The following is a 129,755-nucleotide window of genomic DNA, read 5'->3' on the forward strand; positions in this document are numbered from 1 at the left end:
TCAATTCAATTAGTGTTTAGAGAGATCATATCATAATAGTAATGAGAATCGGTTAGCTATGTGTGTAATTTATTTCATTTAATTAAAAGTACAAAAAGAAGAGACTCAAATGTAGTTCAAAACATACACAAGACAGCAGAAGTTACATGAGCTTTCCTAAAGTAGACAGTATTAGAGGCGACACAAAAAGATTGTGAAGAAAAGGAGAACAAATATACGAAGTGTTTTTTTAGTTGTTAGGTTTGAAAACGCATAATGGTGTACATCAAGTATGAATTAGATAACTGTTATGAATTAAAGATATACCAATTAAAAATTGTATGTAGGATTATATAAATATGGAAGTATAAACGTTTTACAGGGGTTTTACTGCATAACTCAGAAGGGAGAACATTGGATTGGGACAGGGCTCTCACAGTACCCATCTATAAAAAGGGAAATAAAAAGGATGTGACCAAGTAAGATCTATGCAAGCACTTGAGTAGAGACGGCTAAAAAAAATGTGGAAGAGGAAGCTAGGAAATAAGCTCGGTTCAGGATTATAGGGGTTGTCGAGACTAAAATTTTAATTTAAGACAAAATTTCAAAAATCATGGTTAATAATAACAAGAATCTGTAAGTTTCGTAGGGGTCGAAAGGCTCAGGATAAAGTACCATGAAAAAAGGGTAAACCAAATACTACTTACACGTATATTGTGTAAAAAGGACATTATACAGAACAATACATGGCATATATTTAAGTGAGCAGAAAAGATTGAAGAGTGGATAGTGGTTATATAGATTTGATATAATATGCGCGAGACAAGTATGGACGTTGATCCTACTGACCATCATTATGAAGGAAAGTGGTATTAAACCTAATAATAAAATTGGAGATGTTACTCTCAGCTCTTTACTCTATGCGGATGATGTTAAACTCTTACATAAATTCAGTATGCCGGGATTATGTAACTAAATTGAGTAACTGCTGTAATACATTTGAAGAAGGGAGTAGGCGAGGCCGTTTAGTCTTAACTTTTGAAGATGAAAGGCAGTCAGTTCTCTCTCTCTCTCTATCCTTAGCTAATCATAGATAGCTAGTCCAGACCTGTGGATGATTTTATTTGACATCTGTGGGAGAGTACGGTCAACAACTGCCACCATATTATGCTTGGAAGGTCTTATATAGTAGGCGATTGGAATAATCGAAACTATAACGGTCTTTCTTCAGACGGCTTAGCACTACGGATGTAAATGCCATTTCCACAGGGCTGCACAGGCCCTATACAGAATCACATTTCAAATGAAATATTGGGAACTTGACATCAGCCAATCTAAGATGGCATATGGTTACTTAATAGAAGAAGGCTCAAGAGAAGAAAGACCAAGATCTGGATTATTGAAGTGAATAGTGCCTTACAAAACAAGCATAATATAGAATAACACTGGATTAGGACGGAAAAAAAAAGAAAACGTCGATTTGGAAGAAAACTGTTGATAATAAACTAGTAATTATGCAAACTTAAATATGTTATAATATTACGCGAACGTAATGCCTGCGTGCGGACGGTGCTTGAAGCCGGGTTTCCAGTGTTGATCTTCTACCAATTTTCTAATATACAATGGGGTGCGACCGTAGTTGTATTTGTGTTATTGCGTGCACAAGAGGGGAGTCTTTTGCAAATTTATTGACGAGTGTCAAACAGCGTGCAGTGATCCAAATTTAGAAGAACAAAAAATGTGAATGCTATTCAGATTCACCGCTGATTAATTTTTTCAAGGTTAAACACCTACAGATACCAATACTGTAAGTAATAAACAAAAATAAAAAATAGTAATGGTGGTAACAGCATTAATCACGAAGTTGGCATGCAACCAAACCGTAATCCGGTGATTTCCATAAGAAGAAAAAAGAGCAATTAAATTATAAAAAAAAAAAAAAAAAACTGACGAATAATCAGATCGCTAGCATTGAAGTTAAATGGTACAATCGTGTTAGGATTGAATTGAAAACTGCTGAACATCCTAAACTGAAGAGACAAAACACATGTGACAAAATGGGAAAACAACCTGAAGAATTTTGTTACGACAGCTTTGAAGAATTTTACATCAGGGAGAAAATTTATAGAAAGAGATTTCCATATACAGGTTGGAAAGACCCGAGTTCGAATCCCGTCTACGACGTGAAGAACCTTTAATCAGGCTTTTCAACTAGAGGTGAGTTTGCCGGTCCCATACAGATGGGGCAGGTTTTTTCCCTCCCGCAACCAGGAAATCGTCCAGGTACACACCCAGTTTATAGACAAAAGAATACTTATAGAGGAGGCTAACCACCTTATCTTCGAATGACGCTTACGAAATCCAAGGATATTCGGGAGGTCGTGGACGCTTAAGTGCTTGCTAGACTCACTGATAAAAAAAATGCCAAGTAAGCCATGGGTACATCGATTAATTTAGTTCGTAATTTGACTTAAAATATAACGAATTTAAATAGGAATTTTCGATTAAAACAGTAAGAGTGTCCTTCCAGAAGAAACTTGCTTTACAATCCCGCAACGCGCCAATATCGACCGTTAAAACACACACAAATACGTAAAAATGCACAAATGAATATTATAATTAGGAACATTGTTTCAAGTGACAATATTCCTAATATCAGTTAGAGTTAGGAGCATGGCCTGTTAACTAGAGGCGTTCTTCTACAACCCTTGGGAATGCATTTAACACCGGTAGTATTCACCAAAAAGGTGGAGATCGGCTAGGCTGCCTACCGATTTCCATAAAAAAAAATATACATATATTATTTATAACTTTTAACTAAAACATGACATCATAATATTATTATACTCTGAATCCGCAACTACGAGGTTTAAGTAATTAATAACTGCCGATATTTATCACTAGGAAAAAAAATGAAGTCAACAGTCTGAGAACCTACAATTGCAAAATGACAAAAACAATTGAGTTTTTAAATCTCTGGTGTAATTTTAGCCAGCAGATCTGTGCTTTACTGCTTGATAAATTAGTGAAAAATATATAACGTATGGTGAAAACGAAAAATACTAAAGTAGAAGGGAAGAATTTGAGGATTATAAAAACTTTAAAAAGATAAGCATGCATTTCGAGACGATTGTCAAAAGGCAAGAAATCCGGTGAAATTGGAATAAACTGCAATACTTCAAATTCATGTCAGATAACCGCTTTTTTATGGTGGAATATTTATAAAGCGTGCACGTCAAAAAAATCAGGATGTCTGTTGAAAATCACTGTTGTCACGTTTGGGCTGTTTTTCAAGTGATACAACGAGTGGATTGATAGACACGTAGAAATATAAATATGTCTATAAGGAATACAAATACTTCACCGTTTCTGATACATGGTTTTGCAGCAACAGAAAATTTATCTCCTCTCAACAGCTATACTATCTCATTTATTAGGCTGTCTTCGCAAAGTATGCCTTTTTTGTGTCGAGTGTAAGTGACGTTTGTATGTCACGCACTATCGCAGCTTAAAGTCGGTGGCTTTTGCTAACCATTTCTAGAATTTATTCAGTATATTAGCGATGTATATCTCAATGGAGACCGAATATGGCCCGCTTAAAAGTACTGCATTTTTCATAACGATTTTCTCTATAACTACAATTAACACACGTGAACCACAGTAGTGGGTTTTTTTTACTACGTAAACATTTCGTCCTCGGTATCTTAGGACATCATCAGTACAGTAAGGCAATACTTGGAATGACAAAAGAAAGGGCGCGTACGTACAAAGGAATCCAAATTACGTGCAATGGCGCGTTGTGGCCTGAACTTAAATTAAATTGAATTAAATTACTTAAATTAAATTAAAATTAATTACAGTTAAGTTATTATTTTACACAATTTTGTATGACAATTTCCCATACTTTAGGGATGGCAAGAACATCATTGCGGTTTAGATTTGGTCTGTGGAGTAGGGCTTCAGCACTTTCTTTATATAAACGTCCATATTCATATGAAGATCTGTGTAGAAGTTTTGTCTTTTTCCAATGGATCTTGTGGTTTGGGTTTTCAACTCCGTGTTGAGCGAGGCCTGATTTATGCGGTTTGATGAGGCGGATATGATCTTCATGTTTCGAAATGCGTTTAGAAACTGATCTGCCTGTCTGTCCAAAATAAGAGTTTACAGGAGCATGGAACCTCGTATACACCAGGTAGTAGCATAGGTGAAGGTTTGTCTCTAGGCGAAGGTAACAAGTTGTGGATCTAGTTGATGGGTTTCTAGGTGGCATCCAGATTGTATTTCTTCATAATTTTCGAGAGCCGTTCGGAGATGCCTTTGATATAAAGTATGGGAATCCTATGGGGGTTGTTCTTGTCTAGGTTGAAGTGCGGAGAAATTGCTGATAATTTTGCGAGTTGTTTTGAGATTGTAACCATTTAGAGTGGCTGTATTTTTTATTATTTCTAATTCTTGTTTTAGAGATTTCTCGGAGGAGCATAACCTGTGTGCTCTGGTTACCAATGATTTCATGATGACGATATCATCAAATGGAATTTCATGATATCTTCGCAATCTGGAGTCATTCAGAACAGGAGCTACTTCAGTTTTTATTATTTCTAATTCTTGTTTTAAAGATTCCTCGGAGGAGCATAACCTGTGTGCTCTGGTTACCAATGATTTCATGATGAAGATATCATCAAATGGAATTTCATGATATCTTCGCAATCTGGAGTCATTCAGAACAGGAGCTACTTCAGTTTTTAGATAAAATTCAAACTTCTTCATCCTCGGCATCAGATTTACATTAGAAAGAGAATCCCCACAAGGCATCCACTTTCTGGATTTACACCTCCAAAGAAAAGAAGACGGTTCCATCTCGACCTCTGTCTATCGCAAACCGACATTTTCAGGCCGCTACATTCACAACACTTCAGCTCATCATCCCTCTCAAAAATTCGGCATCATTAAATCATTGGTAACCAGAGCACACAGATTATGCTCCTCCGAGGAGTCTCTAAAACAAGAATTAGAAATAATAAAAAATACAGCCACTCTACAGGGTGTTCGGGATAAATTTGACATATTTATAATTAATTATATTTTTCCGTAAGTTACATGTATTAACACACACTTCTCTTCATTTAAAAGTTTGGACCCTTCTTCATTCATATACAAGATGTCAGAAAGGATGGATAGCTGGAACCCACCTGAATCATGGAAGAGAATAACTTGTATCATGATGATTCGTGCCCGCCATCAAAATAAGGATATTACGACTGCTGCCCAATGCTCCCTGAATACAGTAAAAACAATCAGGCATGAACTAGAGACTTGCAATGGTGACTACGAGGATGTAGCAAGAAGAAAGATCCCTAGCAGACGATCTGATTGCGTTCGTACAGCAGAATTCCTCGCAAATCTGCAGGAACAGGTGTTGAAGAACCCTGGCATTGGAATTCGGGCTTTGTTCGTGGAGTTGCTAACTGTAGTCAAGCCCTGGATAACAAGGGTAGCCAATGGTAGGCCGTATGTATGGCAGCAGGATTCGGCCCCTTGCCACACCTCTGGGAAAAGTCAAAAATGGTTGTCTGAAAATTTCTACGACTTCACCAGTCCAAATGTTTGGCCTCCAAACTCCCCAGACCTTAACCCCATGGATTATTTTGTATGGGGCGCAGTTGAAAAAGACACCAATCGCACTTCCAGTAATACAAAAGCCCAGTTAATGGATAAAATTAAAACAGTTTTTGCGGCCCTTCCCAGGGAGACTGTAGCATCAGCTTGTTCGAGGTTCCGAAGCAGAATTGAAGCTGTGATCGATGCTAATGGTGGTTATTTTGAGTAAATCTTGTTGATAGTATTGTAATTAACTCTGCCTGTAATGTTGTTTTGTCAATTCAGTAAATTTAATAGATACAAAGAAGATTTTCTTTTTCCTTACGAAACTGTGAAATTTATCCCGAACACCCTGTAAATGGTTACTATCTCAAAACAACTCACAAAATCATCAGCAAATTCTCCGCACTTCAACGTAGACAAGAACAACCCCATAGGATTCCCATACCTTATATCAAAGGCATCTTCGAAGCTCTCGAAAATTATGAAGAAATACAATCTGGATGCCACCTAGAAACCCATCAACCAGATCCACAACTTGTTACTTTCGCCTAGAGACAAACCTTCACCTATGCTACTACCTGGTGTATACTAGGTTCCATGCTCCTGTAAACTCTCTTATTTTGGACAGACAGGCAGATCAGTTTCTAAACGCATTTCGGAACATCAAGACCATATCCGCCTCATCAAACCGCATAAATCAGGCCTCGCTCAACACGGAGTTGAAAACCCAAAAACCACACGATCCATTGAAAAAAGACAAAACTTCTACACAGATCTTCATATAAATATGAACGTTTATATAAAGAAAGTGCTACAGCCCTACTCCACAGACCAAATCTAAACCGCAATGATGTTTTTGCCATCCCTAAAGTATGGGAAATTGTCATACAAAATTGTGTAAAATAATAACTTAACTATAATTAATTTTAATTCAATTTAAGTTCAGGCCACAACGCGCCGGTGCACGTAATTTGGATTCCTTTGTACGTACGCGCCCTTTCTTTTGTCATTCCTAGTATTGCCATACTGTACTGATGATGTCCTAAGATACCGAGGACGAAATATTTACGTAATATAAAACCTACCACTGTGATTCACCCGTGTTAAATTTAGTCATGAATTCTCCACAGGTTTCTCTATATAATCAAGATTTTCTCTATGTTCTCATATATTGTTTATTCGAAATTACTGAATAAAAAGAAGGCAGAATTAATACCCGATTTATGTTTTCAGGAAGAATAATTAAATGATTGCTTTGTCCACGCTCAAACCATGTCTATGTAAGTATTCATCAGTCGACGAGCCAACTTGTATTCATTTAGCAAGGAGGGGTAGTACTAAAAAACGCATTAAAACCTGAACGCTTACGTAATACCTTAACATAACGTATAAGTACTATATGAAGCTGATAGGATTTATGTTCAGGCAAATGCTTTCGTAATGGACCTCTGTGATTGCCCTCTGGTGCAGAAGCTAGCTTTCCGACTTGTATATGGTCTTATTCCTCCTCACTTCTTTTCTAACGATTTTCGGGAATGTTTTTATTTCTGCTCCTCTTCTTAGGCGTTCGCTAGCTAGCCGGCTGACAGTGGCAGGTATCATCGTTTATATCCATGCGTGAGTTGCCAGTTTGTTGGAGAGAAAATTCAAGGTTCCGAAAGGGAAATCTTCAGTCTTTGTATTGAGATCCCTGCCTTTAAATTTAGAAAGTCTTTGTGAAAGCTTCCTCAGTTCGTGACGATGATATGAGATTTGAATCGAATTTTTTTCAAATCCAAGAGGTCGCATATTTTAGAACATTATTTTAAATAAGGCTATGGAAATCATTTTATGCACTAAATTAACTGCAGATGGTAGTTGACAAAACGTTGTCTGTTGCGCGTAATCTTAAGCCACTATTTTTATTTTACGAGAAAAAAAATAATTCGGGAGGTAAAAAAAAAAAAAAAAAAGTTCAACTGCCGTATGATATTAGCTAGTTGGATATTAACTGCAAAAGGGCTTGGATAACTTTTCCATGTCTGTGTTTATCCCCCCCCCCCATTTCTAGATCTTTACAGCCAATGAGGATCATTCTTCCAACTGTGACACAATTGCGTTGTGTGAAAAACAACAGAATGCAATAAAGAAATCATTTTAATTATGGAATTATCTTTTAAACAAAGCTGAGAATTTCAAGCTTGGGGATTCTCATTTGGCTCAGCATCCCTGAAGCTTGAAACGGTTTTATCGATTTAAACAGCTACTATTACTAAAAAAGATTTATCGCAAAGCCAACTTTTGTTTACTTGATGATAGGTAGATTCTGTTAATCAAATATTTCATTAAAATCACAAAATTGTAAAGTTTTTCATATACTCTTCCTACCATATCATAATTACAATAAGCTTTAACGCAGAATGAGAATTAATTTAAAAAAAAATCAGATAACGCCTTTTTATTCCCGTATACGGGGAGTAGGCGAGGCCATTTAGCCCTATGTAACTTTTGGAGACTGAGTGGGCAGTTCAATCTCCACTGGTATCAATCAGAGATAGATGGCCCAAGGCTATCACTAATTAAGCGGTACACAGTGAAGAGAGACGGCTCAAATGTGCCGCCATCTCGTGGTCCCTAACCCTAACACAATATATTTAATGTCTGAAATAATGTGGGTTCTGCGGTCGATTTTCTTGAGTTTACGGGACGAAAAACCCGCTTGCCAGTGCCAGAGATCGACTAACCCGGGAACCGGTCGAAGAAAGGCTTAGAAAAATTTCCTCTAGTCGCCGACTAGACTCGAAACCAAGTCTTCCTTCGTGCGGCCAAGCGCCACATCCACTGAGCTACACAGGCTCGAAATCTATATTTAAAAAGTTTAAGGACAGCGGTGTTTCTTGAATTTTCCTAAGATACTACAGATTTTTCTAAGCCTGTCCTGTAATAGTTTTCATTATATCCATCACATTCATGAAACTCCACTAATACATTGTCACAATTCAATACTTGGTTTCCGTATCTTCTGGTAGTTTTGTCAACAAAGTCTGTAGTCATTCAGGTTCAATGGTCGATAAAAACTGAGCGATTTCCGAATGGAGTGGCTTTCTGGAAAGCCAAAGGGAAAGCAATAGGATTATCTTAACTCCCGTTAATGTGTGTCTTTGTCCGAATATTTAGTTGGCGATAGCGCAGATGAAAGCCTTGTAACTAATTCATAAAATGAATAGAAAAAAGACGTAGAAATGTTTCCATTCAGAAAGACTCGACTTAATGGGAAAACTAACAAGAGAATCATATTCATATACGCCACCTTGAATGTCTTATTATTAAATCAATTTATTTCGAAACTTCCTGCGCCAGTATAGTTGTTAAAAATGAATTCGATTCTCTGAATACTGGTATTTTTTACAATACAAACAGATGTCACTGTTAGCATGCAGTGGGTGGCTTTCGTCTCTTCAAATGCACTGGATAATAAATCAGCTGAAGAAATATGAATCTCTTTGTATATTTAAATATTATTATTACCAAGTAATGTCAATGGAAACACCAAGTCTTAATCCCTCGTGTTAGTGTCATGAAAGCAACCATTTTAAATCCTCTGAGAATGATGACAGTTTCGTTGGCTGTGAACGTTACTCGGTTCTACAAACAAAGGGACAGTTGAAAGATTGGGCTTTATCGCGCGAACACAGCCGTACACTAACACCATCGCCGGAATAATATTTTAATCTTGAAACCTTTGTGATACTGCTGCGTAATATGTAAAATGAAATGGCAGGTTGCGGAGCACGTGTTGCTTCCTCTGCGCTGTTTTAATTTTTGTATCAATAAAAACAATAAATGTCCAGTCACTGAATAATCTATGAATGTAAGCGTGTAGTAGGTGAGTTAAGTAAATAACGTTAGAAACCAATCAAATGGTCTTCAAATAGAGAATACATTGTTAAACAATCTTAGGAGACCAGATTAAATCGCGTGATTAAACTCATGTTTAACTACCTCCCCCAGGTTCATTGAAGTCTAATTATTCCTGGATGCTGATGTCGTCCAGTGGAACTCTTCAATTAATCTCTACTTTATACATGAACTTGTTAAACATGTCTTAAGCGGATCAGAGATTTCGTGCCAGAATTGTAATCAAGCAAATTATCTGCAGGCAATAGAAGACGACAAAGCACCTCACATTATGAATGCACAATTATCACAATAAATCCATTTCCCCGAGTGTTTGTATTCTCGAGTCTGTCAAATGCAGAAACAAGAATCTAAACACTTCAGCAATTGAAGAAAATCTCCATCGATGGTCATAAGCAGAAGTAGCTTGTAGTAGTAAGGGTAGGGAGAAATTATCCTGAAACGTTGCGAGGTATTGGTCGGATGGGTATCTAGAAAACGTCCCAAATTTCGTTATAGAAAAAGTCCATTTTGTTTGTTGAAGACGGATGTCTTGATACAAATGTTTCTATGGCAACAATATGTTCAATGTTACTTTTATCACTTGCATTTCCATCATTTGTTTTTAATAACCGCTATCCCTTGTATGATATATGTTGCACTCTTACGTACATAAAAAATGTACGACACTATTTTTATTATCATATTACATGTTCGCTTTTAAATGATAAGTTTATATTTACTATGAAATCAATCTTCTTGATCGATTATCTCTCGAAGCATCCTCTGTACGAGTTGAGTGTTATTTCTAACCGTAAAATTCCAATCTTTTAATCAGCAAATGATTTTAGTTCGTTCTTTCTACAATTTTGATCTTTCGGTACAGAACTATCAATACATTCAATACTGATGCGTAAATGGTGTGTGTGTGTGGGGGGGGGGAGGGCTCATACGATTATATGCTAAAAAGTAAACTCAGGTAGCAGTAAATAAGTTTTAGAGAAAAATAAAAAGCAAAGAAGACGATATGCATTATATATAAGAAAGGCGATAAGAAAAGTAACAAAAATAATGCTGAGCGAAATGATAACCTCTTTTGATTCTAGCGTGCCGCATAAAAAGCTGTTGTATAAAATATCTGCTATGCATTTCATGGGATTCCATCGCACTCTCAAGAAACACCGATTCTACTTATTTTGTTCTAGCGGGTTCGAGTGTCTACTGTTGCAAGATACTTTAAGGTGGGATTTGGGTAACTTTTAAAGTTTCCCTTCTATCTAGGTCTGAAAAATCCCCTCCCTTGTGAAACGTAGTCGGTGTTCACTAGATTCCTAGTGTTGATTCAGGAGATTTCCCGTTGACATCTCCGCCGACATAAAAGGATTGACCACGTTGGATCCAGCGAGCGATTTTGAAAAGCGACAGGCACGGAATCGGGAGTGTTTGTGAGAGTACAGGAAGTTTCAAGACACTCATATTTACAAATATGTATAGTCACTCTCTTCGCCCAGTAAACCTTTAGAATATGAAAAAAAAAATACGCATGAATGATTTCTTATAGTGGAGGGCCTTACACACTAAAGCAACACCGTCCTGAAGTGATGCGGATGATAGAGAACAAAAATATTGATGCTACGTACGAAAGATAACTTGGAGCTACCATATACTTCTAACCAAAACGAAATACTTAAATCCGGCTGTATTTACTTTTCGCAATACAAAAGCATTGCGAAAAGTAATCACGATTGAGAAGTCTGCATTTATTATTCAAGCATATTTAATTAAATATCTTTCGATGATGATTTGGCACGTTTTCCCCTACATATCAATAAATACTAAGGTTATTTACAGATCGCTTAAGTTTCAAAACTTTGAATCTTTAGGGTCAATATTTTGATGTGGCAAAAATCTTGTTCGTTATAGCATTTGTATGTAGAAAAAAGTACATGAACCAACTGATTCAAATCAACCAAAGGATTATTCTGAATCAAGTAACCTCTTTTTACCACTTGCGAAATTACTAAACGTTTAAGCACTTCTTAAATCGAAAGGATTCCAACGAATGATTCGTAGCCATTTAGGGTATGCATAATACTACATGAGAATATCAGTGTAGTATGAGAAACTGGTTTCAGTTTTATCATTTTGTTACAGGATGGACAAAGATAACTCCCAAAAGGGAATAAATTAACATACTATAAATAACAATCTAAACATTAAACAATTGATCGTAGTAAACATTACATAAAAGCCGACCTGTTTTTTTTGTCAATAAATTCATAGTTCAATATGAGCGTACTCTCATCATATCCCATACTTTTTCATCGAGTAATTAGTAAATAGTAAGTGTCAGTGTCATCCATTCTGTTCGAGCGGATACTAACTTGGCTTTCATAACTTACAAAGTGGAGATTCGAATACCAGCGCTTTAGGAGTCGTGTTGCCTGGATTTACATCAACCTACTTACTGGTTTGAAAAATAAGTCTTCGTACCTCAAGTTTGTAAGGCGTCCTTTGATTGAAAAAAAAATTACGTTTGAATCCCATTTACGACGCGAAAAACTTTGAAGGGATGTTTACATCGAAAACGAGTTATCCGGGGTCATATTAGAGGATTCTTCCAGCCCGTAAACTCAAACTCGAGTTATTCATCCCATAAATCAGGCAAAGCAGCAGGAAGCCGGAGATAAGACACTAGTCCTTTGTCACATGTCGTTAATAATAAAAAGGAAATAAAAAATAAACTTGAATGTCTCGTATTTGATCTTCAGAGAGATAGTGTTTGCTGATTATCTAGGAACCCTTAATTTTTGAAATTGTCAGACTGTTTGTGGATTAAAGTCATTAATTGAACACAGAAAAGTCATATCTACGATCAAACTAAGCAACGAACATAGAAACGGGGATAACTTGTCCGAAAATACATTATTATAAAGTATAGTGCAAATTAGGAGACAAACCTAATGGATGTACTATTGATATATCTCAATAGTACATCATTCAAGTACTAACGTTAACGGTGATGACTGTTACATAACATTTCCCTCAGACCACTAACGGAAGTCCAAAGTTGGACATTCGCTAATTCGTTATCAAAAGTCATAGCAAGTTTATATTTACAGTCGTATGAAGGAGGACGTATCTCTGTGACGAGTCATGTTCACTATTTCAGTATAGAAATCAATAAAAATGCCCAAGAAACATCTATCCTTCCTATTAGTCCTGATGCCAAGGGTAATGCTCAACATAAACTTTAATGCTGACGATTTTCTTTAACCGTTAGGATCCATTACTCATTTAATGTTTACGTAAGGTCCACTGGAATGTGTTCCAATCTGCAGCTATACTACAAACATTAATGGTAAAAACGTCAAATATTGGACATTTGAAATAACCTCCATGCAATCTCTCCATTTGATTTTTAGATTATTTGAGCAAACACTGCGTGTTTTAAAATAATGTTTACGCCAATAGGGTACAGAAAATATTCCCTTTCACAAAGAAGCGACACTAAAAATATTACAGTAGACAACCAAAAATATATATACATATATTATTGGTTGACAAGAATATCCATTTAGCAGGTCAAGAAATGCAGCAGATTTTTACGCGAAAAAACAAACCTAACACAGAAGCGCAGAAAGAGAATAGATCGACGCGAGAATGCACTACAGATATCTGTAGTCAAGAGTCCTACGGGATTACGATATTTGGTTATTTAACAGTAATTTTAAACTCTAGTGCATCTGGTGAATGCAAGAAATACTCTACTCCAGTGCTGCCCAAACTTATGGATGTAAAGACCCCCCTTTGGAAAAATTTAAATATTTCACAGCCCCTATCGAAAAAAAATAATTCGTAATACAGACATATATTATTATAATATTTATTGTATTTATATTAAATACAATTTATATTCAAGATTTTGCGTTTGTAAGCTTTTTTTTTGTGCTTCTTATCAATATCTTTGAAATGAAACGTATATGAATAAGCATATATTAACTAATATTCATTAAGCGCCGAAATACGCAGGAAGCAAAATTTGTGAACCCGCACCAATGTGCGATTTTTTTCCATTAAAATATAAAAAATAACAAAAAATAAATAATAAAAATTAAATACGTTTCTTTTAAGATAAAAATGATCTATTTAGTCTTAAAACAGTTTCAATTTGTTTTCATTATTTTACGGCCCACAGTTTGGGAAGCGCTGCTCTACGCCAGTGTTTCCTATCGTGGGGGTAATTTGAATATTTTGGGGGGCAATTAGAAAATGATATTGCATTCGTCACCTCATCACCGATATACTCCAAAAACTCACCATTGCCGGTGATAAATTGTCGATGTTGCAACCCTGACTTTCTGAGAAAAAAAGCTGACATCACTAGTACAGCAGTCAACATAAATACAGTATCAAGAACTCTCAGAAAAGCAAAATGATGAGTCTATTAGAACTTTATTCAGCATAAAAGGAATAATGGCATGGCTTTCTGACGAGACAGAAACGAAATACCGAAATTCAACTAGTTTTGCAAAAAAAAAAAAAAAAAAATACTGTTGCCCTTCCCGTCGTCATATTTAGTTGAATGTGGCTTTAGTGCTGTAAATGATTTGCTACTGAAAAAAAGAAATCATCTGGATATCGCAAACCATGGGGATTTGAGATTGAAAATGACTAAATTAGTATCTCAAATAAAAACTCTTTGCAGCAGACATCAAGCTCAAGGATCACATTGACTTGGATTTTATTTTCCCGAGTTTAGTTCGATTTATGTTTTATAATATACAAAGTACAATATAAAATTTATATTCATTGAAGAAAGTCAAATAACAGTTTTACCTATGTTCCTTTTTTATTTAAAATACATATTTATATTATACTTTTTCAGAACTTGGCTGACTATTATGCAAAAGGCAGGCATGAAAATCATTGAGGCGTTGAGAAACACTGCTCTACGCCTTAACAAACAATTAGGGCATATTGCTCCAGCTTTATTTTTCTATTTCACCAGATTATAAATCCTCCCACCTCTATATGAGCCGACCTGGTTAGCCGGTAAACCAAGATGAAGGGAAAACACCATATTTTAGTGAGTAGGATTTCCTTAATGTGAGTTCCCCTTGGGCACAAATCAGACCAACTAAAAAACGATTAAAATAAAATCATGCATGCATTTTGAAATGAGATCAAGGATGTGAAACATATGGTAACAATGATCGAGAATTAATTCGATAATAGGAAAGGAAGATGACGTCATGTCTCTTTAAACATTTTTCAAACTCCTTCCTAATATTTTTATTGTAGTAATGGAAAGGGGCGAGACTCACTACAGGGATTAATCTAACTTGACGCGTAGTATAGCTTGTTTAATGACATTTAATTATTTATTCATGACTTCAGAGAAGTTATTTTTAATGAGAATGTAAAATATAATCCTGTCGACCAAGTTATCTTGCTGTGCAAGTTCTTTTTGAAAAGTGTCAAGCCCATAATGTCTGTAGGGAGAGATGATTGCCTCGAATGGCTCAAGAACTCAATTTTCTTGTTGTCAAGAAGATTTTTTTTAAGTCGAATCCGTGCGTCCCTGGATAGAATAACTAAATCAACTGGAAACCTGTCATCTAATCGAATCGCTAACACATTTAGTGACTTGAGTATCTTACTAAAGAAGGATAAAAACCCTTATTCTTAGCCAAACAAAAAAAAGTAAATGAAGTTGGCCAAAAAGAAACTGAAGTACCATGATAGTATTTCAAAAATACAAGTCACTTTTTTTTTTCAGAAGTTATCACATCATGCACTGTTTGCAGAATATAATAAAAGCGTCAAAAGAATTTTAAGGCAAAACTCGAAAAGTTAACCTGTTCAAAGTACGTTTTACAAATACCCACGCCTTGAGATTCGTGGGTAAACGAATGTACTGCATGCCTACCAAAACGGTTGATCCGCAGTAGATTAGTTTATCCATTGATCTATATGAGCAGATCAATTGGTAGGCACTTTCAAGTCTTTTTAGACTCTTTCTAAAAGGGCAAGTAGAAATCGAGTACATTTTATGCTTAAAATGATAGTGTGAGAGACTGCAATAGATTGCACTAAAAACGGAACTCGGTAAGTTGTTTTTAGTGCAAACGTGCGTTTTCTTCATTAAGAAATGTGAATTTTATTTTTTTAAACCAAAATACAGTTTAAAGGTGTTATTTCTCTCTTTTCTTTTCTTGTAATTTCCAAAACTGTTTTAAGTTGCAATTCGAAACTCGATACTTCGTAGGTTTAGGAAAAACCATTGCATAATTTGCCTTATGTTTTAGAACAGAGGCAAGAAATGTTTAAATGAAAAATTAAAAATAAGCTGCAGGATGTGGTATTTCTTAAACGACAGTATTAATCGTATTAAATAAAAATTCCGAACGTCATGTGTGTAACTGGTTTACACTGATTAATATCAGAGGTCATAGCAAATTACTAAGAGAATTTTAAGGCCCCTGGATGACTTAAATTTCCTCGGTCTCTACATAAAGCAACTTTAGCTTCACAAGTCTCATTTTCAAAAAGTTCGATCGAACCTTAAGAAGCCCTTCCAAATTCCATTCCTAAAAGAATTGTCTTCTCACTGCTTTATCAGTAAATAAATAAAAAAGCATATTTTCTAAATACTGAGTTGATGTTTCATTCATTTTCAACCACCAAGATAATAGAACCTCAGAGGCCTTTTCTTCTTTTTTTTTTTTCCGGAATGCGGGTCATGAAGGTAAACTAATTAATAATTAAAAGGTATTGTCTTTCGCGTAATAAAATAATGTTCCGAAGTTAAGTTTTCTAAGTGTCTATGATTTCTTAACGGCTAGAGGGCGCTCCTGTGGGAGCTTGCTTCTGAAGGGAAATCGAGGCACGAAGGTGCGGAGAACTCTAGGTGTTTCGACGAAGTGACGGACCATTTGCGATACAACACGGACGAATAGCGGCTAGAAGGATTGTCATGTGGTGGGCCTAGAAAACAGTAGACGCCAACACTAACTTTAGAAAAATCAGAAGAAACTACATTGTGGGCGATTTTTAAAAATAAGGTGAACTGGATACGCTTCGGAAAGTTTCATTTTTAAAACCGAAATCACCTGCAAATTTATTTATTGGAGGTGGAGAAAAATAAGTCCGGAACAACTTTTGAGAAAGGATCCGTAAGCTGTAACAAAGTGCAGCAAATAAAGTAAGTTTAAGATTGCATAAAAATTAGTTGTTTTTTTAATCAATTTATCCTTCAGTAGCTTTATTTTAATGTATGCGCTTTAAAATATGTTAGTTGCATAAAGCATTGATCAAGCAAATTGTTTGGCGAAGTTGATGCTAAAAATGACCTTCTTCCTTACGGAACAATCTTGCAGAAGTTTGATACTCTCGAAAACTCGTGGGGGTAATTTACCAACTAATTAGTTTTAATAAAAACAAATTAAAAATACCTGCTGAGAATATTCGGCTATACTTAACGCATAGATTAAAGTAATCTTACTCCAAATATCACTCCTTCGTATTTTTAAGTAGTACTTGGAACTACTTAAAAATACGAGTGCCATGTAATCCATACCTTCTTTTATTAGTTTTCTTAGAGGGTCCGCCAATCTCATAGCGCTGTTTCGAAATGAAGGTGCTAATAATGCTATAAAATATGGACTTCTCAGAGAGAAGTAGTGCAATACCAAACAACCAGTGCCGAAAATCCATTCACGAACTGTCAACTCTCGTCGATAATTTGGCATTTGAGGTTTTGTGCAAATGGAATAAAATTAGCTAATCGTATAAATGATACTCACAGAACAATCTTTGGATCTTAATTATAAGATGGACTGCTTGTTTCTCCATGGTTTGAGTACCAAAGTGAACCAACTGGTTTATAGGGTTTTGCTCACCTAACACGATATTTCGACTCCTCAGCTCCATAAAGCTCAAGAACACAATACTGGGATATATTATAATATAATATAGATGGATGAGAAAAAAAGATGTTGAAAGTTTTTTGGGTTTGTTATACACGTTAAAGATACCGAGTATTATATATTTGGTTTTCATAGTTTTCCCAAGGAAGCAAAACAATGTTTTGCACGTGAAATATATTCACGTCTGAGCTACTTGTATATATGGAGGCTAATGACTTCGTATCACTTGCCTTAATATGTATTCCATAATGCAAAGGGTCACTACTCAGACCGGTTTCGACCTTTACTGAGGTCTCGTCAGTGGGAGCCAGACCTAGGAGAAATACCAAGGTTAAATAAAGTAATGCATAAGTCATATATATATATCTCATATGCAAGTAGCCAAAAGGTGCTCGACCTTATTAATAAAAATCTCTGAATGAGAAAAGGATGATGAAAGGTTAAAACTAAGTACAGTATATAATTTCTTAGTATCTTTAACGTATAACAAACCCAAGGTAAAAAAAAAAAACTTTCAATATATATATATATATATATATATATATATATATATATATGAGAGAGAGAGAGTTGTATATCACTGTACATCTCAATACGATGTTCCAGGATGATATACTGCATTCCATTCCATTATTGGATCGGCGACATTCACCAGCATCGATTGCTTTCTGCACAATGAAACTAAGTTTATGATAGCTTATTCCTTAACCCCCTCCCCCACCAAAGACACACAGAAAAATTGCACAACTTCAAAGATGCATCTTTTTTTTTTTGACAGAATTACAACTTTGTATGATTCCTTTGAAGAATACTCATATTGAGAAAACAAAATAAATGTTTGGTTCAAAACAATTTTACCATTTGATAAAACGGAATTTCGCATACACAATTGGATTTAGCAACAATTTTCTCGCCTGAAGCAAAAGAAAAACATTGACAACAAGACTGCCGTATAAGACGCTATAAAAATGGATCGCAAATTCTGAAACGTCGACACATTCGGAAATTTTATAGCGACGAGTGTGTTCGTACTTCTCAGTGGCATATTCAGAAGTTTTTCTTAGGAGAAAATTCTTCAGAGTTTGATAACATTTTTGAAACCAACTTTTTTCCGTTATTTACCAATACGCTATTATAAAAATTCAACACCACGGAATCCTTCAAACTGACTGGTAAGTCTCGTACTGACCTTCCGGTAGAGATATCATCTTTAAGGGAGGGTCACTAAAGGGTAAGGAGAGTCCAGACCAGTTAGCTCTTTCATCAATACATGTTACTGATGAGTTTCTTTCGTGCCTTTTGAAGGGAAAAAAATGCTTGTTTACTCGAGAACTAAAATAAATAAATAATAGAATTCTCAACAGTCAAAGCTGCGATAATTTAAAATATGAAAACAGCCATTCACGTATTGTTTTACGAACGAAAGTCGTCCCAACTAAAAATATTCTTTCTTCGATCTGTACATAGTTGCTTCGAGTCCATATACAGCAGCTATTCTAAGGTTCAACATGTGATACATTGATTAATGGGGGGGGAGGACAGATACTCCATTATAAATGAGTAACAAGCGATTTTTCATATTTCTTCCCTATTGATAATGAAATATAAATCGATTTCTAGTTTTGGAAGGGATTCTTTATCGTTAAGTCCTTTCTTCAAGCAGGTCATACAAACATCTTTTCACAGCAGCATTTAGCTTTCTTGCTATTTTGTGCTCATCTTTCGAATCTAAGGAAATTGATCCAACGCTTTCAAAAGATTTTATGAAACAGACTGCATGCACGATATTGGAATTTAAATTCATTCTTTTCCATACGTCATAAATGTGAGAATCCATAAAAGACGTTTCTAACCAGGTAAGGGATATGTTAAAGCTTTGCTATCAAGTTCGTCCGAACAAATTCTTCTTGAAAGTCAACTTTAAAAGCCAACTGGGTAGTCAGTGGAAACCCAGTTAAAAATGATATATCGAACAATAAATAAATGGCTTTGAATTTGTATTGACAAAATAATACGCCCTTCGTATTATTTCACTTTATCTATATTAGGCACTTTAATATTTTCTCGCTTTCATTAATCCTGTATTATTTTGTATTGCGATATATTAATTTAATGCCATATTTGTGTTATGAAACAAATGATAGGATGAGCTACGTGCAGAGCACAGTAACCTGATAGGAATAAGTGCAATTTGAACTAGGCACCGAACGTGCAACATGAGATATAATATTAGCAGCACATAACACGAATTTAGGTCGCCTTGATGTAGCTATACCTCCTGATTCGCCTTTCAATATAGTTTCTCACACAAGTTTAGTTAATAACGTATATTCAAACAACTTTTTAACGGAATACTGTCGTGAAGTAGATACACACATTTAAGTGTATCAACGGGATTTACTCAAAATGTAAAGACTGGGGTAAAATGTAGAGTAACAATTACTGAAGATGGAACAACAGTTATTGAAACTGAATTAAGAATAGCTAAGGCAAAAGAACATTTTGGAATAATAAATTACTAATAACCTCTGGTGTAAATAAACTAAAATAAGAATCATAAAATCTATGTGTGGTTCACATTGAATTATAGACGTGAGACTTGTACATATACGAAATTCATAATCAGGAAATTGCAAGCCTTTGAGATGTTGCGCAACAGGCAAGCACTGAAGATTTCTTGGAAGGAAGGGAAGAACTAATTAAGTACTGAAGTTAATGGAACCAAAGGAGCACTCGTGGAAGACCTTAGAAAGTACAAGATGGAGGGACACATTAAGAGGATCAGCAGGAAAAAACGTTCTCTGGAAATCTAGAGGGAAGAAGATACCCTGGTAGACCAAGAACTTCTAGGGTTGATCATGTAATGGACAACAAGAGCTATGATATGAAAAGGATGGAAGAGGAATAGACACTGGCTTACCACGATTGCTAATATCCAAATTAGAGAAGCTACTTAAGTGAATAATACCACCATACAGAGCCACTCAAATATTCGAAGAAATACTCTTCCCCTTGAGGGAAGTGCGTCCTCCCTCTAGCTCATTCAGTAATGACGACGCCATTTAGTTGGAGATATCTAGGTCTCGTAGGCAGGTCTTTTTCCTTTCAAACAAACAAAAAAAAAATGGCCAGAACAAATGCATTTAATAGACGTAACCCACCGATCCTGAAGCCTTCATTGCTTCGGATATCATTCTAAATCGCTCCGTCCCTTCCCCTTTTCTACCCTCCCTTTGCTCGGGTTGGTAGCGGAAGGAGTTGCTGGGATTGCCAGCAATATTTTCCACTTCACAGACAGACTGGCACTATTTGAATGTTTATGAAATATAAATGGTTTTAATCTTGTTCAAACCAGAGAGGTAATTCTGCTAAGTAGGCTTCGTGTTAACTGAATTATTGACTAAAGTTGTCATTTTATCTTAGAAATAGAATACGAAGCGAAAGAGAGAAAAAAAACTTTAACTAAAGTAGAACATGGGCTTTATTATTCAAGATGCATGAAATAATGTTCACTAAGTTAAGTTACTGGTTATTTGATAGCAGAAAACATATAGAATAATCCTTCGGAATAAATACGAGGTCTGTTCATAAAATTCTGGGATTATTATTATAGCGAAAGTGGGCACACTAGCGTATTGTTTTAGGTATATAACCAGGTATATACGTGTCGTAAGAAGTAATAAAAATAAATACATAGGAATGTCGTAACATGGCAAAACAAGCCCAAAGTCTTTGCGTCATCTGCAGTGCTTTGATGAATGAAGACAGATTTTTATTTATTTTTGAGTGTCCCGATGTCAGGAATTAATGAACGACGTGTGCGCATCATGTTTTGCTTTAAACTCAAAGAAACCATAGCAACGTATCAAATGCTTAAAACAGATTTCGGGATAATGCCTTAAGTAGTTCATGTGAGTGTTTCAACAATTTTAAAGATGGTTGAACTTCGACTGAAGATAACCCTTGCTCTGGACGACCATCAACATCCGTCACCCACGATTTGGTGGCTCGTGTTGGCGAAACGATTATCACCAATCGGCGAATTATTGTTCGAGAGCTTGTGAAACAGGAATCTCACTTGGATCCTGCCACCAAACTTTGAAAGAAGATTTGGAACTGAGCAAGTTTCTGGCTCAAAAGATCAACGTAGTCGTACTCCCACCCTATTAATTTGGTCCCATGCGAGTTCTTTTTATTCTCTAAACTAAAATCAGCACTTAAAGGACGAAGATTTCAAGACGTAAATGCAATTAAACAGAATCTAACAAAGAAAAACTCAAAGCCGTTCCTTTAGAGCAGTTCCAGAGATGCTTCCAAAAGTGCTTTAAATGTTCTTCCCAGCTTTAAAAAACGCTGGGAAGAACATTGCATTGAGGCAAGAGGAGAATATTTCAAAATGAATACATTTCTATAGCTCATAAGGTTCTGTACATATTTTAAATAAATTATGTCAATAATTTATTTAAAATTTTTAGACTTTAAAGAAGTCTAAATCCGAGCGTCGTAAGTTACTAATTATTACCATCTTACTAATTATTAATCTCACGGTGTATTCATGTGATATACTGCATGTTTGTTTATATAACTCAAAACACTGTAATCAATATCACATATGTTAGTACCTCGAAAGCACTTAAAAGGAAATTTAAATATTATTTATCCCTTGATTGAATGTATCTGAAGAAAATGTCATGAAGGTCTGTCGTTTCTCAGATGTGAAAACTTTTGTTAATGTATCGAATTAGTTTAAATGCTTTCAGTGGACGATAATGCCCGATTTATGCTTCTAAATAGTAAATAATTCAACTGTTTTCGATACTTTGCAACGGTCGACTAAAAACACTTTGCAACGGTCTTTTTTGCAATAAAAAAATTCTGCTCACATCAGGCGTTTTATTTGCAAAAGATTAAACAGTAGCAACACTTGATTGCACCGTTCTACTCTTCAACCTACCACCAACTGCGATACGATACTAAATGTTTGCTACAAATACCATTAACAGATCTCGGGTCACTATCGTATGTTGTTTACTCAAACTAGGCTTTACTTGCCATTTGTGGCTAATATCCTATTTCATGGAAAGATAAGCATGTCTGGAAAACTGCACTGTCAAGTCCACTTGTTTCAAACAAATTCAGGTTTGTGTGTTTTCTAATAAAATAAAACCTAAAAAGAAGAAATAAAGAAAACACTAGGATAAATTGATTAGATCCTCGCGGATTTGCATTAATCTCTTGAAGAGAACAACTAGCACTAATTAAATCGTTAAGAATTTTTGTACAAATTCGAGGTATAGCAAGCTCGTTAAGAGTGCCAGAAAGAAGGTATCGGATAAACGAGTGAGATAAAGAAACATTTTATATAACACGTCCTAAAAAGACGTGATATCTCTGTAAATAAAAGTTGAAAAGAAAGAAAGAAAAAACTTGTGAACAGATTATACATAACCATATTACTAAAACATAGTTTCGTCAGCAAGAAACTCCATGCCGTCCATGAATCGGAATAGTTCCTGCATAAAAACTGAACCTCGGAGTGATAGATTGCCGGGACACTAACAGGAAGTTCCGAAACAAGTCGTGTTTGTAATGAGCGTAAGCCTCTTAGGTACACCGTCGACATTGCCCATCTGAATCGCATTTTTTTCTTACAAGCCAAGAGGGAATGTTGAGAATGATGGAAGACGCTCAGGACGCATTGGGATGTACCCAAATTGACAGTTCTTCCCCATTTATTCTGAATTCTGTATCCTCGACTGACGTCTGCTGAGATGTGTTTACCATAACATTGAGCTGCTGCGATTCCCAGTGACAGCTAATATAACTATGATTACATGCACTAGTTATAACTTATTAGTACAAAACTTGATGGGAACTGGTTTTTACTGTGAATATTTTATTTTCAAGAGTTTCCATTCTTCCGTTTACAGCACACGACAGGCTACAATTCCTAAATATCAACGTAATGAAAATATTCAAATAGCACGAAAAAAAGTGATAGAGTGAGGTGTTTACTGATTTGCTTTGTTGAGCTACTGAATAGAATGAATGGATAAAACTACTATTTGCATAAAAGATAGCATTCGATTGTCTTGCGCATTGTTAGATTTCTCTTATAGGCAGAAACTGCACCACTGATTTTTTTTTTTCCACTCCTCGTTGAAACTCTCAAAAACTGTTTTTCTTTATTCTATCGTAAACGAAACAGTGGGTCATAGGAAAAATAATATTCTCCGCCTTCCTAAAAACAGAACAATCGGAAATATACACATTTAATATCCAGGACAGATTACTCCCGTTTTCTATATGCGAGTAGCTTTTTCGCCAACTCATGTAAGAAAGAGTCCTTTCTTACATGATTTTTTAAAGACATCGAAAGATGTTAACGTGGAAACATTCAAGTAATTTATGGTAAAATAAAATCAACACTTCTGTAACGCATTTGACAGCGTCACCTGAGAGAAATATTTGCACTGTAATCATCGAAAGTTAGGAACATGCACCAATGCTTTTCATCTGAAAGTGAATTTGGTTAGTTTCCATATAGCGGAAGTATAGCATTTTTCATTCAAACTTGGATTTTATCTACAAAACTGACAAATCGACCGGCGAAAAAAGACGCACTGATAGACAGTGGCCTCAGAAGTCCTATGATTGCATTAGGTTTATGAGAAACTACATTATCACTCCGAAATATCTTTAGATACTAACTCATCCATTCCATCGTCCTTTATCCATAAGATCTTCATTAATAATAATGCCGGTGTTTTGTGGCTGATAATGTGATTTTTCACAATCCTAACGGCAATCATAGGACTTCTGAAAATGCTGTGCCTACTGTTCGATTTGCAGGCGAAATCCAAGTTTTCTACCGAAAATTCCTTCCACATCACCATGTGAAGGTTAACCAGTTCATCTTCCGATGAAAAATATTAGTACTGTCAAAATTAGAGAAAACTCAATAGAACATTGATTTTTGAATTATATAACCTTACCACAACAAAAACGATGATACATTGAATGCATTACTGATGTGAGACCAACAGAAACACCAAAGTTATAGCACTTTGCGCAAATGCCGGATGCGACTTAGCAAAAATTTACTTCTTTGCTAGTAAGCATGCATTATTCCACTAAATCCGGATACATCCCAAACAGCTATATTTGGGAGGGAAGGCATCTTTTATGATAGACCTCACAGATGAGAGCAAACGCTTGCTGGGCATTATGATTAACAGGTTAACAGCATAAACCATCTTGCCTTATAATGAAATGAGCTGATCCAGACCATGCCAAGTGTGCGCGTATAGAATCTCTTCAGAATAGGAGTCAGTTACAGGAATGTTGACCTCGTTGGCTGTTACAAGTGCATCTTTCTTGGAAGGAAAAAAAAAAATCAACTATATTATAAGACCCATATTGCATTCTACCACCATCTGAGCGACTGTTTAACTAGCCAATCCATAAACGAATTTCAAATCAGTAATACGCGTTTTCATGCAGAAGTTTATTTTGTATTTAAACAATACAGCATGTTCACGATTCATATTTCACTCTGGATAAACCTCGCCAGTGTTTCCGCAGTCTAATGTACTGCTGATATATAAAGTTTACATATTTAAAAGTGCCACTCTTTATCATCACTGCCTATTTGCCAAATAAACACCAATAACTGCCTCACTTCGTTCAAAGCGACTGAGGTTTCCTTTTGCATCTACGCTGGTTCTTCATAATGTAGTTGGTCATATTTTGAATAGTTATATTCTAATATTTTAGTCAGCAATATTCCTCAATATATTTATATTTTGAGTGTTGCACGAGTATGGAGGTATTTCTATTAAGCACCTATAGCTACAAAACAAATATATTTGTTGTACCTTTATCAGTCCATTATCGATTAACTTATTTCATCGTCCTAAATATTCATTTCTGAATGCGAAAAAAAAAAAAAGGAAAATTCCGGAATCTTCATTATTTCTCTTTGGATATAAAAGTTTGAAACAAATTTCAAATACTCTGAGATGTTTTGAAAGAAACAAAAGGCAGGAAATATTTAATAATTTTTCTTTGGTATAAGCCTCTATAGATTTAGTACCTTTTCCAGCTATATGAGTTAACTGATTTCCTCTTTGAAAGCTAACCCGGAGGTTGCTTAACTTCTGTCATATATATGAACACTGACGTATTATACTAAACAACCAAAGTTTACAAGCTTACGATGAATGGCACTGCGCCCAGTAAAAAAAAAATATTTCGAGTCACAGCTAAATTCTTTACGTTACTCTGCGTCCGATCCTTTAATGATAAAGAACGTCTCCAAACTATGAATCATGTCAGAAATTCCAGAAAAGACCCGTGATTGAGTTTTTCGCGCTGAAAGGTGATTTACAACATGAAAGACTTTGTACGGTGTAGATTTTAAGTCTGCAAGGAACTATGACAGTTTATCTTAATGAAAAATATAGTGACAGCTTAATTCAGAGGGTTTATTAGGTTTTTCGTATGAAAACAAACTCGGAACACTCATCAAGTAAACACACACACACCTAGAATTTAATCCCATCAAGCATGTTCTCAAGAAAACAACTTAAGCGTTTGCAGATTATCTACTTTATGTTAGTAGTTGTGTGATCCAGCGTTCACATAAAATATTGATTAAGCAGAAATTTTCTGAGTTAATACTCATTTCAGGATTTTATGATGCAAAACAAAAAAAAAAGGAATATGCATTTTCTTTTTGGATATGAAAGTTAATAGTTTGCTTTGATGCTGCCTGCGAATTTACACTGCTTAAAAGGAAAATAATTTTGGTAGCCTTAATTTAACATTGCAGATATTGCTAAAAGTACTCAAACACGAATATAATCCTTTCTTTAAAAAATACTCAATAGGACACTTCCTTAGGTAGCCTTCATATGAAGGAAGGCCTCGAAAAACTGTATTTTTCCCTGAGAATTTATGTTGTACGAAACAAAAGGTTAGGTAAATTGAATTGAATTGAATTAAATTGGTCTGATTTTTAAAAATCAGACCAATCTGTCTTTCGTCCAGAAATATAATAACGCTCTAGCACTCACTCGATACATGTCGACAGTATTAATTACAAGTTATGCATTTTCTCTAAACGGTCTTCCTATATATGTTTTCGTACGGCTTATAGTTCAACTATGTAAGCTGCCCTCCCACGTACTCGGCTTTTGCTACAAGTCTCATACAGACTAATGGAAACTGTTAAGATACGGAAACTAAATGTTTCTGTTTCCGTATCTTAACAGGCCTATTAAAAGAATAAATATCTTCCTTCTCGTCCAGATTAAAGACGCAGATCGAAAGGCGGTCCCGTCATTCGATGTTCAATATTTTTACTAGCTCCTCTGCATCAATAACGGGCCATGTATATTTGACAGTCATCCAACGATTTGGAAGTACTGAATTTCAAAATAAGGAAGCATCTTTTATATAAAAAGACATTCTACGTGTATTGTGTTCCTAGAATATACATTCGAAATTTTTTAAAGTTAATACAGAGCTTGGATTAACAGAAACAGAGATAATTACTAATATTGCATTTCTGTGTAATTATATACAGATCAGCTAGTTAGATAACAAATCTACGTTGACCGCCCCAGGATAAGGTCATTTTAATATCGTGTGATAATTATGCATTGCAGAAAGAGAAATCGGGATAATGGAAAGGGAAAAACATGACAGAAAAGAATTATGCAAGTAAATGTGACGTACGAAAGGAAAATAGCTTTGTCAGCCAAAACTTTAAGTTTGAATTCTAATATCTTTCCATTTAACTAAGGAAATTCATAGCGTTCGTGTCAAGAACCTATAAGATGTGGAATATACTTCTGTAGGTGGTAGTTTAGATTCGGAGTTGGAAGATGGAGTGAGATAGAGATCTCTAGCTGTGGCATATAGATTGTGCCTTAGCATCTACTAAACTCTGGAATTACTGCTTGGCTTCGAGCTTAGTAGTTGCTTTAAAACTCCTTCAGCAATAGGAGAACGTCACCGCATCACGGTGTGCTATCCACAAAAAAAAATGGCATCCATACTGGCTATCGATTGGTGCTGCCTAGCATTTTACTTCTCTCTTACTCTTCCAAGAATACCCCTTTTATGTAACTGTGTTGCGTACAGTTACTGGAAAGATACTAAATAATTTCTCGAATCTTCCAAGCGTTGCTACGACAACTCAAGAGGAATTTCAACCAATAGTACGTCGTTTACCCGTTGTTTAATAAGTTCCAAGCCTAAGTTATAAATGGCTGTCACGTTCAGAAAATCCAAACGAACGCTTCATGAAAAGCAAGTTATAATTATAAATTTGTGTGGACTTTTTTGTTCTCCGAAGAAAATTAGATACATTTCTCACATATTCAATGATCATGAGAGTGAAGGCTATCTACATTCTTGTCGCGAGTACGAGCTGTTCACTACATCATAAATAAGATTTCCATATTTGAATTCGGTAGACAGCTATTTAGAACGAATGGTCTGATAGATGCAGTTAAAAAAGGTAGAAACATTAACTGCAAACGGTGTGCAAGACCAAATTCGAAAGATTGGCTTCACTTTATGGATAAAATGTTCAGTTGCGATTGAGGAATCTCGCTGTGGTTGACAAAGTATAAATAATTGATTGAAGGTAGTTGAAACAAATGCGAGCGACAAGTTAATTAAAAGTTGAGTTTACTGACATTCAAATTAATTTACAAAAGTAACAAAAGTGGTGAAACTACATTTATTTACGACCTTTACGTTCTTATTGTTTAGTTCATTTTACAATTAGTCGGGCTTGTTGAAAACTTCACATTCCGTAGGAAAAATCTAAAGTGTTTACCGAAATTGTACAAATTCTCGGTTACTATTAAGAATAGCATGCAACGGAAAGATTTATATGTTTACGGAGACCTTAAAACGATCGGTTAGTTGCTGTGGAATATCAAAGATCAATGAAAATCGTCGCCTTCATAAGTCACTGCCCTCCGACTACAAAGGTTATCCCTTTTAGATGTGAAGGGTGTATAATAAAGGTTCAAATTCTACGGTAGGCATGTTGTTTGGTGAATGTTTTCAAGGTGGGGGATGAATATCATCGTCCGGTTTGAACCCAATAAGCAGGATAGTGGTCTCAAGCTACTATACTGTAATTGTACTATAGGTTTGTGGTTGGTATTCACATTAAAAATTAGATTTTTTAAAAACTTCTGTGTCTAGTTTTTCGCAGGTTTTTTCACGACTATGGATGGATAAATTTTATTGAAATTTGGAAGGATTTTAGAAAAATCTGTACAGCCAATGTGCACAGTTTTATATATTTTAAATCGTGCCCTTTTTAAGGGAAGGATCTGATAACCGTTCCGATATCATAAGGAGCAACAATTCCCGACTACATAGAATTTAATGGAATGTAGGAGATAGAATCCTGAACATGGCGAATCATCTTATTTTTGGTGTTAATTGAACCAGTTTAGTAGTAAAACGATTTGAAACCATTGTACAAATCTCAAAAAACACTGCCTGTAGTACACAAGACAAACGTTTTAGGTTCATTCGCTGAAATCATGAATGTTTATTGTGAAAACATGTTTTTATTTTGAAAGTCTACGATCATTGTAAATTAATTTTGGCACTGGATTTAATAAATAAATTATTTGTTTCCTATTTGTTGTTGTGTGATGCGCATCATTTCTTATATGCGAGTCAAGTTGTTTATCATTTCTTCCAGGAGCCGACTTAAAGCTGTCTCGTTTCCTATTATCTTCTTAAGAGTAATCTATCTCACTAAAAGATATTGTCTTTCTAAAACCAAGTAATTTATATTTTGTAAGATCGTGAAGGGGAAAATTTAAATAGATATTACTCCAGAACTAAACTACGCACTTACAACGACTCATGTTTGTCCATTTTCTTTTTACTAGAATAAAATCTGTTACACAAGTTTTATATTAGAAAATATAGTGCTGATGCGTTCGACATTTTTAATGAAGTAATTTGGATGAAAAATACTGACATGCAAAATTTTTCCTACTTCAGCATGATTGATGCCATATTAGCTTAAGCTAAATTAAAACATTTATCAATTTTTCATCGTGTGGCTACATTTCAAAGATTGAGCGTGTTGCATTTTTCTTTTTAGCAGGAGGAGTAAATTTTTGATACACTTCACAATAATTAAAGTATCTATCATACGGTATATCCTGTTGTATTCTTAGAACACACTGAGATATCCTGACAATATCGGCATGCTTTGATATTTGTATAATCAAGTGGGAATCTTGATTGAGAAATAACCAATACAGCTGAAGAAATCAGTGAATCAAGTAGAATCATGTTGCTTGCTATTCAATATTACAAGTAATCTAAGAGAATCGAACTTGAGTTCTTTCATTGTTTTATAAGGGTGTTTTGTTTATTCTTATAAGTTTTCTTGAAACTTCTGCCTTCCAGAAAGAGATTTTTTCCTTCTCAATGTGTTCCGAATAGAGTATTAACCTTTGCGTTCTTATATTCATCCTTTACGCACCTCTTCTGACAACATTAAGTTATCGAAGTTCAGCTACGAGACGTGCACAGCCCGTTTAAGGTGATTACACTTTCATGAAAGATAGTGCGTGTGTGTGTGCCGATGCGAGATCAGGGCCGACTGGCCACCGTTAAGTCAAATGGACAAATATTTACAGATACACGAAAGTCTTAACCCTTACAAGTTCATTTCGGAAGGAGTGAGAGGTGTTTGCCGAGAACTCCATCCGGATATTTCCGAAGTATTTCTCATGGAGGAAAAAAATGTCATTAATAGTGACACATCTGAACACAGGGAATATATTATATACGAAGTACTAAACATACATTTAATACTGTGAGTTATGAGGGTTAAATAATCCGGAAATTTTGCTCTAGAGACCATACATGAAAGTATTTCTTTGTAAGGTGATGGTCTCGCAGATCAGCGAAAATCGTCTGCCACCTGAAGACATTTACAAACATCAATATTTACAATAGGAGTCGAACCCAGTGCTAGGTGAAGAGGGAAGGTGCTAATATATAGCCAACCAAAGCAGGGCAAGACAATACAAAATAAACTTGTGAAACGAATATGCATTTTCAGACAGTGAAAAGAACAGTCAAACATAAATGAAAAATTTAAACAGACCGCACTAAGCGAAACTAGCAATTGTGGTGGGGAAGGAGATAGCGTAATTTGCATTGATCACCGGTTGATTATTAATATTACTTTCTTATTTGCGCTTGAACATTTTTAAATTATAATTATTCCATATTATTTTCGCTATCTAAAATAATTTACTTCCTAACTCGCAGGCGATGTTTTCGAAGTTTCCACGTTGCTTCGTTTCATGAATTACCGAAATTGATACACGAAGCCGGCCTTGGTTGGCCGAATGGTTAGCGTATCCGTTCTCCAGTCAAAATGCTGCGGGTTCGAATCCCGCTTAAGAGCATGAATGTTTGTGATTGTCTTTCACTTTCAAACATTTAATTCAAAATATACACTCTCCTGATAAGGTGTGGATCGCTATGGGAGAAGTAGATATTTCTAATAAAATGAACAAATTCTGTAAAGTGAATGAAATAATAAACAAAACAGTAAGAATGTATGATGTTTTATTAAAACGGACATTATTATATGTCGGTTAAGCATGGACAATAAGAGAAACAAATAAAAGAATTAGTGCAGTAGAAATGAAATATATGAGAACAGTAGCAGATTATACAAGACTAAATAAAACATCCTCCCGACAAGTGTAGCAACAATATCGAAGGAAATTGTGAACAAAAAACGCTCTGTGAAATTTAGCAGTGGAACGAACGTGAAAAACAAAAACACCTTAAAAAGGCGGGGGGGAAAACATGAAGAGTGATGACTAATAAGACTGACTTCTCAGTGCCATATGCACCTGAAGAACGTTAAACACGATTATCGAACAGAAAGGATTTTAAAAATATATATCTGGCAGTATAAATAATTAAAAATTAAATTATTAAAAGAAAAATAAGGGCTATACCACTCGGTTTGTAAAGACTAGCAGATATATGGGAAAAAAAACGACGAAGTATTAAAAAGATTACGAATCTGAACTATGGAAAATTCTAGCCACCAAAAACAACCTGATCTTATTTTCTTGGAATTCCAAACGCTTCACAAACTATTTGACATCTTTTTAAATTAACAGATAAAAATATTAATTTAAATTTGCTCCTGAGTATGACAAAAACATACTTATATTTATGGATAATAATTAGATTTGAATCAGTTTTATGTTTATTGTTTAAGTCATTACAGCAATCGTTTTCTCAAACTACATGGATAGAAAATTTCAAACTATGCAAATAACTACTCTCTTCTTGAATCGAATGATTATTTTCATTCGAAATGGGTAGAAGCGTAGTTTATTGCATAGAAGAGTACAGCCGTGAAGACCTAAAGAAGTATCATAGGGCTATAAATGGATTGCTAAAATAATGATACTCTTGCGGAGGCTGGATAAGCAAACACCGAACAGGTTTCCAGGAGAAACCACCGCGTAGTTAGTAACATGTGGTGTTATATCAGTAGAGCCAGTAGCTGCTTCCTTTAACACTTTGATGCACCGGGGGTCATGCCTCTGCTAGTGTTTGCATTGCTGTATTGATTTATAAACTACGGAACATTAATAATGGAGGAGAGAATATACAGAGGGGAGCTTTAATTTCCGTGAGGTCGCTGATATCTGATTAAGAATAAATATTATTTACTATGCAATATTTGAAACGATTGTTCACCATAAATTTTTATGGAACAGGGAAAAAGATGGCGCTGATTCAAATCTCTCCAGGATATCTTCAAAAAAAAGCATCGAGATGCTTACAAATCCTTGAATAGTCGGGGCACCAATACTATAGCGAAATAAATGGGCTAACAAAGATAGAGCTGTGTGTTACAAAGGGCTCAATGATCTTAATCTGAGACTAAGTCCTCCGTTAGATCAGAAAGCCCGATGGGTTATTAGATGTAGTAAAATGCAATTAGTACTAGCGTGGCCCAGTACCATGACAACCGTTGCCTCTTCCAATAAACAGCATCCATATTAAGATGGAAAAATATAAAGATTTAGTCGTTAAAAATAAAGATCTTATGCTGAGGAAACAAAAAAGAAAATTTCAGGGAAACAGACAAATGTTAGAGTATACTTGACAAGGACAATCCTATGGATCAAATAAAGTTCAAATAAGGATATTCAAGGCATACTTCTACACCAACAAATGTAATGCGTTCCAGTGATAAAATGGAACAAGACGTTCATGCAATTTCATAAGCCTAACTATATTGAGTTCGTAATTTATTCTTTTCTTGCTTTCTGAAAGTGTAAGTTGGCATCCTTGGTTATAGTTAAATTGAACTCACTCGGAAGCATGGTCAAATGTTTTTAAAAGATTTGAGAATTATATTTGTCGTCCTTTGATTTGATTAGAGCCATAGTTTCAAGACGAAAAGACATGGATTTGAGCTTGACTATAGGATTTTCTCGTGACACCTGAAATAATTGTTTCGATAAATTGAATAAATTATCAAAATAAAGCCTCAAAGCGGTTTTGAGGATTTTGAAAATTTCCTTTTATATAATCACCGAGTTGATGTCAATGTTGTTGTCTTTCGAAGATAAAACATCTCATTATTTAATTATCTGCTATTGAAATTACTTGTGTAAATCAGTAATTTAGAATGAAATATGAAAGCACTGTATTTAGAATTCAAACAAACATGGCGGATGAAAGTTGTATGAAGCCTTATATATGGTTTACAAATTTTAATAGTAATGGACTTTTCTTCAATTTACATATCGGCCATTAAAATTAAATAAGTTTCCGTGACGTGTTACATCATAAAACCCAAATAAATGTTCTCTAATTAAAAACCACATGGTTTGATCTTATATCGAAAAATCGAGGAGCAAGAATATATGCTTCAATCTACCTTAAAGTATTTGCACTCCATTTTGTAAATATACAGTAACTCACCAAGTCATTTTTCTGCATGTTTTGACAGAGATATAAAATGTCAAATTTTGCAACATACAACTAGCTGTTTCGAAGATAAGCTGTAACCGACATATCCTAAAATATTTTCTTTCCCCCCCCTACGCTTCGGCACCATTTCTTTGGCCACCTCATGGCTAACCAGAAATGTGCCGCAGGTTCTGCGAAAAGAATATATCAAATTATTTTGTCAACGAAATACCGAACTTCTTGCAGTATCACTGTCTTGTAAATTTATTTCTATCAAAATAATGCCATTTGAAGTAAAAAAAAAAAGTGAAAATTACAAATATTTAGAAACTTTTATTTAATACCATGTTAGACCTCCTCTAGCCAGAATTACTGCACATATGCGGATTGGCATAGATTCCACAAGGTGTTGGATTGCATCTACATCTACAGCATACTAAACGTTCACTAGAACGTCCTTTAACTGACTTCGATTTGATTGTAGAGGGCTTTACTCACGGATCTGTTTTGTTAATATGTACCTTACATTCTCAATGAGGTTCAGATCCGGGCTTTGTGGTGGCTAGGGAAGATGGCGGAAGTCGCTGAACCACTACTGAACAATTCTTGCATGATGAACATCTATGAAACAACCGTTACCTCCTGGAAAAAAATCAGCATTGCAGGGTGGACTTGATCGGCAACAATGTTCTGATATTCCTTGGAGGATAGCTGACCTTCTAAGAAATATCAAGGGACCCATTCCGTACCAACAGCATATGACCTACACCATGACACCACCTCAAGAACCTTGAGTTGCGTTTACAAGGCAAGCAGGGTTCATTGCATCTGGGGCTCCCGCCGAACTCTTTGCCTACTGTTGGTAGAGAACAAGGCGTACTGCGACTCGTCGCGCCACAAGATCATTTTTCAGTCGTTAGTCACGGTGTTTCTGACACTACTGTAGATGAAAAGACACGGATTCCGACCTTTCACAGAAATCAGGTTTCCTTAGACATTGAATATCGATACCAATCCTCTTCAATTCCCTACGCATAGTTCGGTGAGATATGAGTCGGGAACAGTCTTCAATAAATGTTTGGGTCATTTGCTGCACAGAGGAAGTGTATGAGTTCTTCCCAGACAACGGCGATCTCGTTCCTGATAGACTGTGTTAGGACCACAATTACACCTCTTAGACATCAAAGTGGATTCTTTTTCCACTGATTAAATACCCGGGATATTTCACCTTTTAAAAAAACCTGTCGACTCTGTTGATTGTCACTCACAATAAGCCCTTTATCGTACTCTGAAATATCCTTTGTTATTCCCATTGTGATCAACACTGTTGTCCATTACTGACCCAGCAATATTCTTAAATATTTGCCCATAACAAGTGGGATAAACGTTGATACACGTGACGAAGTGTTTTGGATATGCGCTGCGTAAGTGATGTTTACGTATATCTGCATAAAAGGCTTCGAACTCAGTGGTTAATACGCGTAGATGTTCCGTTTTATGGAGTTAACACTGATCTTGTTGTTATTTTCAAGAATGCTAGACGACCGTCAAGAGTTAATATAATTTTATGGCTTTTTGGATCCCTATCCCACAATGAACACACAGTAAACACTTAACGTACGTGCGCAATGCAATAATACGTGATTGTCTTATCGCAAACAAGCTTGACAAATGTCACTAAAATTGTGCCTTATATTATCTTGAATGTTTCCATTCATTTTGAGAAGAATAATGTGACGGTGTATGAATCTGATAAAAAGGAAGGACTCCTTACTTTAAGAGTTTCTAATAGTGAACAGCAGTTACCCGATTGTTACAAAAAGGATACTTTAAGAGAATCGAAATTAGTAATAAATTTGAAAAATAGCACTTCATGATAAATCCAGATTGGATGATCAAATGAAATAATGCAATGATAGGCTTTCGAGAAGCATATGACAGCCTTCGTCAAAAGGAAAATTCCTTAAATGTTAAGTCTTGCCACAAACAATGAACCGAAAAGTGACCAGCGGATTCAATTTCAATTGAAAAGTTGTTGTAAATAATTCATTTCCAAATGAACTTGAATCCCCCTTTTTTTCAACCAAAGGATAATCGTTCTTGAGACTATCAGGATTTAGGAGGAAAACATTGACATGAAGGAAAAATCAAAACGATACAGGAGTTGATGGGATTAAAATGCCAGAAAAAAACTGAAAATCTATTCACTACCAAAGTTTATTAGAGATCGTTAATTGAAGAAATTAATTTCATTCATCGTCGACTAAGAATATTTAAAAAAAAAAAAACTGAATTTGTATTCACAACGATAGTAACATATTGGTACTTGCCAGGCATCCTAAATACCGATGAAGAGAGTTTTAACCAACAGCAAGCAATGAAACAAAAATCTTTATTTTTGGATTAAAATAATGTACGCTAAATCCGATTATTTTAATGCAGAATAAGATAGGATTTTAGCTATTACCTCGTGTAAGTTCCAAATTACAACAAACCACTCTCGCACTAATGAACCCTGTGCTTCTACAATTAAGAAAATGTAGAATGTCTTTTACTATATTAAATATTGATCACACTTCTATTATCCGGTTAAGGAATTAATTTACGTTTATTGCCCTGTCTGGTAACCATCCTGTTCTAAATGACACTGGGGTATTGACTCTTCTGATCTCGAACTTCTGTTAGGAACTAACTAATCAGATGGGGTTTAGTGATTTATCGGACACTTTAAAATATCTCCATTAGCTCGTTCATTAAGGGAATGTTCATTATGTTTGCACTGATGGGAAAGATTTGTTTCAACTGCAGATGTTTAAAACATCGTAATGTTGCGAATAATCTTTTACGGTCTGTACCATTCTTTTTCGAAATTTATGGAATCTTAAACCACATGTACTAAAGTAGTAATAAACAGCTTTTATAATAATTACCTATTAATGTATAAGACTGGCTTCCCAGAAACAATTCTTGTCCCGAGTGCTGCTATCACAATGTCACCTTTTGTTTTGTTCATTTGAATTTAATTAATTCATTTCTTAACTCACTTCTTGAAGAGTAATTATTGAAATGCACCCCAAGAATAGCAATCAGCGTTAGAATGATTACCCTTTTACGTTACTGAAATCATTATCCAACTCCAAAGGAAGGAGTAAGATTTCTATCAAGTCCAAGAACTGAACCTTTCGAAGAAACGATTCTTCTTGAACGTCATTTTCTCGAATATGAAAATAGCACATCAATAATTACGAAACTATTACTATTCTGCGCATGGGCCAAAATAGCTCTTATCCTTTGTATAAGCTCAGGAATCGTGACTTTAGTAGCCTTTTAAAATGAAATAATTAATGAAAAGTGCCAGTTTATAATGATTTCTTTAGGCAGTTTAAAACCAGATTAAGAATGATGTTTTACATTGTATTACGCAGTCCGTGAGACAAAGAAAAAAGGGAAAAAACGAGAAAAATGAAGTATGTTTAAAACCAGTAGTAATAAATTAAATTTCTGTCCTTACTAAAACCAACTGTTGATGTAAATGTCTGATGCCACTTTTTTTTATATAAACAATCGCTTCATTTCTGCATGTATCTCCCAAAATAAGCAAATTATAAATATATACGAACAAGACTTAATATGAGCTCGTTCTAACCTTTTTCAATAAAAAAAAACAGGCTATTGTGCTTATTTTATTGGTGTTTCATTTTAGTGTTGGAAAAATCGGCTAGTTATACAAAATAGGTTTATGACTTTGAATATACTCTGTCGAGCATCAGGCTGTTGCCCGACAGCAATCTTTACAGGGGCATCCGATTCCATGTTTGCTTTAGTAGATTAAAGTCGCTTTTATGGACCCTATTGAAGCTACAATTTTCATTGTTTTGTAACAAACATGACTGTTATGACTTACAAGAAAAACAACTCAAAAGATATCTTCAGGGTATATTTCTTCCAGCACATGCTGCAAGTACGTAGAATCTTGGAGAATTTCATGGATGGTCAACACTATTTTAGTTACCCAAGCATGAATTTTGGAAATAAATTTCTCCTTGAGGTAGGATTTTTTTTTTTAAAGAACACTTTAGGACTTTAGATAGTGAAGCTTTAGGGAAGTATTAACTTTCTGTATAGTTTTCGCAATATTCAGTTTTTATTTTAGCCTGTGTAAACTTACGAAACCTGTTTTACACATGGTATCCAATAAAAACCAAAGTTGCGTGGGGAAAAAATGTCACTTGGCTTACTGAATAAGCTAATGAATACTGTTTATTCAAAATAAGAAAATATAAATGCATACACAATAAGGTTAAGAGTACTACCGAAAATTGGACGGTGTGGGAGTTTTATTCTATAAATTATAGATAGCGCTATCGTAAATGATACATAATACAATTATAGTTAATACATTTCAGAATTAAATTACAATAAAATGAAATTATTTTTCCAGAATTAAGTTCTTAAAACTGAATCCTAATTTTCTTTGATTACTGATCCCTCCAAACTACGAAAGTGTATATTCTAAAATTCCTGATTTTTCGCTTGCTTTCCTCTGTTCTCAAGACATACTAAAATTATGCCTGTCAAATAGCTTATTACCACATAACTAGCAACAAAATTTCTTCATAATAAGAAACATTCTTTTATTACTGATTCCCATTAACTCAAAACCATCAGCATAACTACGATTCTGGAAACTGGCTTTATTATTAAGCGCACAAGAAGAAACGTATGACAGGAAATAACTAAAACAAAACATGTTTGTCTTTCCTAGTTTCTCAAATTTCTCAGAAAGGTGTGCTTTCGTCTGTTACTGAAATACTTACCTAGCCATATTTATCTCTAACGTTAAACTCGTCGATGAGGTTAGCTAGTTAATGAAATCTTTTTAATGTTTTGTTGCCCTGACGGGACACATTTTCATGGAATGAAAATTAATATTTGGAATTTTGCTAAAACTTACTAAACGATCTCATTAAATGGAACTGTTTGAATACGTAATTATAAAAAAAATAATAAAAAATCACCTGAGAGAGTATATCCAAGCTTATTTACGGTGTTTAGTGTAAAAAGCAGTGTGAAATCGCTGAATTTAATTAATGAGTTCAATTTGACAAAATGACGTCAGTCATTAAGTACAGGATAGTTAATGAAAATTTACCATGTAGGCGTGTTGCTATAATTTTGACTCCAGACCGGCAACGCGAAAGTCTTGCGATATTTGTTTGAGCAGAAAATGATTAACAGGAATTAATACGTTTTTAATACGGTATTCAATTTACAGAAAACTTATTTATATTTAATTAATATAATATTCTCAGACACGATGAGCATTAGTAAAGCGGTTAAAAAGATCAGAAAACGTACAAAGAATACAGAAATCACACTATCGAAAGTGATTTCTGTATCTCACTGAAGTGTACCAAAACGTTTTGGTACACTTCAACGAGCATTTCGTTTATCTTCTCCCCCCCCCGAACAATGGCTTGAGTTGTCTACTGGTTCAATGGACATTTCTGTTTTTAATGATTCTATTCCGAGTCTGCTATTCTTACGAAACCTAACTAACTGAACCTAACTAAAATTTTGGAGAAGCAGATTTCAACCTGCACCAAAATAGTCGATTATGTTACCGCAGAAATCGTAACATGGCACTTTTGTGCCTTTATGTTCGGTAACAGTTTCTGTAAGAGAATTTTCACAGAATCCTTCATATTGATACCGCAGTGCTTACGAATAGTCTTGATGTTTCGCAAAAGAAGACGAGAAGTACACATTGAAAGAAAACTACATATTTAGAAAATAAATGTAATCCTATCAATAGAGCAAAGCACGCAACTTCTAAATCAAATCGTTTCGTATAGTCCTCTGATTGCCTTACTTGATAATGTACTCAGATTTTTTCCTTCTTTAACAACATTAATTTGGATATGTGCAAAACGAACGAATGTGATTTACTTCACCAATCACCGGAAATTTGAAAGCGAACGTATAAAGACTTTCAGTTTCATGTAAACATTAACATTGAAAAATAAAAGAATTTTTTGTTTAGATCTACCAAATCGGATGCTCACTAGCATGAAATTCTTGTCGTGATCGTTAAAAGCGTTCTACTGTTATTAATGATTAAAAATTCAATTAACAAGGATATTTTCTTCGGTATGCAGCAGCGGGCCATTCTAATCAAACGAAAAATGAGTTTCACGTGATATACGTCACAATGTACAGATTTAAAGTCGGCAACTTTTCAGCAATAACTAAAGCACGAGCAAACATTTTAGTTGAGATGTAAATAACAGGGGTTACGGGTTTGGTGTTTATTCTTTCGTTCATTTTTCTGAAGTATTCAAAGAGCAAACACAAGCAAGTATTTTAGTGGAGATAATGAGATTCTGTTCCGGAAGTGAGGCGCAGGAGGTGATTGTGTTATACGATGGAGAGATTTTACAAGAGTAATTTTTCTGTAATAACAGCAAAGAAGCGGAATCTGGAGGGCAACATCCACGTCTGCTGGAGCGCTTTTACGTTTCGGACAGTAAAAATGTGAAGCAGTTTAATTTGTTAGTATAGTCTAGCCCAGTAAGAAATGACGATAAGTGCCCCGTGATATTCCCGAAAGGGTATATGCCTAAAGGGTCGTGTTAGGAAATCAAATTGTACGCTGGAAGTGGAACAGACCACGTTTGGTCTCCGGAGAAAAGCTTCTCGCTTATGAGATTTGACACTCGCTGTGAGTGTAACAGCTAAACTTCAAGGTGGAGTACGTCATAGTCATAAAAACCTATCCTTTATGAAATGTTTTGGCTGGGCGAGTAGAGTGGAAATATTTTCTCTGAGAAAGCATTTCCTGCTGTATACGCACAAACTAAAACATTTGATAAAGAGCGAAACAAATGTTCCAAAAATATCTTGCTAAACAGTTAATCCCTTGTCACCAGAGTTAAACTGATTAGTGGGTGTGGATGTAAGGAAAGAGTGTCTGTGCAGGAAATAATCAAAAGAAAACAAGACAAATGTTAAAAGTTAAACTACGTCTATTACACAAACGAAAGATTGGGCATTAATTGTAGGTACTAGATATGACTAGTTATTAAGGAGCTCCGTTAGCTGATTGATTCTTCTTACCTAAAAAGCAATCAGAATCATATTGGCAGGATTTGTATGTTTTGTAAACTTTTTCTTACCTTGTAATACCCATTAAAAAAAATTTTAGAAGGATTTTATGATGAGAGGATATTTCGATGCGTGTGTCTTGAATTACAAGCGTTTATGCATTTTTATTTTCAGTAATTGCAACTCGATTTATCGGTACTCTTTAAAAACGTTTCAAGAGCAGTAATTAAAGAATAAAGGAAATAAATACTAATTTCGTGAATATAAATGAATGATGATTTAGCAAACAGGATTACTGTTTTATGTGTGTGTGTGTGTGTATATATACATATACACATATATATACAGGCCTACACTAAAGTGAAAAAGTAAACAAGCACTTACCAAAATTAGGATAAAATCCTAAGTAAAATGCCCCAGGAAAAGAATTAAACTCATAATGGGGCGATGATTAGCATTGCCTATCTTTAAAGAGTTTTCTTAAAAACATTTCAAAATAAGCCGATGAAGGATAATCGTAATAATCTTAAAAAATTTTGTCTCCTCTTTTCGGCCTACAAGGCTGAGTTCAATTCTCACTGTTTTGGCATAAATGTTTACACAAGCCATTAAGTCGATTATTTTCATTGTCCAGTGTCTGATTATTTGAACGGAGTTGACTTAAAAACAGTACTATGCGTGGTATCGAGAGCATGATTTCCGGATAATCCGTACTGAAAGCCTCATCATGGGCACTATTGGCACCCTGCTATGACTATCTCATTCACGATCTATGGCAAATTAACGGGGCAGTCATAAAGAACAGTTTTCCCATTGGCTAATTGTTCTTGATCTTCTGACAATATCAAACGGAAAGATGCTCGAAGGCATCCGAAGATGAATTTCTTCAAGATTTCTTCACTAACAAACTTATTAAAAGAGTTTAACCTCTCACAGATCCTGCTGCTCCTAAACAATGCGAGAGTACCTATTTGGAATTTGTCTTTTAAAAGGTGTTCTTTAGATCTTTTTCATCTTATAATTATTCCCTTTCCTCTAAATCTGCTAATATGTACCTATTCCATACTTTCAGAAAAATAAAAGTGTTTCCTCTTCAACTATACCTCCCTCTAATGCTGTCTTCTGTCTTTCGAAAAATGTACAATTCAAAAATTAATGTTAAACAAAATCGTCATGAATTTCTACGGGTGTATTATTAAACAACCTATCTTAATTCATCCTAGCATAAAACCACTTTCTGTGGCAAGATAAAATATTAAATATAATTTTAAGCAAAAGCTGTGTAGATACCACTAAATGTAAAGAATGGTATCAAAAGGAAAAGCTCGGGATTATTATATTCTTCAGCGTCGATAACAGAATGGAATAGATATGCATTCTACCATGAGAAAAGCTTGTATTATGTTGACATCATCTTCAATTATTTTTTAGAAGTTTGGTCATTTCGCCAAGATCGAAGATCCCAGGAAATATTATTATGCTTGGACCATTTCCGTAAACATGTTCGTCCGCTCCATTCTCTCATTATCAGTACGAAGGTTACTGACGTCATCCCACTTGCTCTTCGGTGGTGTAGTCTGCATATTTCAAATATGCTATTGTCTCTGTATTTCTCGCAGACCTCTAGCTACATAGTTTGGCTGGTTGGAATTAGGCGAAAGTAATCGAAGTAATTAGTGTACTACAGCTGCCATTTGTGTGCCTTTTCTGGCCAATTTATCTCTCTGTGTGTGTGAGGGGGGGGGGGGGAGATCGGCTAGCTCTATAGTTGAAAAACCCCGATAGATTCTTTGCGTCCTAAAAGGACGACTTGAATATATTTTCTTCCAACCGAAGGGCAAATATCATGACGTCACTGCAGTAATGTAGTTGTGTTTCATCACAATATGCGTCAATAATCACTGGTCACATGCACGCAACAGCACTTTTCTGGTTGAAAAATTTTGAGAAAATTTATGAGCTTTACTAAATTTGTACAGATATTTCAGTATTATTAAAACTTTTTTATTAAAATTAAAGTATATCGAATGGAACTCATTTTCATCTTCTTCATGTAAAATTCACTCTAGCCGAATAGATTTAATGAAAAAATTCTTTATAAAATTAAAACTCTGGTTTATTTTACAATGAACAAATTTATCTCATATACAAAGCTTGCCTCTTGAGTCGTTTTCATGCTTAGCGAACTGTCAGTTTTTAGCGAAATTCAGCCAAATTAATAATACTCGTCCACAAGGATTTCTCGTAACTAGGATCTAAACCGATCTAATAAAGCCTTTCCTCGATAGCTCATTGATTAAAGCCACTTGTGTACTACCGGAAAGGCTTCTTCAGAAGAGTTTCCTTTAGTTAATAGGCTTCGCTTACAAAGAGGGAAAGTAAGGATGCATAATTAAAAAATGGAACTTGTTCTCGCAATACGTTCGGGTTCTTCGATACAAGTATGCCAAAACATAAGCTCAGCTAATTGTCGTTCAATGATGATTAAAAAAAAATAAAATTAGGAAGAAAATAATTTACGAAATGAATACAAACAGCCAGAGTGAGCAACTATGTTTTACTATATTTCAATACTTAAAAATATTAAAAATGAAAATGGAAAAAATAAGTGTTTAGGTAAACAAACGGTAGTCGCCTATCAAGTTCATTCCATTTTCGTCGGTACCGGTATTCCACTTACCCGTCAATGATAGGAAAGGATGATTTCCATCAGGACATTACGAAAGAAAGAATTCAAGAAGAAAACCTAGACGATAATTCTTAATGATTCTTCTTTTCAATCCATCTGATAAGCATTTCCTATCTGTAGATGCGTGCGTGTTCACGCAGCCGGTTAGCCTGTTTTGAGGGACGAAAAACCAGTCTCCTGGAGGGGGAAACCTGCAACTCCGTATGAGATCGGCTTAACTCACCGTCTGATTATAAAGACCCGATAAAGGTTACTCATGGCAGACGGGATTCAAACCTGGGTCTTTCCAACCAAAAAGCTCGTCTGTACCAATTGAGCTACCGAGGTTCTATGAATGACCGATAGTTCCATTTTAGAAAGTTTACAAATATTCAAAAAGTTTCTAAAATATACTGATAAACATGTGATTCTATTCCCTTAAATTGCATTTAATATTACAGATCTCGAGGCAAAAATCACAAAATAATTTGTGTTAGCAATGCTTCAAGAATAACACACAATGACGAGAAGCAAATCTACTATCATTCGCATTTGGAAATGCAGGCGATTTTACAGACCAATTTAACTCATTCTCCCTCAAGAGAGGTCGCGACACATACTGGAGTCAACTGGATGCAGTGAGCTTGACGACGTAGGAGACACATCGGGTAGTAATATATGGCATTCACTTTGAGTGGGCTAGGAAACTCGGTTAGAAATCGATTCAATTTGATGCATTTAGATGCTTATTGCAAGCCTGAAGCGCTTTGAAAAAGTTAGGTTTGGTCTCTGGAACAGGATTTCCTGACTACGTAAAAATAAAGATGCAAAAAAAAAAAAAAAAAATTAATGATAAAAATCCTTTATCATTTTTAAGAAGGATAACAACTAATGGCCTAAAGGTTTACAATATTTCTCGAATAGGAGACATCTACTATGTATGTATGTATGTATGTATACACATTTTCATTGTTTGAGCCACCAAAGTATAGGCAATATTTTTCATTCCGTGCCAATGGCGTTAGCAGCTGTCAGCCGAAAGGCATGCTCATCTAGTTTTCAGAAAGCAAGTGTCCTAGCCTCGTAGCCCATTATTTGATTGTTTTAACCAAAGCATTAAACTACTGATAGTTATTCTGGTTTATCAAGCTTATCGTGACGAATTCATTTCTTCAGGATATGCTGATCACACATTTCATCATTTACATGTATTGTAGCTTAGCGAATCCACAGATTCGATAACATCTTCAACGATAAAGAGAAACCATTATAAGGACTTTAATTAATTAAATGGTATATTAGCCGGACACATACGGAGTTTTAGATTTCTTATCATCCTATAGCACTCACAAAGTGTAAAAACTCACTCACTTCACAGACGCTGACTTCACAGTATGAGTAGCACTGATGTAATCTAAACTAACCAGCAAGCCATTAAGCGAAGAAATCACCAACCGTTGAAGCTATCGGCAGGAAGTAAGGTTATGGGACCAGTGTATTGTTTGTTAATTCTGTGCGTTCTTCTAGCTATCATACCCGTTTTGTGGAATGGAAAACCAAGGAGTAGGCAGTATTGTTCCTTTCCGTGATGTTTCATGATTAGTAAATCAAGCTTTAGGGGAAGATCTGTAGGAAGATCAAACCTTGATGTTTAATACAATGCACGATATAAACGGAAGAGGCCGGCTGAGACGACAGTGGATGAATGAGGGATGTGGAATGGGTGCAGAATATGAGTCATCTGGCAATGGGAAAAAATGGTAAGGAACGGTGGAGAGAGCACCAACGGCAGGGATGACGACAATGAAACGATACTTATTTAGATAAGATTAAAAGGTGGAAAGCGAGGATGAAATATCGATATATTATCAATCAAATGTTGAAAAATTAAATTCTCTTTAGAAGACTGACTAAAACGAAAAAAAAAAGGCATTTAATTATTCTTGAGAAACAAAAATTCCTGAGAAAGAAATATGCCAAAAAAAAAAATGTAAATTCTCATAAAAAAGTAGCATTAAAAATATTTTCCACTTGAGTTTAAAAAAGACACAGCCATGACGTACTGTCGGACCAAAGGTTTTTCGTTTGGGTTTATGTAAAATACCCGATATAATACACTGACAAACTTATTTGACAAATAAGTTTGTCAGTGTATTAGTCGTTCTTGCTACCACAGTCTCTGATACTACGCGTGTGGTCCTGTTGTGGGTGTTTTGAATTCTGGAGAGTGATATTCTCTGATTTTACTAACTTAGAAGGTTAGCTTTCGAGGGAAAGAGGTGCTTGTTAGTCTGCATTAGTTTTTCATGTCCTGAGAATATTATAATATTTAAAAACGATTACCTCACTGGGGTTTCGCTTTTCATTTTCCAATACCAACATATTTTCATCTTGTGATATGTTGCCTTTACCGCAACTTACGAAACATTCATTTTTTACGGGACCCTCTGCAGCAAAGCTTGCTCAAAGTATGAACAATTAACTCATGGCTACTAGTCTCATTATGAAACTAAGCAACAGTTTTTTTCTGCATCTTTCTTAGGGACTTATTTCTTACTCAACAAAAATCAACAAAGAATGTCTTTCTGCTTTAAGTCATGAACCCACTAAAGTAAACTTAATATCTCTCCCTTCCGAGAAAAGAAAAAAAAACTTACAAAATACGGGATTAGTACGCATGTTGTATGTCTAAATGAAGTCACTGTGCACTTACATTTCGACAATGGCGAATGGCACAGACGTCAATTAAGAGGAGGGGAAAGCAGGGTCGCCCCTAGGAATTTTGCTGCCCCGTGCAGTAGCATATTTTGCCGCTCATTCTCCTTTATTTTTTGTATAGTTTATGCCAACTTTGTCGGCCCAAAAAAACTTGTCGCTCGGTGCAAATGCACGTCTTGCACCGTCGGTAGAGCCGGCCCTAGGGGGGGGGGAAGAAGTGTGTACATCAAATTGATACAAGGACTAAAGATCTCACGCGTGACAAAGGCTAGAGCAGACAGATTGATGTTTATTACAGTTATATTCTTTTCCGAAATCATGAACAATTTGAAAGTATTTAGCGACGTCGTATTCTTCTAGTGCATAGCTATGGTATTATCAACTTTTATATATATATTAAATATGCGATGCGAAAGCGCAATGAATGCATAACTAAGTTAATTACGTGTTATCCACCTTTCACTGCTGCTAATATTGATTAGAATATTTTCTCTGTGTTGCATATTCCCCTACTGGAGTAGTCATAATTGCGTATCTGTAGACAAAGAAAAACAAGCAACGTATGCCATTAAAGCTACTTTTTTATTATGGAAAGAATGTCATTTGTTAAGGGTGATTTGCGGCACAACGATCTCCATATGGCTCAAATGGCTGTAACGCTTAGGAGTGCGTTCCAAAATGTGATATGCATACGACATCAATCGATGTGCAAAGCGACCAGTGGAAGGGGATTATGCATGTCTTAACATCCGCTTATATTTATTTAGAGCAAGCTCGATTTTACATTTCAAATAAAATGATAGTCACTTAAAGGGGTTAATTACTCGGTCTTCATTTCACCTTGGTTCGTGTAAAAAATCAAATATTATACAAATAATTTAATTCTTAAATTCCGTTATAGTGGTGGTGAAAATATTTATACCCCTTAAAAGTGCAGCGAGTTCCTTTAAGCAACCATAAACTATGCAAGACTATGTGAATGAACAACTTCCCTTCCCCACCCCAAACATCTCGCGTCTTGTAAATAGCTAAAGCTATACCACTTACAACGGGAGGGGAACGTTCCTGTCTGAATGAAATGACCTTATGGTTGCTAGTTTTTAGTTTATTTAAATTAAATGTCGTTTCCGCTGAAAATTATTTCTCAAACATATTGTACAGGTGCTGTACAATATAAACATATCTCAAACACACAGAACAGGTGCTGCCATAAATTAGTTTACTGCTAATATGTCAATTTATGTTAAATGTCATAACACGAACGCACATCTCTTACCTGATAACATTCATAGTTGTAATTTGATGCATTTTCAATCAAAATTAATAACCGAGAAATTCTTCTGTATTCCACCGAGTATTTAACACACTATTAAAGCAATGATAAACACTCATTTTAAGCTTCTAATACACACGAACAACAAATATGTCTTCGTTAAGATATACAGCATTCAAGAATTAACGCATTCACTTGTCACGTTTACGTTGTTTGAGTTTGAGGTGTCCTCTAGCGGCTGTTCCTACTATTTAATTGCTATAACATGAAAGTTTAAAATACGCCAGCTGAAACCAAAATTTAAAGTGGTGAATATCTTGTTTATCTTCAACTTGCTTAAATTCCATCCAGCCATAGCGGAGTTATTCCAATGTCATTTCCACATGCTTTGCCCTTTGGTGCGCCCGAAACGGTTCCATTAAAAGACAAACTGGAATAGCCGAAAATTTTATTAAGATTTCAAATACCACAAATTTCTATAAAAATTCGTAAAACCAGAATAACTTGCATATGAAAAGACAAACAAAACAACTTTCAAAAAAGTGCTTAAACAATTTGAAACTTAAAAAAAGACAGACGTTATTCTCGGTTGCGATCGGCACCTTATCTTTCCCAAACAGTTCTGTTGGCGAATAGGAACATCCAGGGATTTCAAATAGCCAACAATACCTGTAGCCATCTTGTGTTGAGAATATTTGTTATTTTCTAAGTTCCCTCGCGATTAACCATAATAAATTTAGTAGTAAATTCTTTATAAACGTTTGTATTGCATGCTTCAAAGCGAAACATAGAAGCGAAAAGATTGCAATGATTTAAAAACAGAGGCAATATAAATCATGAAGCGAGAGATTTGACAGTGTTGCCTGATATGATAGCTAAAGGAGACGAGTATCGATATTGAATAATAATATGAAAATTATAATGTATAGGAAGAAGCACAAGTCACACGTAGTGGAAATGTGTAAATATCTATGGAACTAGATGGAAAGGAAGTGGATATTAGAAGCATGCATTTTGTGAATGGGAATCATAGATATTTCTTTTCTCCCTATTCCCCGAAGGTGGATGGATGACCTGATACACAGAATGTTGAAGTGATGATCGCTGTAGAAGATAACTAAAACAGGAAGCAAATCTGAATTTTATATTCTCATAGGTTGGTTCGTCATTTTTATCGGGAGGAAAACCTACCACCCTGTAAGAGATTCACTGTCAAATGAAAAACGTTTAAAGGTTTTCTTGCGTCTTAGACGGAATTCTCAGTGCAGAAATAAAAGTAGTAATTTATTAACAATAAGTGAAGACTTAGATGAAGATCTACATGACGTACTGATCATATTTCTGTTATCTGCGCCCATTTTCGTGAATTTAAATAGTAACTTGTTACGTGTTATTCTGTCCAACGGCATTGCAAATTTAAGAAATACCACTGTGGAAGGTCATCTTCAGTGAGTTACCAGCTTTAATTATAGAATGCGATAAGCCTAAGTGAGCACCGCCTCTTCCCGTTTATCATTCTATCTTTACAAAATATATGATGCCCTATAATTGCTATAACATATAGCAATCGTTTTGTTTCATATGAGACCTTCATAAGTTAACCTTATAAAGATTCCTCGCATCCTGGATGGGATTAAAACCCAGATGTTTCAAATCGAAAGGCATTAAAAGTGTTAACATACGAGTACACTTACCTATGACATAAATTACTGTATGCTATAGCAATTAGTCATTGTTATATAGCAAACGATGCTAATTATTCTTCTTCAAAGAGGATTCGTCAAAACTTCAAACTCTTTAATTTTATTCGTAGTATTATTGGGTTGGTTAAGAAATTTGACTAAAATGAATAATCGAATTGGGGTATTATTCATTCACATTTTATCTGACGGTCACCTGCCTGTCAGAGGAGTTATGATTACGCTGATTGCAGGCAAGTAGGATAATCCTGCGCATGAAAGTCGCCACATATTATGACCGTTACTGATACTGATGAAACATCCACTGTTCTAGGGAAAAAATGTTCTGAAAATATGCTTCATAAAGATGATTAATTAAGGTAAATCTACCAGAGTGATGTCTCCATCATCTGTCTACTTTTCCGCATTTACTTACATGAAAATATTCTCATTGATATGTTTGCCGTACGAAATTAATCGATGAAATACAAGCATAAGAAAAGCTATTGGAAAAAAAATTGAGCAAAAAAACAAAAAAAAGTACTGAAACCATGAAAAAAAGTCAAATCTCAAAAGACTAGTGTTTTTAGATCTCCGTTCTAATTCTCCTTATGCTGAGTGTAAGTTACGAAAAATAAATTCATTTCTTTTTCACAAAGAAGCAAAAAAGTAATCTACAGAGAATTAATGATACATTTAAATCCTTTTGGAACAACAAACAACGATATATTTTATTGCACTTCCACTCATGAAATGCTATTTCTTCTTTCTAAATTAAATCACCCCTTTGTTCTTGCATATGAATTACTTCCGTGCAAAATGTTCAGCAAAAGAATAACGAGAAAAGATTTTTTTTTTTCAAAAACTCCATCTTCACTACAGAAACTTTGATGTACACTCTGAGGCATAAAGAGTCCGCTGATGGGGCGGAGAAGTGCAAATATAGACACAAGGTACAGAGATTTCCGATTTCTTTGATATCTTCGGTCACACTACGATGGAGTAAGATCGATAGCAAAATCTTTGTCACGAGTACTAACACATGCGAGGGAGCTACTCCGCTGAATGATACTATGCATCTAACTTTCCTGAATAAACAGTAACGAGAGTTCTGATGTAATGAGACTTGCTTTTATGAAAATCTAGATGTAGTGAGGATAGTGGATATACAGTGAAGTCGAATATCCCACGCTCATGTGGAAGAAAAAAATAAATAAAATACGTGAAACAGTTGACTGATGGTATATGACAAGATCACATAATCCTGTAATCCAACCAAGCGATAGGATGTATATAATGCGGGTGTGGGAGTCAAAGTTAATGGTGAAAGTTTTTTCCATAGTGGAGAAAGATGAATATATGTGGTATATGGTATGTGAATATATATATGTGTATATGGTATGTGAATATATATATGTGTATATGGTATGTTTTTGTACCCTCCCGAAATTGATGCATTCGGATATCGATTCTGCTCATTGAAAAGTGATCTGACTTGCTATTTGTGTGTTTCTTTCATAAACTAAGTCCATAATGTGCATCACTGTACATTATGGATCCAGCTCCCTCTATTTTTTATTAACGTTTCATCTTGTGAACAGACTGATAACATGGAGAAGCTAAAAACAGAGGTGACAAGTTGACTTTCTTAAACAGAAAGTGATGAGGCACAATTTTCTTGTTTTTTTGCCATAGTGTGCAGTTAATTAAATGTCTTTTTATCCCGTCCCCCAAGTTAAATGGTATTGTTTCTTGTCGATAGCGCTAATTAAATTTAGAAACGGTATTAGTTCATAAAGACTGTACTTAGAAATCAAGATGGAACGATGTGCTTAGATTTCAGTGTGAAACATGAGACAGAAGAAATCAAAAGGAAAAAGTTGTATTCTTTCCAGATGTCCATCATTTCAATTGCACTTAAATATGCCCTTTACTACATATAGTATTAGTATTACTACATATTAGTATTTATCCTGTGTATCAATACGTGGCATCGATAAATACCATTTAGCTTTTCCCCACATCCTCATGCACATGCGTACTCCATCCATTCATGATAGATATATACCAGATATATACTTCACTTCACAATCTTCCTCTTTTCTAAGATCTATATGCGATATTTAATTTCCTATTCTGGTATTTTGTTGTCTGTATTTTTTTTGCTTTAACTTCTTTTATTTTAATAAAATACATTAAAAGTAGCTTACCTTAAACACACCAGTCTAATTAGCCAAATGGATAAAACTGCTCTGTGAATGACAAGCGGTGAGGTCGAATCCCATTTTCGCATGGATGATTGTGCAAGACTTTAGTAGGTAGATGACTTGTAGAGTAAATTGCTCAAGAATGACAGCATGATGTATTATTTATAATTTTTATATTGGACTTTCTATTCATAATATCCAAAATCCATCTATTATGAGTTATTCCCTAAGCTTGAAAAGAGTTTAAAAATTAATATGATGGATTCATATCTTATCTCAAATTTCGGATCAATAATACCTCCGTATCTTGCAAATTCCCGCACCACGAAATAGGAAAGTTAGTCACTTTATGAATATTTTCTTAATCTCTCTTTCTTCAACCATGCAGTAAATTGTGATTTAATCGAGGAAACTATTTCCATTAGTTCGCTAGTTCATTAAAACTATATGACAGAGTAGCTTAGATAAATCAAAATTTCCTTTCATGAAGTATTATTCAATAAATGTAAAACTTCTGGAGATTTAAACTTTTTTATGAGCTTTATTAACAAAAAAAGAATGTGTTCGTATATGTTTGGAATCTGCATAAAATTCTTCACAGAAAAACTAAATATTGTTGAAAATTGTCATTTTTAACACAATTGAAAATTAGAGCATTACCATTGTCTACTCTTCAGTATTGAAGAATGTCGTTTGGTTGAAAAGATATGTGTTTGAATCTCGTTCTCGTCTAAGGCGACAAAGAAACTTCAAAAGGTTTTTTTTTCATCCAAAGGTGAGTTATTGAGATGGAAGAGTTTTTTTTTCCCCTCCCGGAAACTTGAATTTTCCATCGCGCAAAAAAGACAAACCGATCAAAAGAAATACAAATTCGAAATAAACATAACCAGTGTCTACTCGACTGAGTCTTTGTGTCTTTATCATCTTAATGACGTTTGCTTTTCAGATGACAAGGTCACTCCGCAAACAATAAATATTGTTCTTGATAACTTACAAGAGATTAAAACACCTTGATGGGGGAAAAAAACTGACATTCCCTCAAAAGATGGAAGACACAATTTCTATTATCTAACACAAGTCTGTTAAAACTTGTTCATGTGTGTATGTGTGTGTGTTCGCATCCCCAATTTTAATGTTTTTTCCTCCCTGTGAATGTTTACTATATCTCATATCACTATGATAACGAAACTGTGCGGAACATTATAGAATATAGAGATCCCTGTCTCCATAAATAAGTCAACAATATTTATTGTGTAATAGAAATAATACTAAGAAATTTAAACTCTTTATTTATAATCCTTCTCGTCATCCACAAATCTTCGTTTCGTTACAGAATCTGTCAACAAAATGGACGATCCACCAAGACGTAATGAAGCCACTCTGTTATTCGGGGACAGTTTTAACGAGAGCAATGACAACTCTACCAACACTACAGCGTGCAGCAACGAGTACTGCGTATCAGACGACGACTATATTGCCATGATCGAGGACTACATCTTTCCAACTCCTTATGAGTGGGTGTTGATTAGCATGCACATAACTGTCTTCCTCGTGGGACTCATAGGGAATGCCCTTGTGTGTGTTTCTGTGTATCGCAATCACAGCATGCGAACAGTTACCAATTATTTTATCGTGAATCTGGCAGTGGCTGATTTCCTTGTAATTCTTGTGTGCTTACCTCCTTCCGTGCTGTGGGACGTCACAGAAACCTGGTTCTTCGGAAAAATCACCTGCAAATTGGTGGTTTATCTACAGGTAGGTAGCATGTGTTTTCACAGTGATCCCTTCTAAAGACTTGATGCTGCTTCTCATTTATAAGCATCTACCTACGAATTCCCCCTCCTGCCAAAGTGCGAGAACATTTTGAGAGGAGGGGGAGTGGGGAGATCGTAGGCTGGTCGGAGATGACAGGGTTCTCCTCCCTGGAAGAACACTGTGGTTCACTCTCTCTATCTTCTCACTTTAATGCGTTAAGCTCAACCTTGTTAAGACTAAGAAACCAAATATACAGAAACCTAATTAATATTGTAACAGAGCGATTAATCCTATCTGCTATGTTTGTTAAATATGTGTATTCTCTGATCATTTGTTTGTCTGTCTTACAAGATAAAAAAAACCACGTTTCAGGAAGAAAAACACCTTGCTGCCTCCTTATTAGACCAGCTAATTCACCTTGAGTTGGAAATATCTTAAAGGCCTTAAATTCCAATAGAATTAGAACTCAGATTCGTTGCCCACAAAGTTACAGAAGCTCAGTGTATTTCTCTTTCTAATAAATTATTTTACTTAATCTCAAGAAGTGCGGTGAGCTGAATAATTACTAAATTAATTAAGTCTGTTTTGGCGTTAATGCAAATTCGCCATTAACTATAATGCAAATTAAGAGTTATTATGAAATGCGCTTTGAGATAGAATTTAGTTTACACTGAAAAACTGTTGGAATCCTTTACCAAAACTACTATCAATCACGAGTCTATGCAACAGCTCTTAGGCTGAAAAACTGGTTTGAATCTAGTCTGGGACACGAAGAAGCTGTATAAGACTTTTCAAGTTAAAATGAGAAAATTAGTCTTATACGGGGGTTAGCAGGTGGATGAGGTTGTCCAGGAATTTTTTTAAATCCCGCAAATAAACTAAAGAACACATGCTATTAATAAACACCACACACTGGTTTCGTTGCCAGTTACTTCGTCTATAACGCTAACCAAACCAAGTCATTTAGAAACGTCTTTAATTTAACAAAGAAAAACTGAGAGAATGGCCCGTCTGACAAATATATGCAAGGCAACCAAGTCTTTGGAAAACGTGTGAAGTTTTGCATGTTAATAAAAACAATGCAAGTAGAGTTACTTTTTTGTGTGAATTCTTCCAACGAAAGATTTTAAACCAATCGTAGATTAGTATTATGGGTGTTTACCTTTTTTTCAACATTAGTGTTCTCGTGGTTGCAACTGAAATATTATACACTCTTACACAGAAAAGCGAAGAAGTGATTTATTCTGCAAGACGTCTGGAGGAAGTTACACTCAGTACAAAAAAAAAAAAAAAGACTAAATTCATTCGCCTAAAATTTGTTCAAAAAATATAAAGAGGAAATAATAGTATGATGCAGTAAAACCCAATACGCATACTAAAGTGCAATAATGCTCGGAAATTTAAGATTCTTGAATAGTAAATTACTAGTCAATTATCAAAAATTCCCATGAAGGAGAAAAAGAAAATAAGGTCATGATACCTCGACTTTTTTACCCCGCATTCCTGCATTTGAATAGCTGACTTCTATAATTTTGGATGTGTGGTGTAAAAAGCGAACTGCATTCTAAAAAAATAATAATAAAATAATAATGGATTTTTCAGTGGAAATAACGATTGCATCTATAGCCGAGAGTGAAAGAGAAAAAAAAAGTGTTTCAAGTTTAATTCTAGTTGCCGACTACAGGATCTCTTTATAACCTATGTCCTATTGTCAGCCTATATAATACTTCTAACGTACCAATGGCATCATGTGTTATAGGTTTACAACTTTTATGCATGGAATTCATATAAAAATTAATAAAATGAAAGTCTTTATAATACTTTTTTCGACCGGTTCCTGAGTTAAACTATCTCTGGCACAGCCACGAGTATGGGTTTCCTCCAGGAAACTAAAATTTTTAATCTCGCAACTCAAGAAAAGCGACTGCATAACTCACACTATTTCAGACAATAATATATGGTATTAGGGTTAGAACTGCGAGACAGCAGAAGCTGTCAGCCCTGCTTTCTTTCTCTCTGTCTCTCTTTCACAGATGTCAATTAATATTACTGGTAGTCTTGGACAAGCTATCTATGATTGGTTAAGGGTGGAGACTGGTAGTTCCCCAGTTTTTGAAAAGTAGCTTCGCCTGCTCTTTTGGAAAACGAAATGGGTTAGTGGATAATTTATATATATATATATATATATATATATATATATATATATATATATATATATATATATATATATATATATATATATATATATATATATATATATATATATATATATGTAATATATATGTAATATACAGGGTGTTCGGGATAAATTTGACATATTTATAATTAATTATATTTTTCCGTAAGTTACATGTATTAACACACACTTCTCTTCATTTAAAAGTTTGGACCCTTCTTCGTTCATATACAAGATGTCAGAAAGGATGGATAGCTGGAACCCACCTGAATCATGGAAGAGAATAACTTGTATCATGATGATTCGTGCCCGCCATCAAAATAAGGATATTACGACTGCTGCCCAATGCTCCCTGAATACAGTAAAAACAATCAGGCATGAACTAGAGACTTGCAATGGTGACTACGAGGATGTAGCAAGAAGAAAGATCCCTAGCAGACGATCTGATTGCGTTCGTACAGCAGAATTCCTCGCAAATCTGCAGGAACAGGTGTTGAAGAACCCTGGCATTGGAATTCGGGCTTTGTTCGTGGAGTTGCTAACTGTAGTCAAGCCCTGGATAACAAGGGTAGCCAATGGTAGGCCGTATGTATGGCAGCAGGATTCGGCCCCTTGCCACACCTCTGGGAAAAGTCAAAAATGGTTGTCTGAAAATTTCTACGACTTCACCAGTCCAAATGTTTGGCCTCCAAACTCCCCAGACCTTAACCCCATGGATTATTTTGTATGGGGCGCAGTTGAAAAAGACACCAATCGCACTTCCAGTAATACAAAAGCCCAGTTAATGGATAAAATTAAAACAGTTTTTGCGGCCCTTCCCAGGGAGACTGTAGCATCAGCTTGTTCGAGGTTCCGAAGCAGAATTGAAGCTGCGATCGATGCTAATGGTGGTTATTTTGAGTAAATCTTGTTGATAGTATTGTAATTAACTCTGCCTGTAATGTTTTTTTGTCAATTCATTAAATTTAATAGATACAAAGAAGATTTTCTTTTTCCTTACGAAACTGTCAAATTTATCCCGAACACCCTGTATATATATATATATATATATATATATATATATAATTACAAAATAGTGCTTAAGGATTCCCGTTGAAGCTGTTCAAAATTGTCCTACGACAATTAGTAGAATGATTATTCTTTTAAGTGCTTTAATTGGCAATTAATTATATTAATTAAATGTATACTTAAATTAAATTTAAATATTTTTAGTATACAATGTATACTAAAAACAAATAAACAAATATTTTTCTTTAAAGACATGGGAGAAACATTTAAAATTTCGTTTTAATATTTGAAACTCATTTTAACATTTTAAATATGAACTTAGGTGATAGATAAATTTTACGCACGGTGCGATACTAATCCCTACTTACTGAAGATTTGGAGAGATTTAAAAAAAAAAATTCCATGATTGGTCTATAGAGCAGGATTTTCAGACTATATAATACTTTTAATGTAACAATGGCACCATGTATTATAGGTTTATGACTTTTATGCATGGAATTCACATAAAAATAAATAAAATGAAATTATGAATAGCTGAAAGATTCCTTAAGAAACCCAAGTTTTCAAATGTGCATTCTTGAAGGATTACTGAACATCTGAATATTTATCTTTATTAGTAATTTTTGTTGGATTTTAAACATATTCTGGGTATTAAACCAATGTTTTGACGTGCTTGATGCTTTTGAAGCATATTTCTTAGTAACCGTGAAGGTGAAAGTTTGTGATTGGATAGCGAAGAAAACAGGAAAAAAAAAGGTTTTCTATTGTTATATAAAATACTGGCTTGCACCATATTGAAGACTTCTCTGGAACATAATAAAACTCAGTGAACCGTCCTGCATTAAGTGTTAGCACCGACACCAACCCTGATGCATGTGACTGCTTGTGCACACATTGTTTTGCGCCTTGAATATTAGAATCGATTTTTTTATAACGTTCCATTACTTATCTGCTTGGAACGGAGTCCAATCGCAAGAGTACATGAGATACATGGAATACCTCAGATACATGGGAACAAATCGTTTTTGATTTGAATGCTGTAGAAGTTTCCCATATCATGTATCAATCTCAGACGTCACGGACATCTGATTGAGGAATCATCGATTCAAACGGTATTTCATATAACCTCAAAGTCCACTTTATATGGGAGAAAAGTAGTTCTCCCTTCGTTTTGAAAATACAAGACTATGGAATAAACGCAAAATGATCATTTTGTTTCTACTTGCAGAATAAACAGGCATGAATTTTCGAAGCTAGCAAAACTTTTATATTAGGACCAAAATCAAAATAGAAAATATGATTGGAAGTTACATAATATTCGTCAACGCTGTTTGTCAGAATGGACAAACACAAATGTTTATACGCTAGTAACGGAAAATTATTACCTTGTATTCAGATTCGAGCATACTCGTCAACTCACTTTCGACATTCTGAAGTATGATGCATCTGCTAAAGCCAAACCACGACTTGGCTTCACTTTATCAGACGAATGCAATCCCGTCAAAATTTCCTATTTCCTATTATTGTTATATGAAAATATAACAATAATAATAATAATAATCTGAGGCAATTAAAGGCCTTTAAGGCCCATAATCTACTCAGATGGGATTTCGTAACCATAAGTTAAGATAAATTACTTAGTCTTATGTCTTATGCCTAAAAATATATTACTGTGTGTAAATTGCGTGTGTTCTCCTGACCGATTTGCTTTTTCCGGGAGGAAAAACTCTGTATGAAACCGACTAACTCACCTTTAGTTGAAAAACTGTGATACAGGTTCTTCTTAGACAGGATTCGAACCCTGTTCTTTGTAACCAAATGACTTTTTAGAAACAGACTGACTACGGAGGCCCTCGGTAAAACAAAACCGTTCGACGAAATATCCCTTGACTTTCAATTTTTACTTGTCATGTTCTACTTTCGTTGCTCAGATCAACGATTCCAAAAGAAACCCAATGAGCTGGTTCGAAAAGTTTCTCAAGATAATAAATTGTTTTAAGTTCATCATAGACCTACTCATTGCTTGACTAAAGATCTCTGCTTTTCACTAAAACTGAAATTCGCAAAGCGTTAATAATTTCTTTTGGCATAGGCTACAAATCGGCAATATTCACTTTCCTTACTTCATCGTTTCATTTGGTCTAATACAAAGAATGATTCAACATCTGATAAGCTAATAATAACATCACTATCACTATGACATGCAGATCAAGGGAAGTACAGAATGCCATGATGGCTCATTACATGTAAGATTTTTAATTTAATAACTTCCTGTGAACAGTTTTCTTTTAAATCATTCAATTATTTTTCACGTCTTTAAATTTTTGATTCGTGATTAAAATAGAATTCAGAGTTGCAATTCAGCCTTTTTGTTCATATTAATTTATTCAGCTGATTATTCTGTTTATGATTCTATTGTTTCTCTTGATTACCTATTATTCTACGTATACTTATGTTAATCTGTCCGCATCACCAACTCTTTAATTTCTTCTACAGATTTTCCATTTTAGAATGTAGTATGTATGGTTTCTAGTCTATTTTTTTGCCTATTTGTATAATTTTTGGCTTATTTGTTTCTTGGACTTAGAAAACAAATACATTCCACGTTGTCTGAAACTGCACAGGTATTCTGATACAACAGGCTAATCGAATTATATATAAAAATTTTAGTTCTCACTATATACCTGGGATAAGATGAAATTAGAAACATATTATTTATTTACACCGATGAGGAATATATGTCACATTGAGAAATACTGATATCGGTAGCGTTGTCGCAGAATATTGATATTTTTAGTTGCAAGATGAACATGAATTGGCCATTGTGGTGTATATCAACCACTTCATAAAAATATCCAAAATTAGAGGTCTGTTTGCACATTCTTTTGAATCTCATTTTGGAAATAGTCGCACAAGTAAGTTGAAAGGCATAGATAGACAGACAGACAGACAGACACAGAGAGAGAGCGAGATCATTACGTCACTAATACTCAACATGAAAATACATTTTTTTCATTCCTTATTTTTTATAACAATTAAAAATTTTAAAATGAACTAGATATGTAAAATAAGAATCTCATTTGAGAAAAGCAAAATTATGAAAGTGGGAAGTTTTCGGTATTGAGATCATATTATTATGTAATTAACGAGTTTAATAAAAAAAAAATATTAAACTCCTTAATTACATAATAATGTGGTCTCAATACCGAAACTTCCCACAGATCTGCTGACCCACATAAAGTTAGAAAGTGTACACGTGGCACAACAAGAACCTTTATCTTCAATAAGAAGGCTTTTTTTCAAGAATCTATATTGTTCGCAATAAGCTTATAAGAAAGCGAATACGCAATTCAAATTTCACTAACTTTCGAGAGCAGGCTGCTTCGTTATGGCTAACGTCAGCTCAAGAATGCTCATTCCTTTATTCTAGCCAATATTTAAACAAGAAACCGACGATGATCTTTATTTATTTACAATTCTCTCCGATCCAAAACTTATCCATAATGAATTTCCTGTAGGTAGGTAGAAAAAATGAATAATTTTAAACAAAGCTATCGTACTTATATTTCCAATAATACAATTTAAAATTAAAAACAATTTGGTGAATAATAAATAAAGTCCATCGTACTAATTTCCACTAAATTTATATTAAGATTCTCGTAATTAAAATTAAAATGTATGCATACATTATACATTATAAACAAAAAGAAAATATTTCTAACGCCTTTTTATTTCTCAGAAAGAGAGAGAGAGAGAGAGAGAGAGAGTAATGGAGCTCCTTTAGCCCTAACAAACTTTGTGGAAATCTGTGGGCAGCCACTCTTTACCCTTATCCATCAGCGATAGCTGAGCAGATGATTACCGATTAATTTGAAGGCATCGAGGAGAAAGTAAGATATAGACAACTGCCACTGTATCGTGATCCTGATCCTAACTAGTACTTTTTGTAAAATTATTTCACGTTTAAGAGATTTTACTGATTGCGGATGTAAAATATCGAGTTTTTACATATATATATATATATATATATATATATATATATATGTAAAATATCGAGTTTTTACATATATATATATATATATATATATATATGTGTGTGTGTGTGTGTGTGTGTGTGTGTGTGTGTGTGTGTGTGTGTGTGTGTGTGTGTGTTAAAGATACCAAGCAATTTTATAAGTTAGGTTTTCATCCTTTTTTCCGAAGTAAGCAAACAGGCAAGTAAGTCAAGTTTGGAAGTCTGGGGCAACTCGTGGTAAAGGTGGAGTAGGATCCGATCACTTTCCTTAGTATTTTCCCCCTAATGCAAAGCACATCCTCTTACGACCACTACCCAGACCGGTTTCGGCCTTTATTGAGGTCTCGTCAGTGGGAGCCAGACTTTAAAAATGCATTACTGCAAAACTTCATTACTTCAACCTTGGCATATTTTTGGTCTGGCTCCAACTGACGAGACCTCAATAAAGGTCGAAACCGGTCTGGGTAGTGGCCCTTGCCTTTACTGCATAGCATCATACATCTCCGCAAGGGGATGTGCTTTACATTAGGGGAAAATACTAAGGAAAGTGATCGGATCTTACTCCACCTTTAACACGATTTGCCTCAGACTTGCACTACTTGCAGGCACAAACTTGACTTACTTCTCTGTTTGTTTACTTGGGAAAAAATGGATTAAAACCAAGTTTATAAAATTGCTTGGTATCTTTAACATAGTATATACCCAAAGTAAAAACTTTTCTACATATATATATATCAGCTAAATCATATCGAGAACTTAAATCATTCCAAAGAATTATGAACCATAAGAGTATTTGGTACTCTGACGATAAAATAACTGAAGCGATAACGATGATTCACTTCACTGCTGAAGAGGTCTGGAATTATTTATGCTTACTTATTATAATGGAGTAAACCGCTCACCTGGTAATAAAGAAGAAGAATTAAGTTTTAATAATTATTTATCAGAAGACATTTGAGATGTTTTAAAGTGGTCCGTCAACCAGTCGTGCTACGCTTAAAAGAAAATAAAGACGCATAAAACGAAAAATCAAGATAGATTATCATAATAAACACAATACCAAAGAAATGCATGTTCTCGTTTTGCACAACTCATATCCTGCATGATTTATAAAGCAATGTTTTATAAAAGATAAAAGACAGTAGCCAATCTTCTACTTCTGTCTCTAAGAGAAAACAAATCCTGTATCTGCCGTCTTGCTAAAGAAAATATAATCAAAATATAACGAAATAGAAGAGTATCCATTTCGACCTGACGCATAATGTTTTTGTCATTTATTCCACCAAAAATAAAAAAAATAAAAAATAAAAATAAAATAAAAAAACTAGAATGCTAAGAGCAGGTTTTACTAAAAAAGCAGCCCCTTAAGCTTAAATTATCCCAGAATAAAATACATCATATTCATTCTTCTCCTTTCATGTTTTTATATAAGAAATTATCTTCTTTTACTAAATGTGCAAATCAGTGTAAGATGAACGATAATATTCATACAACTCCAAGAGAGAGAAAAAAACGTCTCTAATATTTATCTACTGAGGATCCCAGTAACCTAACAAACATTCATAAAGAAAATTACCCAAGCAGATGCGAGTTCACAAAAAAGCGAATGGGCTTCATAACATGTGACGCACTATTCCTTCTGTTGCGTGACAATTCAACGCCTACTGGAGAATAACGAAAAATGAATACTGAAGATTGGGTCTTCAATTCGAATAGCGTCGTCAATAGGACAACAGATGAAATCTCGAAACCAAATCAAGATATTTTGAATGCCAACACTGATGTTGGCATTCTTATACTCACAAAAATCTCATTTTTATTCCATGCTATTTTAAAAAACCAGGCTGAAGTAGCCGCATTTATTTTCTTTCAGAAAATGGAATCCCTTTGTATGTGAGTGAACATACATCTGCGATACGTGTTCTGCACTCTATATTTTGAATTCGTGAGACTATCGGTCTTCATGACAACAGTGCTATAATTTTAAAATTATCATTATCCTGTTTAATAGATCGTTTTAAATGATACCTAGGATTTGTTCTTATAAGTACACCGATCTCCTCATAATTATGATCTTTATTTCAAGAACTAGAAAATCAAAGTAAGCATGAATAGAACATCAAGCAGATATTTGGGAAGCAATCTCCGTTTTGTGCAATGTTGGAAGTAGATTAATATTAACATATAAGCGTGGTGAAAATTAAAGATACTTAATTAATTTTCAGTAATCATGGAAAGCATATTTTATTGAAACAAAAGTGGGTTACTAGTTCTCGAATTGTTTGCAAACAATTATTTCTCAAGATAATCATCACTGATATCCACACGCGTTAAAGGTGATTTCATGAGGCTGCTGTAATAGAAGTGAATGTCTTATCGACGGAATTACATCTTAATAGTCCTACTGACAACCTCTAATGGGAAGTGTCGTTCTTTCAAACGTTCCTTCAGTTTTAGAAAGAGACAGAAGTCAGATAAAATCAAGTCCCGGACGTCTCATCACAGAACGTAATGAGAATGACTTTGCCACAGTGGATACTGTCTTAAACCTCTGAGAAAAATATTCTTTTCACTGTCTCTTATCTTGCTATGCTCAGTGTTGAGTTTTTGCAGGCAGAAACTCAGTCACCGTACTAACGTAATTTCCTCACTTGCATATTTTCGCTGATGTAATTCAGACTTCTATATACTGACAGAACCGTTTAGTGGCGCAGTTTCTTTCGCACGGCTACGCGAATTTGTTTCCTAAAAAATAAAATTAAATAAAAGATGATGCATAAGTCTTTTAACATATCCAAAGGAATAAGAAAATAAAAAGTACCGAATTCCTGTTTACACATGATCTTGTGCGATTTTATAGAAATTACTATGCAAACAATATTAATCTCGATATGTAAAATAAAAATTGAGTAATAAGTTAAACGAGCTAGAAAACCTGTAAATTATAAGCCGCTTAATAATGTGCTAACGTATTAAGTGTAATCATACGTAGTGAATTAAACAGTTCTATATTGCGGCTGATATTCTCTTAAAGTCCAAATAATTATTATATGCTCAGCACAAATGGAAGCACGCCTTCAAAGTTCGTCTATTTCATCTAATAAATCGTTCAATGCATTTTAATTAGAGCATTATTGGCATTTTAATGAACATGCCAATAATGCATTTATATTTGATTAAGCTGACAGATAGTCGATACTCGCTTCCTCCCATAATGATGTCAAAGATCATTTTTAAGGAATATTAATTTACAGCCTTTTGCTAGAAATTATTGCTTAATGGGAATTAAAAATACCTTTATTATGATGGTTGTCGTTTTATCGTAAAACTACTTTTTGTTGGAGTTGATTTTACGTATGACCACAATCATAATTACAATTTTTCAATTAAAAGTGGCTGCGTTCAAAATTGGTTGTAGTAAACCGAATTAATTTCTGACTGTAAATGACTTATTGAATAAACGCCTTCAGAATTCTTCAAAAGCTCGGAATTCAATTTACACCATCCTAAAGTGGTTTTCTTCAGTTGAACAATTTGACGTTTGCAACGCTACACTAAACAAAAAGAAATGCTTACAAGAGCTAAAAAAAACTTCACACGGAGTAAAATTGCGAACACTTCAGAAACGTGAGCCGAATTGTGAGAACAGGACTCTGCTTTGCATTTTACCAGTCTCACTTCTTGGCTAAGTTAAACTAAGGCAATTGTAGCCACTCCTGTAATTAGCTCGGATAAAAGGGATGATTGTATCCTAGGGTGAGCGAAACACTGGAAAGTAAAATTGTGTAAAGTTTCCCTTCCAATCAAATAAATGATACCATATTCTTATAAATAATGGTGGAAATTGTCCATAATAAAGAATATGATAAATATCCAAGAGGTTGAGAGAAAAAATAATACAGTTGCCTTCGTTACATTACATTTATTCGTCCTTTAAACATCCAAGTAGTTCCGATTTTTAATAGTTAAATTCATCCAGATTATTTTTCTTCTCTGAAGCTGTTCGTGAGAGTAAGAATCATTCCATCTGTGCTCTAGAGAATGATGTAAAGCAATATTTCCCAAAGGTTGTCCTCGGTCAGATACCGATACCTCTTTTTGAAAAAGAAAAAAAATGTCGGTTCGCAGAGAATATAAAAATTCTAACATGAACTGCTGATAGAAAATTGGCAAGCTATAAACGATAAAAAATGAATCAAATTATACGAACATACACTTCGTCCAGGCCTGTTGCTTAACCGATATCAGATATTACTGATACTGCAAATCTGCTTATCCAATTCAATAAACTGCATACATGCTTGTATATGCTGGGTAGCAAGAAGTATAGCAAGCAATATATTATGCTGAATTATATATTATGAATATGAATTATATTATACTGAATAAAAAAAAAGGGCTCAGTTATGTAAAAACTTTGGGATACGCTGATGCAAAAGCATCGCATAACTTATTCAGTCATACTGACGTTTTCGTGAAAGTTTTCATATCGTCCACTTATATGTTTTCTTATACGTTGGTTCTCTTTTCTTATCAAAGACTAGTAAAAAATAAAAATAAAAACAAAAGCGTTGAATCCCTTTCTCTTTTAAATTTAATTTTCTCAAGAGTGCACAGCCCGGCTAGTCTTTAGTACCACAACATTATCTGCGATCAAAAATAATTTTAAACATCGAAAAGGGAAGTACAGTATAATATATTACAGTGTTTCTCGACCTAGAAAAGTATTATGGAAACAACACTACCCTTTTTTAAATACTTGTTCTCCTTCTTCTGTAGTGCCGATTAGAAACGACAAAAAACTCAGATTGTAAAGGGAAAAAAAGAATTTTTTTCTTCCATCAACTTCTTCAACAAACTTCTAGCAATAGAGCCATGGAATGAACTCCATTTTCACAAAGTTACACAGGCGCCATATTGATAATAACAAATTTATTATTATTATTATTATTATTATTATTATTATTATTATTATTATTATTACTGACATATTCGATCATTTAAACCGTTTTTATATGAAGTCGTAAGTTAATGCATAACATAAGATGAGATAATCAAGTTATATGATATACTTAAAACTAAACAGAAACGTATAAAACAGCAGTGAATAGATAGGCTGTTATTTAAATAATAATAATAAGATTATTTGTTATATAAAATAGGGTTTATAAATGCAGTCTGTTACATAAAATACAAATTATAAGTTTACAGATTATTTAATTATCATATTATATAACTCTCCGGATTTGGTACACGCAAATGAACGAGAGGATTATGTCCCTTTGATTGACATAAATTGGGGAACAATCAGCCTACGCTTCGTGATGAGATGAATAATTATAATTATCATATTTGAAAACGAACCCTACGAAACATAATACTGTAGATATACACTACGTCTCCAAAACCACTGCAATAAGGACAAAAGCACATGATTTACAAATATATTTTAGTAATCAGGTGTTTAATGAGGACTGTACGATGTATACCTATTTGCATTCAAATGGCCACGAGGAGGCAGACACCAGCAAGCTGGTAAATTTGCTAGTCTCTGCTCTTCATGGCATTCACACATAAACTAATATGTGAATGAATATTACAGATCTGAGTCCGATGGATTTGATTCCAGAAGTTCTCTACTGCCCAAAGACTACTGCATGAAACAGCAAATGTAACTGGAAGGAGAAAAAGCGGGATCATTTTTAAACTGAAAACCCATTTGCGGTGTACTTAAAAGAATCCACATCCTACAACTGCAGCAGATTCGTTTAAGAGGTTCATGAGTTCAGTACAGAAGGCCATTGTACATACCTTAATATGGAATTGCAGCATTAGGATTATCATGGACTACTGGTAGTTTACAAATTCGTGATCACAAAGGATAATTCAGCACGCCCGACCATCACATGAGAGCCGTACACGTCGAATATGAACGCCAAAAATACATTCTTTGGGACGATAAATCATTGCTTGTATTTGTCCGATGAGTCTGGATCTAATAGACACGGGGAACTCAACTCTTCCTATAGAGTTGCATTAGGTCAGTGCTGCTAAGGCCTGGTAGTGAACGTAATGTCCCTTAACTGCATATATCCATTGGTCAGTTTTCTGTTTTGTAAAAGGAAACAAGTTCCCAAGAGGAAAACAATGTTGTCTCCATACAAGACTGCTACTATGGCTTTCCCAATCCGAAAACTTAGTAAGACAACAAAATGGTGCCAATAGACTGGCCGGCTCGGAGCTTCGATTTTAAAACACCTGAAACATTTCTAGGCTGAGTTAAACAGATGTGAGAAATCACCCGTAGTTGTCTTCATTGGATATATTAAAATCTGTTCTACATAAAGGATTTTTCAGGTGCAAGGTTGCACAAACTGGTGGTAAATTTTCGACGTAAAGTATGTGCTTTATTTCAGACCAAAATTTGGGGAAGAAAAATAAGTGCGTGCAGACTGAATAACTCTGATGCGCGAAGAATGTCGACAGTTAGTTCGATTTCCATGGGAATGATAAAACCGAAACAAATAAGAATAGGAGGCCAGTATTGCGTGTGTTCTCTGGATAGCTTGTCTGTTTTACAAGATGACCGACCTGAGTTTCCGGAGCATTTTTATAACGGTAAAAAGTTTCTCCACATCCAAAATGCGATTCGAACCTGGGTCTTTCCGATCGAAAGGAACAGAACAGACAGAAGGGGAGAGAGAGAGAGAGAGAGAGAGAGAGAGAGAGAGAGAGAGAGAGAGAGAGAAAGAGAGAGAGAAAGGCAGAAATCAATAAAGGTGCCTTATTGATTTCTCTCAATTAAGAAATGTTTTGAAGCATGAGCTGGTTATCTTAAGAAGTGTGATTTGGGTGAAGTGAAGGATATGATGTTCGCATTGTTCCAAGAATTTCTTTATGGTGGTATCTTCATTATTAGCATGTTGAATAAAGGTGTTTGATGCCTCAAATTTTAATAAATGTTTCTTATCTATTCCTTATTCATTCATTAATATATTTTAGTCTGAAAAACAATTATGAAAACACATACTGCTTGTATATGTTTTCATAATCAGTACATTTTCATACATAGCATGATTGAAATTTAATTTTTCATAGCATGTAAGTTAAATATTTCCAAACCAAATGGCGTTTGGATAGAAGAATGAGAAATAAAAGGAAAACTGGTGAAAGAAAGTAAAAACATTATTTTCATGATGGTATTCTCAGAAAAACGGAATATTATTCCCTGCACAGTTCACAAGTTCAATATTCTGAAAGAAACGATTTCTTGATAAAGCTCATTAATATTAAATATGAATTAATGAACGTGATATATCTGCCTTATCATAACCATTAGTCGCTTTAACATAATCATAAATAGCGTCTGTGAATACGAAAGCAGTTGGATTAATAATCACCCGCATCTCTCTCTCTCTCTCTCTCTCTCTGACTCGCTTTAATTTTTATCACGTAGTTTGTGCTGAATACATTTTCTACGGATATTGCCGTTGCCAATGTTCATTAGAATTGCATTAACAAATTCCTCACGTTCATCTAATCCTCAACAACTAAGCATCCATTAACAGTTCAACTCCCAACTCACAAAACAAATTTAGATTCATCTTCATTCATCCATTCTACTGCTAGTCTGTGAACAACTGCCTTTCGAACGTGTTTCTTAAAAAGTACAGTTTACGTGCTAATCTTGCCAATCTTTACAGAGTAAAGAAATTTTAAGGAGCTTTTAGAGACACTTCTCTAGAGTACGGGATTAATAGGCATTTAGAAGTAATGCCGCTTACTAAAGGGAACCTACTTTCTTAGTTACTGAAGTAATAACACAAAGTTACTCTCACAAAAGAATGAAAATTTTGTCTTTTCTACTGAGTCTTATGTCATCATCGATGACAAGAAGTAGAAGAAAAGAATTCTTCTTTGCGATTAATGAGAGAGAGAGAGAGAAAGAAAGAGATAGGACTGTATTTAAATATCTGAAGCTAACAAGCTTATTTGATTAAACACTGATTGGGAGATCAATATTTAGAAAATGGAAATAGACTTTCTAAAATCTCTACATAGAAAAATATTTGCGAAATAAGAAAGAAAAGTGTCAGAAATAGTGTGGATTTTGCAATCAAAAGACTTACAAAAGATGTCTAGTCACATTACCAAAAATTTGTACATTAATGTACAAAAAGAAAAAACGAATAAATGAAAAACAGAAAATAACGAGTCCACCATACGTGTGCAACCGGAAAGAAATTTGAGAATGTAGAGCATATTAATGGGAATTTACTTTAAAAATGGTTTATAAAGTTTCGATAATTTTTAAAGGTACATAATTATTAACGTAAATAACACGTGAACGTTACTTAGTCGCCGTGGAAATATTAAATAACATGTCCAGTATAATTAATGCACTTCCTCTCAACATGTCAATCACGTCTCTTAATATTTCACCATACAGAAAATGAATTCGATTTTGTCAACAAATTTTCTTTGTGCTTCAAATCCTTTAATCGCCTCAAAAAATCTGTTATTAAAGTACTGTTTACTGTTATACTGCATGCGTAAACTCCATAAGTCCTCTCCCGGCACCACTTTGCTATTTTTAAAATCTAATTCTGGTAATCACTATTTTCTATGAATAGTCTGAAGTTTGATTTTTTTTAAACTAAATAACCAAGCAGTGAGATTGTCTTCATGAGCGAATCGATGTCCACTATGAGAAATCGAACTACTGATACCTGGTAATCTTACTATCCTACACGGTGGTGAGATTACCAAAAATAGGTTTTAAAGTGCATGTGAGAACGCATCTCGGGAAAAATTCATTAAGAAATGCTTCTGACATTTGTTTTCGACAGGTACAACGGTCTCTCTCCTTCCTTCTGTCACACACACACACACACACACACACACACACACACACACACACACACACACACACACACACACACACACACACACACACACACACACACACACACACACACACACACACACACACTCTGCATGAATGTGAAAAAAAGAGAAGACACCATTAGCCACAGAAATTGATGGTTTAAGATGTACAGACACATACGCTTCCGCACTGAACTCGGATCTAAATAATTTCTGAATAGTTGTGATGAATATAAAAGGAAATCGAAAATAAATGCGTATAAATTTCTCTGTATAGTAGAAACCATTTTCTAAGCATTTTCTCTTGTTTAAACTCAAATGTTGTTCATCCGTCACTTCTTCGAAGAAAACATTTTTCCGTTTTTTTATTTTCTTTTATTTATTTATTCATTACTCATAGCCAAAAGTTAATGAGGAATTTAATATTTATATATTACATGAAATTCATCGACGGTGCAACGTGTAAAACGAAGCAAATCATATTGAAAGTTTATTTTTCACTTGGTAAGACTATAATAAATTTAGTTTAATCCTTTATCCAAGTGTGAGCAAACAAAGTTTGCGCCTGAAAGTATCTTCAGGAATGGGGTAAGGTAGTACAACGCCGGGCAACTCGTAGCAAAGGTGGAGCAAGCTAACATCACTCCTAACTCGGTATCTCCCATAATGCAAAACACATCTCCTTGCGGATATGTATAATGTTATGCATTAAGGGGAGGGCCACTACCCAGACTATTTTCGACCTTTATTGAGGTCTCTTCAGTGGGAGCCAGGCCAATTATAGTCTTACCAAGTGAAAAATAAAATTTCAACATCTTTATCTAAATCCAGAGTAATTTAATAAAAAAAGGTGGCACACCTTTTGACAACTCCTATAGGTAGAGATGACCTTGCGATTGCTCCTGCGTGGTATCTCCTCATCTGGACCTGGCTCCCACTGAAGAGACCTCAATAAAGGTCGAAACTAGTCTGGGTAGTGGCCCTCCCCTTAACGCATAACATTATACATATCCGCAAGGAGATGTGTTTTGCATTATGGGAGATACTGAGATAGGAGTGATGTTTTCTTGCTCCACCTTTGCTACGAGTTTCCAGGTGTTGTACTACCTTACCCCAGTCCTGAAGATACTTTCAGGCGCAAACTTGGTTTGCTCACACTTGGATAAAGGATTAAACTAAATTTATTGAAACAAATCATAAAACATAGTTTCTTGAGGAAGGCCTTAAATCATTTTATAGTAGAGATAATAAAACAACTTCTCATTGAGTAGGCAAACTAATGTTTGTACCTCAATGAAGTTTCGAATCTGGTCAACAGTAAAACGTATATGAGTTGCCTTGGTGTTAGACTTTAAAAAATACGTATATTTAAGGATTTCGTCTTTTTGTGTGATAATCACATCCTTGTAAGCCAAGGTTAAAATAAAAACTATAATATATTAACGGTAAACGGATTATGGGTTAAATAATCCAGGATCGCTAAGACCAAACATGGTATATTTTTCATGCATTTCAGATCTCCTAGGAACGAGGCAGAGGTGGTCTCACGCAACATGATTAAACTCTTATGATTTTAATCATTGCACAAATATCCATGCAATGCATTCTACAGAATTCTGGTAAAAAAACGGTGTGAGTCATGTCTACTCTCTATCCCCTGAGAGAAAGAGGTTTTTTTTTTTTTTAAATGGGACTGCTGTCTTACTCAACTGGCCAGCTTTCGGTCGTGAAGATTTTTTTATGCCCGTTTCTTGATAAAGCTTTAAAGTGCACTAATTTTTGTGTATCTTTGCTATTCTTCATTTATTTGCAAACTGTCTTCGGTAATAGTGAAAGGGGGAAAAAGCTAAAAGTGGAAAGTTCTCGCTATAAAAGAAAAAAAAAGTTAACTGGGATTAAACTAAAGTTTGGATCAGTAAACTGATATCAATGCTTTTTCAATTTCGAATTACTGTCTATCTAGAGATTTGATAATGAATAATGAGGTCTCATCGGAACACCTGTAATGCTTTGATAATGGACACGACTATGAGCTAATTAACGTTTCTAAAGTTTTAATACCACTTTCCCAAGAGAAGGCAGAGAGATTCACCTACGTCTAAAAGATCTAATTCAAAACTGCAGTAAACCTAGCAAGTCTTTAAGTTTAAAACTTAGTGAGAACCACTACCTTCTAATTACAACCTAAAATTCTCTCTTGTGAGTCTTGACTCTCTTATGCATGCACATCAGCTGATAAATTACCTGCAAGATTTCCGAGACAGACATGAGTTTGTCTTTCTTGGTCTGATAGGAAGCTTGAATAACTTGGATGTTACGTCTGTCGAGCAACATTATGGAGGCTGCTAATTTTAAATTAGGTCAAAACTTTTAGAATTTCCGTGTCGGAGAAACTTATTAACATTCATCTACTGCGTCGACATCTTTCATATCTGCATATGTGCTCATCGTAATCAGGACGTTACATGACAGGTTGAACATGCTTGCGAACAGACATGCAGTTATGCGTAGCAACTCTTACTGTTCATTATAAAGTGGGCAGCAAATCAAGGAGAGAAGTACACTGAACTTACTCGTGTAGCAAAGCAAGTAAGTGTGCGCCGAGACGCAGTGGGCAGGAGGGAAAGGAAACAGGGAGGTAGACTTGCGGATGATCCAATTAGTAACTTGCCAAGGGTCTGCAAGCAACATCTAATAAGAGATGCGCTTCTGTCTGTGTAAACCTCCCCGTTGAGATTTCTTAGAGTGTAGTAACCCACCAAAGTTCAAGGAAAAGTAGCTGTTTAACAGTAAATATATCTTTAAGGTTAGCTTTTCGCATATTGCGCATAGCTTTTCTGTATTTCTGAGTCTGAAAACTGTTTTAAGAAAAAGCTTATGAAAAAAAAATAGTGATAGTGAAATCTTTCTACTCACTCTGAAAGTTATTGCAGTCTAGCATAAAATTAGAAAAAAAGAATGAAAATATATGTTTTAATCCCTGCTTTCTAATTTTGTATGGTATAAAGAAATTCTTAATTATTGTCTCAGCTCTCTCTCGCTCTCTCTCTCTCCCTTTGTTTTTTTAATCTAACATAAAAATCGATACACAAATACAAGCAATTAAAATAAGTATGCAGGTATGCAGTATTTTAACAAGCAAGAAGTAATTGTTGAGAGAATCATAAAGTGGAAAGCATCGCGATAGCATCATCCATTATCACAATTAAACTTACAGGTTGTTGTGATGCACACCATACACATGATGTTACCATTAAATGATCAGAATGAAAGGACTCAACAAATCTTAAAAGTATTCTAAAATGCTAACTTCAATTTCATCGTCCAGGAAAAATTATTATCATTTCGTTTTTTTTATTCAATAAAAATAGAATTATATATAAACATAGCTCTTCATCGATCAATTTTGAACCTAAGAGATTTTACAACAGAAATGAATGTACTAAAGAGAATCGACCATACAAAAATAAATCGCGACATCAAGTCCTTGTAATTGTTCACATTCAATACAGAATGTGAGACTAAATACAAGACTAAAATTGTTTAGAGTTGATTTTTGATTGTTTCCGATGTTCCAGTTTTCGTTAAGAGTGAAGTCTGCAACAAATTTATGCTATTCAGAGAACTCTATCGAGTCATGTACTTTTGTAAAAATCTGAGAATTTTATTAAAAGTTGCTGTATTTCATATTAAACTATGCTTAATGAATTGTAGACATAATTTTGTTTTATCCCTCTGTGTTCACTGTATGTGGTCCAATGGAATGAACTGAAAAAAACAATTTTAGTGAGGACTTCGATAAAATTCATCCAGCGAAGTCCTGAAATGACTATGGTCAGACAAAACGAATTTTGTTGACTATTTATCATTTTGCGAAACGTACCTAAATTTCTTTATTTAGAAAGAATGAAACGACACTGAATGATCAAAGTGATTTTCATTCTAACAAAATATGTTTTATGTGAATCTCATTCGTGAAAAGTTGAAAACTGGGGCAACGAGTTTGATAATCCACAAATGCTGATCTAGAAACTAAATATGGAAATTTTTCCGGCCACTTCAGGCCTCCATAAACAGAGAAGTTATCTCACAGAGGACGATAAAATTCATCTACCAATCATAGACATTTGTAAACATCCATTCCTATGGTAGGATTACAACCCACAGCGTGTTATTTGCACAGTAAATACGCTGTCCACTTGGCCAACCAGACCGGCAATTAAAAAGAGCTGAAAGATAATTGAATTGCAATACAGTGAATAAGAACGCACGTGAATGTCAACAGTTTTTTATCTGATCTCTTTCGACTAAAGGTGAGTTAGCCGGTCTCATACAGAGGTAGAGGGATTTTTCTCCCGGAAACTCGGGTTTTTCGTCCCTCAAAACAGACAAACCGGCCAGTAGAACACATGCAATTTACAGACAAGAATATTTGGAGGCATAGGAGTAACAACCTTATCCTCATACTACGGTTAGGAAAGGCCGTGGGTGCAAGTGTCTGTTCGAGTCACTGATGGATGGAGTAATAATATTTATTGAAATCATAAAAATGTTAATATTTATGTTATATTATGAACATTTTGTAATTATTTTGTCTTTGAGTGCGAGTGTTACCAGTGCCAATTTTGTGCGTATGTTTTATGCACTTAGTCTAATGGCAACCGTGCGCTTGAGGGATGTGTCACCACTTCAGTGTTGTCGCCACGCTTTGACCATACGTTGTTTTCTCGTGTTTAAAAATTTTGCCTCAAAATGAGTAATCCAAATAAGCTTATTGCTCGATGTATTAGTGACGAAGAAACACAACCTCGAAAGTCATTTCAAATAGAGATTAACGAAATTTCTGAATCAACAGCGCACTCTTTCAAGCAGGAACGCAAGAAATTGAAGAGGAGATTTTGGAACTTCAAAATGACATCATACTGAAATCCCACACTGAGGATGAAAACTTCTTTTTTTGGTTCCACTTATTTGTGTGAATCACTATTTTCAACCATGAATATCATTAAATCGAGAACCAGATCTCGACTTATCAATGCCAACCTTGGCGATTGTTTACGAATAGGAACATCATCAATACACTTCCAACTGTGAGAAATTAGTCAATGAAATGCAATGCCAAAGATCACACTAATTTAATTAATTTGGCGATATACAATTTTTTTTGTTCTTTTATAATTTTAACTACAGTTTTTAAATAAATCTGAGGAAAAATCTCTTACGTATGAAATTTCGTTTTGTTATTTTTAATAATTATAATGACAAAGAATGAGAATCAAATAATTTAGTTCTATAATAAATGTTATATGTGTATTTATCCTAGTTTCATAGTTAATTAATTTGCTAATTGTTATCATTTGCTATGATAAGCAAATATAAATTTTCATAGAAAAAAAATATTGGTGCCCGTCAGTCTCTTCCCAATCTCGAAGGCGCCCGCGACCACAACCAGGTGAGAACCCCCATGGTGTAGAGGGTGGATAGTGGAGCGGTGTATATACAGTGTAGAGGATGGATGGTGGTATAGTGTATAGTGGAGGATTAAGTATATATGGAGTTTTGTTGTGTGGCGTGGAGTGTCCTCCCACGATGAGTCCTTGGAGGCATCACATAATAATAATAATAGTAATAAAGTACACAAGAAAAGAAGCTTAACACGAAACATGAGGAAACCAAATTAGAATGTAGGAAGGAATCGAATCATTTCGTAGACAAAATAAAACAGCCGAACAAACAACAGTGAAAAAACATCACACACGTTGCATTATTATAAGTTCCTCGCATAAAGCAGCTAAGAAGTAAAAAACAGCTTTAATATGCAGGATTTGTATTTATTGTAAGCTGCTAATGACATTTCAAAGTTCTTTCTGAGTCCAACAATTTCTAAATTGGTCTGTAAAGCTAGACTATGACTTCGGTTTGTCAAAACACGAAAACTGGCCGTAGGGCAGCAATAAGCTTCTTATCCTAGCGAATGTTGGCCACGTCAGTTGAATGCAGTATCATTGGTATAACACGTTAATGGAAGGTGAAATGAATAGCTCTCCTGAAATCTTTTTTTTAAGAAATAAAAAAACTAGAAATGTAACCAAGTTATGATTTTAAAGCAATACATGAAGATCCACCTAATAAGACATTAAAAGCAAAATGGAGTTTTCTCCCTTAAATTTTTAAAATGCCCCGCTACTTTATTATTACTTGCATTTGAGTGTTTCTTGTTTTTTCTTTATGATTCGGATTTGAGTCAGCAAATTCATTGGCGCCGACAGAAAAGAAATAAGGACATGCAAAAACAAATGCACCAAGGAAAGTGCTCGCGATTCAGAAACGTAAGGATATTAATTATGCAGGAGACCAGTAACACTCTCCTTGTAAGTCGTTCTCAAAGAAATGTGCTTATCAAGTCATCTGTAAGAACAGAATTTTTGTAGTACCATTCTTTTGTTAGACCTGGACCGGAAAAAACACGGTTTCGGTAGTTACTAACTGGTCCAACGATTATCACAGAATAGACCCGGAAATGTTAATGTAACGCAGGGGGGGGGGATGTTAACTTGTTTCTACGTCAGCTACTGAAACTGTTTAAGCTCCGCACCATTTCTTTGTTTTAACATAAAGAAATGGGCCATTTAACTAATCATAAAATATAACGGGTATGCAAAAGCTATAAATACATCCTTTGTGCAGTCAGCTTGATATTCACAGCCTCATACGAATGGTTTCACTTCTATCCTTATTCCGAGTAATGATGCAAAACTAAAGTTAGACATTGCTCGTTTTCGAGCGTATAATTTATTTTTCTATCGCATACACAAAATGTTGTGATGTGAAGTAAAAAAGCCGCCACTTACCTTTCAAAACCAAGTAATTCGACACACTGCTGTATTTATTCGACTGTGATATCTCTACATTTTAGAGAAAAAAAAAATATTTGCTAAATAAATCATTTAATGCTTAAAGCGTCATAATTTACAAATATGGAAGCTCAAATACTGTATGCTGTGAAATTTTCAGCAGTAGTGTTCGGGAGGCGAGAAAAAAGAAGGAAGTTTGTGTGTACTCCTTTCCTCACCCACATGAATGTATATTTTCAAAATTTCCACACACACACACGCTCGCTCCCACCCATACAGTCTGATGATGTCCAAAATCACTATAATATAAAAATATTCTAAGAAACGATTGTACTTCTACTGAAGCAGAAAAATATCCACATGTTGTTAATACATCATTTCTAAAAGGTGATTCTATCATAAATTCGGATCATGAAACACGATCGGCTCAGTGTAGGAAATGATATTTAGAGAGATGACTTTAAATAGTAGGTTTTACTTTGAAATAGACCATAATAATTTAATTCTTTTTAGCGATCAATAACATTAATTTAGACCCACGCACAAAAAAAAAAGGTCACTTTACAATATCAAGATTGAACTAATATTAAACTAATGCAGTAACATTTTTAAATATTCCTATTGTCCACTTTAAATGACACATTTTTTTCCCTTGAAAATTTCCTGTTACTGTCATGTGGCTAAATATAATAGGAAATATTCAACTAATGAAAGTAGTCCCACAATGTTTATCCGAAATGAGCCAAGTTACTGAAATCATTTTAAACTATTGAAAAGTTCAAAAAGAAGATTATTTTCCTCGAAATTCTTGAGAAATGTATAGAAAGTTTTAGTAATCAGATTCAGGTAAGTGTAGTGATTGAGGTATCCCTTCATCTGATAACTTGTTTAATTATAATCTACAATCTTCACCGATAACGTTTTGTAAAATTTTATCTGGGGAAACCTTCAGATTAAAATTGACGGCTTTGTTTCCAATAATTCATACATACTGTACACAAGGCACATTTAATGCTGTGTAGCTCAATGGAAGTGATGTTTGCATCCTCTGCACTAGGCCGCCCGAAGATAGACTTTAGCTCAAGTCTAGTCGCTGACTGGAGGAACTTTTTCTAAGCCTATCTTCGACCGTTTCCAGAATTAGTCGATCTCTGCCACGATGAGCAAGCGGATTTTTTCTCCCGGAAACTCGGGTTTTTCGTCCCGTAAACTCAAGAAAATCGACCGCAGAACCCACATTATTTCATACAGTAGCATACATATCCTGTTAGAGTTAGGTACCAAGAGATGGCAGTACTTGCTTCCCATCTCTTCATCGGTGGCCGCTTATAATTAGTGATAGTCATGGGCCAGCTATCGCTGATAGCTGGCCCATGACTCGATCGGTAGCCAATCAGAGATAGCTGATAAAGGCCTCGTCTCCTCCCTATAAGGGAATAAAAGGCGTTAGAGATAGATAGATAGATAGAGAGAGAGAGAGAGAGAGAGAGAGAGAGAGAATGTGTAGGTATATGGGTTCTCTAAATTAGGATTAAAACAATTAAATCAACACCTACCATATTTCATTTGTGCGGTAGATTATCACTTGATTAGTCATGATAGGGATTTGAACCTAGTTTCTTCGTTGGAGAATGCAGACACTTTTCACTCAACCAATAAAGCTGGCTGATAAACGTAGATAGAAGCAGGTAATAGCTAAAATTAATGAATGAATCACCTGACGTTTTTTCCAGAACAAACACCTGGAGGATACAGTACCTAGTTGAGAATCGTGTAAGAGTGGGGAGGAGGACAGAGAAAGAAAGAAAGAGACTGATGCTGAACAACGGATGTTTGCAATTTTGAACAAGTTTAAAGTGGAGAAATGATTGCAATAACAGCACGTAGACTCACTCATAACAGACTCATTCCAATCTCTACAAGAAAGATTGGAGTGCATCTGACAGTTATCATCTATTAACCAGAATGTCCTTTTTTTCTGGATAGCACCGAGAATTTTTTGGTGGATTTGGGGATTATTATGGTTTGCAGCTGTGCAGGCAAAAAGTAACGTCTTGAGTGAAAAAATACTTCATATTTTTGGAAGTGGTGTGTGTGTGTGTGTGTGTGTGTGTGTGTGTGTGTGTGTGTGTGTGTGTGTGTGTGTGTGTGTGTGTGTGTGTGTGTGTGTGTGTGTGTGTGTGTGTGTGTGTGTGTGCGTGTGTGTGTGTGTGTGTGTGTGTGCGTGCGTGCGTGCGTGCGCTTGCGCCCTCCAGAAAATGCTACAAATGAAGTCGGTCCGAAAAGAAAGAGATAGAGAAAATTCATATCTTGTTGGCAATCTGGGTATTATCTAGGTTTTAAAAAAAGTTTGACATGTTCTGCTGAATGGAATTACGACGGAAGCAATTAAGGGTATGAGGCTGGTATATCATGTATGCTAATAACATGCGTTCTCCAGCTACTTTGTGAACTGCAGCCTGTTTTTAGGAGAAAACTCTAGTTTATGAGATGGAAAACCTTTCATCCTCCATATAAGATAGATAAACTCACCTTCGGTTGAAAATATCTTATAAATGTTTTTACCGTCCAAAATGTGATTCTAATTCAGTTTTTCCAACCGAAACTAAGTGGCGCGTCATAATTGTATCTGCATTATGAAGGAAATAAAGATACGGAGAAATGAAGATCATTCTTTCGAGAAATAAGACAGGACAGGAATTGTTTTGATAGTGCTGAAGTAGACAAAAGTTGTTTTCACTCAAGTGAAAAGAATGATGACGAGATCATCATTTAAAGCATAGTTTTGTAAGATACAGAAACTTAGAATGCTTCATCTCTACAACATATGTTGGTGGTCTGAAAAGTTCTCGGCCTAACAATTAAAAACCGAATTTATAATTTCTATTATATTTGTTTTTCAACATAATTTTCCTTAAGACTAATACATTTATTCCAGCGTTGCTCCAGCGCCATTATCCCGTCCCTGTAGTGGTTCTCAGTAAGATCTGCAAAATACCCTCTAGCTGCAACCTCTTGATTCGAAGAAAAACGCTGACCAGTGAGGAAGAGTTTTAGTTTTGGGAAAGAGATAGAAGTCAGAGGGAGCTAAATCTGGGGAATAGAGTAGATGTTCCAACAATTCATAGTGCAGATCCCTTGATTTTCCCATTGGCAAAACACCTTTGTGGGCAGGTGCATTGTCCTGATGAAAGATGATTTTTTTTCTTCTACAAACGAGGTCTTTTCTCACGAATTTTTTCATCTAGTCTGGTTAAAAGTTCGGAATAATATTCCTCGGTTATTGTTTTACCCTTTTCAAGACAGTTAATAAACAAAATGCTTTAGCATCCTAAAACAGCGATGCCATGCCCTTGTCTTATTTTGCGCTGAACAACTGGCTTCTGTCCACTGTTTTGACTGCTGTTTGCATTCTGGTGTGTAAATTCTCATCCATAGTAATAAATCGACGCACAAAACCAGTTTTATTCTTGTTAAAACGCTCCAAGCACTGTTCAGAGATGTTCTTGAGAGTTCGTTTTTGATCTGCTATGAGCAAGGGCGGCACCCATCTTGTGCAAAGCATTTTCATTTGCAATTCTTCATGCAAAGTATATCCTACACGTTCTTTTGAAATGTCTATATTCTCAGCAATTTCATACACTTTGACTTGCCGGTCATCCAATACCATATTGTGCGCTGATCAATGATTTCTGGTGTTGTTACACTCTTTAGACGTCCTTCACGTGGATTATCTTCAAGGCTGGTTCGACCGCATTTAAACTCAGCAGCCCAATTCTTTTGGCTCTTTATTTAAGTAAATACTTTACGCACCAAGAGAGGTGTATTTTTCGTAAGCGAACTCTCGGTCGGTGCATCGCCAAAATGAAGCCTTTTGGCTCTTTATTTTAGTAAATACTTTACGCACCGACCGAGAGTTCGCTTACGATAAATACACCTCTCTGACACTTCGAGTTCCTTAGTACTGAACGAGAGTTTTTGCTCTCTTAAGGTTTCTGCCTGGTCTCTGAAGAGAACCAACCAGTTTCTTCAACCCTTTCCATGGCTTGTGTTCAGAGGTGAGTAATATAAACCATGGATCAAGTGGCTGAATCCATACTGGTAGTCTTTGATTAAACAGCGTATCTCTAAGTGGAGAAGTTGATTATTCATGTCTTTCTCCATTATTTTTGAAGAAATATATCGAAGGAGATGGGGGTGATAATCTTATGGATGTTTTCTAAGTACAATTTGTCAAATTTGTTTCGAATATTTTGCAAAAAATAAAATAAAATATGACGTATAATTGTGTACATTTCTATCATCTACATGGATTTCTTTTTATCAACTGATCAGTCAATCAAATGTTATTATTGTTCGCGATACTGTCCGGTGAACAGAGTTACTGAAGTTATTGTAGGTATACGTTTCGTTTTCTTGAAAGAACCAAAAAGAGCTCACCATACAGTTGAATATTTTATGCCTGTTTTTCTAAAAGAGAAAGAATAACAATAAAAAAAATGAAGTTCCCTCTGAATATTTTAACAAGGAGAGAAAGAATAAGAGAAGCCACTGGTCAGCATCCATACACAGTTCGACTCCAACTATATTGAACAAATTTCCCATCTTCTTCCTTCTTCCCGCTACCTTTGTTCTTTGGAACAACCTCCTCCATATATTGTTTTTCTGAATGAATACAATCCCCAGCTTTTAAAGAAAATGGTTAATAGATTCCTTCTTTCTCCTTAACTGCTTTCTCACAAATGGCTTCGTTCTGTTATAGGTTTTGTGACCGGTCGTGTGTGGAGTCAATAAAAAAATAAACAAAAATACAAAAGAAGAGAAATGATACGAAGTGAAAATAAGAAAGACGCACGTTGCAGTTCTGTTGTACGTTATTTCATGCCTGTGGAGGAAACCGTAAAAGCAGTATAATCGGATAAAACAGCTCAACCTCACTACAAGCGTCCCAAAACGTTTATCGGCGAGAAATGTTTGAAGTCAACATGAAACATAAAGCATTAAAGAAATGCAACCTGATATATTTCAATTAAAGCAGTATTGTTTTTATAGTTTTCCATTTAGTGGCATAAATTCCAAATAACGCGTTTCGTTTCAGTTTTTATTTGTATTATTTTATTTTATTTATTATTATTATTATATTTATTTATTTTAATTTTACTACCATATTACTATACAATTATGAAAGTGTTATAAATGCTTTTATACAATTTAACTCACCATTCAAATAATTGTATAATGTAAATATTCTTCGGAATCTCCACTTTTAGCAGCCTATATTTAGAATTTAATTCAACAGTTTGATGTTTTCCTTTAGCCTATAAAACAATCGATTAATATAATAAATCCATTAATACTAATACTAATATTAATACTAATCGATTAATATAATAAAATGATCTTAAAAATAATAAATTAAAATAATAAAGTACAAGAAAATTATCTTCATTCTTGAGACACAGAATGGTTTGTAAATTTTGCGACGTAACTCATATACATACATATATGACAATGATATGAAAAATCGTGGTACAAGTAGGAATGATGCGAAGACTAGAAGATTTTAAACGAATATCTTACCTAACTTACCTCAAGATGACGGAAAAATAAACGTTCCGTTTTATACCATATATATATATATATATATATATATATAAAATGACGACGAGTATCGTTTCCTAACACTCGTTGTATCATAGTCATGACAACAAGCGTAACACGTATTAGTTGTTACTCTCAAACCAGATTAACTGTTGCAGAAGATAAAAATGTTAATTTTTATTCAAGTATCCTGTTACTTTGAAAATTACACACTGATGGTTAATGTGAGTTAAGAATCATGATATCAATAAAAAGCATTATTTTGTTTAAAAAAAAAAAACATCAGCAATTAATAAAATTACAAAAAGAAATATGGAAAATTATTGGAATTCTTGTAAAGTAATAAAATTTAAACTTATATAAATTAGAAATCGACAAACATAGACACAGATATGTAAAAGTTCTACCTGAACATCGGGTAATATCTTTAAAAAAAAAATAATTGCATGTGGTATGGTTTCATACTAAATATTTTCATATTTTTATTATTTTTTCCTATTTTATACTCTATTTCATATTTTCATACTTCCATACTCTATCCAAAATAAATAAATAAAAATACTATCAGCCTAGAAACGGCCCACAAAATAGAAATAAAGAAATCTTACGCTATTCTCAAAACCAGACTTCAAGTGTTGATAGAAGCCCAGAACACACGCAGTTTACAGACAAAAAAATACTAGTTGTGGTGGTGGTGGTGGTGGAGGTGGGTGGTAGGTAGATGGTGTTGATGGAGATTATTCGTAGTGGGGGTTCGGTGTAGTGGTTGAGACAGTTGTAGGTGTCCTCCCGCGATGAGTCTTCGGATTCCTTGGATGTATCAGGAATAATAATAATAATATTAATAATAAGCCAAAAGACTGTGAACGAGGAGGAATTATTCAAAGCGCAGTTCACCTGTCAGTACCGAAGAATTTCCACCAGCTGCCAGTGAGGTCGGCGTATAATAGATTTTTATGATTTATTTGATTACACATGTTCGTATCGCTTCATGTGTTCGTTTCTGAGGATAATGATAATCCATACTAAATGCTGGAAATATTTTCAATATCGTTTTTCTGTAAATGCGGGCATTTTTGTTAGCAGCCCATTGTATCATAATCTTCCCTCAAGGTCTGACAGATGATGTTTAAACTCGAGCTCTGCAAAATGAAATGCTGCTCTCTTAGAGAATATTTCTCTGCCAATACAATCGTTGAAGTCCTTACACTATATCCTTCCATCTCTATTAGGAACCTCATTCTGTATTTAAATAAAACTTCCTCACAAATGGTTGCGCAGTGAGGTCTGGAGAATTGGCTATCGTGATGGTAACAGTTCTTAGTTCACTAGATGTTAATGTGCAAAGTTATGTTTACAACACGGTGTCCAGCTTAGGTTCTTCCGGTATATGAACGCGAGATAGAAACCAAGTCTTTCGGGGAAAAGAATAGAACAGCTAGTTCAGAAAAGTTTCGATTCTTCAAAATTTATCAATGATGACGCAACTGTTTGTAAAGTTATTTCCCACAGATAAACAAGTCAGGATGTGCATACATGTTGACGGCGGATATTTTTAAGATTTATTAAATAGGAACTCTTAGATGTAATATTTTTAAATAAATAAACAATATTAGCTTGCAAAAATAACTTAAAAAAAGTTATTTTAGTTCTAATGAGTAAATATCAGTAAATAACAATATTCATTTTAGTTCATTTACGTACGTTTCTACATAATGAAATTTTAATTTGTTAAATAAGCGTATTTACGAACTATTAATACAGTGTTCAGACCTTTCTGATTTACAATTCCAAATGCGACAAGAAGTCCTTTTAGAAAGAACCAGGTCATACGTTGTAAAAGATTAAGAAGGGAGCAAAATTTGAAATTGGCAGTTACGAAACGTTATGACATCTATTTTAATTTTAATCTATCACATTATGTCAAATATGATAGTGTTTTAAGTCTTCCAGACACAACAAACAAGCAGTCAAACAATGAGAATATCCCAGAGTAAGGTAATGTGATTGCTGAATGTAAGGGTTGTGTCGGTTTTTTTTTAAATTATGGCTGAAGCAACAGTGTTTCCAAAAGGAAAAATCATTCTGCATCTCAAAAAGGCTGAAGAGAAAAAATTGTTAACTCTGCTGGATAGACCAAGAAACGAAGACATAAGGAAATGGCTAAATCAAGAAATAACAATAGTAGACAAAATCCAAGAAAGAAGACTGCGATGGTTTGGCCATGTGACCAGAATGAGAACAGAAAGATTACCAATTAAAGCCCTGTATACAACGATGAAAGGTAAAAGATCCAAAGGATGGTCCAGAATTAGCGACACCAAACTGGAAAGAATTGTTTGGTCTCTCCAGGAAAAGACAGAAGTGGAAAGAGTTCATTCGGCCTCATCATCATCCACATAGATGATGGAAGAGAGAAGAAGAAGATAATGTACTTTTCCACGAGTATTAATTGAGGACAAGCTACGACATATCATTGTGAAACAGCAGAAGTGATTTGATTTAGGATATTCACAAACTGAAGTCTACAAATATATCAATGACTACTTTTGCGTGACGTGAGTATCTATTTCTAAATTTGTTTAAAAACAATGCAGTTAAGTCAATGCCCAGTGATAATGCGACTCAAAATGCCTCGAATTAACTCTTTTCTCTTCATTCACTCCTCCTGAGACTGCCATAAATTTTAAATATTTTTATTAACTGAACATATCGCGAACGTTTCGCTGTTCATTAAAGATTGTCAGTAAAATCGAGATAAAGTATTATCGTACTGATAAAATTACAGGAAATGTTCTTTAACTACTGATATAATTGATAAGAGAAGCATCGCATTAAATTATGACTTTCATCATCAGTCCCTTGATTTGCCCATGCGTTCAGTGGACTAATCACTGCACTTTCTTTTTAGCCGGTTACCAGAACTAATAGATATTAATTATGAGTCAATCCTACAGAACCATAATGTAATTAGTGTTCTCTTGACGAGGGAGTTTCTGTATGTTGGACTAATCAATTTCGATTGACCACAGCAGTAACATTCATAAGTAAAGGAAAAAGGAAAAAATCGTTTCGTTACCTGCACAAATTACCTTAATATGTTATTAATTATTCATGTAAGGTTCTTTATTAAATTAGCGGAAAGGTAACGACGACAGAAAGCTTCATTAATTTTCTGCTACCTTAAATCTGAAATACTAATTGATGAATTATAGTAATTAGTAATTTTAACTGCAAATCTTACAAGCATTGTTGGCTGTTTATTTGAAATACAACCTAAAGTTAATTTAACTTGTAAGATCTTATTTGTTTTACGACTAAGTTATGTTACAGATGTGTTTTTACAATGGTGAATCAGAAAGGTCCTCGATTTTGATAACGCTTACCAGGTATGGAAAGAAATGAGTTTTAGAAACTGAGTACATGCTAAGGTTGCGAACTCTTGAAGGATATCGTATACGGGAAAAAAAAGATAAGAAAAAGAAAAATATATTTTTGGAATCTCCAGTATATTATGCAATATATTCCGTGTTCCCTTTTTTTCAGGAGAATTTTACAAAAATGCATAAGCACCGATGCTTCGTTTTTCTCCATCCATCCATACGCAAATTATTCTAGGTCTCAGTCTGGCGGATTTTGGTGAAATTTGGTATTTGGAATCCTTACAAAACCTTATCGAGTCACCATAATGTTAGTTTCAATCAGACTTTTTTTTTTTTTTCAGGAACAAAAAGTGTCGAAATTGTATATTACGATAAAATGGATCAATGGAATTTAATAAAACTTGAGAGATAAGTACACAGAGAACTTCCTTCTCTCGGTCAGAATTGATGATGTCCTTTACTGGTAAAGACCCTGGTTCAACACAAAAAACCGTTATAAGGTCACTTTTAATTGAAGTTAAATTAGTTAGTCTCATATGGAGATACAGGGCTTTTAAATTACATTATATTATTCATTTATTACAGAAAATCGTTTTTTCTTCCTCTAAAAATAGACAAACTCGCTTGCCAATACAAGTGTTGACAGGCACAGCAAATTACGAGACGAGAGAATTTAGCATTTAATTCATTGACTAGAGAACTTTTTTAATTGTGTTTTTCAAATAATTCTCAAATTAGTCGACATTTGTCGCAGGCAAGTAGGAATTTTCAAATCTTGCTAAGTTTTTAATCCATGGCGGCAATTTTCTGCCATACTCTTGCTGTGAGTTCTCAACCTGTTGATCCATTTACTTCTTCTTCTTCTTCCTCCTTTCCAGGCTTATAGGCCAAGTGGCCTGTTACGGAGTCAATTCCATCTTTTTAAGGGTCTTCCTCTGCATCGGGTACCTTTTGGGTGGTAATTTAGAATTTGTTTAGGTATTCTGCTTCTCTTCATTCTCAGTATGTGTTCTTTCCATTTTTATCTTTAGCAAATAACTGTTTCATTTAGGGAGATTGTAATTCCAAGTTTTTTTCTGATTTCGCTGCTTTTCATTTTGTCCATTATTGTGACTCCTTCAGTTCTGCGCAGAAATTTCATTTCGGATGATTTAATTCTTCTTTCGTTTGCTTTTTTTTTGTTGTTGTCTATCTCACTTCCATAAAGTAAGGTCCATTTCTCACTGCCATAAAGTTAGCTACTGTATTATAGATTTTTATTCGTGTGTGTTTTTGTACATAATTGGGTTTAAAAATTTTATTTATAATGCCTACTACTTTTAAAAAGTTTGATATCTTTGGTTCTATATAATCAGCTTCATTTTCATACGGCATTGTGCATCCTAAATATTTGAATGTATTTACTTGCACTATTATTTTGTTGTTAATTACTAATTTGCTTTTTATTGGATTAGCACCTTTGAAGGCCACGACTTTTGTTTTGTCTGTTGATATTTCCATAACATATGTTTTTATCAGATTATTTAGACTGCATAATGATTTTTGTAGTTCATCTTCATTATTTCCAAAGATAATTTGGTCATCGGCAAAAAGAAGAGTAGCTAATCTGGTGTTACGGTTTATCTTGAATCCTCCTTCATTAGTTATCTTTTATGATTTTATCTCTGTGTATATTAAATAAACCAGTGAGAGAGGACAACTCTGACGTACTCCTCTATTTATTGGTTTCCAACTTGATGTTGAATTATTGTTATCCACAGATATTTTATTATCTTGATATATATTAAATAAGGCTCTAAAGAGTTGGTTTGGTATTTCATATTCTTCCAGGATTTCCCATAGATTTTCTCTAATAATTTTATCAAATGATTTGGTGTAATCTATAAAAGCTGTGTGTGTTTCTATGTTCATTTCTCTGTGTTTTTTGGATTAGTAATTTTAACGTAAATGCAGAGTCTATGCAAAGACCTGCCTTTTCTGAATCCATTTTGTTCTTCTATTAATTTTGGGTCTACTATACGTTTAAGTTTATATGCTAAGATTTTTGCATATACTTTATAACAGGTACTAAGGAAGCTGATTCCATGATAATTGTTGCAATCAGACTTGTGTCCTTTTTTGTAGATGGGGGATAACTATTGCTTTGGTCTAATCTTGTGGGCATTTTCCTTCTTTCCAAATCATATTATAAAAGTTAAGTAACCTGAGTAAGAATTCAAGTCCTGCATATTTGATAAGTTCCAAGTTTATAATGTCTTCTCCTGGAGCCTTTCCTGTTTTGCTTTGGGTTAATGCTTCTGTTAATTCTTCTAGAGTGATGTTTTCCAAGTTGTCCGAGATGTTTACAAAGGGTGGTTTTCTGTTTTGAATGTTTTCATCATATCACAGATCTTGGTAGTAATTTTGCCATGTTTCTATATTTCAATGGTATTAATATCTGCTTTTTTTCCAGTTTCATTGCTTAGATATTTGAGGATTTTATATGCATTAGGTCTTTTGAGCGTACAGTATCTCTCTAATTTTGTTAGAAAATTGTTCTTTCTGTTTCTGTTTATTCTCCTGCATGCTGCTTTTACTATTGTTTTTTTTTTTTTGCTGTATTCGATTTTTGATTCAATTGTTTTTTAGGTTGATGCTTTTTTTCTTTTCTTCAATAATGCATTTAATTTCATCATCCCAGTCCCTAATGACTCTTTTTCTTTTCCACTTTTTCTTTGTTCCTAAACTTTCTTTTGCAGCTTTTGTCAATATGGTTTTTAGGTTTGACCATTCTTCTTCTATGTTCTGATTTTCTTTTATACTTTCGAGAGGCTTTCTTTTTTTTTTTTGAGGATTTCAAGCTTGCCTTAAAGTGGTAGGAAGGAATTTTAAAGAGAAGACATAGAGATAGAGTAGAGATAGAAATATCCACTTCCCTTGCTATCAAGATGATAGCCCCCCCCCCTGTGGCCCTGTTAGTCCACGAGTCCTTATTCAACATATTCGGACCACCCCAACATATCTGGTGGGCTCCCTTATCCGCCACCCAGGGGACGCGCTCTAAATTTCGTTAAATTCCGCAGGAGTTTAATGAAATTTAGCATTTAATTCATTGACCTGTTGTTCTCAACCTGTTGCTATCCATAAACTTAACTACTTAAGATAACGACTTTAGTCTGGCAACTGTGCCTACCGATATCCTAAAAAGTTAGATAAGAGGAAAGCATTCCGCCTGCTCACAGTGGGGAATAAAAGGCATCGGAGGATTTATTTTATTTTGCGTCATTCATATTTTTACCTCAATGGGTTTATTTTCATTGCATACTTTGAAATAACAAAATTATGTCTAGAGTACATGAGCTTGGATCGGCGTGTCGTAAACGCAGTATAACCTTCACACATTCGATAAAGTTCTTTGAACCGAAGATTTGTTCACAGGTATCAAGACAACGCTTGCGAAAACAACAGAAATATCTACAAAAGAAAATTCAACTCTGAACAATTTCAAACTATATTGTACAAACAAAAAAAGTAGACGATGTGTAAATGCAGTATTAAAGAATTTCGTTGTTAAATTAGTCCTATATTCGAGACTGATTGTGAAAGATTTTTTTTATTTCGTTATAATTCCGTTTGAATGGCAAAATTCGAGATGATAATAATAGTTCTTCTTTGACTTCGTGGAATTTAATGCTACCTAATAGAAAAAAAAAAAAAACTTAGCCCACGGTACAAGCACATATATTACAGGTTTAAAAAAATGAATGTGATTATATATGAACTTTATTTATAAAAATATAAAAAACAAAAATATATGAAATTTATTTATGTCTTTTTTTGTGGTTCTCGCCCATGTGAATCACATAAAACAATTTAGTATTTAGAATATCTATTGAAATGTGTCGTTTCAATGGCTATTTTAATAACAAAATTAAAATAAAATTATGTGTACGTATACAAGAACTGACTATGGCTTCAAATCCTTGTGATAACGAATGATGGTGGCACTATAGAACAATGCCATTCCAAAACAAGGATGATTATATACAAACGTTTTCTTACTGCATTACAATTTATAAAATGATTATACAAGAAATCCTTCAAAAGTCTTCTTCCTCACAAAGTGTTCACTAAAAACCTATCAGCTTATGAAAAAAAAATTATATACTGTATATATAATTTTTATATAATTTTATATAAAATTATTATATAAAATTATTTACCGTTTAAGAATTATTAACGATTTAGGATCATATACAGTAACCAGAGAACAAAAAAAAAAGAAAGAAAAATGGCAGTCTCGTAGATATCACAGATCCCACCAAGTTAGTATGCTGTAACAGAATAATTTGCATAAAAGTATCTGCACACAGGTAATCCATCAATATAATACGAAGAGTGTGAGGGGACAGACTTAGAGAGGTGTCATCTAGCGCATCTGCAACATCTTTAAAAGCAGCATCGGCTTTAGCGGGAATGTTAGTGAAGACAGTGGTTAAGTTTCTTGCCTTAAAACGAGAGAGAGAGAGAGAGAAGAAGAAATTCGCGACAGCGAAAAATGCTTCACGTTGAAAGATAAAGATGAATGACAGAGGCCATCAACATCTTAGACGAACTGCCTCTGAAAATAGGCGAACTATAGCAAAGAACACTAAGAATTTCAACAAAGATTTTCGAACGTGAGTGCGTCGAGAAATGCATACATAAAATATTCATTTGTATGCGTGGAATACCTCATCTTCTCTAGACTGTTTACTGGCTCAGTAAACAGTCCCGAATATGATACAAAATGTTAACAAAAGATTTTAAAAAACGCTGTTGTTACGGCATACAAGGACGAAGATAGTTAACTAGTGCTTGCCTACTGTTGGGAAACTACCTAAAGACAACTTGAACTGTAGATAATAAAATATTTATAACTTCGAAAGTATCAATTATATTTTTAAATAAGTGAAGGTTCCATAATTTAATTAAACATTATTTAAGTTGAAAAGGATTATCAGAACTACTGTTGGTCCTTTCTTTTTTGTTTAACCTCCGGCCAAGTTCCTGACGAAATTTATGAGCATGTATTATGCTCATAAATTTCGTGAGCCTTCGCAAAATTAAAACATGACAACCATGCAAGCATTGGGTTAACCCATATACAGTATATTCTAGTAAATATTTTAACTGCCGTCACGTTCAAAGGTTTTCATTCAAACAACTGGTTTACACTCTTCACCTGGGTCCATTTCACAAACGTGCCACCGTACACAAACATCGAGTGCCTTTTGTGTCTGAACGTCTGCTTCAACCTGGATGCAGCTGTCCCTATAAATAGCTTTCCTGTTTAATGGGAAGAGCTCCGTTACTTGAACCGACCAATTTCTTCTTATCTGACACCTCTTTCTTTTAATAGTGTGCTACTTATCTTAGTAGCATTATATGTTCGGTTTTGAAAATAAACTTTTCATCCAGACGCTTTGCTTTGTGGAAATGAATGCAAAGTTGATTTATGACTTCCGGAGTTTAATATTTCATCTTAGGAAAAATAATTTTTGCTTGCATAATATTTATGAATTTGTAACTTAATTGGTAGCGTTGTAGCTACAACGCTACCAATTGGTCTTCTTTTCAAGTTGGTCAAAGATCATTTACATCTTATTCTTAACAGTTCACTTCACTGAATTCTGGTACAAACCAGATGAAGTATCAGCCTATCCTTTTATTTCAAAAGTGTTAAGTATATATTCGTGTCTCTTAATATCGGCTTAATGATTGTTGACCAGTAAGACTTGTTCCAGTGCCTAATTGTTGTTTAATTCTTCAGTAACCACCACCACCAGAAGTAATTACTAACTTTTGGAAATAACCCAAAGTAAAGTCTCATGTCCTATTAGGTTTAATTAACTTGTATAATTAAGAAGCTTAATTATCCCAGGATGTCTATTCTCCTGGATGCTTGCGACGAAGTATAGTAGGCAATTGTGCTGAGTAATCTGAACTTAAAGAACTACGTGATACAAGTAAGGAGTTGACCACACAATATACACATCGCAACACGTAAGATCGAAGCATCTTGAGTGTCCTAACGTACTTAGCTAAATTCTTCTTGGTCTTCTTCAGCTGCTCCCATTCCTATACGGGGTCGCCGAACGTACGTAGCTAAATATTCTGTTAAATCGAAGTGCTCTATTTTTACATTCCGGTTTCGTTTCAGTATATGTAAAAAGTTTGGAAATTTACATGGTAAATTACAAAACTGATTATTAGAAAACGAACTTAGAAAATAAAAACAGTAAAATGATGCGCGCATACTTTTAATACATTACGTATTGACAGAGAAAAATAATCCTAAGTTGAACACGTATATGAAAAAGGAAAAATTGATAAATTAATGAATGGAATCTTTTTAAATTAGCAAGGAGACGTAGCAGAGAATACATTCAATACTACGAGATTAGCTCAGAAGATCCTTTATGGGGAATTAACTAAGGGATAAACAAGATACCTTCGCAATTAATTAAGGCAAGATACTGATATATTTTTTGGATAAAAGGATCTCATGTCCCAGTAAATGTAACCTTAAACAAATAACTTATTTCAGTTTATGTTACAGTAGCATTCTGCTTATTTATAAATAAAATAAATCTTCTACTCTACTTTTTCGTTCTTTTTTTTTCCCCAGAGGGAATAAATGATACTCTTTTTAGTCTTACATTTTAGAAATTTGTATGCAGGCTGCCTTGCCCGGTCTAAACTATCATCATCGCAGCAACTACATTTTCTACAAACGTGCCGAAGGGCGACGAGAATACGGTAGAATGTGTCGCCATCCTGTGTCTGTAATTCTAAATAGTGACGGATAGACTTAAATTTTGGGTATGCTATCTTAATCGATTTATCCGAATTATGGGAATTAAAAAACCATGAGTTTCTTGTGGGAAGAAAGAAGGAAAATATTCATTCTAATTTAATCATACTGGGATCGTGTTTTTTTTTCTTTTTCTTTTTTTACCGAACCCTTTGAATTTTGTAATGTTGCTAACGTAAAATTTTATTTTACTGTGTTGTGATTTCGTTACTGGTTTGCTAACGAAGACGTATGTATAATGTCCATTTACTGTATGGAAATGTACTCAAGATGGCCTGAAGAAACACAAAGCCATAAAACAATGACAATTCCCGAGTAGTGTACTACAGGTATTTAACTTTCTATTGTATAATGGCTATTTCAGAGGATGACACTCCAAGAATGCACAGAATCTTTACAAGCTTTTCAACTGAAGGCAGGAGTTGGAGTTCACAGAGTTCATGCAGAGGTGGAAAAGCTTTTGTCCTGAATGAAAGCAGACAAGATTAGTTGGAGAACACACCTAATTACAGCCAAAATAGCCCAAAGGACTTTTTTTTTTTTTTTTTCGATATGAGTGCATCGGGTATTTGAGTCTGACCTTTACAGAATGCAAAGGCCAAACACAAATAACTGATACTTTGATCACACACACGCACGCACGAACATAAGACAATAAAATTTCAGTAAACATTTGCTTTATTTAAATCTACCCCCTTTTTTTCTGCCTGAAGATGATACTGAAGATACTGAAATCCAGTTTAAAATTTGAAATTCTAATATTAAATCAAAAAGCATTACAACAAAAAATACTAGTTGTGGTGGAGGTGGGCGGTAGGTGGCGTTGATGGAGATGATTCATAGTAGAGGTTCGGTGTAGCAGTTGAGACAGTTGTAGGTGTCCTCCCGCGATGAGTCTTCGGACTCCTTGGAGGTATCAGGAATAATAATAATAATAATAATAATAATAATAATAATAATAATAATAATAATAATAATAATAATAATAATAATAATAATAATAATAATAATTTTTTAATAATAATAATAATAATAATAATAATAATAATAATAATAATAATAATAATAATAATAATAATAATAATAATAATAATAATAATAATAATAATAATAATAATTATTAATTTCAGTTTAAAATACTTTTCATTTTCATTTTAAATAAGACGATAGCATTTTTTTTTTGTAGAGGAAATCGAAATTCATTAAAGATTATATAAAAGAAATAATTCTGCATTTTATTAGAATTGTTATGCAAAAAAACTGCTCTGATTCCTATAATTCAGATGAAGGTTTTTCCCTAGAAATTATACCACACAATATAGGTGTTTCCACGTTTATGATTTTGAGAGCCAGATCTACAGACTCACTGACACATAAAAAGTGAGACATAAATATAGCCTCCAAGTTCAAGTTGGCGTTTGCACGTGTAGGCCATGTGGAACAGCGTGGTGTATTTTCTTGGCAACGCGGGATATCAGATACGGTTTAAGAAATGACGTCCGTATCACGTGAACTTTCGCATGTTTTCGAGTGAAGAAATAATAAACCATACTGTGCAATGAGCCGCGCAGGCACTTAAACTGTCGGAAGCAACTAAATGCCATCAGAGTGCGAAAACGACTGAAATAAATAAACTCTGGCACCATTAGAAAAGTCCTTACATAGTTGCTAAAGGCATCGTACTGGAACTGACATTTTTATGATAGTGACGCGATGTTAGGAAACAAACGATTTTGAGAATCTTTTATTTTTTCGTTTAAAAGAGTTAATGACATATTTATCGTATTAAAATGAAATCCTGTAATCCAAAATTCGTTTAGAAACTTCCTTTAAAAAATTCTATATGGTATTTCCACTGAACTATAGATTCGAGAAACATATACGAGGCTCGGCTCTTGAATGCATCATCATTATCCAATAAATGGTTGGTAACAAGGAAGGCTGCATTCATCTGATGATTTTGAACTAGGGAGCAATGGAAAGAATACAGGCTAAATCACAGTCGAGGTCCTTTAGGTAGATTCAAGGAAAATTAGATCATTAACGTTAGAACGTTATCTATCAGTAATAAGATAACGTTCTAGATGTCTATGTCTATCTAGATAACGTTCATGTAAGTGGAACATAAACGGTGTGTACTCAATCATGCAATTGTATCCTCTATAAAGGAGAGCATCTTGCTTAAGCAATCTGCTCACATTTTATTAGAGTGACTGCAGTTGAATAAGGTGAATGGACATACCACAAAACTTTTGGAATTTGCTATGGCAAATTCCAAACGTTTTGTGGCATGTCCATTCACCAATAACAGTCTCAAAGGGATGAATACAAAATAGGCTTGTGGCATCGATAGCAGAAAGAGAGAGAGAGAGAGAGAGGCTGAATAACAGGTATCAACGAGTAATGTATGGAGGAATTTAGTCTAAGAAACGCATGGTGGCCAGTGGGGTATCACAGGGCACGTACTTGAGTCTTGTTGCTAAACTTGTAAATTAATGATACTGGGTTGGTATATATTAGTACATATTCATACACAATTATTTGAGGATAGTGTAAAGTTAGAAAGGGTAACAAGACATATTTCTGATAAAGAATCATTGCAGGCTGATATGAACAAACTGGTTCTATGTGCAAATGACAATAAATATCAATTAAATGTTATTAAGTGCAAAGTTATGTATTTTGGATTGAGGACATTTCAGGAAGCGTATTTTTTAATGATAATTTGCTACAAGTAGTATTGACTATTTGAATCTAGAGAACTGGGAGGGATGGTGTACGGTTAAAGTATAGGGACCGCATTGCTAAGGTAATTAAGTCATCACATCGGATAAATGCAGTGTTGAAGAGGACATTAAGATAAGTGGAGATGAGTGCACTAATCTCCACTAAGACTATGGACATTTCAATGTATGTCCAGAATTTTCTCACTTCACAGACCAAAATGGAAGGAAAATGAACTGTTTCCTGACAGTAGTGATGTAACGCAAATCGTTCACTTACCACAATAGCAGAAAATCCTTGTCATTCTCGCAACAGTCTGGACCTTTTCTTAGCCAGCTCTCCCCCCGAATACACACCATTGAAATTAGCTCTCATTTTGGCAACTCTGACCATAACCTTGTCCATGTTTCTTTACCTGGAGATCGTCCTAGCCAGTCTCAGCTTCGTATCCCACGGATGTAGAATGGTACCAAATGGGATGACCTTCGGAATTTCTATGCGTGTTTTCCAGAGTCTGATTATGTTTCTGTTTTTCTGATTAAAGCATTTTTCTTCAAAGTTATAACTGAAATTATATTTGCTGGGATGAGTGCCTTTATTCCCTACTCCACTGAAAACTGCCGATTTTATCAAGCCTTGATTTGACTTGACTGTATCACGCATTCTGAGGGATACACATAAAATTAATTCGCTGAAACCAAAAATGATCACATGAAGTGGGGAATATCTGAAAATGATCTTTTAATTCATAACACTTTGGAAATTCACTTTTTCCCACTGTCGACAATGCCGGCCTCGGTGGCCAAGTTATTAGGGTATCCGCTCTCCAGCCGAAAGATTTCGATTGTGGATTCGAATCCCGCTGTGGTATGGATGTTTCTGATTATTGTCTTTCATCTTCATACATTCATTCAAACACACACACACACATAGGAGATATCTTTTATTTATTTCTCAAAAAGGTAGGCGAGGCAGTTTTAGTAACTTAAGTAACTTTTTGAAGATTGGTGGGCAACCAATGTGTGTGTGTGTGTGTGTGTGTGTGTGTGTGTGTGTGTGTGTGTGTGTGTGTGTGTGTGTGTGTGTGTGTGTGTGTGTGTGTGTGTGTGTGTGTGTGTGTGTGTGTGTGTGTGTGTGTGTGTGTGTGTGTGTGTGTGTGTGTGTGTGTACTTTCTCAATATGGAATAGATCGCAATGGAAGAAATAGACCTAACCCTCCGACAATGGGGAGGCCTTCATTCAGCAGTGGGGAAGATACAGGCTGAATAGCAATATCAATAATAATAATAATAATAATAATAATAATAATAATAATAATAATAATAATAATAATAATAATAATAGGAGGGTTCTAAAATAGGCCCCTCCTGTTATTATTATTATAGGAGGGCTCTAAAATACCATAAATAGTCTTTCATATTCTAGAAATAAATTGCTGTCTGCTTAAAGGAGTTCATAGCTGGATGGATCAATCGACCGTGAGATGCGGTGATTGATTCATTCAATCCAATATCCGTGGAGGGTAATGGATGGCAATGCTGTAGCCAATGAAGTTCTAACTGAGGCTCGGCTATTGCTGTTATCCTCCTGCCATGATCAGAGCTTTAATTACTCAATAACACCTTATCCATACACTGTCCTCTACAGATAACGGGGAAGATGAAAAGCATTCTTGCTTCGCCCCTTTAAGCCAGTCCTTATAAGGATAAGGAGTTCATAGCTCTTAACATTAGGAAGATCGATGGAAGAATATTGATACGCTACAAAATGCATATAATAAACAATTCGCTGATTTGTTGATTAATTAATAATGAGAACATTTTAAGCTCTTGGAAAAGAAATTGGAGAAAAAATCATATTCTAATATTTTCTAACAAGTTCGATCAATAAGGTGTAATTTGTCTGCCATCACTAACGATTTCATGTCGAGTTGCGACACACTCAATGTCACAGATGGACACGCTTGAGTGCCGACGATTCTAATTTCATTATAGTCAATATAATTATACTTAATTTTATTAGTTTTATCGATCGACTTTACCTGACGATAATTTCTATCATGAAACAGCTAAAAAGCCCTTGGAACCTGTGCTACCACACAGACACACAAGCTGGAATTTAAAAAGAAAATACCGTCCTAGTACACAGAAGAACAAATACATGATTGCAAAGGTAATTATATTATACTTCTTCCTAATATGGATTTTAGAACAGGTGGCCTGTTCCGGTCTCATGCTATTTCTTTCTTAGTCTTCCGATTCTTCTTTTTCCACTTATTTTATTGTTTGTATAAGATTTTCGGCTATAGGATAAGATAAGATAGTCTGCTGTTGTCCATTCGATTTAAATGATCTATCCATTTTTGTTTATACTGATCTTATGTAGTAATTAATTGGTTTTATATTCAGGGATTGTAAAATTTCTTCATTTGCTTTATGGTCCCACTTGATATATCCAGCTGTTTTTCTGAGAAATTTAATTTCTGCAGTTTGAATTCGTTTTTCATCTTTCCTTTTTATGGTCCATGTTTCGCTTCCGTGTAGTAGAGTTGGTTTTGACAAAACTATAATGTCTTGTCAAAACCAACATAATCAATATAGTCTGATTCTAGTGTGTTTTTGTACTTGGGATGGCTTAAATATATTATTTATTATGCTATTTACTTTGATAAAGTTTGATATTTTAGTGTCTATGTCTTCTTCTTCTTCGTATGATAGATCACATCAATTTATATTATACATAGACGCAAAAATCGTGACGACATTGCATACGAAGTTCGGAAGGGGTGGGGTGGGGGGAATTAATATTTGCATTCTTTCCCAATCACTTCTTTATAAATAAGTAAATAAGTTTATTATTATTTTATATATATAATAAATTCCTCAAAAAAGTAGGCTAGGTAGTCATTGTAATTTTTTGAAGACTGGTGGGCAGTCAATTTATTATTTATTATAAATTTATAATAATAATGATTAACATTCTGAAAGATCTTTTCCCTCAAGACATCACACAGCTGTTTCATCGTTGCTTGAAATCAAATTTCTTCAAATTTAACAACACTGTATACAAACAATTGGAAGGTCTAGCCATGGGTAGTCCTCTGTCACCACCATGTGCAGACCTTTTTATGGAAAAACTTGAAAAGGATATTCTTTCCACCATTGTACCAAAACCGTCAATTTGGTGGAGATATGTCGATGACGTGTTCATCATCTGGAAAGACACCATGGAAAACCTTCTCGTGTTTCTGAACAAAATCAACTTACTACACAATAAGATCAAATTTACTATAGAACTGGAGAAGAACAAAGAACTTCCTTTTCTTGATATCCTAGTGAAGAAAGAAGATAACAATTTCCAACTGTCCATTTACAGGAAACCCACAGATACTGGTAGATATCTACATTATTCGTCCAACCATCATAGATCACAAAAACACAGCATCATTCACATGCTCCGTAATAGAACCTTAAGGTCTATTTCAAAAGAAACAGATGTGCAGAGAGAACTGTCACTAATAGCTAACACTCTATCTCTTAATGGATACCCTTCTAACATTTTAAACAAATGGCTATTTAAAGACAACCACCAACAACGTGTTACAGTACCCCAATATGTGTCCACAGCTGTCATTCCATATATTAATTCAGTTTCCACAAAATTGGCGAGAATGTTAAAAGCTCATAACATCAGAGTGGTTTTTAAACCAACTACCATGATCAGACATATCTTAGGATCACCTAAAGATGAGGTACCTTTCTTCAAATGTCCTGGAGTGTATGAAATTCCCTGCACGTGTGGCCTTTCTTACATTGGTCAGACTTCTAGAAGTGTTGAAATAAGACAGAAGGAAATGTGGGGGATGTCAATCATAATAGAATCATCACATCTGGTTTAGCACATCATTCCTCAACATCAAATCACGTTATAGATTGGAAAAACAGTTCTATACCTTACATCGAGAATGACTACAGATACAGAACTTTAAAAGAAGCAGCTGTGGTATTACGCACAGGCAATAATTTAAATAGAAATCACGGCATTGTTCTTAAAGACATATGGAAAAATCTCATCATCTCTCTCAGTTCGACGGAATTACAATATGCAAATAACTACAAAACACGTGGTCATGTACCGGAAATCTGACTGAAGCTTTCGAACACATGCACGCCTTCAAACAGAAGGAAAAAATGTAACGGCCTAACAGTTACTAAAGTGCATGTTTGAAATGTAACTCAATGCATTTGCTTTCACACCAGTTCAGCCTTGAAAATGCTAGACAGTGGCTAGTGAAACTTGTTGGCTCTTTGTATATTTTATCATTTATCTTCTGGTCTTTTAATAATAAAAGTTATTTATTATAAATAATAATAAATTAATAAATTAATTAAAAATAATAAACAAACAATAATTAATTAATTAATTAATTAAAATAATAAATAATTAAAATTAAATAATAATAATAATAAAAAATAATTAATTAAAAATAATAAATAATTAAAATTAAATAAAAAATGTAAATAATAAAGAAATAATTTTAAACAAATAAATGTATTATTTATTGCATTTCTATTGTATTTCCGGTAAGTAATTTTTCTTGGATGCAACAAACTGATTAATTACGTGATCAATTTGTTTTAATTTTGAAGATTTCTTTGAAACATTTTCACAGTCAGTTGTTGGAATATATAGAAAACAGGAAATACTCACAGAAAAAGTACTCATAAAAGCTAAGTCACAGTCGAGACAGAATTATCCGACCTTAGTCGGTGTTGTTAGTGGCAGTGCTATTGCACTGCTGCTACCACGGATTAAGATTGGATCCTTTAGCAAGGAAAAGAAAAGGGGGGAAAAGCGAAACCAGTCTGTGAACGCGATCAATTAATAGATAAACTACACTAATCCCTCGAGGCCTTAGTTCTAAAGTACCAATTCTAAAGAGGCTGTACTGTAAGAGACGATATCCTTTAACATGTTTTTTTTTTAAATTATTATTTTAAGTAATTTAAGAATTCAGTCTACTCCTCCTTTCCATCTCCTTTATTCGTATGCATTAGTGTGTATGGTTTTTCACTTTCAAAAGTAACGGTTTCCTAAATAAACTTTATTTCGCATTTCTTTCAGAGTGTTTCCGTGTCGGTATCCGTACTGACACTAACCTTCATATCTATCGACCGTTGGTATGCCATTTGCCATCCTCTTCGATTTAAAAGCACAGCTGCTCGAGCAAAGACGTCTATTCTTATTATCTGGATTCTGTCACTACTTCTAGTTGTGCCTGAAATTGTTGTGCTCGATACACGTCATCGACTTCCTTTAAACACTCTTTATCTTACGGATTGCACTTATACCTGGAACAATGAGAATACCCGGATCTATCAGCTTTTCATCGTGCTTATGCTATATGTTGCTCCTTTTGCTCTTATGAGTGTTGCTTACTATCAGATAGCCCGAGTACTGTGGAACAAGAATATTCCAGGATCTGGAGAGACTAATCAACACACCCCAAGAGCACGTGAGTATTTCAAAATTAAACAACAGGTTGATATTGAATAACTTTACTTGTAACTTATTATTCCTTGTGTTTATGAAACAAACTATGCTATAAATGCAATATGTATTACTCTTATCCGGAATGAAAATGATTTATTTTTAAGGTAAATAAATTTATTTATTTATTTTTATTCTTTTGGGGATATCCACTTTTTATGGACCCCTTTTTCCAGTCAAAAACTGGAGCATCTGGTTGCTTTAGCATTGCTTCAGGCTCCTGGCAATGCATTATTGCCAGGAGCCTGATGTAATAAGCCTCTTTATTATTGCTTCTGCATAGTCTAAACAGCACTTCCGTACGAGGATAGCTACATTTTCCCGTTGGTTGGAAATACATAGCTTCGAATTCCGTCTAGGATGCAAATAGCTATTGCATGGACTTTTCAAATAGTTGTCCAACCCATACGGAGGTGGCAGGATTTTTCTTTCTGTAAGCAAGGATTTTTCATCCTACAAAAACAGACAAAGCAAGTCGGAAAGCATTCGCATAGCATAACATGATATACTGGCCTTATGACATTAGTTAATTCAGCCGTATTCCAACCACCTTGCTGCAAACAAAACTGTACTTACACACTCCCTCACATCAAAGAATTTACTAAATTTACTAATAATATGGATTGTGTGTTCAAATCTGAATTTTAGTTGGCTCAAAACTAATTACCGTTGATCGTGAGATTAAATGTTGATTTTCAACAGTTTACCAAAGTAGTCACTACTCTGAATAAAGAAGTGCCGGTGATCTAATTGCCTGTAGTGATAAAATGTTTTGATAAATTTATCAAAAGAATTTATTTCTTTGATGAATCTGTAAAATCTGAGATATAAAATTATGATAAATATTTGTATTATAATGAAAAAAGTATATAATACAGTAATTGTTAAAATATATTACTGTAAACTAGTTTCTCATTATTACTCCCCCCCCCCTGTAAATAATCTCTATATCCATTTGAGTTGTATTCCAATCCCTTATTCATAATGAATGCACATATATTCATTCCGTAACCATAGCTACACATACTACGACCAAATGGGTAATCATGATGGATTAGTTCTTCCTTCATTTACTGTATTACTAACATATAGAACCTGTATTACAGATTATAATCTGTATAGAAATTCGTACAGCAGGTCGAAAAACTGCATATATCCTTTAGTTGAAAAGATTTTGATTCACATGTCGTCTGGGATGCGAAATATTACAACGACTTTTCAACTTAAGGTGAGTTAGTCAGTCTCGTTGATGACTCAATATTTATTTTGTCTGCAATCAAACTGATTCTCTTTCTTTGTTATTTTCGTTGCACTGGAAAATGTGCCTAACATAAAGTGCTGTTTTCCTAGTCCCAATAGTGAGTTGCAAGGGATAAGCAGCATATTCCGTTCACCCTAGCAAAGTCTTCTATTTAGCTCGGCACCTCATAAAAATTGATCCGTATTAGAGTACAGTATATATTCGTTTAGGATTAAGAAGACAATATGACAGCAGTTTTTGCCGTATTCTCACGTCATGTTCATTGAGAGGGCACTGATTGTGTAAACGACTAGAATCAACGTATTTCCAAAAAAAAAAAAAAAAAAGAGAGGGGAGCTAATAATTTGTAAATTTGCCGGTAGACAAATCTTCATTTGTCTACCGGCAAATTTACGAGTAGTCTAAAATGACATCAAGAAAAAAAATCATCGACTAAACAATTGAGTGATCCGGGTATTTTCAGAAACAGGATCAGGTGGAAATAATGATTCTTTCTTTTTCGTGAACACCAAAGAAAGAAAATTGTTAAAAGTACATATCCCTAAGAAACTCTGCATATTGACACAAGTTTCAGAATAAAATTCCATCCACATCCTTGCACTCACAGTGACTACCTGGAGAGGAAATATTTATATAGTCTGTCTTCTAGATAATACGAAGAAAACTGCAGTGCATAAGTTTCTCAAAAGACTTTTTGACAAACCTGATCAAATAGCTGGGCCCTATGAAAAGCCATAGCCTGAAATTCTGTAAATCTTACTATAGCACTTTTTCCAAAGGCAAAGACATTTAAAGAAAAAAAAAAACTTGAAAAATCCGTGATAATTGGTGATTAGATTATAGTTTTCAAGGTAATACTGGGATGCTGGTTAATATATTTCTCTATTTTTGGAATGGACTGAGGCGAATGCAAGGTTGATAAGATCAAGCTAACGGCCATCCAATTTTACCTTTATTGGCTGGAACAGTTTCTAAGTTATAGAAATACATGATATTAGGGGGAAAAAAATGCAGTCTAGGGGAAAAAAGTATATTAAAATTCGGCTGGCCTGGCTGGCTGAGTGGTCAAAGTATCCCCTCTCCAGCCAAAAGGCAGCGAGTTAGAATCCCGCGTGGGCATGGATGTTTGTGATTGTCTATGAAAAGATTAGTGGTGGTGTTGGTGGGCGGTACATGGCTTTGGGGTAGTTGCGGTTCGCTGTAGTTGGTAGATTCAGTGGTGGAGACAGAGATCTGTAGAGCAAGTGCCTTCCCTCGATGAGGGACTCCCTGGAGGCGTCACGTTTCAATATCAAATTTTCAATGTCAAATAATACTTTATTATCTGTCAAATAAATTATATACATATACATACAATTTAATTATACATACAATTTATATAATACATATATTTATATAATACATACAATTCAATATAATTACATACAATTTAAATGATAATACTACAATTTTTCACTTGTGGTTCAATTCAGATTCCAATTTATCGCATACTTTGTTCAGTGCGCAAGTCATATAGTTCACCAATTCGTGTGTTATTAGTAGTAATAACGATTTTAGTAATAGTTTATAATCAGTTATAGTTCAGTTACACAGGATATATTACACAATTATCTATCTATCTATATATTTTTTCCAGTACAGAATGCTAGGAAAATATCTTATTTAAATTGCATAAATAATGATATTAGCAATGTGTTTTACATCTTTTTTCACATTCATATTTACAATGATTCATTTAGATTTACAATGATTCTTTTTTTTTTATTAAATCGATTATAATAGTTACTTGTTTCTTTGGGTGGCTTCTTCCTCGAAGCTTTGCAGAGCTTATCTGAATAATATTATCAGTATCTTCATTATTGTTATACACCTTACTGACTGTTTTGTTACATAATCTGCAGTCTTTGATTATGAGAATTACGTGTAGATGAATGAGGTGTATTAATCCCACCTACTTCGAAGCTCGGGTTAGCTTTTATGAAGAGAGTGGGATTAGCCTTCACTATTTATGTTGTTGTTACTGTTTATGGATGGGATGTAGGCACTGGATGCTTGATTTGTGATGTGATATTAGTGTTAATGGTATATTAACTTTGTTGGTATATTTTCCAGAGTTCGTGTTTTAATGTTCTGTAGTTATCTATGTTTTTAAATTTCTTGATAGGTTAAGTTAAGGGGATAATAAATCCCTCATTATTTTTAAAGCCGAATAAGAAACTTGAAGATCGAGATCTAAGAATTTCATGCCGAAGAACTTCCGACGAGTCCGGAACTCATGAACATGCATCGACATACATGGACTCGCCAGAAGTTCTTCGGCATGAAACTCTTAGATCTCGATCTTTGAGTTTCTTATTCGGCTTTAAAAAAATAATAATAATAAATAATGAGGGATTTATTATCCCCTTAACTTAATTTACATCGCCGAAAAAAAAAATAGCCTCTTGGCTCTTTATTCTTGGTAGGTTGTTGAGTAGCGTGTGTATCTGATACGATCTCACAAAAGAGCCGTATGAGTTGTTGAGGGGGTTTAGGGATGTAGAGAGTTGTTGTAGGTCGTGTTATACGATATGTGTCTCTGTTGTATCGATAGCTGATGTTGAAGTAATTCCTTATTAATGTTATGTAGTGTTTCATATTTTTAATGCTCAGGATTCTATGTATCGCCATGTGCTGGTCAGATATTGGATTATTGGGTATAAGGTGTCCAAATCACTGTTGATACTATTTTCCTATGTAATATTTCTAATTTTGCTAGGTGGCTGTTTGATGTGTTTGAATAGACTGTTATACCGTATCTGAGTAGGGATTCGCAGATACCATGATATAGGAGTTTTTTTATGTTAGATGGAATAATGTCTTTTACTTGGAAGAGTTTTGCTACGATGATCCGGAGTTTGGAATTTAGGTATTCTATATGTTTTGTCCATTTAAGGTGGCAATCTATGTAGAGACCAAGGTATTTTGCATGTGTTACAGGTTTGATTTCGAGACATTGGCAGATTTTTTTGTTGTTAATGCAACGGTATGTGTGACAGTGTATCGATAGTGGTGCGGGGGCATGATTCTTGGGTTGTGTATTATCAACATCTGTGTTTTGGTGCTGTTGATTACAATTGCGTTTTGGTAGAAGTATGTTGTGATTTCATTTAGGTCTTGTTGTGCTTTGGAGAGAGCCGTGATATCTGTGTGGTTTGCTAGTAGAACGGTGTCATCTGCGTACTGAAATATTTGACTTCTTATGGCCATGTTATGAACATCGTTAATGTATGTGTTGAATAGAGTGGGTGATAATATGGCGCCTTGAGGGACACCGTGTTTTATTTGTATACCCCGGCTGTGAGATGTACCTATTTTTGTTACTTGTGTTCTGTTTGAGAGGTAGTTCCTGAACCATGTATGCAGTGTTCCTCTTATACCTATTGAGTATAGTTTGGTGGGTAGTATGTCATGTTCAAGTGTATCAAATGCTTTGGTTAAGTCAAGCAGTATAAGGACGGCGTACTTGTTTTTATCGAGAGCTTTGTTTATTGCGTCAGCGATGTCTTCTAATAATGTGATGGTGCTTTTTGTTTTCTGAAAGCCGTATTGGTTTTGTGAGATGATGTTGTACTTCTGTAAATAGTTCTGTAGTCTGCTGTGTGTTATTTTTCTAGAATTTTTGAAATGACTGGTAGGGTAGCTATTGGTCTGCAGTTCTGAGTATCGTTTCTTTTACCATGTGATATCTGTTTTTCCTTACTTTTTCTTGTTATAAACAAACCACCTTATATACGCGCACACTTCTGCAAGTAAATCAACGTAATAATAATAATTATAATAAAGGGTTTTATGCTCTAATTCTGATAAAATATAGGGGTAGAATATACGTTTCGAGGGGAAAAGGAGGGATAGAAGATAAGAACGGCACTAAAGATTCCTGGGAGCAGACTACTGAAGATATTTATGATTCTTTCTTGTAAAAAGTCAAAGGAGACAAATATGAAGTACAGTATCCGGAAAAAAGGAAAGAAGAAGAAGGAGATATTCATTGCTTGGGGTAAAGCTGTCCAGATGCAAAATAAAGAAGCTTAGCAAAAAGGGAAAAGTTACACAGCTAGCCTCCATAACCTACAGTGATTAAGAAAGGTGTTTTGACATTTATTTAATCTAGTCATTAAAGTGTAATTAAATATTGTTTCCATACTTTTTTTTCGCTTCTGTCATCCCTCTTGCATTTTCACTTTTTGTTTCTCCACTTGGATGGAATGAAGAAAAAGCAACTGTATAAAGATCATAAATGAGCAAATAAGGGATAGTTATTAAGTGATATCTGTTTTTCCTCACTATTTCTTGTTATAAACAAACCCTTTAGATACTCGCACACTTTCGCAAGTAAATCGACAGTAAAAAATACAGTTTCAGACAATAATGTATATCCTCGCAGTTAGAGAGTACGAAATGGCGGCAGTTGTCTGCGTACTCTCTTCCCCCGATGCCAATTAAATATCATTGATAGTCTTGAGTCAGCTATCTGTGGTTGGGTAAGGTGGAGAGTGGCTTCCGCAGTTTTCAAAGGTAGTTAAGGATAAACGGCCTCACCACTCCCATTGAGAACAAAAGGCGTTAGCGAATTTATTTTATTTTATTTCGTTTGGTAACTCCTCTGCATCTTATTCAGAAAGCTGTCCTGCATGACATAACTGAAAATAAAACTTTCGTGTAACGTTTAAACACCCGCATTCAACACAATACAGTGTCGAATGCGGTGGAATGATATTCATATGTTGAATTGTTTAAAAACAAATGCGGAATACAACAATTTTATAATCCGTTTTATTAATTTTCAAAGCGATGGTCAAGCACAATACCAGAAACGGAACAGTGAAATTAATTCCCATCAATCAAAGCTGTGAAGGACAAATAAGATCACGAAGGAAAGCAGCAAAGATGTTAATAGCTGTAGTGATTATTTTTGGGCTTTGTTACCTTCCGGTGCATTTAATTAATACACTTAGGTAAGTATGGTTCTTACTTGTTAATTCACTATATCAGTTACGAGAAATAATTGTATTTATTTCTTATTTTAACTTAATGGTCAATGTTAAAATATTAAATTTTATTTCCAGATGACTGTCTTAAAGAAAATTTTCAAATGATACATAATTGGGATATATTCTTCGAATGAGATTCAACACTTGGGAATATTTAATAATTTCAAAATCTTGTACCTTCTAGAAATATTATTATTATCCCCATCATATGGGTTCAATGGAGTCCTATCTACTTTCCATCAACAGCAATATCTTTTTCTTTTTAATATCTCATTGTTATTATCTTACTCAAAAGAACCCTTCTCAAGATCCAGAAATGGTCGCAGTATAGAGACAGAAGAAAGGAACAATAACTTATAATTATTAGGTACTTCTTGATCTTCTTGTCAATTTATGTTTCAAATCTAACTAATTTTCTTTGTATTCTAAATTGATAGAACAGAAATCAGCCTGTGTGGCTTAGTGAAAGCGGCGTTTCTTCGAGCCCTAGATTCAGTTCTAGTCACAGACTTGAGGAACATTTTCTAAGCCTTTCTTCGACCGGTTCCAGAGATAATCGATCTCTGGAACGAGCAAGCCGATTTTTTTCTCCCGAAAACTCTGGGTTTTTCGTCCCGTAAACTCAAGAAAATCGACATATAGAACCTACACTATATTAGACAATATATATGGCGGCACTTGTCAGCCGCCTCTCCTCACTGGTCCCATGTATAATTAGTGATAGTGTTGGATCAGCTATCTCTGATTGGCTACTGGTGGTGATTGAACTGCCCACTCAGTCTTCAAATGTTAGATAGGGCTAAACGGCCTCATCTACTCCCTACAAGGCAATAAAGAGATTATCGTGTTTCTTTTTTTTTTTTGAAAATGAAGCAGAATAAAATGTAAAAACAGCAATCAAGTTTCTCCCCATATTCTAAACATAATAGCAAATTTGATGATTTGATAATGTTTATTATCTTTATCGAGTCTTTCATTTGTCTAAGTAAGAGGTTGTGGATTCAAATATCGCTACGATGCACGCACGCACGCACGCACGCACACACACACACACACACACACACACACACACACACACACACACACACACACACACACACACACACACACACACACACACACACACACACACACACACACACACACACACACACACACACACACACACACACACACACACACACACACATCCTTTTTCAGCGCCCAGTGAGACCATTAACTTGCATTTGTATGAGGCCTGAAATTGCATGAAAATGTTATGTTTGGTCCATATGGCAGAATTCTCAGATTATCGAGCTTTAATCTTTCCACAGAACTGCTATAGCGCATTCAAGAGATTTGTCTTTGAGTTTGAAAGATCTGCATTCAAATCATGTCTAGGATGAAGAACATTTATAAACGCTTAACTGAAGGTGAGCTAGCTGGTCTCATTCGGAGGTAGCATATTGTTCTCCCTCCTGCAAAAAGAGGCAAAGGAGCAGAGAACACTCGCATTTAATAGATATAATTCACTGGCTTCATAGCCGTGATTCCAACCAACACAACCAATCTGTTATAGGTTTATAACCTTCGGTGGGTAAGAGTGTCATAAAAAAACTCGAGTACTATCTTTTGAACCTTCTCCAGTAGTTTTCTTTTATCATCTCCTCTTCCCAAATTCAGATGACCAATACGTCACGCAATTATTCAAATGTGGTCTGCCTTAAAAACACTCTGCACAATGTATTTCCTTTCTCTCCCATCAGAATGCCTTTGTTCGGTACTTCAATCCACAGATATTATTACTGACTGGGAGTGGGGGGATTCACCAAGCCTTTATATGACTGGATGTCTCTGTTTACCTACTGTAGCAACACCCCCCTCCCCCGGCTTCAACTAAATGCTGTATCCATTCTGGACTACTTGCTATGAATTGTTGAAATAACTATTGAATTTTCTCCCTTGAGTCTTTGATCGCTAATCATGCATTTTTTTTTTTTTTGCTTATTTGTGACGTGACATGACGTGTAAGTGGTGCTCTCCATGTTCTTTTGTTCTCTATTAAACACATCTGTCAGTTGATATCTTTACTGATTTTTGGTTCCATCTTATATGTAAAGTCGTTTACATACTAGAAATTATTGCAGTCTTTTGCATTTTTGCACAAATTAACGAAGTGTGTCAGGTTGTGATTCTTTATTTTTTTTATATAGAATAAAGCTCTTCCCACCTCCAACTTCATAAATGAGTTGTTTGAAGTACTGTCAAGCATATAGGTAATCTCTGTTTTTGATAAAAGATGGCGCGTCATATAGAAAATAAGCTACTCTTCAATGGTGAACTTTTCGAGCTTCGAGTAGCTCAGCAAAGACGATGTCCTCGGTTTGGAAAGAACTGGGTTCGAAGCTCTAACAAATAGGGTATAGTTCTATTCTTTGATGATCCCATTTTAGCCAACAAACAGATTCTAGCCATTGTCTGATATGGACAGAATGAAAAATGCGGTACCATCTCTCCGTTAGAGAAAGAGACGCTTACAGCAGAGACAGTGTTCTCGTGCGTGGCAGAAAAATAATCAGCGGTCTCAACCTTCTTCATGTTTGTAATAAGGATACCGTAACTGCGCAGAAGTACTGAGAACAGATCCACAAACTCATCCTGCGACCTCGACCTTGCAGGAGTGTAATTGGCCCAGATTTTCTTTTTCATGCATGACAATGCCACTACCAGAGAGCTCAGCTGGTGGATGGATGAGTATCTTTAAAGTGGCCAGGAAGATTATCATGTGTGACCAGCAAGATCGCTAAACTTAAATAAGAACAAACATGTGTGTGGGACACCCTTGAACATCGCGATGCACACCAACAGAATCTTATACACACTCTTATATCGAGCGTAGTCCACCGCTATCAGGCCTGTTTAACCATTAGCGGGGATGACCGCCAACTTGGCTGGCCGAGTAGTTAGCGAATACGCTCTCTGACCAAATGGTTGCGGGTTTGAATCCCACTGTGAGTATGGATGTTTGTGATTGTCTTTAAGTGGGATATGAATTTCACCGTCCGGTGTGAGACTATCCCCTCCGCTTAATTGAGGCCTGAAGTGGTTCGAAAAAGTTCTATGTTTAATCCTTAGAGTAGGGGTTTCGGAATATGTAAAATAAAATAAAATAAAATACAAAAAATATATAAAATTTAAAAATAGAAAAAAAAATCCTTAGTCCACTCACGGTACAAATGTACTATATGTTTATATAAACCTTCGTGGGTGGGAGTCACGTAAAAAATACGCCTTACTGATGTCATGCGACCATATTTTCGATCACACTGTATCGATTTTTCTAATGTGATCATTTTAGTAATTCTTATACAACGCTATTGTAGTGTTCTCTTATGCCTGGCCGATGTTTCTCGCTGTCTCCTCATTTCATTTTTATTCTATTGTACACCACCATACCAAATTTTGTCCCACTTCATCGCAAACTGCACGATTGACGCTTGGATCCACATTTTCCAAGTGTTTTATTAATTTTGTCCAGTAGCGTGTTACATGTGATGGTGGAAAGGAACTTTATTTAGAAAATTTGCAATTAATGATGCTGGCGTTTCACATGGTTCTTGTCTTTAACTTACTTACTCTCTTTTTCTATATATCAAAGACCTCCAGTCGACTGTAAATCCAATCTAAAGTTTTGATGATTATACACAGCAGTACACTGTACTCCTCTTTCTCATTCGATGAACCTAGCCCTACACAAATTACTTTCAGAATGTTATCTTCTTTAATCTTGAATTCTCATCTCCAAACCATTCTTCAAATGACGTTCTGATAACCTTGTTAATTTCAACCCTAGTTAACTCAACCTGAATAATTTCTTGAAATAACAGAACTCTTTCTTCCAGTCTTACTCTTCCCAGCACTCAACTCTCTGGACAAGGTGAGGTTTCTTAGGAGTACTCGAGTCTTTCTTACATTCTAAATATTGCCTCTTAAACACCCTCCCTAAAAACAGGGTTTATTTACTCTTTAGCCAAGGCATTAATTAATGAAGAACAGCTCTTAATTGTATGCAAACCCATACAACCACTGAATAACGTTCTTATATTTGAGGTGGAGTCTTTAAAGATCCATAATAATAATAATTATCGTATGATGATACAACAGCCGTGAGTCCCCTTTACGGAGAGGTACGGCACCATCTCAGTCCCCTCAGTTTTTTTATCCGGGCTCTGAATCGGCATAGTTGACGAATCAGACCTATGGCTGGGTCAGTATTCCTGACTGTAATCCGTGTGTGTTCATGGGACCGGTTTGCCTGCTTGCGGGATGAAAAACCACAGATAAACTGGCGGAAAAAACCCTGCTGTCCACGCCCAAAACCGACTAACTTGGCTATGGCTGAGGAAGATCCTTAACCTCCTCGCGTCGTCGACGGGAATCGAACGCAGGACACTCCTAAAGCTCCATAATGAAATAAAATAAAATAAATAAAATAAATAAAAACTTTAACTCTGTATAGAAGAGAAACAACGTTACCCTAATGGCCTGAGCATCCACGAATGGGCTTGTTACATGCACGAATTCAAGACATCTTTTAGGATAACAATCACCTACAAAATTTACACAATATACACACTACGCATGATGTGCCTAATGTGATACTGTAACTGTTCACTATCTTTGAATTCGTAAAATAAAGACTGTTTGAAGCGTTTAGATCTCTTTATATGTTTATTGTGAATCATTCAGATGCTATCAGCCAATGAAAGACAGTGAATACTTAGTTTAAAATCCACGAGTTTAAACCGTTTTTATTGTTTATGTAATTGAAAAAATATTTTTAATATGCTATGCGAGCACTGAAAACTAAATGTTTTCTTCCTGTTACTCTGTTAATTTCTGTGTGTTTTCCATGTAATGGCAATGATCTCATTGCTATTGAAGATCCTTGTTTTGGTTTTACACCAAAATACGATTTCCATATAATATTCAAATTTTCTAAAAGGAATATTTACTTTCGTCAATCTTTGTGCTATATCCTTGTCAGTGCCACTAGTATTAACATTAGCTCTCCAAGTACGTAAATTTCTTAACTTTTTCCACTATGTAAGTTGTTCAGTTTTAATTTTTTTGTTGTTTAATTTAAGAAGGTTTTATTTAGTCATGTTTATTTTAAGTTCGACATCTTTTGATGATATGAAAGTATCACACCTGAATATTTGGATATTCAGTGTGATGTGGAAAAATTCATTTAATTTCTCTTCTCATACTTGTATCCTTTTAATTATCCTCACATGTTTATCAGGAATTCCATAGATTCTGGTTGTTACCCATATTCTTATACACGTAGTACTGATACCTCTGTATCAGTACTATCAAATGATTTGGCAAAATTTATAAACTTTAAGTAGTTGGGTAAAATTTAGGTAATTAAGGAGAATCTAAATTCTATACTTTGTTCAATGATATTGCTTAAATTAAAAATGTGTTATACAGTATATACAATTAGCTCATGCTTTAATGTATTTTCTATTTCACTTTTAATCCTATTTATCAAAAATTTTACAAAAAAAAAGAAGAAAAAAAAAAGCGGATATTAACAATACACTAATCCCACCTCCAATTTTCGTATTGAATCATCTTTCTCTGGTTATTTTTTCACTATAGCGCTTTATTAAAGATCACTTGCAATTTATTAGCAAGTGATATTGAATAAAGTTGTCCTAAGCATTGCTATTGTTACACTGTCATTGCCACATGCATTTTCATCTTCATCTTCTCTATTACGTTCATTATTTCATTTTTCGATTAGATCTAGAGTATAATACAGGGTGTTCAAAATGACAATAGAAGGTAAATAGCGACAGATAAACAATTTTTATTACCATGCAAATGTAGCGTAACACTTGAAGTTTCAACACAGACAGAAGTTCGATATGACCGCCTGCAGTAATTCTGCAGACATCCCGTCAGTAATTAATTTCTTGCAACACACGGCAGAGCATATCTGGCCTAACTTCAGCAATGACTGCAGTTATTCTAGCACGCAGCTCATCCAAATTGGCTGCTAGTGGTGGTATGCTACAAACACTCGATCTTTCGCAAAGCCCCCCACAAAGAATCTAACGGTATAAGGTCGGGAGAACGCAGTGACCATACTACAGGTGCCCCTCTACTAATCCATCCGCCTGGAAAACGGGTGGCGAGGTACGACCTTATGTCTGTCAGGTAATGAGACTGTGCTCCGACTTGCTGGAAATGTGTCCGTCGTGGTCATTCTAACTGTGGTATTATATCCTCACGTAGCATGTCCAGATACACACCACCAGTAAAGGTAGACACCAAAACAAACAAACAAAAAAAAAAAAGGAGGGTCCATACACTTTCTTCTTGATTATGGCGCAAAAAATGTTAGCCTTTGGGATGCCGCGAACATGTTCTATAATGGCGTGTGGATTTTCGCTTCCTCAAATTCTGCAGTTGTGTTTACTTGCCTACTTAAGTGAAAAGAACACTAATCACGGAAAACCATCGTGTCCAAAAAGCTATTTTGTTCTACCTGCTTAAATGCTATAATTTCCGTACAGAAATCTTAGCGTATCTTCTTGTCTTTCTTCAAATGTTGTACGAGTGTAAATTTGTAGGGCCTTAAATGTAGACGCTGTCGTAAAACACGCCACACAGTCACATGTGGAATTCCAATTTGACGAGACGCCCATCTGGTTGACTTTCCAGGGCTTGTGGTGTGATGTATCACGCCATCTAGTGTTGTCATTAGGTAATAAAATTACATGACCAAAAATTAATGTGCTTCACTACATCATGACACTCACTCACTCACTCAGCTTTTGAAGGTCTTCCGAATTATTCTGTTCTCCTGCAAAGTTGTATATACTCTTTTGAAACACCCTATATTTAAATCCACACTTATACGAGATCTTAATTTATTGCACTTCTTGGTATGTTATTTATATTGTTATTCTACACATAAAATTTCATCAAAGTGTGCTCTCTCTCTCTCTTTGCATTTTTCAACAATCTTATCTTCATCAACTAGCAACACCATTTTTATCCCTTATTGAATTTTCTATTTCCTTCTTTCAGAGTACATTTTCCTTGTCATCCCACACAATTTTCCAGTGTGTCCTAACACTGAATGCTTCTGACATTCTATTCAAGTCATTCCCTTTTATCTTCTCTTGCCGATCTTTTAACTAACTTGTTTTTCTCTTTATACTTTCTCGAGTGAATTTTTTTAATTCTCTAAGAAATAGCATTTTAATTTTAGCCTTTCAATTATGTTCCAAGTTTTGTTTGATAACGAATCTTTCCTTTTTTTTATCCTTCCTTAGCATCCAAAATCTCTCTCCATCCTATTATCTATCTAAACGTATTTCTGCTTCGTTTCTATCAAATCATCTGGGTTTCTTTCCTGCTTTCTCATTCTCTGACATGAAATCGATCGATTCGTTATTTATCATAACAAAAATTTCATCCATTTCTTTATTTCATTCATTTTTAACTTTGACATATTCTTCCGTTTTGAGCCTAGTTTTCTTATTCCTAAATTGCTTTAATAAGACTTAGCTGGCACTAAGTAAACATAAACTCTTCTTCACCTTTTTTAACATCTAAAAAGAAGCATTTAAAATTACACTTGATTACTAAGTGATCAATTTGGCTTTTGTTTTAACTATGCGGTGACATCCAGGTCATTTTATGCATTTCTTTGTGCTAAAATAAGCTTCCTCCTATCAAAAGATTGTTTATTTCACAAAACGCTCTCAGTAAATTACCATTCTCGTTACTTACTGCTCAGTCATTTTTCATTATTTCTTTAGGATTCATGACATTCATAAGCACAATTATGCCATGTTTTGGTATTCGTTCTATGCTCTTCTGCAATGTTTCATAAAAGATCTTTTTTTCAAGATTCTTATCGTTTGATGGTGCATAAATTTGTATGACAGTTAATTACTACATCTTGAGTATAATCACGACATTATTATTCCATCACTTATAAGCTTCCAGTTCCTCAAACTTTACTTTTCTTTTCATTCAATATAAATACCTTTCCTTTCATGTTTTGCATCGATATTTGATATCCATCTGCAGTGAAATCGAACCTAGAACCCATACTATTTCATAGACCGATATACTATCTTAGGGGTTACGAGATGGTGACATGTCAGTCGTCTCTTCATCCGATGCCACTTATAATTAGTAATAGCCAGTTATCTCTGATTGGCTACCGGTGGAGATTGATCTGCCCACTCAGTCTCCAAAAGGTAGACAGGATTAAAAGGGCCTCGCCTGCTCCCTATAAGAGAAGAAAAGGCGTTAATTGATTGATTTTTACAGATAAATAATCAATTAATCCTTTATTTCTAAAAGTACACGGAACTCAAGGAAGTGAATGAGTTACTCAGAATTACGTTGCACTCTAACAAAACGATAAGATCGTTTTAGATAGCGTGTGATTAATAAGCTGCTAGTAGGAGCTAAATTAATAATCAGCCTCATTCAAAACACAAGAAGATTAGCGCATTATTAAAATAGAAACCATGAAAACGCAATGAGGATTTGCTTTTCTGTATGCACTGAGAACTTAAATTTTGATTGTTGCTTCTTTCGTGTGAATTTTAATCTTATAAGCGTTCATGATTTTTTGGTGTTTTTTCCTATGCTGCATACATTTTGGCTGTTTTTAATCTACTACCTAGAACTTATTTTTAAGAAAATAAGTTTTAGGTATTTAGTAAAATAAAGAGCCAAACGGCTTCATTTCGGCGATGCAAAATTATACAAATCAAATTGATATTAAATCCATTATTTCAAAGCCGCATACAGAAACTATAAAAGTTTCGTACGAGATTTGACCAGAGAGCTTACCGGAATACACTCGCCGGCATTTACGAGTTACCCTAGCCGGACCTTATAAGAGACATGGTCACTTTACCCAAGGTCCATATATTCGCCTCCTATTGGTCCATTTTGATAAGGTTTCACTGGCCTGACAGCTGCGTCTAACTGGTTGGTTTTCAGAGACCAGGCAGAAACCTTAAGAGAGCAAAAACTCTCTTTCAATACTAAGGACTCGAAGTGTCGGAGAGGTGTATTTTTCGTAAGCGAACTCTCGGTTGCTGTGTAAAGTATTTACTAAAATATTATTATTATTATTATTATGTGGCACCTCCAGGGAGTCCAAAGACTCATCGAGGGAGAGTGTGCCAACAGCATCGAATGAAACCCCTTCCGACTACTAACCGCGCTCAAACTTGCTTAACTTTTTGTGCGAGCCATTAGTACCAGAGGCTCTACCAATCGACCAACCTTTGCTGGCAAGAACCTAAAGGCTTCATTTCAGCGATGCAAAATTATACAAATCAAGTGGATATTAAATCCAACATTATTTCAAAGTGGAATACAGAAACTATAAAATTTTTGTATGAAATTTGACCAGAGAGTTTACGGGAATACACCAGGCTAGGGCAACTCGTAAATGTCAAATTTCGTACGAAACTTTTATAGTTTCTGTATTCCGCTTTGAAATAATGTTGGATTTAATATCCACTTGATTTGTATTAAGTTTTAGGTAATATATGAATTTCATCGCCTCCGGTGAGTCCACCATACTCTTTATATGAAGACTCTTGAAAAAATTTCGTATTTGGACTTCAGAGCAAGATTTCCAGCTTGTCGAATCTTTAGCCCACCCATGGTACTAGCGTACTAGAAGTTTACAACATTTCGTGGTTGAGATTCACATATGAAATAAATGTGTAAAAATAAGTCGTGATCAATTAATAATAAACTGCACACAAACACACACACACAAAACATTCAATAAAAAAATTTGTGCTCAACAGTAACAGCCTATTTTGTCTTTCTAGATATACCTGTGGTCTTCCCCAGACTGATGCCACAACAGTTGCATCTTTGCTTTCTCATTGGCTCTGTTACGCCAACAGTGCGATCAATCCTATTGTCTACAACTTCATGAATGGTGAGATACTTAATAACTAATTAATTACTCTAATATAAAAGTTCGGTATAGCAGTTATTTCATAAAATGCAGATATTAACTTTCGAATACTATTCCTTTAAAAAGCTCTAGCCTATTGCCTATGGGTAGAAGGGAGGTGTGACCTTCTGTATATGTTAATCCCTAAGGATAACATCGAAAAAAAAACGGCTTTTTTAAAAACATCTTTATATAAAATCTAATAATCAAAGACATGATAGCAAACAACCACTGAAAAGTCTATAGCCACTGACATAAGTTTTAACACACCCACACGTACGTATGTTACCCAGAATACTATTTTTATTTATCTTACTTCTACATTAGTTATGTTTCTATCGCATCGTCGTGTGTATATCTTAAGAGGAACACACTTGAGAAATGTGTTAGAGAATTGTGTTTCTAGCGAAACACAAGAATAATTAATGGTAACAGATATTATTATAATAGAGTTTCGGTATATTTATTCTGGTAATATTTTTAATATTTTTATGAAAGTTTTTTTTTTGTTGTTGTTTAAGAATTTGTTTACGGAAAACCAATGTCTAGGTTTTCGGTATTGGCTGACCGGCGTGTCAAAGTGCTTGAAATTGCTGAAACTATAGGCATTTCAAAAGAACGTATAGGATATATTTTGCATGAAGGATTGCAAATGAAAGAGCTTTGCGCAAGATGGGTGCCGCGCTTGCTTACAGCAGATCAAAAACACACTCGCATAAAAATCTCTGAACAGTGATTGGAGCGCTTAACAAGAATAAAACTGATTTCGGTCATCGATTTATTATTATGGATGAGACTTGAATTTACCATTACACACCAGAATACAAACAGCAGTCAAAACAGTGGACAGAAGCCGGTTGTTCAACGCCAAAGAAGACAAAGTCGGTTTCATCAGCAGCAGGTCATGGCATCGGTATTTTGGGATGCTAAGGGCATTTTGTTTATTAATTATCTTGAAATGGGTAAAACAATAACTGGGGAATATTATTCCGATCTTTTAACCATACTAGACGAAATAATTCGTGAGAGAAACCTGGTTTGCAGAAGGGAAAAAATCATCTTTCATCAGGACAATGCACCTGTCCCCATTAAGGTGTTTTGGCAATGGGAAAATCAATGGAGATCTACGCTATGAATTGTTGGAACATCCACCTTATTCCCCAGATTTGGCTCCTTCTGACTTCTATCTCTTCCCAAAACTAAACCTCTTCCTCGCTGGTCAACGTTTTTCTTCGAATCAAGAGGTGACTGAGCTGTAGAGAAGTATTTTGCAGATCTTAGTGATAACCACTACGGGGAAGGGATAATGGCGCTGGAATAAAGGGAGATTATGTTGACAAATAATAATTTTGAAATTATAAATTCGTTTTTTCATTGTTAGACCGAGAACTTTTCAGACCACCCTCGTAAATCAGCAGTAGGAGGTATAGGAAGATAGTTATGTAAAATTAGGTGTGTGACAAAGATGCACATTATCTCCATTACAAGTCTTCATATATAATAATAAATTTGGTATGAAAATCAACAATAAAAATATAAAGACAATGAAAATAGGCAGAAACATTGAAATTGTCAACTGTATTCTCAATAGTGAACCGACCTACAGAACAAGTAAAACATTTCAGCTATTTAGGCACAATTTTTAGTGGAGATAGCAAATTAAATATGGAAATAGACAACAAAATTAAAGCTGGTATGTAGGAAGTTAGCTGAATAAATTTATAAAATAAAATAAATAAAAAAGCTGAATAAATTTATATGGAATAAAAAAGAAATTCGTCAAAATACTTAATTTATTTATTTGTGTGGGGTTTTCTCCCCATCCCTTTTGGGGAGAATTTAGGTATATATATTATATATTATATTTTACGACTGTGAATATTCACGGGACAGGACTGTCTGTTCTGAAGGACGAAAAATCCGAGTTTCCTGGTGAAAAAAAAGCTCCTACCTCCATATGAGACTGGCTAACTTACCTTTAATGGAAAGATACCAGATAAAGGTTTTCACGTCATAGACGGGAATCAAACCAAGGTCTTTCCGACCAAGCAGCTTCGTCCATATCGACTGGGCTACGGAGACTCAAACCATTAAATCATCTACAGATCCACAATTTTAACTTATGGATCTGAAAGCTGGACCAGAAATAAAATACTTGATCCAAGACTGAAGAGCAGATCTGAGGATGATTAGTGAGTGAACAGATGGCAGCAATGGTAGTTTTGTATTAAAAATGAGGATATTAGGAAAGAACTTGCCATTGTTAGTATTCAGGAGTATGTTAGCAGAGCTAATCTCAGATGGTATGGTCACTTAAACAGAATGGCAGAGAAAAGATTAGCAAAACATGTTCTTTGCCAGGTTGGCAGGAAAGAACACACTTTTCTCCAAGATCTGATAATGCTGGCGTCTTGACACGTAACATTATTTTGTAGGAAAATTGTTGATCGGAAGATAGTAATGGCGTAACGTTTTCATGTAGTAGTAGTATCATAATATAATTTACACCTCCTGAGGATACAAATCAGGAATTTGATGACATATCTGATATGAATATCCGTAATAGTTTTTCTTTTTAAGTATATGTTGAATAATAAGTTATATGTATATGTTGAATAAGTATATATTGACTAAAATGTTATACAACTAAATATATGTTGACTAAAATGTTATACAACTAAGTATATGTTAAATTATTACTTTCTAGATATCTTTAAAATGTATATATATTTTGAAAACATTAAAGTATGTTTTATTTTACAGGCAAGTTCCGAAAAGAATTTCGCAATCTTTTCAGGTGTCGCTGCCTTACTGATAATTACAGAGGACGCTCTAAAGTTTCCATGAATACAACTTATCCTTACCGCTTTACAAATTCTGTGACACAGTTCGAGAATATCAATCTTGCTTCTATACATCATATTTCGTGAAACATTTGGAATATTTTTGACAGGAATTATATATGTATTAAATTATTTTTGTGAATAAAGTATCAGCTGACAAATAATCTTGTTTATACCAAAAATAACTATAATGGTGTTTCTTTCTTTCTTTCATATTCACAAAGGCTATGAAATTTGTGAACTTGGAGCTGATTCCATTAGGCATTGTCAGTCCTCAACATCAGTATGGAATTTCTGTAAATCTAACGCTCCTCCATTTTTGTATTCATTGCTCAGTGTGTCGAAGAATCCTTACCATTTTTATAAAGAACTACGGATGATTAAAATTATTTTTTGTAAGCCTCCCACCAAAGTCTAGATAACGTTGCAAATAGCTCCGACGAAGAGAGAGAGAGAGAGAGAACCGATATATATTACCGGGCTTGGGGTATGGACCCTAACTATATTGCATATGTTTTTATCTTTTTCTCGGTAGTATCATTATTATCCTTTCGTTCTTGCGCAAGGTGGTCGAAAACATTTTTTTTTAACTGGTTCACGAAAATGCTCCCATCAGCTCAGGTCGCAGCGGCATGAATTCTACAAATTATTCAATTCATGTCATACAATAAAGTAAATGTAATGTTATTAAAAAAATAAATAAAATAAAATAAAAACATTAAAGATTTTTTTTTCAAAAGGAAAAAACCATAGCATCTATTAGAAACCCAACCAGAATGTGAGCCATATACTACCACAACTGTGATCCAAAGAAAATTCAAAGTAAAGTTCTTGGTAATCCTCTTAATTTTACGCTTAAATAACTTTATGGTAACGTCTTAACATGTTATGATATTACAATATTCCATCACTCTACTCTGCACAGTAGCTCACTGACATCTGTTTCTTTCACAAACTTATATGCCAATCATATTTCCTCCCCCTCTTCCTGCCTCTCTGCATGCACTTCCGCAATCCATCCTTAGACTCAAGCATTTGGTACAACATTAGTTACTCGCCTGAAAATCTTCTTTAGCATTTCCTTATTTCCTAAATATTTAGGAAACCAATAGATATAAATTTAGGAACGGTGCAGCCTGATCAGTGTCGTAGGCAAAAACACAGTCTTAACCAGATTTGTCAGAGTTCTTCTCAATATAGCAGCAATCTCTGGATGATTTAACAACTGTTGCAACGGTCTCCTGAAACTGCGGTTCTTTATTCACTATTACCTATAAATTCCTCGCTTCTACTATGTCCTGAAGCGCATCTCCACCAATATGGTAAATAAACTAATCCCGTTTCCTCTAATCAAAGCAAAAGTTTACTATTGGCAACATCAACCATCTGTACACTGAACCAGCCTACTTATATTCTGCTGAAGTGGCATCGCATCACATTTCACTGCTGTCCTCTTCACAAATTTTTTGTCAATGCAGACAACTGAATATATTCTGAACTTGAACTATGCCAAATATAAATAAGTGAGCCCATATCTATACCACTTATAGCATCCCTCCAAGCAGGGCCGACCCTAGGAATTTTGTCGCCCCATGCAACAGCATTTTTTCAGCCTCTTTCCCCTAAAAAAAAAAAACTCTTTTTAATGACCTCTTAAAAGCCAGGATGTTAATCTAGGCTTCAACATGTCTAATCATAAATTCTAGATAGTAGCATAAGCTAATGAAAAATAATCATAAACTGTATTTTTTTATAGAAAGAGAGACAATTAACGGTGGAATTTTGTTCTGAAAATGTGCATCTGCAAGGGCAATTAAAATCAATTGCTACTAATATCGACATTACTGGGATCACGATTAGAAGTACTTGCCATGAGCTCAGAATTTTTCATTTCGGTCGTCTCGCTTATTTTCTCTTGTACTACATCAGCTTTTAGATATTTATGCAAAGTCCCGCTTTGTTTCTGAATATCGCATTCTTTTTCGATGTTCGTTTGCGATATTATGCGCCCGATAGTTTTTTCCCCTTTTATCAGACGTATTGGAATGTTAAAATTATTTTAAAGACTAAATCCTAATAACTGTATCACTCTACAACTGTATTTATGTATTTTGATTCTATTTCTTTAATTGGTTTACTCTTAACCAATTATCTCGTTATGATCGTTTGGTCTCATTAGTTAAATGAGATTTATATTAAATGAGAAAAGATTCCGAAATGCAATAACACAAACAAAAAACATATCCTGGAGCAGACATAGGATCGGACCACAACCTAGTGATTGCAAAAATCAAAATAAAACTTAAGTTACCAAGCCAACCATTCATAACAGAAACTTATAATTCAGACTCACTTAACAATCAAGAAGTTAAAGACTGTGTTATAAGAGAATTCACAAAATCCCTTAACAAGTCTGAGACCACAATTCACACAGAAAATAGAACGCCAATTGATGAAATTAACATGAACTGGCAAACATTCAAGAATAGCATCAATGAAGCAGCCAAAAATATACTCCCACAATTGAAAAGGAAAAGGAATAAACCTTGGATGAATGAAAAAATACTGACGTTGATGGAACAAACAAAAAAAGTTAAGGAACAAACCTGAATATAAAAGCATGAATAAAAAAATAAAAAAAGAATGCAGGAAAGCAAACGAGGAATGGATTAAATATAGATGTATATAGAAAACCTTGATAGAAAACACAGAAGCAGAGAAATGCATGAAAAGATCAGAGAAATGACAAGCAGGACAAATACAGCAAACCATGCAAGTGTCATTAGAGACCATATTCTAATGGATAAAAAAGAAATGATGGAAAGATGGATTGAATACACAAGGAAATTATATGAACAACAAAGAAATGATATTCCTGAACAGACTGATTTAGAAGGACATCCATTTTACTCTATTAAGTTGAAAATGAAAAGCTGTAGGAATAGATAACATCTTGGCAGAATGGTTGAGGGCTCTCGATGAAGGAGGACTAAAATTTCTAACAAAATTATGCAATAAAATATACGAGACTGAATTTCTACCCAAAGATATTAATCACTAAATTTTCGTTCCAATTCCCAAAAAAACAAAAGCTACAAGATGTTAAGAGTTCAGGATAATCAGCCAAGTATCAATAGTCCTCCTATACGTTATTCTTGAAAGAAATAAAAGAAAAATAAACAGAAATAAATGATACACAAAGTGGCTTCAAGGAAAATGTAGGTACAAGAGAAGGTATTTTCAACGTCAGAACCATCATAGAAAGATATCTAGAAAAACAAAAAGATGTGTACCTCTGCTTTATAGATTACAAAAAGGCATTCGACAATGTCCAACATGAACAATTAATTGAAATCCTTTCAAAAATAAGCATGGGTGGAAAATACATTAGGCTATTAACTAATCTTTACTGGGAACAGACTGCATCTTTGAGAATAAATAGAGACCTCGGAAGAATTCCCAGTTCAGAAAGGTGTGAGACAAGGCTGTGTCTTTTCTCCGATTCTCTTTAACCTGTACACAGAAGAAATATTTAATAAAATTAGTAACCTCAAAGGAATCACTGTAGGGGGGCAGAAATATTAATAATCTAAGATATGCAGATGACACGGTTCTTCTAGCTGAAAACAAATATGACCTCAAAACTCTTATAGATGAAACCCTCAAGTATAGCGAACAGTATATGGCCTCAGTTTCAACTTTAAAAAGACAAAAATCATGATAATTTCAAGAGAAAAGAAAATACCAAAAATATGCATCAATATAAAAGGAAATTAATTAGGACAGGTGCAAAAATACATATACCTCGGACACTTGATCAGAGAAAATGGCAGGACAGATGATGAAATTAGAAAAAGGATTGAAATCGCAAGGTCAACTTTCAACAGGATGAAAATTTTTCTAACATCTAGAGAATTAAATCTGAAAACAAACTAAGAATATCCAAATGCTACATATGGTCTACATTATTATATGGAGTAGAGAACATGGACACTCTCCAATCTGAGTGTGAAAAAACTGTAGGCCTTTGAAATGTGGATGCTGTGAAGAATTATTAGAATATCATGGAAAGACAAATGAAGAGGTACTAGAGATGGCAGGAGTAAACAGGAGCCTGATGAAACTAAAAAGAGAAAAGTCAGATACTTTGGACATATTCTGAGACATAACTGCCTACAAAGGACACGTCTCGAAGGAACTGTTGAGGGAAAGAGAAAGACAAAGACTGGAGTGGATGAAAAATATAGAAGACTGGTTCTCTCTCTCATATGAGGAATGCAGCAGAGATGCACAGAACAGGACATGGTGGAGACACATGGTAGTCAATCTCCTGGAGGGAGAAGACACCTGACAGGACCCTCAGGTCAAGGTCAACTCACGGCCGACAATGGAATCGGAAATAAATGCAAGATAGATGTTCTGTTATTGTCACGTCATCTGATATTAACACTGACAGTGTGATATTAAACGCAACATAATACTATATTATTTTAAATTATTAAGGTATTTAAATATATATATATATATATATATATATATATATATATATATATATATATATATATATATATATATATATATATATATAGTACAATGAAGTTTTATTATATAAAAATTTAACTAACGATTTCCTGAAGTCTGATTTCAACAGAAAAGGAATACACGACTTTTTGATTTATTTTTCGTATAGTTTAGGCCGATTTTGCTGCTCCCGAAAACTTTCGCCCAGTGCAAATGCACGTGTTACACCGTCGGTAGAGTCGGCCCTGCCTCCAAGACACACTGATATTCATCAGCCGATAATCAAGCTACCAATTTATGACAATAAACAGTAGGAATGAATATCTACTATGCGTTTCCGTTTCACTATTAATTTGGCATTCTGTCTTCGAAAATTTCTGAAAAATTACTACACAGTCCCGGACTTGAGTTTAGTACTACCGCAAACGTTACATGACGCGAAATTTATTTAAGTCGGATTACCCCCAGCCCCCCCTCCACAACCATGTTCATCAGGAGCACGTCAAGTGGGCGACAAAATATGAAATGCTATTCTATCGATCTACTACCTGGTAAATTTAAATATTTTTTTGAGAAACGAGTTCAAAGAATGGTATAAACATAAAATTTGAAAAATCTCGCTTATAATTAAGTTTGTTTTTATTGTGTAGAATTACAAAATTGTATAGAAATTATATTGAACTTTCCCATACAAAAAATGAGTCAGCTGGTTAATAAATATTTTCGTTTATATTATAATGAGAATATTAATTTTTGGTCGTGAGTCATGCAATGCGGAGCCAAAGCATGAATGAATTATTTGTGATTGAATGGCAATTTTTACTTTCTCCCCCTCTTTTTGTTCATATTTTTATTTTGGCTAGAAAGGATGGAGGTCCTGCTTTCCCTGTTTTGTATTGTTTACTACCTAATGAGACTCTTGAAACATACACAAAATTATTTTATATGATACATGAAATGTGGCCATTACTAGATCCTGAAAATATAAATGTTGATTATGAAATTGCCATTCATCAAGCTTTACGTATAATGTTTCCGCAAGCTAACATAAATGGTTGCTTTTTTCATCTCGTACAAAATCTTCGTAAACATTCAGCTTCATGCAAACTTTTAACCAGATATATTCTGATGTGCAATTCGCTTTAAATTAAAAAATGATCACTTCACTTGCTTTCGTTCCAGAACAAGATATCATTTACACTATTTCTGAACTTGAGAATCATTTATCCAATGAATTTGAACCAATTTTAGAATGGTTTATGAACACATACATAGGTCGTCTAAGGAATAACAGAACCAGTGCTCCACCGATTTTTCCCTCAAACGTTTGGTCTGTGTACCAAAGAACAATAAATGGAAGCGATAGGACAAATAATTTTGCGGAAGCCTTTCATCGAAAATTGAAATTGAGCTTTGGCAGCAACACAAGTCATCCAAATTTATGGATTTTTATAAATGGATTACAAAAAATTAAAAAAAAAACATATGCTGATTATGAAAAAGCAGTAGCAGGTTTTCAACATCAGCACAAACGTAGACGTTACGATGAAGCTGACCAAAGAATTTTGAAAAAAAGTTATAAATTACGATAGGAAAAATATAATAGAATATTTATATGGTATTGCATATAACCAGGGCTGTCGCTACCTTTTCGGCAAACTAGGCAACCGCCTAGGGCACAAAACTTCAAGCTTTGCTTTACTCATACTCTACTAAAATATTAAAATTAAAGTGATATATGATTTAGGTATCGATTCTTTTTCCTTATCACACTATTTTACTATTTAACTCTTGGTTCTTTTTTGTTCCTTACCTAAATGATTTGAACTTACCGCTATTTTAAAATTCAGTTAAAATAAATATTTTAAAACGTTAACATTTTAAAATATTAAATTTCGGTATTTTATATTTTTTTTTAAACGCATTATAACAGAGAATTTTCAAATTAATTAAAAAAGAAAAAAAAAGCCCTATTAATTTACCCTGAAAGACAATTTTATTTTGTTTAATGTCAATTAAAAACATTTTAGTTTATGAAATAAGGGGCACACTTGTAAACTTTGCCTAGGGCCCAAAATAACCTGGCACCGACAATGCGTATAACTATATGAATTAATAAATTTAAAATAAAAATTTTGTTTTGAACTTCATATACTTTGTTTGAATGTATATATGTAACATATGTAAATATGTTTGTTAATTACAAAATGATATTAATAAAGTAATTTAAAAACTATTTTTTCTCTATTTTAATATTGTGCAATTATACCTTTTCATTTTAAAATAATTTTCTTTTTAACCATCTCTTTCTTAAATGATCCTACAAATTTCGATATATGATATAATTTTTCGAAAGTAAGTTTTTCGAATCACCAATTCTTCGAAAAAAAAATTTTTTTTTAATTTATCGAAAATTAGAAGCAAATTCACGTAGGTAAGCTTAGGTCGGTTAGATCTGGATTATTTTTATTTATTTTTCAATTATGTGGAAATAACTCATAAGTTCATAACTTCTAACTCACACCTCACAAGTCTTAACCATATTTATATATATTTTACCAATATTTACAACAAAAAAAATTCGCCAAATCGTATGCCCACTAGGCGTGTTTCTGGCTATCGCCCAGTTGTCGTGTAAACATTCATCCCACCTTATCGCTTAAAGGTTACAATACTAGGTTTTGCGGTACTGCAGTAGCATATTTTAAAGGTTATTTCTGTTAGTTTACTTTGCAGGAAGCAATGTACATAGATTGGATTTCAGTATGTAACTTAAATGCAAAGTAATATTATTATTTTTAATGGATTTTTTAACAACACTCAAAAAGAATTAAAATAGACTTTAATACTTCCTGTATTTCGTCCTAGTCACTAGGACATCTACGGGGATTACAAAAAAATTTAATGTAACATATGCACAAATAACAAACAATACTAAGCCCAACCACGTGGGTGACACTAAAGTCTTATCTAGGTAGAGCGCCCTCTAAGGGCAGTCGTAGGTGGCCTGGAATGTAAGGTGGGAACTCTGGTGATGAGTGTTTCCCAAATCTTCGGAAGCTTAATGCACCCATATTTATTGAGATTTGGTTGGTTTTTGAGAGCTGCTGCTGCTTCTAAGAAAAGTCTCTCTTTCTTGAATTTGCTGTGGTGGAGCATGGTGGTTTTCTTCCATGATACTCTATGGGTGGTGTCCAAAACATGGTCAGCCAAGCCTGAATGGCCATAGTTGTGTTTGAAGATGTAAGACTTGTGTTCCTCTAGATGGATGGATGCTGATCTGCCTGTCTGTCCAAAGTATGCCAGCTTACAAGAACAGGGTACTTTGTAAACTCCAGGCAGAGAGAGAGGAGGGAGCTGATCTTTCGTAGAACGGATAAGGGTAGCCAGTTTGCGGTGGGGCTTGTTGCGGTAGATAGCGCGATCCTCCGCGATCGCGCTACCTACATCCCGCTAGAACACGACCCCACAAAAACACAAGTTAAGAAACTTAAAATTTTACTCAAAAAAGTATCTTCCTGGCCCCCAGATGTCACGAAAAAACTTAAACCTTTCCGTTCCCGTCCCCCCCGAATATACGGTTTACCAAAAATCCACAAACCCAATTCCCCACTCAGGCCTATAGTAGATGCTACCAATGCACCTTGCTATAGACTATCTAAACAGCTGGCCAACTCTCTGATCCCCCTCACCGGAAGGTCCCCTTCCTATATAAAAAACTCGACCCACTTTAAAGCCCTCACAGAAAATTTAACCTTGAAGAAGACAGACATATTGGTAAGCTTTGATATCTCATCTTTGTTTACCAATATTCCCTTAATTGACACCTTATCTCTCTTAGAAAAGATTTTTCCCTCTGACATCTTAGATCTCTTTTCCTTTGCCATTAACTCTGGATATTTCTCGTGGAACAACAAAATCTACAAGCAGAGGGAACTGCCATGGGTTCCCCCCTCTCACTCCCCCTTGCCAATTTCTATATGGAAGATTTCGAAAAACGAGCCATAGACTCAGCCCCACTCAAACCTTCTATCTGGCTAAGATATGTAGATGATGTGTTCTCTATTTGGCCTCATGGCCCAGACACATTAGACTCCTTCCTCAGTCATCTCAATAGTCTACATCCAAGAATCCAGTTCACTATGGAAAAGGAAAAGAACAATTGTTTGCCCTTCCTAGACACCTTGGTCACACGCCTGCCTAATGATACACTTACCTTCACCGTATACAGAAAACCCACACACACAGGCAGATACATTCACAAACTCTCCCACCACCACCCCTCTCAACAATATGGCATTATTAAAACTCTTACCAAGAGAACCCACAATCTTTGTTCCAGTGGAACCGCCCTCACTAATGAGCTTAACCACATACACAGCACATTCCTTTCCAATGGCTACAGCCATCACAGTATCAAAAAAATAATCAACTCCTCCCCCATTCCCCTTCCTTCTCGTCAACAAGAATTTAAAAATGCCATCACCATACCCTATATCCGTGGCACATCTGAAAAAATAGCCAAGATACTAAAACAATACAATCTACACACAGCATATAAGCCCCACCGCAAACTGGCTACCCTTATCCGTTCTACGAAAGATCAGCTCCCTCCTCTCTCTCTGCCTGGAGTTTACAAAGTACCCTGTTCTTGTAAGCTGGCGTACTTTGGACAGACAGGCAGATCAGCATCCATCCGTCTAGAGGAACACAAGTCTTACATCTTCAAACACAACTATGGCCATTCAGGCTTGGCTGACCATGTTTTGGACACCACCCATAGAGTATCATGGAAGAAAACCACCATGCTCCACCACAGCAAATTCAAGAAAGAGAGACTTTTCTTAGAAGCAGCAGCAGCTCTCAAAAACCAACCAAATCTCAATAAATATGGGTGCATTAAGCTTCCGAAGATTTGGGAAACACTCATCACCAGAGTTCCCACCTTACATTCCAGGCCACCTACGACTGCCCTTAGAGGGCGCTCTACCTAGATAGGACTTTAGTGTCACCCACGTGGTTGGGCTTAGTATTGTTTGTTATTTGTGCATATGTTACATTAAATTTTTTTGTAATCCCCGTAGATGTCCTAGTGACTAGGAGAAATATAGGAAGTATTAAAGTCTATTTTAATTCTTTTTGAGTGTTAAAAAATCCATTAAGCCTCCAACATGATGTCCTCACAGCACTTAAGCCTCTTCACAAATATTATTATTTGACACCTCCAGGGAGTCCAGACTCATCGAGGGAGGGCACCTGCTCTACAACTTTGTCTCCACCACTCAATCCACCAACTGACCGCAACTACACCAAGACCAAGCAATGGCTTGTTTCTTCTCTTCATAAAGCTCTGTTAAGAAGCTGAAAGCATTATCCTCTAACTGCTTTCTCCACCTTCATTCTATTCCATTTCCCTTCAGCCTTATGGTTAGTGGGGGTAGCAATATCCTACCATACTAGGGAGATTATCATTAAGCAAGGTGGTTTCCCGTTGTCTTCCTTGCCATAAGTTTTTTATGACTGTAGCCGTGTTCACGGCCCAGTTTGCCTGTTTTGGGGGATGAAAAATCTCCACCACCGTATGAGACCGGTTAACTCACCTTTAGTCGAAATATAATAGATAAAGGTTCCTCACATCATGGACGGGAATCGAACCCTGGTCTTTCCGACCAAAGCCCTTCGTCTATACTGACTGAGCTATGGAGGCTCCCTCCAGTTCTTAGTGCCGTTAAAATACGTCTTGACTAGCGTTATCCAGAAAGTTTCATCCTACAAAAAGCCTAAGGTTACGGAAGAACTTACACGTGCGCACACACAACAAGAGGGAAAAAACGTTTATTGTAAAGAAGCTTTTAATGCAAAAATCAACTTAGAAAACTTCTAAACATGTTGGAAAATTATCAAGAAAGTAATAGATAATTTTTATCTTTATAATTTTCAATTTCCTCTCTAGATCAATTGTATTTCATATATGTAATTCGAATTTTATTATTATTAAAACCTCCATGGAGTCAAAAGACTCATTACTGTCTCCGTGCTCACCACACTCTCGAGTAGTGTATTGTAATCAATCACTCCCCACTCTCCATGCAGAAAAAAAAACCTACTCCTCATCCCGCCCCCCCTTGTTCACACTCTCCTTATATGTAGCTTCCAGGGATGACGTCTTGTTCTCTTTCCTATCTTCACCCATTCTAAGCCTCCCCCCCCCCCCCAATTTACCTAAGTTGAGGAGCTGTCTGTATATGTCC

At 34.8% G+C, this 129,755-nt stretch overlaps 1 protein-coding gene across 1 annotated transcript; it reads left to right on the forward strand.

Annotated features, from left to right (window-relative positions):
• Positions 1-16,418: 16,418 nt before the first annotated feature.
• Positions 16,419-119,070, forward strand: LOC150101008 (orexin receptor type 2-like). The gene is made up of 6 exons (XM_090402144.1): positions 16,419-16,663; positions 52,390-52,811; positions 99,418-99,808; positions 105,936-106,101; positions 116,010-116,122; positions 118,904-119,070. The coding sequence occupies exons 2-6, from the start codon at positions 52,404-52,406 to the stop codon at positions 119,068-119,070; spliced, it is 1,245 nt and encodes a 414-aa protein (XP_090258270.1). The 5' UTR covers positions 16,419-16,663; positions 52,390-52,403.
• Positions 119,071-129,755: the final 10,685 nt, after the last annotated feature.

This window comes from Typopeltis vanoorti, chromosome 12, assembly GCF_054136105.1.
Source record: "Typopeltis vanoorti isolate ZY-2024b chromosome 12, IOZ_Tvanoo_1.0, whole genome shotgun sequence".
Lineage (NCBI taxonomy): Eukaryota > Metazoa > Arthropoda > Arachnida > Uropygi > Thelyphonidae > Typopeltis > Typopeltis vanoorti.

What these genes read in the sequence shown, in the direction of transcription:
- LOC150101008 (XM_090402144.1), top strand. Translation starts at nt 52,404, where the DNA reads ATGGACGATCCACCAAGACGTAATGAAGCCACTCTGTTATTCGGGGAC. An exon ending in AATTGGTGGTTTATCTACAG is followed by an intron (nt 52,812 to 99,417) that starts GTAGGTAGCATG and finishes CATTTCTTTCAG; the next exon opens with AGTGTTTCCGTGTCGGTATC. An exon ending in CATTTAATTAATACACTTAG is followed by an intron (nt 106,102 to 116,009) that starts GTAAGTATGGTT and finishes TTGTCTTTCTAG; the next exon opens with ATATACCTGTGGTCTTCCCC.